We start from the raw sequence: 141,160 nt of genomic DNA, 5'->3' as shown, positions 1-141,160 counted from the left end.
ATAAAATTAATTGATAAGCAAGAAAATTAGGTAATTTATGCAACTTCAGTTTCCAGTCCAGGTCACCTTAGGTTTGAGTTGATTCAGGCTCTAGTGTTTAATCAGGTTTGGTTCTCTTTTAGGGTATGCTTGGTTGGATGGAAAAGTGAAGGGATGGAAGGAAGGAATGTAAAAGTGAAAAGAAAATAAATTTTGAGTGTGATTGGTTGGAAGAAAAGTGAGAGGAAAGAAAATAGGGGAGATGAGCATTTTCCGTCTTAATGCATAAAAATCAATCCTTCCAAATTGGAATGATGCAAGGAGAGAAAATGAGAGAGATGTATATGTTAGTTCAAAATTATGCTTTTCAAATGTTTTATTTTCTTCCTTCTATTTTTCAACTCTACCAATGGATAGAAAGAAAATGTAATTTTCTTTTCATTTTTCCATTTCTCCTACCAAGCACATCTATGGAAAGAAAATTTATGTTTTCCATCCTTCTAGTTTTCTACTCTTTCAACTTTCCATCCTTTCAATTTTCTTTCCACTCTACTAAGCAAAACTTTGAGTCATTAAGTGAGGTGTGTTATAGCCGATTGAGCCTGTTGGCATTGTTATCCTAAGAATTAGGAGGGTGTGCTTATTTTCCTTCAGTTTAAAGGTGTGGGGGAGATTTATAGATTGAAATAGACATTATATCAAAGTGAAGTGTGTTATATATCTGCCTATAAATATATATAATTAATTGCTCTAAATATTTTAATTGCAGGAAAATTTATGGAGTATACATTCTTTTAGGTTGACTCAGACTCGGAGTGAAGATATAATACAGATCATCCAGAATAATTACTTCATCTCATGCTTGGATCAAAGTTGAAGATCTGCTATACTAAGTACTAATAGAAGAGAATATAAAAATAATTTTAGTGTGGATTACAGAATTCTTATTTTCCTTTTCCTCTATCAAGGAATACTCTTATTATTTTTATTTTGTTATTAAATCATTTTCCTTTAAACTCAAGGGATCATTGTAAACATTAACATTAATTTTTATCTTACGCAGTTTTGCCTTGAATTCTTTCCTATCAAATTGGATTCCTAATATACTTAAAGTTGGTTCAAACTTTAAAACTATGTCTAATTTTATTTAGGCATAATGATAAATTTAGCTCTTAATGTTTACTTAGTTTGTCACTTTGGTTGTAACTTTCAAATTTTAGTCAAATTGTCTTGTTTTAGATGAAAAATTAACTGCTGTAATTTTAATGGCATTGATGTGGTAGCTTGTATAGCAGTCTAGGTGTGTTTTATTGCTAAGATAGATAATATTTTAAGAGCTCTAAATTTGTTGAATCTTTAATTTATGAAGTGCATGTGTTATCATGATTAAGATTTGAAAGTTGAGAATCAAAATAATTTAAAAAGAAATTAAGGTTAAAGTGACAAAAGAGTTACATAATAATTTTATTTTATGAATATAATTACCATAGTTATATTTAAAAGAAAGGCTTGTTTTGAAAATGGTTTTATTTTGATTATAATAAAAATAAAAGGAATGGAGAACAAATCTTGGTAAGAATGTTTATATTCATAGTCCTTTATATTGTCTCACATCGGTTAAATCTTGAATAAGCTAATATCTTATATCCATTTATTTTAGGTTAATTACTTAAGAAACACATAAAGTATCCCAAAATTCTTTTCCCATATCTATTTTATAAACATGAATTAATTGCCTGAAAAATGAATGAATAAATACTTGAATCACTTTAAAAACAATTCTAAATCTGTGAAAGTTCAACCAAATGTACAAATGTGGGAAGGCAAGTTAGTTGCCAAAGGATTGGGTTCTTAACTTTACTTCCACTTTGACATATAGCCTTATTCCTTTTTGCAGATTCAAGTCCCAAATTCTGAGATTTTTAAATGTAAATTAATACACACAAAAATATTTGAAGGAAAATTGTTTCAGTCAAAGCAACTTGCATCTCATATGGACAACATTGGTTTGGGCACAGCAGCTAGTTTGATTGATTTGGTGTTCTCTTGGTCCATTCAGGATGCCCTCAATCCCATTCTTTACAAAGGCCAGGTTTTCATTTACCTTTTCCAACTGTCATTATATATATATATATATATATATATATATATATATATGTATGTATGCTCCATATCAATCTTACCAAGAGCATCATGCATAGTTTGATTTGACAAGGCGTTCTGCTTTGTAAACCTCACATCTGACACTTGGATTCTCGACAAAGTTAGGAGATAAAATTCTGACTTGACTTGGGGATAATAATTGACCCATTGAAAGATTTGTCAGTTCCAGACAAACAATATCTTATAGACTTCTCCGGAAAGAATCGGTCTCCCCTCAACATATAAACTACATCCAATACTCATCTAATTTCAAACATTATAGGATAGTAGTGGCAAACTTTGTTAAAGATTATTAGATTACACGCATGATGAGGTATTATCTGTTTCAAAGTTGAAAACGTCATTACAATTTTATCCACTGAGAAAAGGCGCCTCATAAGGAGAAAATGACCTTTATTATATGTAACTACAATCCAACTTTTAGCTGACTATTTTCCTCTTCAATACAACTCAAACACACTAAATATTAATGATTTATTGTTAAAGAATCTTTCCTAGATGATCATTTTTCAAGTGAAAGATGTAGTTCGACATAATGAATTATTTGGTCCTTTAATTTTATAAAAAAGTTATTTTATTCCTTCATTAAATTTGTCATCTCTTTTAACCTTTAAACTTACGTTGTTTGTTAAATCCCACCTAAAATTGATGGAAAAATTAATGTATGTTAACTTTTTGACATATGCATGCCACATTAACAATTAATTAATTTTAAAAATATATTTTTATATATTTTAGTACTTTTTAAATAATTTTTATAATTTTTTTGTATTTTTAAAATTTAATTTAATTTTTTTTTTGTAAAATGCCATTTAATTTTGAAGAATCTTTGATACAGTATCAAAGGCAACATTGTGTTCAATAGATCATGCAACATATATATCTACTCTTTGAGAGATTTGTCGGCCTTCAGCGGATGGCATTTCACAGAATTTTCCCTGAGTGAGCCTGGTCTCCTCTAAACACTACTAATTAAGTATTTGTTGATGTCTTAATTGAACTGAGCAGATAAAGAAGATCCCTACCACATTCACATCCACTGCACACTACTATAGCTCCTTTGTAGCTCCTCTTGTTGAAGAAACACATGCAGACTTGCTCTCGGCCATGTCAAGGCTGTCTCGAGCACCTTCGTATCAACTTCATTCCATCGAAAGCGAAACAAATTACAGAGCTCCAACAGATTTTTCTTACAAGATTGTTTTGCGAAAACCTGGGAACTCTAATCAGACCGATGTAGTAACATATAAACCGCAGGCCGGGGATCTTGCCGCTTTAACCGATGTAAAACCGACGTGCATCAGCGACTTGAACAGGCCGAAAATGCCTTATATTCTTGCATATGTTCAATCCGTAGATGACGGTAAACTCTCTGTTCGGTCATCGAAACCAATCATGATCGAACAAGATATGCAAAGAAACAAACACATTGATCTCTTCTTTGTGTTTTTAATTAATTTGACGACGAATGTTCGTATATGGAACGCGTTGCACCCGAATCCGATATTAGCGGACCTGCCGATAATCAACAAAGTTATTCAAATGAATGTAAGTAAAAATGTATTGTTTCTAGCTGTATTTATGCTTGAAATCTAAACCTTTCTTTGCAGGACGAAAAAGAATGTGCCGTGTGCTTATCGGAAAACGACTCGGTTATGATCCCTTGGATCAAATCTTACAATTTAAATGATTCCCAAGAAGCTGCAATTACAAGTTGCATTAAAACATGGAGATGTAACCATCAAAATGGTCATGTTAAGCTCATATGGGGTCCTCCAGGGACAGGGAAGACTAAAACAATTGGTTTATTGTTGTTAGTTCTTCTAAGAATGAAATGCCGAACGATTACATGCGCTCCGACGCTCATTGCGGTAATGGAATTGGCATCTCGGGCTATGAGATTAGTTTCTGGGACACTCGAATACGAAACATATGGACTCGGAGATATAGTTTTATTTGGGAGTAGCGAACGAATGGGAATGGATGATCATGAGAACTTATTCCATGTATTTCTAGACTATCGTGTTGAGATGTTGAAAAAGTGTTTTTCACCGAGTACCGGGTGGAACGCTAGTTTATCATCGATGATAGATTTACTCGAAGATCCACGAGGACAATACGGTCGATACGTAACACATCGAGAGCTTGGAATTAATCAAGATGAAATGGATGATCCTTTAAGTTTAGAAGGATTTATAAAGAAGAGATTTTTTCAATACAATGAGCAACTCAAATTTTGTGTTGTAAACTTATACACTCACTTACCAACTGCTCGAATTTCGTTACAAGTTGTGACCGACATGATGGTAGCTCTCGATTTACTTCGATTCATCGAGACTTTGTTGAATCGTTACGATTACGGAGATGAAAGATTGAGTACCGCAACAAAAACTTGCCTCCCCGTACTCGAATCACTCGCTCGTTCCTTCCGAGTTCCGGAATATATACACAAGTTCATGATCAAAACCTTGTGTTTGGACAACGCGTACCTCTTGTTCTGCACCGCGTCGAGCTCATCGAAACTACATACCGAAAGAACACAAGAGTTAGACCTTTTGGTTATCGACGAAGCTTCTCAACTCAAAGAATGTGAATCCACCATTCCGTTCCAAATTCCCGGTTTGCGCCAAGTTGTTCTCGTAGGAGACGAACGGCAACTTCCGGCGATGATACGAAGCAAGATTTCGGGTGAAGCTGAATTTGGAAGAAGTATGTTTGAAAGGCTTGTTTTTTTAGGAAAAAAGAAACATTTGTTCAATGTTCAATATAGGATGCATCCAGCTATAAGTTCATTTCCAAATAAAGAATTTTATGATGGGTTAATTATGGATGCTCCAATGGTGAAACATAGAAGCCATGAGAAGGATTTTTTGCATGGGAATATGTATGGTGCTTATTCATTCATTAATATAGCATATGGAAAGGAACAATTTGGTCATCTTCTTAGTAAAATGAATATGGTGGAGGTTGCAGTGGTTTGCAGCATTGTTAGAATCCTCTTCAAAGGTATAATAAGGATGAAAATACCCTTATTTTACTAAGTAAATTATATTATTTTGTGGGCATGTTTATCATTTTATATAGAAAAATAGAAATATAAATACATATAATAGGATTTGAAACGAAGTCTTTCAACATTTCTATTTTACCATTCAACTAAAATCTTATTTGTTATTTATATCAAATTTTTTAAATATATTTATTACGTAATTCTGTTTTCATATAAATTTTGAGTATATTATAATTTAGTGTGTATATATATAGTTGGTGTGAATTACCGATAGCTAAGAAACAGTGTGGAAGAAAGTGCGGTGAAGATTAAGGATGGTTTATTTTGTTAGGGTGAAGAGTTATATTGTGAGTGAGGAAAAAAGAGAAGGAAAGAAAAAGTTTGAGTGGCAAGACAAGGTTATAGGGTGAGAAATGGGTCAACATCCCCCTCGAGGAGAGAGAGGTGCTTATGTAGCTTGATCTCATGGTACATGTGTTTCTTTGTAATTGGTTACTTATTCTTTTCCAAAATCGTTATTAGATGAGTTAGGTGACATTATTTAAACTATAAGGTACATTAGTGAAGAGTAATGATTATCTTGTTGAAATAATCTAGTTGACTTACGCATTCCCCAAACCCTTGCGAAGTAGTGCTTGTGACAAAGTTAGTGTGATAAACGAAGCTAAATAGGTGGAGCGATGGAGTTGATGTTATGGCGAGAGCTGTTAAACGACAGAGTTCTCATTAGGGGTGAAGCTAGAAGGGTGGTAGCGATCTTGACCCTTTTAGCTAAATGGTGTAATAGCAATTCTAGTCTCTTTAAATTCTAAATTAATATTCAATTTCTTTTGCCTTTATCCCTTAAGCTTTTAAAATTTTATTTTAACCCCTCGTCCTGACTTCACCCTTGGTTTCATGTCTTAACAATATTCATTAAAACAAGCCAAATCATTGAAGAGCATTTCAATTTACTCCTTTTATGATAGTTATATAACTCGTTTCCTTGGGTTAACAGAGTTCAATGCCACAAAACAAAGGGTGAGCATTGGGGTTATATCACCCTACGCAGCTCAAGTACATGCAATAGAAGAGAAGCTTAAACAGACATACAGTGGATGTTGTTGTTCTTCAGACAGTGGGTTCAGTGTTAGGGTTCGATCAGTTGATGGGTTCCAAGGAGGTGAAGAAGATGTCTTAATCATCTCTACTGTTAGGTCCAACTTAAATGGATCTGTTGGTTTTCTATCTAATCGACAGAGGGCAAACGTTGCTTTGACACGTGGAAGGTAATATCATATAGTGTTAATATACAATTTGACACATGAGTTTAGCTTTAATGTTCAATTTGGTTACTTGAGGCTTTTTCTTGTCTTTTAGTTTGGTACTTGAATTCGGCTTTAATGTTTAATTTGGTATCCAGATCAAATAACATCATGTGGCCCAATGAATATTTGACATGTGTGCTATTGTAAAAAAAAAAAGGTACTTAATTAATAAAAAGAAAAAACTTCTGTATTAAAATTAAAATTAAATGAGATAAAAAAAAACTCAAGTATCAAATTGAAAAAAATTAAATATCAAATTAAACATTAATGCCAAACTCATATATCAAATTGAGAAAAAAACTCAAATACCCTTATTATATATTCCCCTCTCTAGATCTCTCTATATTGAGATTAAAGTATTACTTTCAAAAGAATGATTGAGATTAGAGTTTAGTTTATAATTATGGTTTTAGTCCTCTACTATATTAAAATTTAGGATTTAATTTGTTTAGGCATAACATAATCCATCTATTTTGTAACTCTATTAATAGGTTCAAATGGATAATAACATTAATTGTTGCCATAAAAAAGACTACATGAATTCTCTTTTTAAAAATAGCTTTGAACCTTCAATTGACATAATTGCTTGGATTGTGTGATCAAATATATGATCAATTTGGATTTACTAATACCGTTACAAAAGTAGAGACTAAATTATGCCAAATTAAAATAAGAAGGATTAAACCCCGAATTACAGCATACTAGAGGAACTAAAATTAAATTAAACCAAGCTCGACTAACATCACCACTCCATGCAGGCACTGCCTTTGGATATTAGGTAACGAAACAACCTTCATTAAAAGCAGTTCAGTATGGACCAAACTAGTCCTCGACGCCAAAGCGAGGGGATGTTTCTTCAATGCCCACGAAGACAAGCATTTAAATGAAGTCATTACCACAACCTTGATCGACCTTCAACAATTCGACATTCTATTAACCATGGATTCTCCATTGTTCAAGCATGCAAAATGGAAGATTTGCTTCAGCAAAGACTTGAAAAAATCAATGTCTAACATAAAGAATAAAGAGGTACATAAACAGACGATTAAGGTGATGGAAAAGCTTGCTAGTGGATGGCGTGATGATGAGAAGAAGAAGATGATAGTGGGGGATGATGATGGTTGTTGTTTTGGGCTGTTGCAGGTGAGTTTAATAGGGGATGGTGAGTTGAGTCTGGTTTGGAGTGTGGAACTGGAAATGGTGAAGGGGAATTCAGAGTGGGTCATTCAAGTTTTGAAGGTTTGGGATGTATTGCCATTGTTGGATGTAGCTAAGGTTGCACAAAAGCTCCATATTTTATTTGCAGAATATACAGTGGAGAAGATCAGTAGGTGCAGATATGAGTGCACGGAAGGGTAAGTCTTCATTTTTATCTTTCTTCCCTTCCAATACTATACTATTACCTTTAATATATATCATTAATTCTAAACAAATATTGAGCTAAGCTTGAGCTTGAATACGTATATAAGAGTGTAATTAAATTTGAGTATGAAAATTGATAAACAAGTTAAGGTTAAAAATAGATATTTCAATCGTGCTCAAATTGAGGTGACAAAAAGTATGTTTATCTTATAATTACTCTTTTTCATATTTAAAATTAATCTTAATATCCATAACACATATTATTGATATATATATATGATGTACAGGAATTTGGTAGTTCCAATGAAATGGGTAGTGGAAGACAACCCTATTGAGGGGCAAGAAGATGATAGAATGCAGTGCCTATCAACATCTGGGGATGCGCATTCCAATTTGAATCCCAGTTCCAGTTCCAGTTCCAGTTCCAGTTCCAATTTGAATCCCAATTCCAATTCCAGCTCCCTGGGTTTTCATTATGCCATAGCCATTGCTATCATTGCCATCTTTGTATCCAAATATCTACCTTGGCCAATCTTTTTTAGCATTACTTTTTTTATTTTTATTTTAGCTTTCCTAATCCAACATTTAGGGTTCTCTCTCTGAGAATTATATTAACTTGTTATGGCTTATCACTGTGTGTTTCTTTTTTCTTTTAAAGAGAAAAAGAGGGTTCTAATGGCCCTCTCTTGTGGGGGAAATTCTAATGAAAATTTAAGAGTTGTGAAGGTTTTTTTATTTATTTATCAATTCAGCTTTATCACACTGGTAATAGAAAAACATGAGTCCAAATCCATTAAAACACATTTTCTGGATTGAAAAATTATACATAAAGAGTAGTTTTGAATGTATAAAAGGTGATTTTGAATTTTGCACCTTACGTAATGCAATGAATTGTTTCTTTATGCAACCGTAACTTGATTTTTATATGCAATTATAATTCGAACCCAACCAATTAGCCACAATGTTCATACAATGAACTGTAATCTTAAATTTAGAACTCGTCATAAAAAATATGAATGTATTAAGATATAGTTCTATAACAACTGAGAAATTATACATCTTGGTATACATGCATAACCAATTTTGAGATAATTTACATTTTAGAAAATCTTCTCCCAAATATGGAATCATCAATGAACATTCTAGTTCTAAAAAAGTTTTAAAAGCTATTTAATTGAAAAGCATCAAAAGCTAGAAAAGAGTGGCAACCGCATATGAGAGATTTGCAAGAACCTATTTTTAGCTTCTTCTTTTTACCACCAGTTTTGACTAGGAGAGGAAATGTTCCAAAATCTGAAATTACATGTCATCATCAACCAAAAGCCTAGATAAAGACATAAATTAGCACAAATTTCCCTCTCGAGATTAATTACAAAATTAAATTAAATGCTATATATATTATATTAAATATGCCTACCCTATCCTAGCCTAGCCTCTTGCTCCTCCAATTGCACCCAAAACTGGTGTGTCAAATTCAAAATGTGTAACCCCGAGCAGACATCACAGCAAAAATGGTGGGAGGATCTGGGTTTTTTGCTCAAACAATCATCTTTTTTCTCCATCCATCATAATAATAGCTTCAACCAAGAATCTCAAGCAGTTTTATCCAATGTCAGTATAGTCTGGGAGCATTGAACAATCGTCGAGTCCTGAAATAAAGCCAGGGGTATAATTGTGCGGGACTATATCAAGGCTCTCTACTTCCGATGGAAAGGCTTCGTCCATGCTCGAACAGAAATTGCTGCCAACACCATTGGTCCAACTGCCATCATTAGTGACCAATGTTGGGTCACATCTTAAGTTGGGGTCTTTTGATGCAATTGTTGATACTGGTTGAAATACTTGCACAGCATGTAAGTTAGGTACATCGCTATGCTCCGTTGAGGCCTTCTTCAGTTTTGATTTAGGTCTGGCTGTGTCTGATGCAGGCAGTTTGTGCTTCCCCAACGACTGCAATTTCGACCCTGACCGTGTTTTGGAATCATTAGCTGGGAAGGCAGCTGAAGCCCAATGCTGACCACCTTCGACACCAGCCATAGTTGCGGCCCTGAGAAAAGAATACAACTTTGCTTGGTTAGCAATCAACGAACAGAAAACTGTACAAAAATGCAAAACAATATATAATTCTACAGATCAACAACCTATCAATTAATGGAACCTAGCATGCCCTACAAAAAAATGACCTGAAACTAATGTCATTGTCATCTCATTTTGATATGAACTGACAATCTGAAATAGTACGCAAGAGATTCACAAGGACAAATGCTTCTTTCAGACTAAATAACTCCTAGCCAATGATTCACAAGGACAAATGCTTCTTTCAGACTTAATTTGTAAATAAGGCAAGCAGCTATACCTGAAACGGTTCTCGGCCAAAACACTAGAAGCTTTGAGATGGTCTTCTCCAGCAGTCTTGTTTATAGATGTAGCAGGATTGGGGCCATATACTGATAAATTCATTACCCGTGGGAATGGAATCATAGAGTCATCATTCTCCCTCTGGATTTCTAGTGTTAACTCTAAACTTTCTTCAATCACCTGAGAATCTTCTCTGTCAGAGAGGAAACCTGCTTCACTCCATTGTCTATTGCTCGCATCATGCAATGCAGCTGATAACAACTTGCTACACTCCCGCAAGTTTGTGAATTTCATCCTTTGTGCTGCTTCCTGTGCAGAACGCTGAGGTGTGTGGCCAAGAAAAGGACTGAGAAACCTTCCCCCTAAACGAACACCATTCCGAGCAGATGAGACATTTTGTTGATGTTCAGGACGATGCGTCACCCTCCACACAGATGAAAGTAAGAAAGTGAAGTGCTTCTGAAGAAGTAACTCATGATCTGGCTGTGTAGCAGCAAAGGTTAACAGCATTCGAATGTTATCCTGCCATGATATATGATGGATAAGGCTTCTTGCTTCATGACTATCATACACCAATTAATTCGGAAAACGTACTTAATATTTAATGACACATTAAGTCACCATTACAATAAGCACATAAAACATAGCAGAAAACTCGTTTATAAAACATCAGCCCTGAGACACCAGTAAATAGGGGACAAAGGGGGGAATGAACTGGGGGGAAAGGGGTTGGGGGAAGTGTGGGGAAAAGAATTTGCTTTACAAAAGAACCTGGGTGGTGAGAACCATATTAAATACTCTCTAAGTACTGCCCCTCCTTCCCTCCGTTTTCCCAAAATGAATAAATAACAAAGCCTATAAGTTCATAGATAACTATAGACTAAATTAATTTATATTTTACCCTACAAAATCTACTACTACAAGCGCACATCAGGGAACCATGAAAACTAATGATGCAAAATTGTTTCAGATACTCATAGAGGGCCGAGAAACTTAACTGCAATTAGATAGGGGACTTCTTTGGGGAAAAAATGTACAAAAGAACCAGTACTGCTTAAGTAAAGGACTACCAACAATGAAAATGTGACAAGAAATGGTAGAAAACAGGAAAGGCTTGCCCATACAACCGACAAAAAAAAACACCCAATCAAGGGAACAATGATGCAAAATTGTTTCAGATACTCATAGAGGGCCGAGAAACTTAACTGCAATTAGATAGGGGACTTCTTTGGGGAAAAAATGTACAAAAGAACCAGTACTGCTTAAGTAAAGGACTACCAACAATGAAAATGTGACAAGAAATGGTAGAAAACAGGAAAGGCTTGCCCATACAACCGAAAAAAAAAACACACAATCAAGGGAACAATGATGACAATAATACCGCAGAAACCAAATGTAAAAGTTCAACAATCTATTTAGAATCTAGAACCTTCCAAAATATGCATCAAAAGAGCTTAAATAGGCTCAAAAGAGAGAGAAACAAATCAACTTCAAAAGTTTTCTCATAGTTTATTGGAGCTGGCCATTATTCAACACACCAGGCTTTACCTCAAATTTGAATAAAACTAGTAAAGACAGTAAGTAAAAGCTTTTGTTGTTTTGGCCAATCCCAAGTAATCTACTAGATGAACATCAAGCTGACTAAAAAAGTTCTAAGCTATTTGTCAGTTACTGCAGTCTAGTTCCTATTGTTGCCACTGAGTGGGCACAAACAAAACCTTAAATCAGGTGATCTTTAAAATTTTACAAGTCAGAACAATGCTCACATCAAATGTTTCCTTATTTCTTGCTTTTGCCCTCTTTTCACCAACCAAACACACACACACACACACACACACACACACACACATACCTCTGTTACTTTAAGAAGAGCCTTCCCAGAGCCTGCATAGCTGATCTTTTCATTACCCAAACTGTCCGGTGCAGCAAAAACATGTCTTTGAATTAGTTCCCTGAACCTCTCACAACAATGAACTGGATGGCGGTATCTACCCCTGTAAAAGCCACCAGCAGCCATGCTGTAGAGTGTGTCACTAACCAAACTCCAACTTGGGCCATATTCATGCACAACTGCACATAAAATAGCATCCTCCTGTGCCAACCAAGAATCAGGTGATGGAACACAGTCCTTAGACCAGATATTGCCCTTCTTTAATTTCTCAGGTTTTATCATTAAGACTCGTTTCATGGGCATGGATGTAATGGAAAATTTGCCTCCCGTTTTGCTCCTACTAGCAGGTTTCGGCTCAAGCTCAACAGAAAGGCTCTCGCATGGTTTTACCTCCACACATTCACCAGGATGTAGCTCAGAAGGCTTCTTAAGTTTTTTGGGCTTCTTTGAGCTCTTCGCTTCTTCACTATCATGCACTATCTCAACCTTCTTACGCTTTTTCTGCATATTTGAAGAGGGTGGCGTAATATCAGAATAAGAGAGCTCTTCTGGCGAGTCGACATCGTCATCTATGGACATAGGTTCTGCTTTTGTGCCCTGTTTTGCAGGTTTCACTTCAGAATTTAAAGATCCCTTCTTCAGAGATTTAAACTTTGCTTTCTTCGGCTTCTTCTTCTTCTTAGATTTTGCCTTAGGTTCACTAGTCATTTCATTCCTGTAGACAGCAGGTTAAAATTGAAATTTTGATCCAAAAGCAGTACATACAAGGATTTAATTCCTTCCATTAGAAGATCTACTTCTCAAATTTCAGAAACATGAACCACTAATTTGTGGGTACTTTTCTTATATTACCTTGTTATCTATAAAGAATGTCATGATTCATCTGCAAGTCCTAGTTAGAGTATAAATTTAGAAAGTTGCAGGCTGTTTTGGCTAATTAAAAATCCAAATACAAGTTGTAACTAAAATTTTAACATTTTAAATAGAGTATCATCTTTAGGCACAGAAATCATGCGCTAGATTCTATCAAGTCCTAAAGGTGCTGATAAGATTCCTATATATATGATAAACATGTCATCCACTACAAAGTAGAACTGTCAAATTTACCAGATAAAATTAAGCAGCTACCACTACAATTAGAGTTATATGTGTATCGTGAAATAATACAATTGCAGATGAATCTTGTACTAAATGTATCAAATGACCATCTTAATGCATCATGCAGGAATAAAAAGGAAATACGAGTGCTAGCTCAAAAGTTTTGGGTTTAAGAGTCAAGAGACATCTTACATTGCGTCAAAATTTGCTTCGTCTGCCTCTTCCTTCTCCTTGGCTTCATGTTCTAGTTCTTCCATTAACTACAAGGTATAAATTTAGGAAACATAAAATAGCTACCTCAAATAAACCATGACAAATAGTTTAAACGGCTATATACAAAAATTTAATTACCTGATGTTGAGCCAAAGCAACTTGCTGCCGATAAGCTTCTGTAGCAAAATCAGCATCCCATTCTGAAAAGGGTTGACAGTAAGGCATCAGCTTCAGGATAGACCCAACTAAGGTCATAAATTTAGTTACTTTCCACAATTTCAAATGCTTTTGATGTATAAAGTGAACTGTATGACCATGAAGGTATGCAGATCATATGAGCCAAATAATTTGTTTCACGCTGAGGATGAATAGAAAAGGAAACAAGGTAATTCGCCTTATTTTCCAACTGGCCTTAAAAATTAGAAAACTTGAAAAGTTTAATAAGACAACATACCATGCAAAAGAAAAAAAAGTTGACAAACAGAACGAAAAGACACTTACTCTCATACACTAGAGGTTCCTCATCATCATCAATCTCAGCTTCCATTTCCTCCTTGTACTTCTCAATTCGATCAAGTTCCCATTCTGCCTCTTCAAACCCAATTTCAGGCTCCGTTTCTCCTTTGTCTATAATGGGATCCCATACTTCCAGAAAACGGATTGCATATCGATCAATTGGTCTCAACTGATTCTCAAGCGATGGGATAGCTTGTCCTTCTGCTGCTGCAGCAGCAGCCATCTTCTTCACGTCGGCCAGCATATCAACATCATCTTCTTTGCTAGCAAGAATAAGAGCTTTGTCTTCAATAGAACCACTGCCATTCAATATTAGCCCATCATCTTTATTTGAAGTGATCATACATCCAGCCTGATCAGTTGACTCATCAGCCTTCATGTCATCCTCATTTGCAAACTCATCATCTTCCACCTTGCTCATGGCTTCCTCTGTAAACTCCTGATTGTCAACAGCCTCTTCCTGTTCAACTTTCTTCAATGCCATGTAATCTGCTTCATCTTCAGCATACTTCAAAGCAGCTTCTACATCAGCATTAGATACAGAGTCCTTGATGCCACTGTTGAGATTTTTCTCTTTCTGACTCTTAACAGAAAGAGTCCTATGACCCGAAAACAATTCCATGGGATCAAGCTTCTTAAAAAATTCAGTATTGTACCCTCCACTCTGTATAACTAGGTCATCAAGGGCACGCTTCTGATTTGCTTTCTTCAAAATGTTTTCTTCAATGGTGCTCTCACTGATTAGACGATAGATATGCACTTCGCGTGTCTGTCCTATTCGATGGCAGCGATCTTGAGCTTGCTGATCCATGGCAGGATTCCAATCACTATCATAAAATATAACTGTATCAGCCCCAACAAGGTTAATACCAACTCCTCCACTACGGGTTGATAAGATGAAAAGAAAAATTTTAGGATTAGTGTTAAATCGTTGCATTAATGTTTGCCTCTCCTCAGGTTGAGTGGACCCATCCAGCCGCATGTAAGTATATCCATATATATTTATGAAAGCCTCCAATATGTCAAGCATCTTGGTCATTTGGGTAAATATTAATGCCCGATGACCTTCAGACTTCAATCTCCGTAGCAAAATCTCAAGCTCCTGTAGCTTACCACAGTCGAACTGTATCAATCGCTTGTCCGGAAAATATACCTGCCTACGGACAATTGCAGGCCTAATAGGTGTTAGAAGGGCAAACAAGTTTGCAGCACATTTTTCTACAAATGTTGGATGCAGGAACACAGAAGTTCCCGTTTTGCTGCACCAACAAACAGGAGCTGGGGCCCGTGCTGCTGGGATTGCAAACATGAAGGACTCAACCAGATGAATCATTGTCTGGAAGCGTTCAACTGGAGAAAGAACAATCTCAGCAAGCTTAGAGGAGTACAAGTAGGATCGGTTGTCAGCTTTTTTACGGTGAATATCAAATGCAGGGTGCTTCACAGATACCAGTTCAAGTAATGTTGTCGAGTAAACTGGTTTTTTCCGGCATCTCAAAGAATTCCACCAAGCAATTGCTGCTGCTCGTTCTTTTGCTTCTCTTAGCCTCTCTTCTCTTAAAGCCTTTCTAATCTCTTCAAATATATTTGTCTCGTGCAAGTTCCCCTTATGTCTAGACAAGGGCCTAATTTCCTCAAGATTATCCTGGTCAACACGTTCTTCTATTAAACTTTTTGGAGTAACCAGAGCTTCTACTTCATCACTCTCCCAAGATGTCATGCTAAAATCGATATCAGTAAATAAAATTCCCAAACCCTTAAGATCTACAGTTGAAAATGGACCAGGTGAAATAATTGAACATACAGAACTACTCAACTGGATATTAATACCACCCATATCAAAAGAACTCACAATTGGTCGTCCCTCAAATAAGTCGGGATGATTACAGACTTTTCGCAGTTGCATGATAACACTGATCATCCCAAAAAAATTGGCACTAGCAAGAGTGGCTTGTGTCTCAGAACTGGCAATGAAGTCTTCATACAAGTTACGCTGCCGTCTTGAGAGCCTACAATATATGACATGCTCATGTTTCATTGGAAGCTGCTTTTCGACATCCCTTTTTAATCGGCGCAGTATAAAAGGACGGAGGACATTATGCAAACGATCAACAACCTCTTTGTTAACTCTTTCTTGTCCTTCTATCATGCCTGATATAGGATTACAAAACCAATCCTTGAATTCTTGATGAGACTGAAAAATGTGGGGCATTAGAAAATGCATTAGTGACCACAGTTCCATGAGATCATTCTGAAGTGGTGTACCGGTCAACAAGATACGCCGTTTTGAATTGAAGTTCAAAAGAGTTTGCCATCTTTGGGATTTCCAATTTTTAATAAGATGAGCTTCATCCAAGATCAAGTATTTCCATTTCTTTCGTTTGAAGACCTTGGAATCCTGTATAACCAGTCTGTAAGTAGTTATGCATACATGAAATGAGTTTGGTTTCAACCAGCCTTGCCTCTTCAATTTGCGCTCTTTGGCACTTCCAAAGTATGTCAGGATTTTGAAGGCAGGACACCATCTAAGAAACTCAGTTTCCCAGTTGAGCATGACACTTGTAGGAACCACAATGAGATGAGGACCCCATATTCCCTTTTCACAAGCTAGATGTGCAAGAAGAGCAATTGTCATGATTGTCTTTCCAAGCCCCATTTCATCAGCTAGTATTCCATTTAACCTTTTCTCATACATAGTAACAAGCCAGTCCAAGCCAATATGCTGATATTCGCGGAGGGGGTGTTTGAGAAGAAAAGGGAACTTTGTACGAACATTAGTAGTTAAGAATGTATTGCCAGTTGGTTGTGCTGATCTCGCAGCAGCAGCAGCATCAGCAATTCTGTTCTCACTTTCCATTCCATCTTCTGACTTTCTATCAGGGCTTGCTGCCTCCTTTTCTGCGGGAGGATGTTCAACACCCTGGGGAGCACTGGATTCAAGATTTTCATCCTTAGAAACACCCTCCTTTGCTTCAACATTTTGATGCATTGCTGAAGAATCCAAGATGTCCTCTGAAAAAGCTGAGGCATAGTCCGATTCATCTCCAGACGCACCATCAGCACTGAAGTCCTATTTAATAAGAGTGGAGAATAAAGAAAAAAATTAGATACAGGAAATGCAATGCTCCAGCGAAACAAAGAAACAATTCATTAACCTACCTTTTTATACCTTCGAAGCAATTCTTCCACAGGAATTTCACTCTCCTTTTGCAGTAACGCAATCTGCATAAGAGCTGCAATGTTTAACAGCATAGAAATAGGAAAAGAAACTTCTACAGCCAAAGTGGGGATGCAAACAACTGAAGAAATTTTAACCATAATCTCAGGAAATTGAAACATATAAATGTATGCCATATTGAGTATCCCATTACCTCATCTATGGGATTGCTAGAATCTGCTTTTGCTAGTTCCTCCTCCTCCAACAGTGTTGTCTCATCATCCTAGCCATTGGAAATTAAAAATTAAAAAGGAAAGAAGGCATGTGAATCAAAGTCTCATCAAACAATAATAAATGGTCAAATTTTTATTTTAACCGATTCTGGCCAAAGGGACGATGACATACACTAATAATTTTCCTGACCCAAAAAAGCTGCCCGAACTTTTCACTTTTGTTTGAGAGAGAAAAAAAAAAGGAAGGAAGGCATATAGACACATAAATATATCATATTTGACAAAAGAAAACATATACTAAATCAATGAATTAAAACAAGGTAACTTATTCTATCCATTCCGACTTTAACTAATGAAATCAGAGTAGATACCATAATTTTAGAAATGTAACCCCTCACAATATAAAATGTGAGTAACCCGTACGTGTGGGGAAAGAGTAGAAATATAAATTTCAACACAGAAGAAAGCTTCATAACACTAAATATGGGGAAAATACACCGATATGCTTTGCTATCTTGCAGAACAGCCTATAATTTCTGATTTCTTCAGAAATAAAAGGTTTGGAAGGTCAACAATAAATTACATGAAAGAATGATGAACAGTACTAAAGACTAGTTGCGCCTTGCTGCTATTGTATAATATGGCGGCTTATCTAGAATAAATGCATAGCAATCTTAAAACAAGCAAAAGAGACCCATGGGTACCATTAAAACAGTTAAAGCACTCATTTGTTAAAAACAGATATATCCTTTTCTCTTCTCCCAACCAAACCTGCCTAACCCCTCCGACATACAGACAAAGACAACGCAAACAGTTCACAGAAAATATCAATCTAGGCAATTTTTTCTTGTTAAGATATCTTGAATGAAAGTTATTCATTTCTAAAAGCAGTATATGTTCAACCAATGGAATAAATACAATAACATATCATTGCAAAAGCAAAAGAAAACTTCATAAAACATGAAGGAAGAAAACTGCAATTAGAATGCATACTTGAAAGTTGTATCTTTCTTTTCAGGGTCACTCTAGCAAGTCGTAGTTTCTTTTTAAACCAAATGAACAATCTAACTACAAGGTTAGCATGCAAGAGGCAACTGATAATCTATTCTCATATGCATTCTCATGTAGGCATTCAAAAACTGCAATTATCAAGTAGAAAAATCTATCTTCCTTGGTATCAGAACATGAAAAACAATCCATAACCGGGAAAAAGGAAACAAGTACGATACCATATGATGTACCGTCTCTTCTCCAGTAAGGGTAAAATCACCATCCTCCTGCAGATGTTGAAACAAAACCAAAAGATTAGCATTTGACATAAAAATTATATTAACACTTAACAGTTGCATAAAACCAAAAGGGGAGGGGAAGGGGGGGACAAAGAACCAACTTAATGAGAAAGCCATTTTCTAATGCTGTCCAACCTGCTCGTCACTGAAATCATATGAAACATCTTTCGGTAGCTCCCCAGAGCTTTCTGACAGATTTCTGGGGGAGGATGCCTCAATATCTGATGAGTAGTTTTCTGACTTGGACAAGCCACCATTGCTTTCATTCTAAAATCAGAAAATAAACATTATTTTGAGTCGTGAACTTCCTTTGCAATTCACAACAACAACCACAAACACATACAACTTACAGAACGACGAACAAGCAAGTTGGTTGTCTCAACTTTACTGGAAGGAGTGGAAGGAGAAATAAGGCTACCATTGCCTGTGAAGATAAAAATTATAATTATAATTTTAAGAAATTCGAGCAGATCAATTGATACATACAGCACAAGTAACAACATTTATAAACAAAGTCTCGCCTTTACTACTATCATCTTGCCCTGATGTACACTCATGTCTGTCCTCCCTCGTATCCGGACTACATTCTCCATCAGCTGTGAAAACTTACATTGATCAACATACTACATTGTAACCAAAAAACAAAAAATAACTAACAATACAAGTGTGAAAAGAAGGGCACAATGAATGGCAGCACACACATCATACACTTCTTGTGCATATCATCATAACCAAAAAAGAATAAACAACTAACAATGCAGCCACTAATCTATATCATAACATGGAGAAGTTCTAGGGTGAGCATTCTAAAATAAGCTTCCATAAGCTCCAACTACACAAAACATTACCTAACTACAAAAATTATGACAACTTCTGTAATGTTTTGTATATTTATGTAATTACAAAAACTATTACAACTTCGTTAATGTTATGTGTATTTGTGTAATTACAGAAAATATTATTCAGTTGCACAAAACATTACCCAATTACACAAATTATGACAAATCTTGTAATATTTTCTGTAACTCCTGTTACACTGAACATTACGCAAACTACTACAAGTTTTGTAATGTTTTGTGTAACATTAGAGCTGATGGAAAGCTCATATTAAGGAGCCTTTTTTAGAATTTTCCCCATAACATGGCATATCACAAAAAAATTACCCCCCCTCCGGTTTGGTACAAAGAGAACAAAGGAAAAGAATAATGTATAAAGTTAACATGTAACCTGTTTCCCCAGCATATCGCTTAAGGAGCTCCTCAAGTGGAAGATCTATTTCACTGTGCAAAGCTGCCAATTCTTCTTGTCTTTCTTCAGCAGTTATAAGAGCCTCATCATCCTCCAGAGTTTGCTCATCATCTTCCTAAAACAAGATCATGATGAAAAAATAGTCAGATACTCAGTCCATAAAGCTTGATGATTTACAAAAATAAAAAATTACCTTCAAGAATTTCAATAGAAATTTTATGCTTACAGAGCTGAGATTAAGTCATTCCATTTAGTCCAAAGACCCATAACCTTTTCTTTTTTTACTTTCCCTTGTCACTATTTCTCTAAAGGAAATAGATAATTAGTAAAAACATAAACTCCATCATATGCCTCACATCACTCAGTGCTCCATAAAGTTCTTAACCCTTTTTTAACACTTTCCGAGTGACACAATATTAACAGGGTACATCATAAAGTGCATTGTTATAGCCAAAAAATAAAAAAGGAGAAAAGCATACATCCAAACTATTGAAACACAGAGGAAAAAAAGATGAAAAGAAAAAGGATTTTTTAACACTAAAAGAAAATTTTCTTTTCTATAAGAATTTCATAGAAGTTTTCTGTTTACATGCCCACTACCAAGAAACTTCCACAAGTCCAACAGACTTATAATTTTCTTTTTCCTTTTTCATTATTTTCTAAAAGAAAATATATAATTAGTAAAAGAATACTTCAGCATCCCATTGCAATAGTAAACATTTCTCATTGGTCAAATATGGCATAGTAAAACAGGATCAACATAAACATGCCCTTTGCACAAAATTTTAAAAAAGAAAAAAGGACAAAAATAATGAACAGAAACGCATACATATCATAAAAAAGATGGGAAGGAATTCTAAATTAAAAAATACTTACTGATTCTTGATCAGAGTGTATGCTAAAATCTTCATCAGCATCTGCAATCATAACAGGAGAGGTTCCATGAGGCAGGCAATTAAATTACTTAGATTGATATGGCATTGATAAGGCAATAGCAAGTAAAGGTAAAACTATGAGATTCTGATTACCAGCATTCAAGTCCAAGGGTTCATCAATCTCATTCATATCTGCTTTACCAGGCGAGTTTATTTGATTTTGAGCAGGATGTTGTTGCACAGGTTTGTATGGATCCACTAAATTTTCTGCCAACATTGTTGAGTACCTAAAGTCCAAACCAATTATAAGTTCACTTTTCCTTAGTGAAGGTAATGAAATTTAGGGTAAGAAAGCGACCTCTCAGTTTGCCCTAAAATAAATTCAAGTTGTTTATCAAGTGTCTTTTTCTTTTTCTCATCAAGCTCCATCTGATGCTTGTAAAGCACCTAGAATCACAAATTTAAATGGAAAAATAAGATTCCTGATACTAAGAAACTGGAAAGCATTCAGATTAGACCAACTGATTATAACTTGCCAGTTTCTCTATTTTCATCCAGAATTTCTTCACGTCCTTCGAAATATTAAGTGCAACTTTCCGCAACCGCTGTTCCTCCTCCTGATCACAATGGCATACTAGATTTAACAAATTAACAGGGTAAACTGATGCCAACTCAATCATATCAAGACACCTTTGATATATTTTCTACTACAAACAAAACTCCAACCTCAAAAAATGATATGTTAAAGAACAACTTTTCAGTTTAGGAGGAGAAAAAGAAACCTTCAACTTCTTTTCTCCCCTGGTAGCCTGATCCAACATGCCCTTGCTGGCTCTTAAGGCAACCTTCTTTGCCTGAGCCAATTTCCATTTCCTCTCTGACTCAAAGTCCTGTTAAAATCCAATTTAGTTAGCAAGAGACGACAGCATGGTAACTGTTTCATATTCTGCTGTAAGGACAAGCATCCAGGCAAATAACACAGAGACATCCAGATATGGAGTACAACTGTCAAAATAACATTTTAGATTTATGGATTGAAAAATGAAAACATTCAGCTGCATAAGTTAGAAAGTTACCTTCGACAACCAAACCATTTCCTCTAAAACATGATCCCAGTGAGTTTTAGGACGTTGAGGCTCTTTATGCGCTTCAAGAGCCTAAAATCAAGTAAACCAAAAAAATAATCAATACTAGAACACACACTAGCTACACAATCTCTTACTGTAAAATCTAACCAGCCTGAAGTTAAATCTGGAGGTTTCTTGACAGGCAATACAAAATCAGGACAGTCACTCAGTACCCTTAATCAACTAATTCCATGCATGCCAATATGCATAATTTATGAGAGAGGTCATCTTTAGCAGAGCAAGGACTCCTACATGCAACAAACATTCAATACATGCATATCACCCAAAATACCAACAGTGGTTCCTTCAAAAGTAAGAAGATATTGCATTATACAGTTTAAAGTAAAAGGAATGACTTGTTAAAAGGGTCATCATGTCTACTCCAGGCATAGCAATCACCAGTTCAAAACAACAAATTTGCTCCAAAAGGAAAGGATGAAGAGGCATAATAGCCAACTAAACAATCATCTCAAGTGAAAAAAAATAAGAGCATAACCTTCAAAGGACAGTTTTGAGGACACAAAATGAGGTGGTTAAAAAAACTAGTTTTCGAATCAAAGTACTGAACTGGTTCAGGTTATTGTAGGTTTTATTAAATTTCATTGCTTAAACACAAGCTTCTTCTTCTATCTTGAACCTCTAACAACAGAAGGCACTGAAAAGTTATGTAAAAAGACTACAAATCAGTATTGCCTTATGACCTTCAATGCAAGTACCATGATAGCCAAACATTAACTACCACAACTGTTTTCCAACAGGTTTAATTATTGTAAAGGTGAAATTTAAGATTTAGATGGGCACATTTCCATTATGACACATTATATAAATGTCTGAATTTTGTGTATAAAGTGTGCATACGGGTGGAACCCTAAGGACGCAACCAATTCATCTCTTAGTTCTAATCTCAACATGGTATAAAGCCATCAATGAGAAAAGTCAAGTAGCCGTCAAATAAATAAGTAGAAGTCAACATGAGTGCAGGAGCCTGCAGCACCTCCATTCATTCTTCTATTGCATCCAAATTTTCATCTGATATAGTTACTTGCTATTTTCATAAGTTGTTCCCCACTTCTATAGTACTCCAATTATCACCAATGAAAAATAAAACGGTCGAAATTATTCACTGAGGTCTAGTGCAACAAAAACCTGGTTTCTTGGCCCAGGTTATAGTTATAATTGAACTACAGATGCATTAACTATCATTTAAACTAACTGTGCAATCTAGGAACATATTGATGCTAAATCATCAAGCATACCTTAGTAGTCTTCTGATATCATTCTTAGATCTACTTTTTGAACTATTCATTTATGTGCAAAGGTTTGGAGTCATGCATGCCAAATTTACACTTGTGATGCTGCTCGTATTATGACAATATTGGTGATTTTCTTTAGCATTGACATGATAATGAAGATAGAATGCTTGGTAACCTGCAACTTTCCCATTGCTGAATTTAATGTGCTTATGCCTTTAAATATGATTTTGAAAAAGCAGCAAGAGCAACGAGAGCTATTCACTACAATTTTTCTGACGCTATTAGTTTGGTGCTTGAACCTGTTCATATACCCATTTTGGATCTCTTGTTCATATAGTAAATACAGTTCATGCAGCTCAACAATCCACTCAACCCCATAGCATTGGTTGCGCAAGCAGATAATGTTGTTGCATGTCTTGCTCAATCTTCCTCTTCCTTATGGCCATAGGTAATTGACATTAATGCCAAAAAACATATGATCCTTACTTGTTTTCTGCCTTAACTCGAAAATCTTACCAATTATTACTTTTATGGATGGCTCAACAAGCATTGGATCTATTAACCATTTCCTTTCACTATCCATATCTTTTGTATTATGTCTTCTTAATTCTGCATCTACTTTTGTTACTTTCCAAGATCTAAGGAGTGGGAAGATGATTGATTCAGGGCAGGTCATGTTTCTTTACTAACTAGAGTCCTTTTATGTTAGTTCATTCAAACATACAAGACCCTAGTCTGTTGCTCCAAAATTAGGTTTCAAATATCTTGTAACATTCATGAAAGTTTTTTTCAAACGACATGGCTTTATTTAACAAGAGATAGATTCAAGTTGTTCTATATTTTTGCCTCCTTTTGTGCTGAAGTACAAACTCAATTTGATATACCTATTAGCATTTTATGAATGCATCAATGCTCTTGAATATAACATCATTTTCAATATTATATGTTTCAACAAAGTATGCTAGACTAATTTCTTGTTCTCACATATGGGATAATTGGTAAAAAAAGGCATTTAATTGAGTTTGGTTTGGCATTATTCCTACACATGCAAGTTCCTATTCTTTATTGGGATGGTTTAGTCCTTCATGTTATCTAATCAATTGTATGCCATCTTCGGTTCTCAATCATCAAATCCTTTTTTTTCCCTTTTTGTTTCCTAAAGACCCTATTTATTCATCACCTTTGAAGGGTTTTGGTTGTAGTTGTTTTGTCCTTAACCTACCCCCTAGTCTCAACTTCTCTACTTATTCTCTTAAATGCGCTTTTTTTACATTACTCTCATCTTCAAAAGGATATTGTTGTTATTATCTTGAACTCCACCATTCATTTGCTAGCAAGTCAGTTTCTTGATTCATTCACCATATCAAAGTCATTGGAATTCAATTATAGTATGTATTCTCCGATCCGTTAAGGAGCTATAGGTAAAGGTTTGTTGTGTCAAGATCACGAGCACTCTTCAGTAATTTGTTATACAAAGGTTGACTGGGCAAGCTCTCCTTCTAATAAACGTTTTACTACAAGGTATTGTGTGCTTATCAGACATAATTTGGATTCATGGAAGAATCAAAAGCAAATTGTTGTAGCAAGACCAAGTGCAAACGTTGAGTATTAAAGCCATGGCCTTAACTACATGTAAATTGTTATGGAAAATGCATTTACTTGAAGAACTGTATATTTCACACCTGCACCTATGAAATGTGACAATCAAGTTGCTCTAACATTGAATCTAACCTAATTTTCCATTAGGAGTCACTTTTTAAGGAAATCATCATAATTTGTTGGTTCTCACGATCAGTTAGAAGACATGTTTACAAAGCCTCATTAGGGCCCTAGGGTTAATTAAATTTGAAGTGTATAATAGAGTTAGTATAAACATGTGCTCTAAAGTACATACTTGTAACTTTGTGCAAAATGCATCTATATAAGTGTTTGTGGACCGATTCACTATTTCTCTTAGCTCTAATCTTATACATCTTGTAAAGAAAAATGCCATCATTCATCCTACCATAGTTTGATGGTTGAAATCCAAATTATAAACAAAAGAGTTGAACACCTATCAATAATATTGTTAAATATTGCCTTTTTATTTCTTTAGCTTTCCTTAAACAATAAGAAAAAGCATTTCCATCAGGAATGAATGGACCTTTTCACTTTTAATTAAGCAAAATAACAAGAAAATGTAAATATTATTTAATTTATCAGGACTTGCAGTTATTAGATTTTTTTCATAGATTCCATTAGATAACTACAAGAAGGTGCTAAAAATGCAAATCTAATTAGTTACCAATTATCAATGCTTTGATACAATATTTCCTCAATTAGAAATACAATTTTATCCTTTTGATATAGCTATAGTCAGAAAATAGCGAAAATATAATTGCTTCTAGCCAAGTGCAATTTGGAAACTAATACAACAAAAAGTTCATGCAATCAAGCACATGATATAAATTTTGAACCCCCACAAAGATTTCACCTCTAAACTTCTTTAGAGCTAAGCATAAGAATGGATGCGAACAATGCATGATGATAAGAGCAACAAGACTAACAATATATGAGACAAGAAAAGAGTTGCAAGAGACCAAAGCACTAGTACCTTCTGACGCCTAGCTTTTGTCTCATGCTCAAGCTTAGGCCTCAGTCCTTTAGAAGCCATTACGTTGCTGCACTACCTATATCATATTTTGCACAGGGAAGAGCTGTAGTGGGGAGGGGGGGGAACCAAAGAAAAATATATGAATTAGTTAAGTACCAGAAAAAGACAAAGAATTTCTATAAAAAGCATAGACAATAAAATAAATCAAACCAGATTTAGCAAAGGTTCATATAATTCAAAATGATTTATTATTCACAACAAAGAATTTAACTATATTGATAAAAATGATCATGACCTCAATCAGAATCAAAACAGAAGATTCTCAACCAACAAGATCATAGCCAATTAAAATGTTATTTATTGGCAGACAATAAGCAATCACTTTTTACTTCCTCTGCACCATACTAAATCTAAAACCACATGATTTAGTGTTACCATATTGATAAAAATGACCATGACCTCAATCAGAATCAAAACAGAAGATTCTCAACCAACAAGAACATAGAAAATTTAAATGTTATTTATTGGCAGGCAATAAGCAACCAAGGTTTACTTCCTCTGCACCATACTACATCCAAATCCGCATGATTTAGTGTTGAAATTTTGAATCAACTTTCTGATTACCTATAGTTCATCTGAAATCAAAGCATAAGATTGCATAATGAAAACTATCACCTTAATTTGTGGTCAAAGAATATATTTCCTTCCATTCTTAGTTTGAAGAGAAAGGACTGATAGCCAAATTCTCATGACATAGGAAAGTAGAAAGTAGCCTCACATGCAAGACAGCCAATAGTCCTTGGAACTCCTAAGGTAGGAGTCCCAACCAAGCTACATCTACCTAATAAGTAATTAATTCTCAATCAAGCTGAAGGAAAGAAAAGGCGCAAATGCCCCAACACCCAGTACTTACACAAGGGGAGTGGAGCACCAAACCAGCAAAACAAAGAAGTGTAGAAGAAATATGGTTTAAAGTCATCAAATAATTAATGGAAAGAAAAACCATAATGAATTCATTCATATAAGAAGCCTATATCAGTGGAAAAGATTCTTCAACTATAATTAAAATGGAACAAAAAAGAATACAAAGCATTTAGGGATCCATTAGGTGACCAAATAAATACCAGATACGACTATTTTATTCAAATTTGCACTATCCACGCAGCAAAATTCAAGTCTAGCAACACTAACTCCAACTAACATGTATCAAAAGACCTTTGCATGAAAATACTAAAAAATTAAATGGAATTAAAAAACACCGTTTAGACAGAACTGATGTTACATGCAATTCATTCATCTTGAAAGCAACCTACTCTACAAACTAGTTCATCGTTCCAGTAAAACTCATTTTTGGTTAACTCTACACCAAACAAAAAATTCAAAGTAATAACAAAAATAGCTAATTAGAAGCAACTGACCTAAACATCCAACCAGTTATTACTAAAAACAAAATTGAAAACAATACTTCATAATGAATTCTAACAAGGACCAATATGCCAAATGAAACTAACTTCATTCCTTACCCTTCCCTAAGGAAATTAATCAATAACAAGGATCCCAAACAATAACTACAAACAAATTCCAGATAAACCGAGGAACACAATTAACGCAAAATTTACCTACCCTTAAGCTTTAAACCAAGGAAGAAAAAAATACCCACCACTCTCTTTCTTTCAGAGGTAGGTTAAAGCAAACCCAAACCAAATAAACAAATAAATGAGAAACCAGCTCAACCCACGAATTCAAGGAGCCGTTGTAAATCGGTTTCGAAAAAAAAAAAGGAAGAAGCAAACCACGAAAAAAGTAAGGTGGGTTTTAGTTCCTAGAGAGAAATAAGCTAAAACAAGACGGACCCATTGCCATTTTTAAGCCATAAACGTGCTGTGAGATTCGCTATTGTTTTTTTATCAAAGACGACACGATAGAAAAAAACACGCGAATAGAATATGATAAAATATGAGAAGATAGAGAAAGACCACCGACCCCAGCTTGGAGAGCAGGTTACGGTGGCTACGGCAGCGAGTTGTGGTGGCGGTGATGACCGAGATACGGAGAGAGAAATAGATCCGGGAGAGATCTTTTACTTCTTTAGTAGGGTTATAATGTATAAATCTGGAAGTTTTTTGGTTTTGTATTTTGCAATCTGTGACTGTTACCATAGTTATTTCTTGCCTGTAACCAATAGTGACCTTCCACCTGTCCCGAACTTTAGTAACCCAATAGTTATTTCTTTTTAACTTGATTTTACAATTTTCTAATACGACCCCTGGACTTTTTATTTTTAACCATTCTAATCCAAAACGAAACAACAAATTTCCTTGTTTTTTGTTTCCAAATCCAAACCAACATATTTCAGGGGTGAATTTCTAGAAAATACTTATAATTACACATAAATAATTTAGAACCCCATATAGTTTCAAAACTTCCATTCAACTCCTTGTCCATATTGTTTTGAGAGGGTGGAATCGAGCCAAGCCAAGTCCAAATACTAGCAAGCTTGAGCTCGAGCTCAACTCGAAATTCAAAACTCGATACTCAGCTCAAGCTCAATCAAACATCTATCTTTAAGTTTTTGATATAATCAAGTAACTCAAGCTTGATTAAGCTCGTTTATCAATTTTTGTATTTGAACTCGATTAATCTAGTACGTATTCAAACTCGAGCTTAACTCGATAATTAAGTTTAGAGTTAATAATATATACATATTAAATTTAGAGTTAATAATATATACATATTAAGGGCAATAATTAATTTAATAATATAAATTTTTTAAAATATATATTAAAATTGAAAATTCGATAAAATCTACCACCCATTCGAGCCGAGCATTACTAAGATCAAATTAAGCTCAATCGATAGCTCAATAATTACCGCATCAATTCCAATTTTTTCAAGTCAAACTCAAGTAACTTGAAAACACACCCCGAGTTTCAAAGTCTTTTTATTTATCACCATTATGTCAAAAAAAAAAGCAAAAAAAAAACGATAAGTTTTTTATATTTTTATTGTATAAAATGACTAATAAGCATATTCATATATCCAACAAATTAAATAAGATTCATATGGTACTATTCGAATGGTTAGCAGATGAATGGACTCGGATAACAAATCAATTAAGCCGTTCCGAAAATTTAAAAAATTACAAATATCCGAGCCGCTGTTATTCGTAAATAATTCAAAGAATTTGAGCCTACATACACAAAAAGGGTATTATATAAGTTAATCATGAATCACAAAACTCTTTAATTAGGCCCCTGTTGTAGTTGCAGTTGCAGATGCATTGATACTGTGTTTATATTTAAGGTAAGCTTTGATGAAGGCATCCAATTCACCATCCATCACCGATACAATATCCGAAGTCTCGAACCCAGTCCGAACATCTTTCACCAGTTTGTAAGGATGGAATACATAGTTTCGTATCTGCTGCCCCCACTCGGCCTTCACTGCATCTCCCCTTATTTGCTTGATTTCGGATGCACGTTGCTCCTCGGCTATCACTAATAACTTGGCTTTTAATCTGGTAAGAGCCTTGATCTTGTTAGCTAGCTGCGATCTCTCTTCTGCAATATGCATAACATTTGTTTCAATGATAAATGCTGCTTTTCAAATAAACTGCTTTAAATAAATTGAAACTAGAAAAGCAATGAGGTGAAAAACCTGTGCAACGAACGGTAACACCAGTCGGGATGTGAGTAATCCGAACGGCGGTTTCAACCTTGTTCACATTCTGACCTCCTTTCCCTCCTGCCCTTGAAAATGAAATTTCAAGGTCTTCCTCAGGTAATTCAACATCTACCGAATCTTCAGGGAGAAGAGGCATTACTTCAACACCGGAAAAGCTTGTCTGTATATAATCCAATGTAAGCAAATAAACGGAGGCAAGGGTTCAATGTGAATGATAAAAGATTCAACAACAACCTGATTTCTAAACCAAAGGTCTCTATGAGGTTATCGGAAGACAATGATTCTTTTCTCAAAGGAAAAAGAATAGAGAGGGTTCTGTTCGGAAGAGGATACCAGTCAAACTGGTATGAAATAGCATAGCTTTTCTTGAAAGAATTTACAGAAAGCATATTGAACTTCCATCAACCGAGGCAAAAAAAACTTCCTTCACGTATGCAACAAGTCTTTCAGGCAAAGTATCAAAACAACCATCTCGTGGCAGCTATTACCGTGTACATGATCTTCCTAGTGCAACAAATCCACTCACAGTATGGATGCTTAGAAGCATAATGCAAACAAGTAAAAGATGCAGGAAAATTAACCACTTATTACAGAAATTTTGAAGCAAAAACGAATGTTGGTCATTGAGATCATCTAATTATTGGATAAGAATGGTTAAAAACAATTACCACAAAAGAAGAGAATGAGTCTTTTCTAAACGTTCAACAAAACATAACAGAAGTTACCTGACGAAGACCTTTAGCATTGAAAGGAGACTGTCGTACTATACGATGAGTCCCTTTCTCTCCAGATAGATAGCCATAAGCATATCTGCCTTCAACTTCAATTGTGACCGACTTAATCCCGGCTTCCTCTCCCAATGACTTTTCAACAACTCTTGTCTTATATTTCTGTTTCTCTCCCCATCTCGTGTACATCCTGAGAAGCATGTCAGCCCAGTCCTGTTGGAAAGGATCAATATTTTTACTCAATAAAAGTAAACAGAGATAAAGCTTAGTGGTACATCAGGCCCCATGATAAAAAAAAATAACTTTGGGGATCCACAATTAAGTCCTCATACTCACTGATTATTGCGAATCTGAATATGGATGAATATAAACCCTATGAATTTGAATTAAAAGAATTTAAGTTGAATATGAGCAGCAGTTTCATGTTGTGGGATGTGTCTATGGTTGATGCTTTGATTTAGAAGAACTAGATTAAACCCCAATATCTGAAATATTTGTACTGTTTATACCAGCTGTAAGCCCCATAATAGAAGTCTTTTTATATAGTAAAATGCTTATAGCTAAAATGCTGATAAATCCCACACCATTTTAGGATAGGTTTCTTGGCGTGGCACCTTATCAAGACAGGCCAGTTCACCCTGTGCAAATCAGTCTCTAAACAGATGTCTAAAATGGTCCTAGAGGCAATGTAATTTGTTCCCTTGTTCCTTGTTCATGTCTGTTATTCACTGTTTTTCATTTTTTCTAAGTTAAATTCTGTTATTGATCCCTGTACTTAGTAAAATTAGTGGATTTAATCCCTATATTTTTATTTGGTCATTTTAATCCCTGTACTTTCCAAATTTTAAAATTTCAGTCCTCACTAAACAATAATTGTTAAATTCATTCAATAAAGTTCTACTGTTTCCAAAATCTGATACGCCAAACATATTATCATATGTGTAATGTCATGTCAACTTATTATTTCCACATATTACTCACTAAAATTCCAGTTAATGGATTACTGACTGTCATTTGCATTAAGACTTTCAAATTTTGAAAAGTATAGGGAGTTAGAATGATCCAATTGGGGAATATGGACTAAATCTGCAACTGTACACATAGTACAGGTCTAGTTATTAAATTTAACTAAACGGATTTAACTGCTACTATTTGGGCCAAGAGTAAATTTTCAAATTTTGAAACATACAAGGACTAAAATTTACCAATCCGAAAAGTACAGAGACTAAATCCACAACTTTCGCAAAGGAAAGGGACTAATAGCAGAATTTAACCTTTTTCTATTAAGTAGTGTTATCCTCCATCTCTTGGTTTCAGATTTATTTTGTCCTTACACTTAATCAGGTATTATATATGGAAGTTACCATAAATTAATTTTCATCTTTTTACTGATTATATATATGGTATAATTTTCAAATTTGATAGAACTAAAAGAGGCTAACGATACAGCCCCATGACATTTAACAAAATTTGAATGGAGAACATCATTGTTTTATTGGACAAGAAAATAGTAACATAAATCATTCATGCCGTATCAAATATATTACCTGTGCATCGGTGCCTCCAGCACCAGCAGTTATAGAGATGACTGCACCTTCTTTGTCATATGGACCAGAAAGAAGTTGAGTTAACTCGAATCTGTCCAATGCCTTATTTAGATCGTTAATCACATTGACAGCCTCTTCTAGAAGTGCAGCATCTATGGAGTCCATCTCCTCTGTTAGATTAACTATAGTTTCAGCATCTTCAACCTGCATCCAATGTATGATATGAAGTACACTATCTATATAAACAAAACATATTAAGGAAGTAGTACTTTTCCAAGTTCCAGTATAGCACATTGTCATCAAAATCTTAATTACGATAAGTATACAGCTATAAATTTTAGGCATGATGACTTATTTGGTTCTTCAACTTTACAAAAAAAAAAAAAAGTCATTTTAGCCCTCCATTTAATTTTCTGCCTCTTTTAGCTTGTAAACTTGCGTTATTTGTCAAATCACCCAAAAATAGATGGAAAAGTTAACATCTGTTAACTTTGCTAATGTGGCATACATGTGGTTTAGAAAAATAAAAAAATTAGAAATTAAAAATTATTAAAAAGGTATTAAAAATTTTAAAATTTTTTTTAAAATTAATTAATTGCTAATGTGGCATACATATGGACCGCCAGCAAAGTTATCAGTCGTTAATTTTTCCATCCATTTTTGGGTGATTTGACAAACAATGCAAGTTCAAAAGCTAAAAGAGGTGAAAATTTAAATGAAGGGCTAAATTGACTTTTTTGTAAAGTTGGAGAGCCAAATAGGTCCTAATGCCTAAATTTTAACAACTACAAGTCTATACAAGTCAAAATATAAAAGAGAAATTTCATTCTGTCAAATGGTCTTAACAAGAAATTCATACCTTCGTTTTAAATTCATTGAGTAAATTTATTTTGTCTTTGACATCAGTCAATGCCAAAAGAGTTTCTTGAGCTTTGGCACGATCATCCCAAAATGAGCTATCAGCTGTTTTTGATTCCAGAACCACGAGTTCCTTTTCTAATTGCTGCATACCAGCAGATGTTCTAATCTCATTAACGCGTTCTGAGGCCGTTTCAACATCTTTCCTTAGAGCATAAAAATCTGTCAAAATTATTGTGATAATTCAGTAATGCTCTCAGCAATATTTATAATGTGCAAATCCAACTTGCATCACATCCAAAGGTAAAAGCAGGACCTTCAGTAGGGGGAGGTAAAAGGCTAATCAACACTCTCGATTGTATCAGGAAAAAAAATTTATCAGTTCGAAATTTTCTTCAAACTTTCATCATTACTTTTATACATTTTAACGATAACATCAACAATCTCTTTATCAAAATAAATGGCATGGATCATCCTAAAGATACCGGATGAGACTGCAGTTGAAAAGGAAGTAGCATAAGAAAAAGCAAGTTGAAAGCCAAAATGAACAAAGAGAGCATGTAGTTTTAGTCCTGAAAGGACAAATATTGCACATTAAATCCTAATCCAGCAAAAATTGCTTGAGCTTAATAGAAAATCCAACTGTTTTTATCTCTTCATTAAGGATGAGTGCGAGGAAATAAAAGTTCAAAAAGGAAGGAGCCAAAGATCATATAAAATAGTGACCTTAAATAGTTATATCAAAACTAACATTTTCTTTTCCAGAGGGCCCTACACTGATCAGCTTGTAGAGGGTAAGAACACCATGGAGGTCCCTGTAGTAGGTGTCATATTGTATTTTGCCCCTCTACTAAAAAAAGGGCAAAATAGTCTCTGTATATTAGATCAAAGAGCAAACTAGTCCTATTAAAAATTTCATCGATTGCTATTGTTGAAAACTGGTCCATGAACGTTAGCATGAGGTACACGTGGCACCATTTGGTTATTTTGTTAGCCATACCAGTTTTTAACAGTAGAAATGGATGAAATTTTTAACAAAAGGACCAATTTGCTCTTTGATCTAACATACAGGGACTAATTTACTCAATTTTTTAGTAGAGGGGGTAAAATGTAATCCAATCCTAGTACAAGGGCCTCCATGGTACTTTTACCGCTTGTAGAGCCATTTCAAAAATGGCAAACTCTATATCCTTAGCTGACAAGCAAGCATATGGCTCCTTATTAAGTCACAAATTCAGGAGCAAGATATAAGAGGAAGGTTTAATGCCGTTATTAGTATTTGCAAACCAGAGATTCTACAATTTCCATTAGAATGGCCATCTTTGAAACTTCATCTACATTGAAAACTGCAGTTTTTGCAGCAGTAACAATGACCAGTGACGGAGCCAGGGGGGGTGGGCAGGGGCCCAGCCCCTCCCCTAAAATAGAAAATTTTCCATTCAGGCCCTTTTATAATTTATAAAATTTTAAATTAGTGATGGTAAAATTACACTTTGGCCCCCCAAAAATGATAAAAATTTGATTTAATCCTTTAAAAGTTATAAAGATATAGACTATTAAAATGATGAAAATGCATACAATTTAATTCCACCCCCCCCCCAAAAAAAAGTTTTTTGGCTCCGCCACTGACTAATGACTATAAAACCAAAGAAGAACCTCAACATCTTCTCAATCATACATGTTAGATTTACAAATAAAACAAAAATATCCTTTATAAGAAACTTAATACATTAAGCATAAAATAAGATTTAATGAGTAAAACTCAAACTGGTTCTCACTAATTTAAGCAAGAAGATGACCATTGTTTCCTGGGATATAATAAACAGCCATTTGAATAACATTACTGGCCTAGTACAACATCTTATAAAACATCAAAATTTTCAGCCCCAAATATGTGAATTGGAATTTAGTAAGCTATACAGCATACCTTGCATTACCCATTCTCTTGTACTGGTTTCTACTCCTTCACTTAATTGGCTATCCGAAGTTGCATATGTAACTGAGTTAATAATCCATAAGTTAAAAACAAAAAACAAACATGTAAGCTAAAATATCAAACTTTCTAATATGCTAAAAGAAAACATAGTAACCAACAGATGCGGTAGTAGCACATTGCACTCATAAGAAGAGAAGTCGGGTCAGGAGGGGCAACAAGAAGCCGAAAGATTAGTCTTTATGTACAGTAAAAACATATACGAAGGATATCTTGGTTATGAAAAAGGGAAAAAATAGAAAACATAGTCATTTTAATATGCTTTCAAAATAAATTAAAAGAACCCAAACACACAGCATGAATGACATAAAACCCACAATTTTTTTTCTCACCAAAAAATACAAGAAACATATAGGATAATTCGTTTCTTGAGACCACCTTAAGAAGTTGGAGTTGAGTTACCAGAAGAATTGCAAAAGAATCATTAACACGCAACAACAACGAAATGAAATCCACAATTTTTTCTTAGCAGAAAGTCGAAGAGAACATATTGAAACCTGAACGTCTTTGTAGCCAAAAAGAGTTGGACTAAGAGATTAACTTACCAGAAGAAGTGAAACGGGGAGGAGGGGTAGAGAGAATTGCAGAAAAAGGAAACGAAGTGGTCGTGAAATGAGTCAGTGATAGCAAAAATGGAGCTTTGTTGACGTTCGACAAAGAGAATGGATTTGTGGGTTTTAGAATGGTGGGTGAGCTTAAAAGAGGGTTTAAAATGGCATCCATTTTGGGGTTATTGAGGAAAATAGAATTTAGCAGTGGAATGTCATCACTTGCTTTGTTTCAACGGTGGTATGTTAGAATCGCAAATGGATAGAGAAAGAGAGGGAGCAAGACCACCCCTGTAAGCTCCATAACGGTAAAAGGCAGGTTTCCGGTTGCTTCTAATTAGCTTCTTTTTTTCTTTTTTTTTAAGAGTTATCGGATAAAAATAGGCGTAATTTTTCCGGGCTAAGCCTGAAATTTCAATAAAAAAACTGATATTTTTGTTGTTATTTCTTACTTTTTGTTACTGTTTTTTTTAATGTTTTTGTTACTATTTAACTATTATGCTATTATTATTTTATTGTTAATGTTTAAATATTTTATAATATTTATTTTATTGTTAATTTCGTTACTATTTTAGAAGCATTTACTTATTAAGTTACACTTGTTTTAGTGTTATTTAAGTATAAAGATTTTCTTTTAATTTATTCTCAATTTATTGATAAACATTTATTTTAATATTTTTAGTGTGTCGGGTGTATTATTTTTTAATATTTTATATAAAAATATAATATTAAAAAATAATGGGAGTCGGGTCCGAATTTTAGGCCTATTTTTCGGATTTTAAGTTGGGCCAGGCCTAATAATTGGGTCTAAATTTTTGTTATGGGTTAATGAATTTTTAATCAGACTTTAAGGAGATAAATAAGTATTTTTCAAATTAGAGCGATTAAATAACTTTTTTATCCAATATTTTATCTATTCATATTTAAGCATCACTCCACCTGTATTTATCATCCAACGGTTTTAATTTTATAAATTTAATATGTCAATTTAAGAATTAATATTCAAATATTTGGTTTAAAATTAAAGTTAAATTGATAACATAAATTCAAATTCAATATAAAACAATTAACACTTAATAGTGATAGAAAATGTTTTCAAAACTAATATAACGCTATTGATTGAATCGGAATTAGTGGTTTGACTATTGATCTGATTTTTGCAATATTGGTATTATCAATTAAATTTTAATCTTTTAAACTGGAGAAATATAAAGAATAAATCTCTAAAACTAAAATTAAAATTATTAAATTCTAAATTGGAGAATTTGACCAAATTAAAAATGGTGAAAATATTTGACAGGTCCCTCTATTATAGAGACATGATTAAATTAGTTCCTCCACTATTAAATTGATCAATTTAGTTATTGTACTATTAAAATTTTAAAATAAAGCCAAATTTCGATAAAGTTAACCTTCACTATTTTTAATAACGTTATTTATTATTTAATGAATTAATATTTTGAAAACTTTTTATTCTACAAATGAAATCTTTTGCTTAAAGTTTATCTGCAAAAGAAAAAAAGACCCAAATTCATAACATTTTTTAAACAATATATGTTCACTCTATTACAATTTGATATTATTGGGTTCTTTCTAATAGTACATGAAATATTTAATAATAAAGGAATTAATTTGTCCCGAACCCTACAATAGAGGGACTTAGTAAGTAATTTAACCAAACAAAAACCATGGAATCAAAGGAATAATGCAATGAAATTTTAGAATATGCCCTCTACAAATTCATGTTTGTGTTGCTTCCCTAATTTTCTAGAAGAAAAGAAATAAAATCCCTAACCAGATCTTTGCTTGCTTAGATGACTTGCCTTTCTAAGTTAATCCAATTGACTTCACTTGATAAAATAAATAGAAAATTTAACCCTAATTGATTCTATTAGTTGAGTATTCATTCAAGGCTTTTTATAGTAGTTTAATTTTACGTATATGAAAAGAAAATGATAAAAATAGAAAATTTTCATGCAATTTACGAGGCTAAAATACAGTACGAGTTCTCAAATTAATTATATTTGAAATTTAGTCCTTATATTTCTTAGATTTTAAAATTTAAGTTCAATTGTATATGTCGTTCAAATTGTTCAATTAAATTCATCAGTATTATGTTTTGAAATACACATTAGTAGCTATGTAACAAAAAAAACGAACGTCGTAATGAACTAAATTTTATCATAAAAACATTAATGGTGTACACAATTGAACTTTAATTTTGAAATCTAAAAAGTAGGGAGACTAAATTCCTTAAATAAAAAGGCATAATACTAAAATTAGCCTCAATGTTTACATCTCTTGTCAAATTGACCCTTATTCTTTTTGAACTAAATTTGGTTCTCAATCTCCTAAAAACAAGAAGAGTAAAATTGCTTTATTCTTAGTGAGAATATTGACTAAAACGTTAAATTTTTAAATATGTCAATCCATATATACGTCATATATATAATTTTTAATATTTTTTATAAAATTTCAACTAATTGCTAGTGTAATTTATAAAACACATAATGTCATATTCACACGAAGTGCACATAGTCGACATATGGTTATCACGCCAACATCATTAAAAACTAATGTTTTAGTCATAATTTATATTAAAAAAATATTTTAACTTTTATTGAAAGATTGATAACTAAATTTAGCTAAAAATAATAATGACAAAACATGTGAATGTTAAAGACTATACTTAACAATACCAAATAACCAAAAATAAATTTCAAATTTAAGAATAGTACAGAGACTTATAACATAATAACCAATTTACAACCGTTCATCCAATTCTTAAACAAAACTATTTTTTAAAGAAAAAGCATAATAACTTATTTAGCCCTCAAACTTTAACAAAATATTTATTTTAGCCCTCCACTTAAATTTTCACCCTTTTACCCCTTAAATTTATGTTTTATTGTCAAATCACCCAAAAATGGATGCAAAATTTAATGTTTTGAACTTTGTTGACCTCGCATACACATGGATGACACATCATTTGATTAATTTTTTAAAATTTTTAAAAATTAAAAATATATAATTTATTTTTAAAATAAAAATCATTAAAATTATTTATAAAAATATATAAAAATATTTAAGTTTTTAAAATTAATTAAATAGAGGGTTAAAATGATTTTTTTTATAAATTGGAGGGCTAAAAAGGTTATTATGCCATAAAAAAAAGAAGGTAGGTAGGTTGTTGTAGAAGATGAGAGATAGATCATTGTAGTAGTTGAGATGGCTAAGGAAACGCAGGTAAAAGGACATGACACCTGTTAACATCCGTCACTTTCTTGGTTTGTGTCCCACCTATCGGTCAAATTAATTAATTTCATAAGTTTTTCCGACTACACAATTATCTTATCTATTTTAAAAAGGAAAAACACTTTTAGTTACTTTGGGTTTTGGTTATTAACTTTAAAAAATTACAAAACAGGTCTTAAATTATTTGAAAGTTTTCATTTAAGTCATTACACTGTCAAAATTATTGTTGTATGACCTTATCTATTCATATTGTTTGCACAAATCGAAAGCTTTTTTTCCTCTACTAATGCACATGTCAGTTTTTTTAACGAAACTACGAATCAAAATTTAAACAACTTTATTCTATTTAATAGTAAATGTTAACTTTGTTGCACTTTGGCCTTATTTGATTATTTTTAATAGTACATAGATTAAATTGATCTATTTAATAATTAAAGGACTAATTTGATCATATCCAGCTTATAATAAAGAGACTTTGCAGCAATATTGTTTAAACTGGACTAATTAGATTAAGAATTGATCAGGGTACTAATGCGAAGAAGGGGGTTTGATCGACTGATCCACGAATCGCTCAAAACCAATTGAACCAGGCTAAAAAGTTGATTGAATTGGTTGAATTGAATTTTTAATAATTTTTTGTTCTATTTAATTTTTTTGAATTTTTAATAATTTTTTAATCAAATCAAACTAATCGAACTAATTGAATTGAAAATAAGTGGTCTAATCAGTTCAACCATTAAATCGGTTCAGAAAAAAAATTTCTAAATATACTAACAAGAATAAAATAAATTAATTGAAAATGTAAATATAATAATTTGATAATCCCATTTAAAATTAAAAGAAAATTATAATGTACCAAATTCAAAAAGAACAAAAGAATTGGGAAATAATAAGAATTAAGTAAAAATAAAAGGACATAAATGCAAAAATCTAATCTACTTTTGTCTTGTCGTTACATTGATTTAATGTGTTTTTTTAAAGCTTTCAGTGAGTGCTCTCGCTTCACAATTATAAATGCCAATCCTACTCAAAACACTTTCTCTCTCAAGTCAAAGTCCGAATCCAATAAAAAAATATAACCGACGATGCTGAGAGACCGTTTCTGCCCATGTTTCGGTTCCCAAAGCTCCGGCAATACCGGACCGGACCTAGATCCGGTTCTGCTTGTATCCGGAATAGGAGGCTCCATTCTTCATTCTAAAAAGAAGTTGTTTGGAATTGAATTCGAGACTCGGGTTTGGGTTCGGATCCTGTTTTCTGATATGGAGTTCAAGAAGAAGCTTTGGTCTCTTTATAATCCTAAAACAGGTGCTTTTTTTGTTTTTATTTTGGTGTTTGCATGCATATTTTACGTAGACTTGGGTTTTGGATATTATGTATATTTATATTGGTTTCTGGTTTTCTGTTTGGTTCTTGGGAAATTGGATGAACGGCAGATATAGATAAGAAAGGGCCGAAAGATAGAAATTGGGTTTTGCACAAATACTAAGTTTGTTGTTTTTAGTGAATAAAATTTTGTTTTTTTTTAGGCGGAAAGTACTTGGGGGTAAAGTTAAGTATGGTGTTTTTGTTAATGTTGACTTGGTTTGACTGAACACGTTAAAAAAATTAAAAAGCAATCTTAGTTGAATCTGATTGTTTTTTTTTTTTTAATTGATTCCGTGTGAAAATTTTTCTCCATTTTTACTTTATTTTTCCTCCCATCCCTCGGTGGTCTGTATTTGTTGTAGGAGAATATGAGTTTATCATGTAGGAGATTAAGTGTTTAAACATAAAACCTTTGGCAATGCTTTTGTTTAAGAGCAGCCAAATAAGCATCAGATAGATAAGGAATATCTTTATCAGAGTACTTTTTGGCTCCTTGTTTCAGGCAATTAGTAATATAATATTATAATATTATATTATTACTATTATAAATTCTAAAAGTTTTCTTTGCATAGCTTTGCATCTAAAGATCTAAATGCTGAGCTTGTTTTAGTATGAAACTTCCATTCTTCATATCTTGTATATCACCTAAACTTGATATTTCACTAGCAAAGTAATCCTGAATTTATGCTATGCAGTATAGTTTTAAGTCTTGAGATCTTAATGAAGGCATGGAAAGTTTTGCAATTATTAAGTAATTAGTATGTAATGAAACTTGATTTGGTTCGACAAGGTATTTTACCGGAGTTTATATATGTATAAGCTATACTGCTATAGGACCTTTCATCTAGACCAAGGCCCTAGAACCTCCAATAGCCTCTCAAATGACTGCTTTCTGCAAACCAGTAACTAAAGACCACAAATAAACCTGTTTATATTGTTTTTGTTTCTAGTAATAAATTATTAGTCCTTATTTCATGCTTGTTCATAATGAGAAGTCTTTATTCGTGATCTTTACCTGTTCACTCTTCTCTTATAATGTTCTTTGTGGTACTATTTTGTACAGTATTAATGGATAATTTCTTTATTCCATTTGAAGTAAATTTTCATTTCAATATTGGATCAGTTTAACCATTATTATTGCTGTTATTATTATTATTATTATTATTTAGGATTTGTTTACATGAAGCTTTTCTGTGGCATAATAGCACTTGTGTGAAGTTGATGTATTTTTATTTTTAGGTTATACTGAATCATTGGATGAGGACGTCGAGATTTTGGTCCCTGATGATGATTATGGACTATATGCAATCAATGTATTGGATCCTTCTTTGGTAAAACCAGTTTTTCTACTATTTTGTTGTATATTTCCTTGATAAAAAAAAGTACCTGACTGAGGTGATAAAACTTTTATACCTCTTGATCCTCCAGGTGATAAAACTTTTACATTTCAGTGAGGTCTATCATTTTCACGATATGATTGATATGCTAGTTGGATGTGGGTATAAGAAGGGAACCTCATTGTTTGGATATGGTTATGATTTCCGGCAAAGCAATAGGTAACTCATTTTCAACTGCTATACTTTTTGGTGGTTGAGGTTGATACTTTTAGTTATATAAATGATTCTGTATCTTTTTTTTTATATATATAAACATGATCATGTCTTAAAATTAAATTCCTTGATCCTACTCTGCACAGATGTCAGTTTCATGGATGCATGTTAAATTGTTGTCAGGATTGACAAGTTAATGGATGGTCTCAAAGTTAAGTTGGAAACTGCCTACAAGGCTTCTGGAGGAAGAAAAGTTACTATTATCTCACATTCAATGGGAGGACTGTTGGTGATGTGTTTCATGTCACTTCATAATGAAGTATGCAGTTTTTGTCATGTTGCTGTTGAAAATTTGACAATCAGTTATAAATTACATGTTACCTGTTGAAGTTTATATTCTTCAATGGAGGATTGCTTGCATTCCATTTCTTTGATAGAAGTGATAAACTATTGTTTAATGGCAGGTATTTTCCAAATATGTAAATAAATGGATTACTATCGCATGCCCTTTCCAAGGTAATTTTGTTCACGTCAAATGTTTGAGTTGGGAACATGCAATTTGCAGCCTTCCTTAATGCAAATTTCGGCATATATGATTGGCATGACTTGGCAAATTGACTGCTTTAGATTCTTCAGAGAATGTTGGCTTGCTTCCATAGAGATATACAAAAACCACAACTTTTCCTTGTCAATCAAATTTATTTAAGAGAGGTTTGTCAGTATCAAGAGTTTTGTTAAGTAATAAATCCAAAATATAAAAATTTCTAAGGTTCCGAGGTCGTAAAAAAAGGTGTAGGATGTTGTGCAGTAATATTGAATGCTCATGCAGTTTCAAGTTTTATATGTTAAATTTCTGCACTTGCACTTCTTAGTTGCATACGTACTTCACTACTAGCTTATCATCATTTCATTAAACGGATTAGTGACAGAGAATTTGATATACTCTTTGTCAGCTGCTTTCTACCTGTTTTTGACGAAATCATTCTAAGTGGCTCTGGGCTCATAATCATGCTGGTGCACATGTGCCAGCTTCCTTTGGATAATTCATCTTCAGCATGTAATACAAACGATTCAACTCAAAATATCCATACGTTTTTCACATTGTACTTAATTTTCCTATTCATTTTTCAACTTCTTTTTCTCATAAGCTTTGTTTACATCTATAAAGTAGGTTGGCTGAGAATCATACTAATGTTAGCAAGTGTTGTTAGCAGAGTTTCTAATGATATTATTTCCGCTTCATCCATTCTTGTTACATTTTTGTCAACGACAGCTTCTGCCATTCCCCCTTTATGTGGTTTTCTGTTTGGCCTACTATGATTTAGGGATCCCTTATATCAAGACTCTAAGGTTGGTGTATTTTCTTGACTCGACTAACTACTGATCCAAAGCTAGTTTAGTTGAGCTGAATAATCCTTTTCCTCATTTTCTTGGTCTCTTGTGATGGTATGTCAAGGAAATTGTATCTCAACATCTTTAGTGATAAGGCTATTGAACCTGGAATATAATTTGACAACTTGAATGACTTTACGTCAATTTCTAGAGTTTGTAAAATTTCCCCATCTTTTTGCATCTCTCCTGTAACATCCAATGGTTATTTTTAATGAATTCTGAGCTTAACAGGTGCCCCGGGGTGCATCAATGATGCTCTCTTAACTGGATTGCAGTTTATTGAAGGTTTCGAAGCCTACTTCTTTGTATCAAGATGGACGATGCATCAGCTGGTAATTTCTATATTCAGAGTAGTTGATTCTGTATTTGGTGGACCAGTGGGTATTTGATTTTCAAGAAAGAAGCTAAAAGTGTTGGAGGTGGATATCAATCATTAGTTATTTCTCTTCATTGTTGTTGGTCAGATCTTCAATCAATTAACCTGCTGAATACTCTGTTCGTGCGTGGTAATTAGCTGATATGCATGCTTAGGGATTTGTTTGCATTAATAAATTAAGTTGAGGGTGTGTATATTAGTGGAAGTAATATCAAAGAACCGTGATAACTTTTTGAACTTTTAGTTCTAATGATGAGGGTACAATCATTGACAACCTTAAGTACTGAAATATATGGTTAAGCTGCTTTGTCAACATTATTGAGGCTTTTAGTTGACAACTTCACATGCTTTATAGAGACAGGATGAAATTCGACCCCAATGTTTGATCTGGCTTTATATATTTATGTTCATTATTTCATATGTAGCTGGTTGAGTGCCCATCTGTGTATGAGATGTTGCCAAATCCATATTTTAGCTGGAAAATGCAACCTCAAATTAATGTTTGGCGAGGGCATACTGAAGATGGGGAAACTTCTGTGAAACTGGAGTCCTATAGCCCTATTGAAAGCATCAGTCTCTTCAAAGAAGCGTTAAGACATAATGAGGTGATTAACTTCTCTTTCAATATAGCTTGAGAACACCATAAATTCTTGAAATGAAGGTGATGAACCTTTTTTCACTGTATTATTCCTCTTTCTTGGTCGTGCTTAAAGCTATGAAACATAGCTTGGCTAGGATCATGAGTATGGATATTTTTAGTTTGGGATTTGCTTGGTCTTTTATAAATATGTATGTATTTTTCTTTAAGTATATACCTACTGGAAAGAAAGGAAAATTGTACTTCAATGTTGGAATATTTGTGTACTAGGTTATGGATTCCTTGACAAATACTTCTCTATAAACTCAACATCCTATAAATGTTAGTTCAGCCTAGGTTTATTCTTATTTATCTAGGACGCCTATGGGAATTGAGTTAAGATTAAAAACATCACAACGAAGACTAATAGTTAAGGGAACAAGTTACATGAGGGAAATTTACTAGCATCAAATTTCTGTAGAACTAAACTAGAGATAAGTGAGAAAAACAAATTAAACTGTAAGCATTTTGACCCTTTACTGTTCAAAATCATTAACAGTTCCTCTCTATGCTTCTCTCAATTGAAACACAATGTACTATCGTTCTAACACCTTATTTACTAGAAAAGAGAACTTGATTAATGGAATATTACTTGTATGTCTTCTCGCTGCTGAGTGCTGAGACCCTCTCTAAGAAGGGTGTTTCTTCTATCTTTTGTAATATAAGCCTGACTAGGACTCCAGATATGTTTACTAAATCATGATTGGATCTTGTAAAGCCATTCATGTCTGTTCAAAGTGTTTTGCTCTAAATTTAGTCTTGCTGCTGCCAAAGATTTGTGGAGTTTGTGGTTTTTCTTTTGCATTTTTTCTGTGTGCTTTCTATAATCTAAACTGTACTATTTTACCTATTTCTGGCACTTTTATTGTCGGTGCTGTTGCAGTTAGATTATGGTGGGAATACAATAGCTCTACCGTTCAACTTTTCTATTCTCAATTGGGCTGCCGGGACACGCAAACTTATCGACAATGCTAAACTACCAAGTGGGGTTCGCTTCTATAACATTTATGGCACATCGTTTGACACACCTTTTGATGTTTGGTATGTGATTGAATCACTTTATCAGTTAGGGTCCATTTGTTTCACGGAAAATGACTTCTGAAAATTGATTCTGTACTTTTCTGTGCTTGTTTTTCGAAAAAAAGCTAGGCCAATAGAAAAAGAACTCAAGTCAATGGAAAAATACCCCTTCTCCAGAAAATGTCTCATGTTTTTTGAAAAGCACAAGTTATTTTCCAAAGGGGCAATACCTTCTTGTATAGAAGCTGAAGCAAAGCAAAAGGAGATCCACCTCCTATGAATAGAAGTTGAAGGAAAGAAAAAAAGGGTTGATTCCTTTAGTGCAGGGATTGATCCCTTTTTATCAGTGCAGAATTTTAGGAAAAAGTCGAACAACCATTAATGTTTTAAATAGAATCATCCAGACTACAAAAACAAACTTTTCCAGGAAAAAAGTCCATTTTCCAGAAGTCTTCATGAAACAAGCACTCAAGCAGTCCTTTAGTTTCCAAATCATTTTCCATTTGGTTTTGGGTTGGATGCCTTGCATGTTTATAAAAACTAGGTTAATAATGGTTCCTCCATTTGTAGTTTGTTTCCTAGTATTTATGGTCCAAGTGATGAGCTAGATACTGTCAGTTGTTTTTCAAAACCTACATGCAAGGCAGAGAAATAATTGGTGTTATAGCTCACATCAGTTACATTTGAGGTTTGTGGTGGCCTTATACCTAGGCTGGACTTTCTTAGCTACTTTCAGTTGACCGATTGCTGAGACAGGTACCTAACACTTTCGTCCTGACCAATTGTCCCCCCCCCCCCCTGATGTGGCAAAAGTCTATTGTTTCAACTTCAAACATACAATTATGAATAGTTTATTGATCCATGAATCGGTAGATATCATCCTTGAATTTGTTAAATAATTTTTTCACACCTAGGATGGGACAAAAAGTTCAGACGAAAGTGTTGGGGTGGAAGCATTATTTGATTTGATATCGGTAGAATTTTAACTAGGACCAATGTGTCTGTAGCAAATGACATTTACTTGTCATCTGTTCTCAAAGCCGGCTTTTAAAATATATGACATTTATATGCAGTTATGGTACAGAAACGTCACCAATTGCAGACCTGTCAGAAATATGTCATACAATGGTGAGTCCTGTGTTCATGTTTACGGTGATAACTTCTATGTTAGAGAATATCCTCTTGGGACAAATAATCTTGACCTTTAGCCCAGTGTTTGAACGTAAAAGAAGTGTTACTAAAACATGATTGCTGTTTAGTCTTTTGGACTCAAAACTTTCCCCTCAGTTTTGCTTATTATTCATCAAACTTGAAGTTCCACCCTTGTATGCTAACTGTTGATATACTCGTTTGCTTGTTCATTCCAGCCTCAATATACTTATGTGGACGGAGATGGAACTGTTCCTGCAGAATCCGCAATGGTACTTACTCTCTTCAACTATCTTTTCATTCTTATGTTTACCTGAACTTATTTATATAAAATTTGTGATGGTCCTTTGGAATCACTTCTTAGAAAAAAGATTTGATTTTTATTTACTGCTGAAAAATGGATCGTAGAGTTTATTACAGTTAGACAGCTGCTATACTTCTTATAGTTAACCAATTAGACCTCTCTATTTATCAATAGCAATTGGTTTTAAGTTGGATGCTTAACACGGTATCCAAGTTCAGGTTCCTTTTTGTCGTTGCTTGTTATTCGTTCCGAGTTTGCCCTGTGGTAAGCTTTAAAAAATCTATCTTATTGTCTTACATCATGACATGAGAACCAGGATAACGTATCCAACAAAATTTAAACTATAGTTAACCATGTCAGCACAACTATGTGGAAGTGCTCAACATTCTCGGGTTGGCTAAGATGTCGGATTTTCAAAATAAACACGAGAAAAGTAAATAGAAAGTCTTATAGGTATAGTAGTTTAGAATCCTTATAAATATTGTAGGAACAATTTCTTGCTTGAACTAAGGTGATAGCATGCAATGTCATGATTCTTGTTGTATAATTGTTACCGTTCCATCTGGTATTTCAAGTGGTTTTCATCACCACCTCATGAGTCAGTAGTATGTTATAGTGAACTAAAACATTTCGGTCTTTCAGGCAGATGGATTTGAAGCAGTTGAGAGAGTAGGAGTGGCTGCCACTCATCGTGGGCTTTTATGTGACCAAACGGTATTTAAACTTATTCAAAAATGGTTGGGAATCGAACAGAAGATCAAGAAGCAGTTGAAGACTTCGAAAGTGGTAAATGCTTCTTCAAACTAGAATTTTTTATGTATCTACTATTTTGAACCGATAGAACTTGTTACTCGTTTATATTGTATCTATTTTTATTGTCAACATTTTTCATGATCATGCAAATAAAATCAAAATACTGACTGAAATGTACCAATATGAGTGTCAATTTCAAGTTTATACATGGATATAGATTCTTTTCTAGCAGTCAGAAAAAACCCTTGCTCCCATAAAGTATGGTCTTTATGTTCATGACTTTACTTGTTCAAGAGAATACGATCAAGGTATATCTTTCTTTCCGATTCGGTGTCGAAGAAGGTTATATCAAAGGAAAAATATAACCTTTCTAAGCTTGTGTAGGCACTTACATAACCACATTCGCATTACACACGTGTTAGGTAATTGATGTAAATGATGAAACCGTGATAGAATAATCAACAAGCGTTGGGTGTAATGGTAAGGCATATTGCACTCTTAGAGAGACAATTTAGGTTCAAATCTTGAAAACGATATTGTTAAAAGAGATAGTCACAAATCTCGAAAAGACATCTTTATAAACTGTAAAATGAACTGAAAGAATATCTTTGTCATGCCAATAGTTGCAAATTCAAAGCCTTGTGATAAGGTACAATTCATTAGGCTCCTTATCTCAACTATATAACACATTGAGCTTAGCATGATAGTGACCCTCTAATCTCTAGATTCGGATTCAATGCCTTCAAGTTTCAACTTTCATGTAAGAGATGTCCACTTTGAGGGAAGCTATTCATGTATTTAGCTAATATGAACATTAAAGTTAATGCTTGTTTAAAAACACTAGAGAAAATAAATGGATGGCAAGTGAATTGAAGATGGCAAGTGAGAACAATAAGGGTCTATATTCGGATTATTGAGATGTATATTAATACAGAATTAATTGCAATGAATCAACTGATATCAGTTTCTTTGGAAAGTCACTAGTGTAATTATAAACAACGATGATATGTTTGGGTAACAATTATAATTGGTGGGTTTTTTCAATTAGGTGTAATAAGAATATTACATTTTTTAATTTTTAGGGTAATAGCAGTTAAATCTAATTGTAAAAATTATATTTATACTGAATTATAAAAATTATATTGTAAACATGTTTATTATGAATGTAAGGGATGATTATGGAAAAGAATTACTATAAACTCAAATAATTTATGTATTTCATAAAGATTATAATAAAATTATATTATTTAAATTCTAAAAAATTTAAAAATTTTATTATGAAAAATAATTTATATGTTATAAAAGTGCTATTATAAAAATTATGATTAAGAAATATGAATACAACTTATTTAGGTGTTCGTGTTATATATTATAAAAATGTTAATGATTTTTTTAATCATAACTTATAAAAATAACTTTCTAAAAGTGTTATGAAAGTTATTGATAAATCATAATTTTTAATAAAAGTTATATGTTATAAAATTATTTAATTTGTGTATTATAAAAATATATAACCTAGCTTAGGTCTTTTTCCAAATTAAGTTTGTATAAGTTTTTATAACTAAAGTTACATACTATTTGAATTGTGAATTCAAATATTGTGAAGTAGATGCTAATTTTGCAAATATAAAAGTTTTCTTGTCTTGTATCGTGTGATATGATACCATTTAAGAGAATGATGTCAAATACAAGTACCATAGACACTCACGAATCTTTAGTTTAAGATATTTAAGGCTTGAAATGTGGTTGAGAAAATATTTATTGTTCTAGAAAATATTTTTTAATTAACATTACCTTAGTGTAAAAACAAAAAGGTTGGACTATACTAGCATATTGTATATTTAATAATTTGAATCATAGGTGGAAATCGATAACCTACGTTTCAAGAATACATGGAAGAGGAAATATTGATAATTTTCATAATCTTGATTCAAATTCGATGATGATGAACTCGGTTAATAATAATAAATGATCGTAAGGAGCATATGTTAAACATTAAAAGGAGAAAATCCTACAAATATAACTAAATAATTAGATAAAACTGCATATCTTGTTACCAATTACTTTTTTAGTCCAATATAAATCATATAATGGTCTGATTTTAATTTTATTACTAATTTATAAATTATTTTTATCATATTGATAATTTTATAATAATTAATAATTTTAAAATATAAATTATTTAACTGTATAATCACAATATATACAACCAAACATGACATAGGGAATTACAATGGAATTACACTCTATAAGTCAAATACAAGTGGATTAAAATTATTTGTAATTACAAGAGACTGTAATTATCATCTTAGTGATTACACTTTCATTCAATTGCTCTGTACTGTCCAAACTAGAGGTGTTCATGGGGACGGCCCGCCCGAAATATGGGAGGGTTTGGGTAAAAATATAGGCCCGAAATATGGGCTTGGGCAAAAAAACGATGCCCGATTAAAAAATGGGCCGGGCCTCGGGCACAACTTTTTGGCCGGGCCCGACCGAATAATAATTTTTTTTAATTTTTATTTTTAACTTTAAAATACTTTTAAAATACTTTTTTAATTTTTTAATTTTAAAATTTTTTAAATATTTTAAAATACTTTTTTAATTTTTTAATTTTAAAATATTTTAAAATACTTTTTTAATTTTATTTTAATTTTAAAATAAATTTTGGTATTTATTTAAAACGGGCGGGCCCGGCTTATGAATTTTTTCGGCCGGGCTGGGCAAAATTTAGGCCCATATTTCGGCCGGGCCGAAATTTTTTTCTGAGCCCGTCCCAAACCCGACCCGGCCCGACCCATGAACACCTCTAGTCCAAACAGACCCTAAAAGATTTTTAACAAATAATTATATTTTAATGAGATCATATCATATGGAGCAAGGAGCTTTGTTGAGTAATGTTTTCTCGTATGGTATTTAAAAAAAACATAGGGGGTATTTAAACATGTTCCTACTACTACTATTACAGCTCACAATAGGACCCATTGTTTTGTCTCGGTCTTTGGGCCAGTGGTATTGACATTCCCTATCTCTAGTGCTGACATTCTCTACAAGTACCTTGGCCTATTGGACACTTGCCTGCGGAGCATGCGGTTTTTTCTGATCTTGGGATTGAATCCCCTAGCGAACCTCGCACCTGCTAGTCACGAGCGGGGACTCCTTGTAGGGCTCGCGATCCCCTTCGCGGACGTATCTCGTGACCTTGTCCCTGCGAGGCTTATGTGAGCTCCCATTGCGAGCTTCTCGCGCGAGCTATCTTTGCAGACATTTAACATTCCCGCGAGGTCCTATCGATCACTTGGGTTGGCGGTTCCCAAACCCTAACAAACTTAATATCCACACAAGATTACAATAACATCAAAGCTTATGTTTCAAGAGACGCTCTTATACATAAGAAAAGGTCAAAAGAGTAGAGAGAATAAAGAAAGGTTTAAAGTCTATCTACTTAACATTTCGACCGGATGGTGAGCATTGTCATGGTCAACTGTATGCTCGTTTGTATTATGATAGTTGACTTTTAAACATTGGGCTCTTTTGGGCTTTAACCCACTACATTATGGGTACAAAAATTGTCCCCCAAGTAGCCTAGTACTGATTGAAAAGTGACCCATTACAATGTTTTCAGAGAGCTTAAGACTGGTGGAGTGGAGAAAAACAATGGGGACAAAAGAATTTTTCTCTTCTCTCTTTACTTTACATCTTTAACAAAAGCATTTACTTTTCTTGGAAATATCTTCCTTCTTTTCAGGTACAAGAGGTGTTGTTTTTCTTGTCAAAAATGAAAACACTGCATGGATGGGAGTGCAATAAAATAAAGGTTGCAGAGAAAGAGAAAGAGGGTGCATGGCATTGGCAAATAGCCAAATATATAAATATGAAAATGAAGAGAGGATACATTTCCAAGAAGGCACGGGTGCTTCTCTCATTTTCATTTCCTCCAATGCATAAATCCCACTGTCTTTTTCTTCCTTATTATTATTACTCACTCTCACCCTTTCTTTGATTTTCGTGCTTCAGTTTTTCTTCTCTCAAGTGTAAAAACCCCATTTTCTTTTTCTTATATCCTTATTTCTCTATTCACAATATTCAACTTCTTAACACTTGATTCAACAAATCTTACTCAAAACGTTCATTACAACTAAATTTGATAGCTTTATAATGTTTGACTCTTATTGTAGTTTATAGGTACAATACATAATATAAATAAAGTCAAGTATAAAGCACAACTGAACTAAAAACTGAGTTAAATCGAAAAGAATTAAATAAAACTCATACATGGTATACACATAAGATAGAACCGAAGATACACATTCACAATCACAAATAACAACTCTAATTATAGTTTATTTGGATATATTAATTATAATTATAATTAAAATGGTATATTGTGTATAATATTAATATTAAAAATATATTCACACAACCTATAAAACACGAAACTTAGCCTTACATATACATATATATTATATTAATCTGCATCTCCTCATTTAGATTTTTTTAACATCAATCTCATTATACGTTCTTATTATATCGCTTTTTTTATATAACATCTAATACTACTCATAATCCCTTTCCAACGGGTTCTTTACCGAAATAAATTGAAAAAAATTAAATACTGAAATAGGTTGTTAGATAGATTAATTACTGAAATGGTATGTTTTTTTAATGGTGCCCATCTGACAGGCGCCAATGAATTTTTTATATTAATTTTTTAATAAATTATTATTAATTTTTTTCCCGGATCAGTATATGACCCGGTATAGATACGAACATCCCTGTGATCGCATTCCCGTCGATGGAAAGCCCGAGCTGTAGTGCAACACATCCTCTAAAGTGACGGTACACTCTCCGCACAGCAAATGAAATGTGTGGGTCTCTGGACGCCATCGCTCGACTAAAGCGGAAATCAAGTCGTATCGCAGATCAAAAGTTCGGATCAATGTCGCTGATCTGAACCCGACTAACTCTAAGTATGGTATTAGGCGTTCATCTGGCAGAAACCCTACACTATTAACATAGCCCCTCAATATGCGGTACGGACCTTGACATTATTAAATTAGCAAAATAGTTAATACAATATAATTTAATTCAACAAATAACATGAGTATCAAATAAAAATTTTATACCCGGGTCATATACTGATCCGGGAAAAAAATTAATAATAATTTATTAAAAGAAAAAAAATTAATATAAAAAATTCATTGGCGCATGTTAGATAGGCGCCATTAAAAAAACATACCATTTCGGTAATTAATCTATCTGACAACCTATTTCGGTATTTAATTTTTTTTAATTTATTTCGGTAAAAAACCCTTTTTCCAACTCTTAAATAGGAGAATAATGCGCTTCAGCACACTCGAGCGCACGTTCTCCTACACTGCTAACAATATCGTATTAATCAAGTCAAAACTCAATCGTTCTCATTTAGAGTTTGTTTTAGACAATTAATATATAATTTTTCCCTTTTCTAAGTTAAAATAAATTACCTATAACACTACACAAGAAACAAAAAAAACAAGGTAAAAGATAAAATTTGATTATTAAAAGTTAAGAAATGGAAAAAGCATAGTCAAATCTGTCATCCCTTGGAAAGAAGAGACAATTAAAAGGGCAATTTAAGATCTTATCCTCTTTTAAACAGGAAATTAATTAATAGGTCAAATAAGGGTTCACCTAAAAACTTAAACATGTTCCAAGAGAATTAAAGTATTAAACAGTTTGTACTTTAATTCATATATATACATATATGCACACTACATTCTTAATTGAAGGTTTCATGCAAAGTTTACACACTTATTTTATTCAACATGAAGTTTATAAATATACAATATTAGTGATTCTAAAACCCGAACTGTTTATTGGATTTTGAACCGATATTACTTAAGTGAAATGACTTTTTTATTGAAATATGGATGTAAGATAGAGTGGATAGTGAGCATGAAATGGTTATGATAATTGCTTATTTCGCCTCATCTATTTTACTTTATGAAATTATCATGTTACCATTGTATATAACTATTGGAAGGGCAAAGATATAAAAATGTATTCTAAAAACCCATGTATTTCGTGTTTGTAAAAATTAAATTGAAGTAGGGTGAGTTGGTAGTGATTTTCAAGATCACACATTTACCGTGGAGCAGAACAGGTGATAGGACAAATCATAGAAACTATGGAGCAGTTTGACAACATCCACTTCATCTCGCTCCATTGTAGGGATTGGGGATTTGAATTTAGAGTAACATAAAAACCTAAACATGACACTTATGAATGGTAAAACTCAAATTTGAGCGCTCGAGATTTTGAACTATTTTTTTCTCAAAATCAACTTAATTAGGATTAAAATGGTGATAAATGTCCTATTTTTTTATTTTAAAAAATTTTAAAATATACGGTCAGTCACATTTATCATTACTCTAATTTTAGTTATAGATTTTTTAATTCCCATATATTAAATGATTTTCCAAATAATAATAATAATTTGTTATTTTAATATTCTTAAAACTTTGATTTGTATGAGTCGAGCCTCGATAAATAAAAAAGAAATTTAGGAATTCAAACCCATTGGGTGGGAATTTGAACCTGAAGACCATCTAATTACGCTTTCATTATTTATTTATTTTATAATATTAGTATATATGGTCGGTCATTTTATAACGACAACAAGAGTAGAATGTCTAACCAATTTTTTCGCACTTATATGAACCACATTAATGGTATACTTTGACCTTACTCTATTATTCATGACTTATTAATGGTTAAAAACTACAATTTAGATGTAATCCATAGTCCTATCACGGTAAAATCATGTGGTGTAACCAGTTCATTAGTAATGAGCCTTTAATTAGAGACATGTCTCATGTGCAGACTAAGAAAGCCTCCAATACTGACACGTGGCCTAAAAACTCACATAAATTTAAACATGAACATTACCCACGAACCTAAAAAATACATAATTACTAGTGAAGCCCTCAATTCTATTGCATGCTAGAAGAATGCATTAAACTAGTTTGCTTTAAGGGTAGCTATGAATATATTCGTCATAAGTTTGTGTATGAATTTCGTACCTATTGCATAAATAATTTTTGGTACTATTATCAAATTTAGATTTTAGTATTTATATTTTTTTGAGTTGAATTGGTTCGGCCTCAACATTTCAAAAAAAGTCAAATTGTTTTTTAAAACAGAAATGTTGACTAAAACATTAATCTTTCAATGATGTTGGCATGGCAACATGTGTAGCGGTCCATATATGCTTCATGTTGATATGACACTATTTATTTTACATGTCACGCCAGCATATAATCTAAAAATAATAAAAACATAATATTTTAAAAATTAAAAGAAAAAAAAAAGTATGGAGTATGCAGCGTGGATTGTTATGCACGTCGCCATGTTTAAAAATATAACATTTTAGTTAAGATTTTGGTTAAAAACAACAACAAAATTCTTATTTGAAAGGTTGATGGTTAAATTTATTTTTTATTATTATTTTAAGGGTTAAATTAAACCAAAAAAAGGTAAATATTATACACTAAATTTAATGTTTTCTTTTTTCAATTAAGCAGCTTTGATCTAACATACATGCTGAAAAACAGACTGTGTTACTAAAATTAATTTAGAATTTAATCCAATCGATTAACCCTATTTTATATATATATTATGAGGCAGTGGTTCCTAAGAGGCAAGGTTGTCCTAGGGAGGCACCATGGTTGGCCACTACCAGTGTTTCTCACCATAATTTACGTTACCGCATGCCACGTGGCTATTTTACAAGTGGGCGGCGGCTCCTCCATTTTCCCGGTCATGTTGTCACCACGACCGGAACCCCTAATGAACCCCTATATTATAACATTATTAACCTTATAAGCTACTCTTTTTACAGCAAAATTACCTTGTTTTCTGCCTTTGATTGATATGGTTTGGATTTTAAAGAAGAAGTGTTTCACTTTCATATTTAAATTAATTTGTAAATAAAATCATGCAAATATTAGTTTCATAGTCACTTGTTAAATTACATTTATATTTAACTAAGATTTATCACTATAAAATAAATTTTTTTATTCGATTTCTAAAATGAAAGATATTAAGCACCTTGAAACAAAGAAATAGAAAAATAAGATAAAAGAGTCGATTGAGTCTTAACTCGATTGGTATTGGTATTATTATCAATACAAGAAGATGTGAGTTCAAATGTGTTGAAACTCATTATCTTTCCATTTATAGGTTGGGAAGAGACTATGTGTAATTTTAAATATTATATAAAAAAGAACATATATGATTAGAACTTATAACGGGATTGTTAAAAGAAAAAGAAAGACAGAAGAGATAGGAATAGGATAAAAACATGTGTGTGTGGGAATAGGGGTAGGAGTCGGTAGATGGGATAGAAAAAGAAATTGCAGTGGCACTGCCATTCACTGACTGACTTTTCCTTAACAAAAATTGTTGTTTGTAGATAAATGATAATAATTGATTGGTTTGTAATGTAAAAAGCATGGAGTGGTTGCGTACACTGCATGGGCTGCATGCACATTACTACATTGCCTTCACGTTCCACCATTATTCATGGGCCGCCCATCATCTTGGGCCCCAACCTACAACAATAGAAAATTAAAACAATTTCTTTAGTTTCTAAAAATTTTAAACAATTAAAATATATATAATTGAAATAAATTAGTTAAAATTTAGAAAATTATAAAAGAATGAAAAATTCATTGTATATATACAAACTATTGATGAAAAATTCATTGTATATATACAAACTATTGATAAATTGCAATGTTTTCTTTTAAAAGAGCACAAAATATATATAAAATTTGAAAATTAAAATATGTAAAAAATATAAATTATATTTTTTTGAAAAAATTAAGAATATATAATTTCTAAAAAATTAAAATAATAAAAGAACATCAAATTAAAATTCAGTTATCACTAGTTAGGGTGAGTTCGGTTCAATTCGATTAGATTTTTTTTTTTCTGTTTCATATTACTTTTGAGTTTTGAGTTTTGGACTTATTTTGACAATATAAACTTAATTTTATGGTTTTGAGACATTATTCGATAAATTTTCACAATCTTTCTCATAAGCATTCCTAAAATATTTTAATCAAATAATTTTTCAAGAAATATTTTATAAAATTTTTTTAAGTGGTTTCACTATTTAAAATATTTTTCACATCATAAAAAAAACTAATTATAAATCGAATAAATATAGAAATTGATTCAGTTTTGGTAACTGCGATTTTTTAACTTGTATTTCATAAATTTAATGTTAGCCACCGGTCGATCAAGGGTCAAGTGATGTTGCATGCTAATTGGTTGGAAGTGCCACATACTGTGTTCTAATAAGTGTCACATCTCAGTTACTTTTTTTTTTTTTAAATGTTGTTGACCTGAATGGAATATAACTTTAGGTACTAATCTAAGACCCAAAAAACAATTTAGGTACCAATATAAAAAATGATATAAAATAAGGGTAAAATCATAGTTTAAGCCAAAACTTTAAATACATATCCAAATTCAATCCACTATTTATATATTAAAATATTTTCATATTTATATTTATATTTATGAACAAATTCGTTTATATATGTTTAAAGTTCATTTAATAAATGATTTAAAATAAAATTAGTTTCTTGTTAGATAACCATATAACTAGTAATATATATTTTTGTGTGATTTTAGTTATTTATTTATAATTTAAATATTAATATTTTATTTTATCATTTTAAATCTAAAAATAATATATATTTTTATTATTATTTTATTATTCATGAACATTGTTCGCCAATATGTTCATGAACATGTATATATGCATATTTGTTTAATGTTTACGAACAACTTTATTTAACTTAAATGGATGAAAATAAACATATAATTTAAAATAACTAAAATAAAAATAATTTAATTTTTTTACCACAACCCAAACAAACTTAAAAATAAACAAACCAACTTATTCCATCATGAAAATGATTTTTAAATAAAATGTTAAAATATTTATTTTAAGATACTTAGAAAAATCATGGATTATTTAAACTCAAAGATGAATAAGCTTGGCCCAATCCACATTCTAGTACATAGGTATGCCTCTAACAATGATGATAAATTTTAATAATGTAATAGGTAGTATATATCTATATAATCCCTCCGTGATTCACAATATTATTTTCAGGGTTCAAACATGATATCTTTCCTTAGGGGTACAATGTGCTTACGGCTACACCTAATACTTGTTGGGTATCCATAATTTCTTTTATACAATACCTAAAATTACTTATAACTCCTTTCTAACCCTTAAATAAAATGATAAAACATGTTTCAGCGTGTTCAAACTCATGTCGTCCCGTAATAATAGCAATGTCGGTCGTTCAAACTTTATCTTTTAAAATATTGTAACAATAATACCAGTCGACACATAACTTTTGTAAATTTTTTACATTGGAAAAAAGGTTAAAGTGCACGAAAGGTATATGTGTGAACTTATAAAGGAAGGTGATAATTTTGGTAACCCTAAGAAGCGGTGGTGATCCTCAGTCAAAACTAGCATCCTTCTCTCTGTCTCTTTAACCCTAGAATTTAAGGTTATAATTTTATTTAAAAAAGGGGTGAAAATTGAAAAGTCCGAAGAGAGAAAAAAAATATATAAAAAAGAGAGAGGCATGCATGATTATGATGAGATTACCAAGAACATTTATGTAATAGAGTGCCGGTAGCAGAGGGCAGGGGTTTTATTTTTAAATAATAAATTTAAAAAAAGGGAAGAAGAGGCCATGTGTGTTTACCATATCTTTGATTCCTTTATTGACGGTCAAACTTGCTCTGTTTTTTTTTTTTGCACCCTTCGAGATCAATCTCTCTCTCTCTTCCTTTATGTAAATATTATCTATCTCCCCCACTTTTTAACTATTTATGTATTTATTATTACCTTCATTTCCCCATATAATAGAGGGATCAGTTTGATTTTGTCTTAATAATACAGGGACTTCCCATGTATTTTAACCATTACAAATATGTAGATTTCCGGATTCAACATTCATATTTCACAATTACACCCGAATTTGAATATTTAAAACCCCAAAATTATTAGTTGAAATGATAAATCAATGATATTAAAAACTATAGTATTTTAGGTTCAAATCTCATTATGTTTGTATATTTTTTTATAAAAGATTAAAAATACTCTCTAATAATATAATACATTTTGTAAAATAATAGTATTTTAGTCGTTATCTAATTAAGTTGATGTCACGTGTGTTTGTTTAACTCGTAACGTTATCTCAATTAAGTACTTAATATAGATATGTAAATATGTACAATTGATGTAAAATAAATTCAAATTCAAAATAACTAGAAAAACCTCTGTTATGCCCTGTCCGCGTCAAGATATACGGCAAGCCAAAAAGGCACCTAAGCTGTAAGCTTGCCAACAATAATTTAGAAGGCCACCTACATAGTCACCCTTTTAGAGTGACCACCTGGATAACAGGTGACTTACTCTTCATTGAAAACATGAAGTTGTTGGTCACTAAACATCATATGGGTTTGATTATTTTATCTCATCAAGCCAAAAAAAATGAAAAAATCCATCTTGTCAGCTTTTACGTTCTTTTCTCCACCATTACCCATCATCTCTAACTCTTCATCTCAATTGAATGAACCGCAATTACTACTACCTTTTCTTTATTCTTTCATTGTTATATCAACAACCTCGAACCCAAAGTAACTTTACTCGCAATAGCCACCTCCTCAATGATACTCGGAATAAAATTGGGGGACTTTTTAACATGTTTCTATGAATATATGGGGAGATAAACACCAAAAAGGGGGACATTAGCAATTAGGTCAAAGGTAGCCCATGCGTTGGTCAAGCAAAGCCATGCAGGTTCACAAAAGAAAATTAAGTTCACCAAGTTTTGAATATATATTTGCGTGATTGCAATGTATTTTCTTCTTACATTTATTTACGAATCAAGTAAATATATATTTATAAAAATTCACATAAAACCCAATTAGGTTTAGTTGCAAGGGGTAAGTTGCAACTTCGGAAGATATAATATTTTAGGTTTAAATTTCTGTAATAATATTTTATATAATTAATTTATATAAAAGATAAAAATATTTATTTATTTGGTAACAAAAATGAGTTTTTAGTCATTTTATAATTGAATTAGTGTCCCGTCCACTTAGTACTAATTTAGTTGAAAACCTTTTTCTTTGGTACGGTTCAATTAGATGGTTAATACTCACATTACTTTTAAAGGGAATTGTCCAAATAAAGGCCTACCACTTATTCTCTGGAAGCTCGAAACCACCATACCAATTATGAGTATTGAGTCAGAAACTTAAATAATAGTTCATACGCTTAATATAACCTTTGGTACTTGCACATGACACCTTTTCCTAATTTAGTACTTAGACTTTTTTAATACAATTTCGTACTTGTACTTGATACTTTTTTCCTAATTTGATACTTGGACTTGACACTTTTTTCTTAATTCGGTACTTAAATTTTTTTTGGGTCCAATATGGTTAATGAGTTTGACACTTTTTCCTAATTTTGGCACCAATTTTTTTTATCCGATTTGGCACTTGAACTTGTCAAATGTTATATAAATTACTCAAACACACTAACAATGTTATTTTTATGAGGTAGCAAAAATAATCAATGTATAAACGACATGTGACAAATGACATGGTATTTCTTTTTTGTAGTTTAGATGTTCAATTACTTTTAGTTTCATTTATTTATTACATTTTATTAATTTAAAATAATGAGTTTCTTTTATTTGGTTTCATAGAAATATTATTATTTTTATTCAATATTAATTGTGCATAATTTTGCAATACGGTTTTCCTTTAATATTGATGATATGTCGTAATATAATACGAGTTTTTAGCATCGTTAATGTTTTAGGATAACTTGTACATCATTAAATAACTCTAGGTACCAAATCAGACTTAAAAAAAGAGTTAGGTACGAAATTAAAACAGAATCAAATTGAGTAAAAAAATTAATACGAAATTAAAGAAAATGTTATACTAAACTTATGGGGAATGGCAATGGAGAGGAGAGAGAAGAAAGAACAGAAAAGAATTGGCAAAGAGTGTAAAGGGGTTGATGTGAGAGAGTTACATTTGGATCCTTCAAACATTAGATTTTCTTCTTCCAATTTGTCCCTCAAAAAAATAAAAGAAATGTAAGAAAATTTTTTAGAATGAAATAAGACCCGGAAGCCTAGGGTTAATGTCGTCGGACAAGGGTGCAAACACCAAAACCCTTCTCACACTAGATTCTACAATCTCCTTTTTGTGCTTTGCTTTCTATAATTTTTGATTTTTTAATATAATAATTTAATTTCTTTTTTATTGCTTAATTTCTCCACCAACGACGAATCATCTAATAATTATGAGAGTAGAGTTTTTATGTTTGGATTTTTGTCTTTCTTTCTTTTTCTTTTTATTTTTCACCCGCAACAATCTATTTTCATTATAGGTTCTGTTCTTTTTGATATAATGCTTAGAATTATCTATAACTCCTCTTTAACCCTTAAATAGAAAGCGCTCTCGAATTCATGTCAACCACATAACATTTAAATTTTAAAACTAACGATAACATAAAATCAGAAAAAAAAAAGTACACAATAAAACTTTTGTAAAAGATCCGAAAATCTCAAAAGTCAATATTTTTACAACATTCATTTTTATAATATTAATCTGTTTTCAATTTTTTTTTATTTTAAATCATCACACATAAGGTCTGACTTGACATCTCATTGAACGGTTAAGGGTCCGTTTGTTTGTATATAAAATGTTTTACGGAAAATGTTTTCTGTATTTTCTTGTATTTGTTCCACAAAAAACAGCTTGGTCAACGGAAAATGACTTACAAGCCAACGGAAAATTAAACCCTTTTTTTCTATAAAATGACTTACCCTTTTATAAAGCGTAAGTCATTTTCGGGAAAAGAGCTCTTCTATAGGTAATTTTATTTTTATATAAAATTAATTTAAATCAAGCTTAATATTATTATAATGATAATAAATTTTATTTTATTTTTAAAATATTTAAAATATTAATATAAAATATTATATTTTTAATATTATTAAACATACATATTTAATGATTTATATTTAATCATATAATTAATTATTTTAATACATTATTAATATTTCAATTTTATTTTAATAATAAAATTTAAATAATATTCTTCACTTGAAAATATTCAATACTAATATTTTAATAATAAATATTTTGTAGTATAAATGTTAAAATATGTCATAAGTCTATATACTCTTCATTTAATTTGCAATTTAGTCTCTTTACTTTTATTTTCAAGAATTTAGTCCTCTACTTTTTAAATTTGAAAATAAAGTCCAATTGTTGACATTGTTAAATTTTTTTGTCAATTTTGTTAATATCACATTTTAAATAAAAATACTCATTTGATAGTCATGTAACTAAAAATGACGTTTAATGAACTTGGATTTAACAAAATATTTTTAATATATGCAAAAACAATGTAAAATATAAATTTATAGATATAAAATAAACTCAATTAAAGAATGAAAAGATAAGACAATCTCAAATGTATGTTTGTTTCAATCGAAAATGACTTTTATGAAATACTTTTAAGAAATCGCCAAACAACATAAAATATTTTATATAAATACATCCAAACACTAGAAAATATTAACTTTTCCGAAAAATAAGTCACTTTTCGAAAGCCATTTTCAATTGAAACAAATAGACCATATATTAACAATTTTAATAATTGAAAACCTTATTGATATAACATTGATATTTTAGAATATAATTAGAATGTTTTAAGATATAATTTATATATGTATGGTGTAATTATCTTTTTCTTTTATTTTTCTATTAAAAGTAAAGAAAATAATTGTTTAAATTTAAAGCCGAAACTCGATATCAACATAAAGTTAAGGGTGGGTTTGGATGGGCGATTGAGTGCGGTACGTTTAGCCTACTTTTTGTCTCAAGCTACAGTGTTGCTACAGTATCTAATCTCACTGCCATCGTTGTTTTTATACTAATCGCAAGTAAATGCACCGCCCATCCAAACGCATCCTAAATAACGTAAGTTATTTATTAACCACATTTTATTTAATTTTACAATTAAATTTAAGTTGAAAAAAGCGAGAAATAGATGAATTATTGGAAAGTGAAAAGCATGTAGAGAGAGCCCGTTTGATGCGGGGGGAACAGCAGTTTGATGATTAGGAGTTTGGGATAATACTAAACTAATGGTGATTGATGGATGCAATGTGAAAAAGTTATGGGATATGATTTTCAAGGGGTCTACTACTCTGTCACCTATTATACTATAAATATAATTACAAATAAATAGTTACAAAAATAGAATAAATAAAAATGGGTGAAGTTGTCGATTAAGTCTTAACTCAATTGGCATGAGAATTGTTGCAAATGTAGGAGGATGTAAGTTTGAATGTATTGAAGTGCATTATTTACCTATTTATGGATTGAAAAGGGACTATTGATAATTTTAAGCATTATCTCAAAAAAAATTCACATATGATAATTGTGTATGAGATGTATGCATTTTTTTATGAATAATATATTAAATAATTCTTAACATGGAATAATAATGTTGAATAAATATTTTATAAAAAATGATAACATGAAATAAATGAATCCTATAAATGAAAAACAAAGGATAGGGAGCAATGGAAAGGGGGGTAGAGGAGACTGACAATGAAAAGACTAGCAGTGTGAGTGTACAACTCAGCATTGAATTAATGGGTGTGGGTTTTTCTCCCCAGTTTGTCTCTTTTTTATTTTATTCCTGTTGAAGGTGAGTTTAGATAGGCCGGAAGTGCATTACGTTTAGTTTATTTTTTATTTTGTGTTATAATATTATTATAATATATAATTTTATTATCATTGTTATTTTTATTCTAATCGTAGCTAAATGTGCTATCCATCTAAATCTACCCTAAGTTAATTTTGACCGCAATTCGATTCTATAAAAATTTCAAATCTAAGGGCTCCTTTGAATGGTCAGTACATTTACTTACAATTAGTGTAAAAACATCGATGAAGTGGGATTAGACACTATAATAATATTGTAACGTGAAATAATAAAAAAAGAGAGCTAAACACACTGCATTGAAAGTAAACGCTCATCCAAAGAAACCTTAAATTTCTTTTCAAGATGATCTAACTTGACTCATTGATATGTTTTAGTGTTCAGAATTTAAGTTTAAGTCTATTCTAAAGCTATCTTCATACATGATTATAATGTTAATTTAGTTTTACAAAACTTTTAATAACAATTTATATTATTTATATTTGTTAATTTCAACAGTATTATTTCATGTTTTATTCGTGAAAAATATAACATAAATATAAATAATATATATGATGTATTATCCGTGAATAATTTCATATACTATCAATGAATGATAACACTCACATTATTATTGAATAAAATAATAAATAATAAAGTAATTATAAATAAGGATCAAGCTAAAGGGGTAGACCTGGCCTCTCCAAAATAAAAAATTGTCCCTTCGATCCCTTTAAAAACTAGAAAGTTTTAAATTAACTTAATGGTAAGTCGTATTTCGACTCCTCTTAAAATTTAAAATTCAATTATGACCTCTCAAAAAATGAAAAGGTTATAATTTAACTCTTTGAAAATTGTAAAGTTTTAAGTTAATACAATAATGAAATTACGTTTTTTTTGTTTTTTTTAAATATATAATTCAAATTCGGCCCCTCCAAAAAAAAAAAATCCTTAGTATGGTCCTACTTATAAATAAATACTAATAATTTATTTTAAATAGAATTAATTATAAGTTAATACTAAAACCCTAAACTTTAAATTCACAATCCTAGACATAAATTCGAGATCCTAAACCTAATGACGAGAATATCGGAACAACACCACACAATACACTCCATGGCGACATCTAACCTGTAATTATATTACTAAATTGTAAGTGTCAGGATCGACCCGATTAAGCCACAAGTAAAAAAAATAGCGGAATAATTTGAGAAATTGAACACACAAATTTAACGTGGAAAAACCCTTCCAAAGAGAATAAAAAACCACGGGCAAAGATAATTTTACTATAATGACAAAAGAACGAAGAGTACAAAAGATGAAGATAAAAAACGTAAACACAAAATTCTCTAAATGTGTTATGAGTTCTAATCTCTACTGGGTGTGTTTTCTAATGTTGTAAAAGAACCTATTTATAGGTCAAATTAGTAAGTAAAAAAAAAAAACTATGCTAATAAATGCTAAATTTATTATACTAATAAATACTAAATCTTCTAGAAATAAAATATATTTTTTATTTAACTTGATTTACAAGCAATCTCTTAGAATTTGGGTCACACAACTTTAACAATAAGTGACACTCCTCTAGCAATATATACACACGTGAGAATATATATATATATATAACTCTGGGTATTTCCTTATAGAGCCATTGTGTGAATGTTATATATTATATATTATATATATAGATGTTTGAATCTATAAAAGATGGCTAGCAGCTACAAGTTTTGTTTGAAGATTACGAAACCACATGGGTTTTCCCATAGTTTAAGACCCATGTGTTACCACTTGGAAGCCCTGCTTTATATATAAAATAACTTCAACTATCTACCGAATTCAAAGCTATCAAGATAAGCTCTTGACTTACCCTATTCTATAAATATATTCTTATCTTGCAACCTAACTTTTACTTTACCCTTTTTATTATTTTTTCTCTCTTTGGTAACAAATATTATTTTTTTAGTACTGTATAATTAGAGGGTTAATATTTACACATGCAGTAGGGATGTACCTACATCACACTCGCATACGCTACATTTAAAAAGCGTTACTCAAATAAAGGTTTAACACTTACTCTCTTCAAAAACTTAAATCCAAATAAGTTTTATGAGTGAGCATCTCTTGACCATCAGATTAAACACGAGATTTTTAAAATATCATTTTTAATTCTAAAGAAACATGTCTAGTGAGAAAAAGCTACTATGTTCATACTAATGTGTGCTTATAGGGTTAGTATTTGAAAGGTACTATGTTTATAGGGTTAGTATTTGATACACACAAAAAAATAATTTTACAAGCAAAATTCAAATAAGATTATATAATATTATTATTTAAAAAAATTTAATTGTTTTACTATATCCTAAAAGGTCAGTGTTACCCATTTAACTCATTTATAAATGTATGAAATAATTAGATATATATTTGTTATACATCAGTGATCACCAGCCCGAATCTCAGGTACAATTCGGGTCGCCTACCTATGACCTGGATAGGTCCCAGCAGATGAATGAGTGTGAGGCAAACCATGAGAGGACAGTGAGGGGAGCTTGCGGATCCAACTCGCAAGGAGAGTTCGTACGAACTAAGGAAAGGGCGCGGTCTCAGTTCGCATATACTCAAGGAGCTCGCAGAAGGGAGACCGCGTGGTCTAGTAGGAAACCTAGAGGGAAACTGTCTAGCATGCCTAAAGTGTAACAACCCGTTTTCAGTGAAATCGAAACAGTGGTTTCGGAACCACAAATCCGAGTTAGAAAGAAAATTTATTTTAATATTATTGTATGGTCTGCATATGATAGGAATGACGTATGAAAATTTCGATAAGAAAATTTTAATGATTTCATGTTTAATTATAGAAAGGACCAAATTGCATGAAATGCAAAAGTTGAATTCTAGTAGCTAGAAGGATCAAATGGCTATGGAATTCAAAATTTGAGGTCTTTATACGGAAATTAGACCATTAAATGGAGATAGTAGATATTTATGATTGTTCATCCATGGAAAATTAGAAAAAGAAAAGGACCAAATTGGAATTTAAATTAATTAAAAATGGAAATAAGCTAATATAATCTTATTTTATCATTTTCCCCTAATTAAAATATATGGAAACCCTAGCTAAGAGAAAGTGACTTCAAGCAAGTTGTTTTGGCTCAATTAGGTATGAATTCTTGTCCCGTTTTTAGTAATTTTTATATTTCCGAAATCGTAATAACCTAATCTATCTATTTTGGGGATCAATTTGCAAAATTATCAAAGTATAAAATTTTTTCCATGGATGGGTATGCTGAAATTTTGAAATTTATGGTAGAAAATGAAAGGTTGTTTATAGATAAACAACTTTTGAAAGGAAATTTTCATGAAATTGTGATTTAGGGACTAAATTGAAAAGATGTGAAATTTATGGAAAATTTTTTATTTTTTTGAAATATATGGATTGTTATTGTTATATGAAAAATTCGGTTAGGCTTGGAATAAAGATTAAATTGCATGAATTTCATTTTCCGAGCCTAGGAACGAGGAAAATAAAAAGTATTGGATTAGTAGTCTACGAATACGAACAATTATCGAGGTAAGTTCGTGTAACTAAATTATGTATATTAATATGTTTGAATTGAATGTTGTATATGTGTGAATTGTATAAATATCTTATGTATGAAAATTAGTCACATATCCGATAATACCCGATAAACGTTAAATCCCATTTGAATAAATGAAATTCGATGGATACAGGATTTCCCGTATTGGTTGTGGTCTTGCATATGTTACAAATACACCATAGCTCTTACGAGAGTCTTGTTATTATCCCTCTCGAGCTTCCCGTTACATGGTTCCTTCGAGCATCCCATTCGGTATTGACTCTGCATGTGTTGCGGTCATACCGCAGCTCTTTGTGAGCGTCCTGTTATATGATCGATATGGATCCTGCATATAATGCCGACATACCGCAGCTCTTTATGAGCATCCTGATATAGACTCTTTGTGAGCTTCCTGATATGGCTCGTTTGAACTTCCTGTTATATGGCTACTCGGAGCTCCCTGATAATAACTCTTCGGAGTTACCTGTTAAGCTCAATGAGCTTCTTGTTTTAAACTCTTATAATTTTCCTGTTATATCCCGGATAAACTTCTTGTTATATGACTCACATAAGCATCCTGTTATATGGTTCGAGAGAGTGCTTCCTGATTATGTGCCCTAATGGATACCCCTGAATATGAGTTGACGGGTTACAGTTTTGTACACTTCGAGTGTACTACATGTGTATCCATCGATATTTCACATAAATTCAACAGGTAAAGTTCTAACATGGTTAAACTGAACTTAAGATGATTTGTTATAGAAATGCACCTGTTATATAGAAATATGATATGAAAAACATATGTTTATGAAAGTTATTACATGATGAGCTCATCCTTAATTCTTGATGTTTATATGTAATATCTGACTAACAAGTTTCTTGAGATTATATGTGTTTAGGCAAATTGCCAAATTTCTTTAGATAAATTTTGTATGCTTATCTTAAATATAAATGATTGGTAAGTTGATTTTTCGTTATACGAACTTACTAAGCATAATATGCTTACTCTGTTTTATTTCCTCTATTTTATAGTACTCGGAAACTCGTAAATGTTGGAAGCGGGACGGAGCAAGATCACACTATTCTTCAGCTCATTTTGGTGAATTAGTAAAATTTCCCTTGATATAATGGCATGTATAGGTTAAATTGACCAAATGATGGCATATTGACATTTGGTTGTAAATAACCATTGGAATGACTAGTGATGGTATGTTTTGATGTATATGTGTATGAGACCATATTATGTTGATATCTGTTGTGTGCTTGAATTGATATACATATTAGGTATAAATAAGCTTAAATGAATATTTGACCAATTTGGTAAGTTGGTCACTTGAAAATATGCGATGAGATGTCATGCATAAGATTGGTTTTGGCTTGATTTAAATGTTTTGAATTGGTTTGGGAATGTGTTAAAATGTTAATGTAGGTGTAAGGCAAATTTGGGTGAGGAATAAGGCTTGGAAATGACCTTATTTTGTCCACACGGGCAGAGACACGGGCGTGAGTCTCAATCGTGTGTGACACACGACCATGTGCACGGGCGTGTGGTTTGGCCGTGTGTTCCCTGCAACTTAAAAATTTGAGAAACAAAATGCTTTAAATTGCTCACACGGGTAGAGACACAGACATGTGTCTTAGCCGTGTGTGTCACACGGCCTAGCACATGGGCGTGTGACGTGGCCGTGTGACCCTTGCACCTAATTTTTGAAAATTTAATTGTCCACACGGCTTAGCACACGACCGTGTACCTTACATCGAATGCCCACGTGGCCTGGGACACAGGCGTGTCACTTGGCCTTGTGAGCCACACGGGCGTGTGTCCCCTACGCTTAAGAAAAATTTTGAGATTTTGAGAAAAAAATCTCTGAGTTCCCGATTTAGTCCTAAGTTGTTTCTAAAGCATAAATTGGGTCTCGAGGGCCCATTCAAGGGATATTATGATTGAATATGTTTGATTTCGGTTATGAATAGTAAAAGATATGTGTAACTTTTTTTAAATCTGTAAACTCTGATAATGCTCCGTAACCCTGTTCTGGTGACGAATATGGGTTAGGGGTGTTGCATGAAGTTCGTTCAGAATGTCAGTCCTAAGAGTAATGGGGGTCAAGTCATAAACAGTACTGGGGTCATGTCGTGAACAGTAACAATATGTATAAATACCCGAATGTTCCCATTAATAAGATACGAGATAAAATTACTCAATAATATTTACAAACTTTTAGTATCAATGTGATTACATTGTATAGATATAAAATTAGAAAAATAATTAAAACATAACACAAAATAATGCATGATATTATTAAAAAATGTTTAGATTTTATATAAAGATTCAACACAAACCAAATAAAAAGAAAGAGAGAGATTGTTAAAAGATCATATGAGACCTCCCTTTTATAAATGATTTGGCCACCTCTTTATTACTTTCTTCAATTATGGTTTCTCCACATTCCTTTTAAAATATATGTCTACTCCTTTCTCAACCAAAAGTAGGTCAAATGATTCATATATTCTTGTAATTTTGTTTTTTATATATTATAATTATATTTATAAAAAGAATTTGTATTTAATACTCTGACAAAGAAATTTTATAACTTCAAAAAATAAGATGAGTTGATTTTAGTGGAATTTTTAAAATGATTTATGATAATTTAATTTGTTTTGATTTGATTTTTTTTAAAATTGATCGAGTAATTTCTTTAACTTATTTTGAAAAAATGAGCAAAGGCGTAGTTAGCGGCTGGTAGGGGCTCAACCCCCTTAAAATGAAAAAATTTTCATTTAGGCCCTTTAAAATTTTTAAAATGTTAAATAGTGAAGGTAAAATTGCACTTTTCCTTCTAAAAATGATAAAAATTTGATTTAATCCTTTAAAATTATAAAATATAGACTATTAAAATTGTGAAATTACATTTTACTATCGTAAAAATTATAATTTAATTTCGGTCCTTCCTAAAAAATTTCTGATTTCGCCCTAAAAATGAGTTTTGTTTTATGACATTATTTGGTGAAGTTTCAATGTCTTTTTATAAATACTTCTAAAAAGTTATTCTTTCAAGATGAAAAATTCAATAATTCTTATATAGTATTTAAAAATAATTATTTATATAGTATTTTAAAGTTATTTTCACTACTTCAAATACAAAATATTTATGATTTAATCATAAAAGTTAAAATAATTAAATAAAAATAGAACTCGTTTTGAATTTAATAACCTTATTTTTTAACTTATCTTTCGTAAATAATTTAAACACCTTGAGTTGATATCGATTTTCGATTTCTTGATTTTTTTCTCAACCCTAATTAAAAGTAGTATGTACCATTGATTTAACTTTGTTAGTGAAATTTAATAAATATTATATTATAAAAATTTAATATATCTATGTATTCACACTTTTATAATTTTATTATAGAGAAATTAAAATAAAAAAATCTAGAATGCTATCAAATATCATTATTTATATTATCTTATTAATTTTTCCACCCTCTAAAAACATAAGTTAATATAACATATCCTAAACTCGTTAGTGAAACTTTTTCCTATACAATAATAATCATTTATGCCTCGTTTGGTTATTATATATGTATTACATTATTTGATTATAAAACACCTATAAAGAATTTAAACTTGAATTTAGAAAATGAATAAAAACACCTATAACTAATTTTCTCTCTTTATGAAAAATAATTTACGTGACTAAAATTACTAATTAAATTAATTTATTGGTAATTCATATATTAAAATATGTATAAAAAATGATGTAATATATATCTTTTGATATTCTTCATATCCGTTTTAGTGTTCGGGGTTTGTGGATGTAGAAATAATATATTATATTAATGAAAGTGATGAGTGAAATTAACAATTGATATTATTGTTGATGAGAGACAAGTTTAAAAGAAAAGTGCAAATAGAGAGAGAGAAGGGTGTGGGTTTATATAAATCTTTCATTTTCTTTGTTTGAAAGAGATGATTTTTCACTTCATTTTCTTGGCCTTTTCCTCTTCCTTTCTTCCTTATTTACACCTTCAAAGCTTTGCTCTCTTATAATCTTCTTCACAGTTTCAACTTTCATGCATGACCTAGTTCCACATCTCCCTTTCTTCATCATTTCACCATAAAACGAAATCACTGAAAACTCTTTCATTTTTTGTTTTCATTATAACTTTTGTTATGGCTTCCATGAACAACTGGTTAGCCTTTTCTTTATCACCACAAGAACCTGTTGATCATCATCATCAATCTCAAACCACAGTTTCCCGTCTCGGTTTCAACTCTGATGGTATCTCCGGTACCGATGTCTCAGGCGAATGCTTCGATCTCGCTGGAGACTCATCGGTTCCTTCTCTTAATCTACCTCCACCTTTTGGCATACTTGAAGCTTTCAATAGAAACAGCAATCAACCCCAAGGTTTGCTTTGGTGGTACTAACTAGCTTCATATAAAAAACCCTAATATTTTCCCATTTTCATTTTCATTTTATTTTTGTTGCAGATTGGAACATGAAAGGCTCAGAGCTTTCAATGGTGATGGGTGGTAGTTCATGCAATACCCAAGAACCAAAGCTTGAAAACTTCCTTGGAAACCATGGCTGCCACACCATGTACGATACAACCACCGGCCAATACCCTCTTTACACCGCCACTACCGCAAGAACAGCCAATGGAGGAGGTGATGAGGATAACAGTACAAACAACAACACTAACCTTACTCACGGAGCCAGTAATAGTAATACCAATAGCGGCAACTCCATAGGTTTATCCATGATCAAAACCTGGTTAAGAAACCAACCTGCACCACCACAAGTCGAGACTAAAAACAACGGTGGTGGAGGCAGCGGCGGAGGTGGCGCATCGCAGTCTTTGTCTCTTTCGATGAGCACTGGTGGCGGCGGCGGTGGAAGCGGTGGAGAGAGTTCTTCCTCCGACAACAAGAAAACACCACCACAACCACCGTCAACAGGTGTAGAAATCACCCAAACCGGCACCAATGAAGCGGTGGCAAGGAAATCTATCGACACTTTTGGCCAAAGAACTTCCATATACCGTGGTGTAACCAGGTTTTATTATTATCATCATTTTCCTTTTAACTTTTTCCTTGTAAAAACTTTAGGGTTCTTATTTTAAATTTCTGGGTATTTGTAGACATAGATGGACAGGTAGATATGAAGCTCATTTATGGGATAATAGTTGCAGAAGAGAAGGACAAAGTCGTAAAGGAAGACAAGGTATATCGTCTTTCCATTCACTAATAATACATATTTCTATCACTATATATACGCACAAAGGGCATTGGAATTTGTTTCTTCATCCATTTTCCAATAAACTAATATTATTATTACTCACTAACTCATTGATTCCATTTTTCTGCAAAATTTCACATGAAACTGATTGTTGGGGCTATCAACAACATGGTTTGCAGTTTATTTGGGTAGGTAACAAAATGGATATATAAATAAATGCTTTATATATTCCCTTTCTTGGCCTAATATTTTTTTTCATTTTTTTATTTATAGGAGGGTATGACAAAGAAGAAAAAGCAGCTAGGGCTTATGATTTAGCAGCTTTGAAGTATTGGGGTACTACTACAACAACTAATTTTCCTGTAAGTGTATATATATTACAAGCACTGTCTTGTTCTTGCTTCTTCTTCCATGCAACTGTGTCTCCAGTGCGTGCTTCAATGGTTTTCGAAATTTGATATAATATACAATGTAGTTGTGTGTTCCTAAAGGGGCATGCCCAATTCCCCATTAATAGGAAATTATGTGCCTATATTTAAGGGTCTTTGTTTACTATTTATTATTTATTATGTTCTTTTTTTCAATTTTCTTTTTATAGATTAGCAACTATGAAAAAGAGTTGGAAGAGATGAAACACATGACAAGGCAGGAGTATGTTGCTTCACTGCGAAGGTATAGCATTATATAAACAATGGCATTTGTATATATATTTGATGGAACAAAACTTATATATACAAATATTACAAATGCATGAAATAATGGTACAGCTTTATGTGTTTCAAATTTGTTGTAGAAAGAGTAGTGGATTTTCTCGAGGAGCTTCCATGTATAGAGGTGTTACAAGGTATATATATGCTTTAAGTTTCGAATTTGGGTTTATGTTTTTCTGTGTTGTTAATGAATCAGATGATGAAATATCGTGTAAAACTCTTGAAAACAGGCACCATCAACATGGAAGATGGCAAGCTAGGATTGGAAGAGTTGCTGGAAATAAAGATCTTTACTTGGGAACTTTCAGTAAGTTTACTTCAAATTTCTGCATTGTTGGAGGGTTAGTCGGTTTTAGGTGGACGGCACTTTGAAATTTTTTTTTCTGAAGGTGTCCGGCCTTGGCTAACTGGTAGTGTACATGGTCTTCACTTGCGATTTAAGGGGCACGGGCTCAAACCCTATTAGTAGGTGGCCGTGTGTCACTACTCAATTGAACAAGGCATTTTTGCTTTGTGTACCATACCTTTAACTGGGGCTCTCGAAAGAGTCAGGGAACACAATATTGACCCGTTGAAGGGTACTCTATTGACTTCGGATGGAAGAAATCTCGAAAACCTTTCTGAAATGAGTCCCTACCCACAACTTGCTTTTTTTTAATACGGGGAAGGGGTAGAGATTGTCTAAGAATCGAGCTCGGACTTGATGTTAACGAGACTACTTGATACATGTTCTTTTGCCACTCTACCTATGATTCACTTGAAATTTATGCATTTTTAATCATTCGTATCATGTGTTAAACTATTGTAGGACCAAAATTTGATGATGTATTATGTATATATGTATGTAGGTACACAAGAAGAGGCAGCAGAAGCCTATGACATTGCAGCCATAAAATTCCGAGGACTGAATGCGGTAACCAACTTCGATATGAGTCGATATGACGTCAAGAGCATACTAGAAAGCAGTCAATTACCGATCGGTGGCGCTGCCAAACGATTGAAAGACGTTGAGCAAGCGGAAATGGCTATGGATATGGTACATAGGTCGGACGGTGACAACATTAATACGCATTTACCCGACGGAATCAACACTTACGGTACATCAGGATGGCCTACCATAGCATATCAACAAGCTCAACCTTTCAGCATGCATTACCCTTACGGACAACGAATTTGGTGCAAACAAGAACAAGATTCCGACCCCGATCACGCCTTCCACGATCTCCATCAACTCCAACTAGGAAGCACCCACAATTTCTTCCAACCATCCGTGTTACACAACCTAATGGCCATGGAATCTTCCTCAATGGAACATAGCTCCGGCTCTAATACCAACTCGGTCATCTACAACAACACCGTAAGCGACGGTGCCGGGTACGGAGGATACGCTATCCCTTTAGGAACAGTCATTCCTACTGATACCAACCAAAACCAAAGCAATGATTTCGGAGACAACAGCAACAACGAAGTGAAAGCACTCGGGTACGAAAATGTGTACACATCATCGACTGATCCATATCATTCTAGGAACATGTACTACCTTTCGCAACAATCATCATCATCGACAAGTCAAGCCTCACCATGCAACAATTGGGTGCCCACGGCAGTTCCCACCATTGCACAAAGGTCAAGCAATATGGCTGTATGCCATGGAACCCCAACATTCACAGTATGGAATGATACATAAAAAGTGGGATATTATATATGTATGGGCCATTTTTTTTTTGTTCTTAACTAATTGACCCTTTTTGGTTCATAGCTATTGGTTTGTTTTTAATCTAACCTTTTGCAGCATATGATAAATTTAGATTTAAATTATAGGGGTCCAAAATCTGATGTTTTTAGCAATAGCATTAATTTGCTATTGAATTTTGGGGGGGAAAAATATCAGGTTAGGTTATGATAGGGATCCTCGGATAGTTTATATAAATACCAGGCTTTGTAATTCTGAATAACATTTGTTTATCAGTTTATCTAATTATGATACAAAGAATGGCATTTTGTTCCATTTTTGTCTCCTTTTTTCCCCATTGAATCTGGTTTTTAGCTTATGGTGTTTCCATTAGAGATGATATAGTTTTTTATATCTCAACTTGAAAATTAAGTTTATTTGGTAGTTGTCCCAATTCGATTTTTGAACTTGACAATTGCATTTGTTTTTGTTTATAAACTTGAATTTTATCAAGATTTGATGATATAACCAAATATTATTGGAACAAGACTGAATCAGATGAATAGAACGATCGATATAACAATTAAAATAAAAGACTTGCATCGATTGACTCATAAACTATTTCAAATTGATAAAAATAAAATTGACAAAATTGACAATTGAACAAGTTAAATCGTCTTTCTAATTTTTTTATTTCTAGTTATTAATTTAATTATTATTGATTTGGCAATTGAATGCATAAAATTGGTTGAATCTAATAGATTCAATCAACAGTTTGATCTAACCGTGACACTCTAAGACTATACTACATCATTAATTGAAAATTTATATAACTTTTAAAATTTTCAAGTGATGATATGACAGTATGAAATTATGTTACATAATCAATTTTTTTTATGTTTTGTAAGTTCAAGAAATGAAGTGAAAATATGTACAAGTAGCAAGGGCAAAAAATTATACCATTCTTTTCCATTACTTTGTTGTTATGGAACTTTACAGGCAAATAAATTAAACCATATAGAATTGAGCTTCAATTTTAGCACCCAAATTCAAGCATGAATTAATCCCTTTAAGCCCCATTTCCAAAATCTAAATGTAATTGCAGACTATGGTAATGGTCCGAAGAAAAATGATAAAACCAGTTCTTTTTAATATGAATTAATTTGACTTCATCCAACCACAATGCGTTAGCATATTGCCCTTCCTTGCTTAACTACATGTATTTAAAATTCTATCACTAAATTAGCATCTAATAAATACATTAATTTGATAATCATTCATATTATGTTCACTGCACTCTTCTTTTGAAAATTAAAAAAAATATTTTAGACAACCTAAAGGGTTTTGTTCAACTCAATAATCACATTTAGTATATCCAACTGAAAAACTAACTTAATAAATTAAAGAATATATCTGGACCAAACTCAACTTATAAATAAAAAGGATAAAAGCAAAGAAATTTGGTCCAAAAAAATCTCAAATGCAAACTATTTCTTATCACCAAATTCTCGACTTTCTGAACAAATATGGTACACTGCCTCAACCACAAACAAGGAAAGAAGAGAAGACTAGCTTTAACATTGAACATTACAAATGATAGTATAGGCACTGGGCCAATGATTTATTCACTTACATAATTTTTCCATTGAACAAAAACATACCTTCCAAACAAGTAACATTACATGTGTCCTCATAATGTCCCCCCCTGGTTTTATTTTAGTCTTACCTTACATGCTCTCTGTAAGCAAACCGTCCAGACTTTTTTACAATCGGGCATATAAACAGACATCAGGCATCAGCAGCCTTCTCGATGGGTGCATTAGCAGCATCAGCACTTGAATTGCCCTTCAACTTGGCACGTTTAAGTTCCATGTCTTTTACGGCCGCCTTTATAGCATCTTCTGCAAGCATACTGCAATGCAGCTTAACCGGTGGAAGTGATAGATGTTTCGCAATCTCCCTGGCAATGTTTATGTTAGTGAAAGAATAAAAAAATATTATAAAATGCTGACCTTTGTAGTCCAGCTCGAGTAAATTTGATTGAAAGAAACATTTAAAAGGGAAATCTGTTTTCAATTTTTGGTATTAACAGCAAACAAAGACTCAGTTGTATACCCTACAATCTACATGCCCAGGTACACAAAACAAGCATTCTTGGACATCACTCTTAAATTTCCTTACCTCTTTTCTTCTACAATATGTTATATTTCCTATTAATTTAATTAAATATATAGCCTTTAAACCTAGAAGGGTACAGACCAGCTGGTTAACCCACAAAGCTATAAATTAGCTTATGCTCTGTTTTGGGTAATCCTATAGACTAGGCTCAATTTTTTCAGGTCTTATACATAAGAAAGATCATACTTTTATACCCGTACCTAAATATGTTTCGAACAAAAGTGTTAAGACAAGGGAACGCTTAGAGAAAATAAAAAATCTAGGCAACAATAACCCATATAACTATATAATCACCTTAGAACTTCTATTTGATGTTTTGAAGTTACCTATGTAAGGAATCAAAAAACAATTTACACAGTATATATTGCAATGAAAGACTAGCAATCACATCAAATATCTTCTTCTTTCCCTATAGTTAACTTGGTCAAAGTCTAGGTAAATGTCTTTTTACGTTGTTATTAAATCAAAATCTGGAAATTAATCATAAATGCTCAGTACATCAAGTTATAACATGGTTTGATCCTCAGAGAATTCTTATTTGAGTAAAACATCCATCTTCTATGATTTGATTACCACTATCAGACCATAATATATCATGCAACAGTATTTAAACTAAAACTTCAAACATTTGTAAATAGAGAATAAAGAACATTCTATGGTACTAAATCAACAAAGAGTTAACAAGCATAACCCAGAATTGTGTCTACAGCATCAAGTAATTATGACCATACCTTTCTAACCACAAAAAGTTCAAATTAAAGGAGATCTTAGAAGAGAAAGTAGGAACAAATTAATCATGTGAATTGGGATTTCGATTTCATTTGCTATATATATGTTTAAATTAATTTAGGTACATGGATTTAAAATTCCTATCTATCTATTAAGGATTTCAAATTCACTTTCTTGAAACCCAAATCTATCATTCGAGGTTCCCAAGCACTGCGTTAACCAGTTTCAATATCAGGTAAACAAATTTCACCTATCTAATTCCAAAGATAAAATATACAAACCACATATAAACATGGAATCCGATAAGCAAATAAAGGGAAGGGAAAGGGAAAAATGGGAATACTATAAAGCATCCTTAGAAGAAACTATGTTATCCAAGCTCTTCGTTGTTTCATAAAGTAACCATGTCCCACGCATATTCAAACATGAACATGTAGGTAAGATGTTTTGGATCAATATCCAAATCTGAGTCCAAGTAAATATGAATATATGAGTCGAATTCATAAAAATAGACAAATTCGAGACAGGGTACTCGTACTTACGTGTTTTTAATGGTAAGAACCTCGTCCATGCTTTTCCCCTTCACCCATTCAGTAGCTGCAACATGAAAAAGAAAAAAAAAAAACTACATATATTGAAAACCAAGGTACTCATAGCTCCTTTCACAAAATTTGAAGGCCATTGTCATGATGTCGGAGCTACAAAATATTGCATATGAGTCATAGAATAGATTAGGCCCTTTCAATAACATTGACACACAAACACTTGGTTTTAGATTATTGCTTTCTTCATCCCTAAAATTAACTAAATGGAACAGTAATTTAACATAATCATTCTATTCTATATTATGGATAAATCGTGTATTCTCTTTATAAAAAAGTTTTAATTTAAGTTTTTAAAGTAATTATTTACTTCCCATGCAAAGCGGAATTTTAGTCAATCAGTGCTTTTTTCCATGAATTTTGCACCGGAATCAAACAAAATTTCATTACCTAGCAATCGAAAATTGAAATAACAAAAAGAAAAAGAAAGTGGCATACCAACAGAAGAAGACGCAATCGCCGATCCACAACCGAATGTTTTAAAGCAAGCATCAACAATCTTCCCCGATTCCTCGTCGATTTTGATTTGAAGCTTCATAACATCGCCACAAGCAGGAGCTCCGACCAAACCGGTGCCGACGTTCGGATCGTTCTTATCGAAGGAACCGACGTTACGGGGATTGTTGTAGTGGTCGATGACGTTTTCGTGGTAAAGACGTGGCAGAATCTGAACGGGCCGTGACGGGATCTCCCTTGACGTTAGCCCAAGCAACCGTTTCGACGCCAGCCTCAACATTTTCGCCGTCGATTTTCAATTTTCACTGCCAAAGAAAGAGCTTTCTAGGTTCCGTTAGGGTTTGTGTTTTGCTTGCTTTGGATTTTGTACATGTAAAATATAGCATGTATAGGACACGTGGAGGGAAGTTAGGTTGGACACGTGACAGAGTCTCTCTCCCCCGAATTGCTTGATTGGATTGAACTTTATCATGCCACGTCATCAAAATCTAACGGATTATATTTTTTTTGGTCATAAAATCTAACGGATTATAAAAATTATTCAAAAAACTATTCCACTGTAACCCTAATTTCCTCTTTTTACTTCTCATCCCTCTTTCAAGGAAACTAGCCCTAGACAGCCGCCCATCTACTCTCTCTAACACCGACTCAATTCAATTTAACAACTCAAAAACTTCTTCCCAAAATCAATAATATTCCCAATTTTTTTTAGTTAGAGGGGGGAAGGCAAAGCTCCAAAAACAATGGGTATGAAACTATTCAACGACGATGTTGGTCCCGAAAACGACGACATATCGAAGATTGAAATCAACAAAGAGTATGCTCGAAGATTCGAGCACAACAAGAAGCGGGAGGATCTACAGAGGTACGAGGAGCTCAAGAAGAAAGGTCACGTTGAAGAATCTGATGAAGAATCTTCTGATGATGATGACGACGACGATGATGAAGTAGACTTTACTGACCAAATTGCGAAAGATGAAGATTTCTTTAAAGCTCTACTTCGGGTAAGGAATTTCTTTTTGAATTTTTTTTAAAGTAAGTTATTTTGAGGCTAATTAGTGTCGTTTTTAGGGGTTTTTTTTTTCTTTTTTCTATTTTTGTTATGATTTTGCTTTTTTATTATCATCTAGATTCGTTTTTAGGGAATAAAAAAAGCGATAACCTAACTGTACTAAATTTTCATGCATTCGGCAGCTATAATGTTTGTAATTTTGATAAGTCTGTGAGTTTATTCACTTAATCTGACTTGGTTTTGAATTGATTACTTGTTTTAGTAATCTGAGATCATTGTTGTTGTTGATGTTGTTCTGCTAACTGTGTGAAAATTGAAATTTTTGTTAATTTATTAGTGATCTTTTTATCTTGAGATTTCAATGTTTTCATGTAGACGAGAAGCAGTGGTCCGAAATTGAAGGAAAAAAAGTGTTGTTTTTTTTTTTTTTGCTAATTGGTGTGAAAACTGAAATTTTTGTCAATTTATTAGTGATTTTTTTGTCATGAAATTTCAATGTTTCCATGTAGGTGAGAAGCCGTGACCCGAAATTGAAGGAAAAAGATGTGAAGCTTTTTGAGTCTGATGATGATTATGAAAGTGGCAAATCAGACCAAGAAGAAAGCGAGCAGGGAAAAAGGAAAGATAAGAAGTCAATGTATTTAAAGGATGTGGTTGCAAAGCACTTGATTGAAGAAGGGCCTGATTTCGATGAACAGGATGCTCCTGTTAAGCTGAAGAAGAAGGTAAAGACTTATGATGAAGAACAAGAAGAGATAAAGAAGGCTCTTTTGGATGCAACTGAAGAAATTGAAAACGAGGATGATGGAGATTTCTTGAGAGTAAAGGAAAAAAAGGGTAAGGATGATGTGGGAAAAGAAGGCTTAAACCATGGTGAATTTTCTAAGAAGTTGGAAGAATATTTTGGGGAAGATGCTGAAATCGATGAGAACTCGAAGTTCTTGAAGGAGTTTTTTAAGAACAAGATGTGGATTGATAAGGAGAGGAAAGGCGGGGATCTTGAGATTGATAACGATGTAGTGGATGAGGTGTTGAGGGATGAAGAGGAGATTGAGAGACAGGAGGGGTACGAGATGGAGTATAACTTTAGGCACGAGGAGAATGCGGAGGATAGAGTGATAGGGTATTCTCGGAAAGTAGAGGGGACAGTGAGGAAGAAGGAGAGTAAGAGGAAGGCGCAAAGAGAAAGGAAGGAGGAGAGAATGAGGGTTGCGGAAATGGAAAGGAAGGAGGAGTTGAAGCATTTGAAGAATCTGAAGAAGGAAGAAATTAAGGAGAGAATGAAGAAGGTTATGGAGATTTCAGGGATTAACAAAGAGGATTGTCCGTTTAGTGCAAAGGATTTGGAGGAGGAATTTGATCCTGATGAGTATGATAAGATGATGAAGGCCGTATTTGATGAGAAGTATTATGATGACGAAGATGCTGAGTTAAATAGTGATAGCGAAAGAATCGAAAAACCAGACTTCGATAAGGAGGATGAGTTGCTTGGACTTCCTAAAGGATGGGATGTGCTAGAGTCTCATGATGGTTTCTTGGCTGCAAGGGAGAGGAATAAGAACAAGTTACAGAGTAGCGGCGATAATGATTCAGGAGAAGAAGAAGAAGAAAAAGGAGAGGATGATGTTGAAGATGAAGATGAAAATGAAGATGTTGGTGATGACGAGGGCAAAGAACACGAAAGTGAAGATAATGAAGAAGATGACGAGGAAAGCAAGGAAGAGGAGACTGAGGAAGGTAAGCGGAAGAGGAAGCGTAAAATGTCCGTCGTTCAGAAAGCTTTAAACGAAATGTGGGAGGAATTTTATAATTTGGACTATGAGGATACAATTGGAGACTTGAAAACAAGATTTAAATATGTCAAGATCAAACCTAATAGATTCGGGTTGAAGCCAAGTGAGCTACTGGCTTTGGATGAGAAAGAATTGAATCAATACGTTTCTTTAAAGAAGCTCGCACCATATACGGATAAGGAATGGAAGGTACCCAATAGTAAGAGGTACCAGCAGAAATTGAGGATTAAGGAACTTCTCAAGGAGAAGCAAAGACATCAAAAGGTCAGTAAGAAAAGGTCAAGAGACACTGCCGAGCAATCAAAAGAAGATGAGAGCACAAAATTGGAGGATTCAGAGTCATCAAAACAGGGCAAGAAAAAGCGTCGTCAAGCAACCAACATATCGGAGTCGAGGCGCAAAGCATACGGAATGATCTCTTCTAATCCAAAAAAGAACAAACACAAGCATTGATCGAATTGATACACTTCCATGGAAAGGTAGTTTTCTTGTTAGCCGTTCATTTTCTTACACTTCCATTGAATCTGCTTATTTAGTCTTGATATGAATGAATGCATCATGCGGTGGGCATTTGGGGATGCACGGACTGGCAAAGTGAAGGTTAGAGGTGCCTTACAGTTTTGAACTATGTAGTGCTTATTCATGAAAGTGTTATTGACCTGTTGTGATATATTTTGATCTCTCTAGTCAATTGTATCAGTTTTGGTATTTAGAGTGGTTATGATGTAGCATTCTTTTTCTTGGGGGTGGTAGCTTATTATTTTATAAAGGTTTTATGGTTCAGAAGGTTGCATGAGTTTATAAATGTAATTGCATTTAGTGACAGATCATTTTACTGTTGTCTTTCTTGATTTATAAATGGCTTTTAACAAGCAATACATGTGACAGGATGTTGATTCAGACTTCCATACCATTAACCATGCCTTTTTTTTTTTCATTCAACTTTTGCCGGTAATATCGACGGGTTATTTATGGGAATCAGAAATGCCATAGGGCGTGGGAGTCCTTTGTCAAATCCTTGCTTGCCCTGTGTAGGAACCATCACAGAAAGGAGCCTAACAGTCAAATGGTGCATCACTAGTCCATATAATAGAATATGACATTAGGAAGAAATCACCATTTGTTTCCTATAGGGAGTAGCCAGCCTTGCACAACAAAATAACATGGCAGCGTCAATACTGCCCACCCCACTGGCGGTTTTTGGGGTTACCAGCCTAAAACCGAAAATGACATCGTGGTCGCGACCTAAAACCACCATGTAGGGGCCATGACTGGGGGTGAGCAATCCGTTTAGTCTGTTGGTTCAGTTTTTTTTTTTGGAACAAATTTAATAGAATTTAACACATTAAGACCGAACCAACTGACTTTTCTCGATAAAACTAATCAAATTGAATTGCCAGTGATTCGGTTGGTTTTTTCAGTTAACTGACTCCAATTTAAATAATTAAAAATTAAATATGTTTGTTATATATTATGAAAATAAATATATTTTAAATAATTAAATATGTATATATAATATAAGTTAAGGTTTTTTGGTTGGTTCGGTTTTTGGATTCAAATATCGAAAACCAATTGAGAGAAGCATCTAAAGTGATAATGAAATTGACAAAACTGTCTAAACTGACTAAATCGAGACCGGAAAAAAATTGTCAGGTTTTCTTCTCTCTCTTTTTTTTTTTTTTGTTAAAATCGATTTTTGCTATCCTCTACCGATGACTACTCCCTTTCCACCACGGAAGGTCATCCAAGCCATCAAAAGGGAGTCTCCTTGATGAAAGAGACACACCGCACTTGCCTAACGAGGCCCAGAAGCCGAAAACCTTTAGCCCCAAGGCATGCCCATGGCGACTCCAAAAAATGAACCGGGATGATGATCATGGCCTAACAAAATCCGTGATGGGAAGAAGCAAAAAGGAAGGGGAAAAAACAAGAACAAAGGAGAGTGCCAAAAAAGAAAAGAACGAAGAGGCAAGAAGCCCTAGGAAGAAAGAGCAATTTGTGGCGGTGAACTAGGTTGCCGGCCACATGAGCGGCGGTACAACTAGGCGCCTCAGGGTTGTAAAATTCAAAATAATTAAATTGAGTGTAATTACTTTTGTTAGTTGCTCTAATTCATGAGTTGAGAATTAGGAGAAATTATGCAACATCCTGATTTTCAAACATTTATATATTTAAGAATTTAATTATGTAATTATAATTTGTATTATCAAAATATAATCTGAAAAATTAAGATGTATAATTACATATTGTCGACAAAATTGCTTTAAAAATTAGATTTTATTGTAATTGTAAAAAGAATATAAAGAAACTTACGTTATAAAATAATAATCATCTTAAAAAAATTTATCTAATCTTCTAAAACAACTCACTTAAAATCAAATTCTAAATTAAACTACCCATTACTGATAAATTATTAAAAAGTAGAAAAGAAATTTTTAATTTTTAATTTTTAAAAGTGTGTGATAATTTATTTAAATCGAGACGATTGATTAAATTAATTAGTCGATGATCTGAATTAAAATGATTCTTAAAACATTAATATTTAAAAAAAAACTTGTGGATGAACAAAATAAGAAAAACCTTTTTATAGTTTTCTAAAAAAAATACAAATTTAATTATGGATATGGTGTTTGCAAATAAGGCATGTAAATCGCCGTTGAAAACGCCTATTTCCCTACCATTTTCCCTCCTTCATTTTCATGGCTTTTGGCCTTTGCCTTGGCCTCCTTCTCCTCCTCTTTGTCTCTCTATCTCTTTGTCTCCCTTTTGTAAAATAAAACCAAAAAAAAAAAACCCAGGAAAATAACAAAAATTAATAAAATAATAAAATAAACCCCCGAAAATTTGAATGTATTGAGAGATAGGGAGGAGGAGCAATAACTTCTTTAGAACATTTTTTTTGGGGGGCAGTAAAAATGGATCTAAGGAGATTGGCATTGGCGGTGGTGACAATGGTGGCGGCATTGGTGGGGGAATTTGGTTGTAGTGCTTATGGGAATGTTGTCACTTTTGATGTAAAACATAAATTTGCAGGTAAACGAAATAATTTAAGGGCTATGAAAGCTCATGATATGCGTCGCCACGGCAGATTTCTCTCTACTGTTGACGTTGATGTGCCTATAGGTGGTGATGGTCACCCTTCTGGTGCTGGGTTAGTTTTTGTTTTTATGAATTATTTTCATCCAATAAATTATTATTTGTTATTGTTATTGTTTTTTAATCTTATGTCTTCTCGTGAATTTGGTTTGGCTAGATTTGGTTAAATTATGTAAAAAGTCCTTGTAGTATGCGAATTCGGTGTATTTCGATATTAAGTAGTCGAAAGTGAGCACCTAAAAACTATTAATGTTTTCAGTCAATTGTATATATAATAACAAATTAAGCCTATCTAAAGATTGAGTATAAATTTGTTATTATGCAAATCAAAATTATGTATAATTGACGGAAAGCATTCATTGTTGTTGGTGCTCACAATTTTTTTAGAAAACAATTTACTCAAAAAGAGGTGTTTTTACCAATTTGGTTTGGCTAGATTTGGTTAAATTATGTAAAAGGTCATTGTATTATGCGACTTCGGTGTATTTAATCACTTTTTCTTAGTAATTTTCTAAAACATATAATAATGTGACAACACTTTAGCATTTTAGTAAAAATACTGACTAAAATCATCTGATTAAAAATATCTCTAGATTGAAATACACATTTCGAAGAAATAGAGATTAAAAATATCGAAGTTTAGTATGACTAAATCCATAAAAATCCATAGTACATGGACCTTTTTAAGAATTTGACCACTAGATTTTATGCTTGGTAAATAGTAATTGGGTTAATAATGCATAACATCCAAATTACTAAAAAAACTTATTTTTCTCGCTTATTTTCAATATTTAGTAAAAGTACTATAGAGGTCCTTATATTAGGAGTCAGATTATATTTTGCTCTCTACTAAAAAAATGGGCAAATTAGTTCTTGTATTTTAGTTCAAAGAGCACATTGGTCCATTTTGTTTATAATCTCATCTACTTGTACTATTAAAAATTGGCGTGGTTGACGAAATTACCAAATAGTGATATGTAGCATGCCACATGTACATCATGCTGATGTACAGGGATCAACTTTGAAGAGTAGAAATGAATGAAATTTTTAACAAAATAATTAATTTACTCTTTGATTTAAGGTATAGACTAATTTACCTATTTTCTTAATATAGGGAGTTCTTTTACCTTCATATTTCTATTTCATTTCCATCCTTATTATATGGTGACTATTATGTTTAAGTTTAATTGCTTATTTTATCCTCATTGCCTTAAAAAGTTAATTCTTCTTTTTTCAGGCTTTATTTTGCAAAACTTAAAATCGGTAACCCATTAGAAGAATTCCATGTACAAGTTGATACAGGAAGTGACATTCTATGGGTTAATTGTGTTGGTTGTGACAAATGTCCAGAAAAAAGTGATCTTGGTGTATGTTCCCTTTTTAATAATTTTATATATATATATATATATATATCTCTGAAGAGTTTAATTATTTAATATTGTTTTAAATTGCAGATACCATTAAAACAATATGACCACAAGAAATCATCCACTTCAAGTTTGGTTTATTGTAACAATGAATTTTGTGCTACTGCACATGACGGTAAACTCAAAGATTGTAAGCCTGATCTTCAATGTGAATACTATGTTACTTATGGTGATGGGACCTCAAATGGTGGATACTTTGTAAAAGATATCATAGAGCTTCAGCAAGTGACTGGTAACCTTCAAACTTCACCCACAAACGGGAGTATAGTATTCGGGTTAGTTCATGAACATGCACCTTATAATCGTTATAATCATGGGTGAAGCTGAGAATTTTGTGGATCAATACTTTTGCTTACCCTTTGTTTTGTTTGGTATATTCGGATAATGAGTCAGATCGCATTTTGTTCGTTTTATTAAAAAATAGGTAAATTAGTTTATGTACATTAGATTAAAGAGAAAATTGTTCATTTCTGTTAAACATTTCATCCATTTGTATTGTTAAAAAATAGGGACCACTTTTAATAATAAAAATGGATGAAATTTTTAACAAAATGACTAGTTTACTCTTTGATCTAACATACAATGATTATTTTGCTTATTTTTTAAATATAGAGAGTAAAATACAATTTAAATTCTAATACAGGGGCCTCTACGTTACTTTCATCGCATATAATGATACTTAGTTTATTAAAAACTAAAATGTTCATTAACTCATTTAAAAATTACCATTTATTTGCATCTAAGAATCTATATATGTTTCTAACCCATTTCCTATTCTCAATTAGGTGCAAATAGATGGGTGGTTTTACTTTGGTTAATGTTTTTGTTTGCATTGGCATAGTTTTTGAGGTTAAAATACATTTTGGTGGGTTGACAAATCAAACCAAAAAAACTAAATAAAAATAGTCTTTTTAACTTTTAAAGCTCAACATGTGAATGACATGATTTTGTTGATACAAGATTTAGATTTGAAGGTTTGATGATGATTCACTTATGAAAAGTAAAAAATAATAGAGCCGAGTGATTTCGAGAGTACAGTGAAAAAAAAGGGGGAGAAGATTAGTTCTCAAAGGTCCCAAAATGGGGTTCTCTTGTGGAAGAAAATGTGGGAGAGAGTTTCAACAGAGGGTAAAAGTGTATATAAGTGGGTATTTTGTAGAATTACGTGATGATGTCTTATTAAGTGTAGGATTGTTACAGAGTAACTTTGATATGATCAAGGGTGACGGGAGGGGTAGACAGGAACCTTGATTCCCTTAAAATTGGAAATTTACAATTTTTATCCTTTGAAATGTATAAAATTATAAATTAGTAATTCCGATAAGATTTTAATTTAGTCTTTTAAAAAATTATAAATATATTTGTTAATTCAATAGTAAAATTGCATTTTAACTCTTATCAAAATTTGTAACTTAATCCCAACCTCTCAAAAAGTTTTTCTGGATTCATCGCTAGATATGATTTACGTATAACAAAACTCGAATTATTTACATTTCAATTTCATCCCTAGATATGATAGGGATTGGAGCATATTTTGATGCTATAGTTATTTTTTTTTTTGGTAATAATGTAATTTAGAGTTTTAAGTACCTAATAATTTCATTTTTTTTCAATTAGGTGCGGGTCTAAACGAGCTGGTGACTCAAATACATCAAGTGAATCAGTTGATGGAATCCTTGGATTTGGACAAGCAAATTCATCCATGATTTCACAACTAGCTCAAAATGGAGCAGTGAAAAATAAATTCGCACATTGTTTGGATACTGTGGACGGAGGTGGAATCTTTGCAATTGGTGAAGTGGTAGGACCTCAAATGAATAAAACTAAAATGATTGCACGACAGTAAGTCATCTATTTTTACATTTCTTACTTCTTTTTCCAGTACCTATGGTTCCAATGTAAACTAATCACTTAGATTGAAATTGGTTTTATTATATAAAATTCTATGTAAAAAAAAAAAATTACTTCTAGGATTTTAGGCTCCAAGATGGTCAAATTTTATAGAAAGTCCTTAAATTATGTGTTTTTGAAGGATTTAGTTCTTACTATAATTTGACCGGTTTTAGTTCTTATACTTTTAGTTCATATGATCTCAAACTTTTTCTTAATTAAATGTGAAAAAAAAGTATATATGTCATGGCATCATATATTTTATAAAATGGTCCCTCTACTTTTTATATTTCAAAACTCGGTCCAATTGTTAATTTATTTTTGTTAAATTATTCTTATTATTATGAAGTGTGAATTCATAGTCTATAAATTGATAAATATACTCTCTTTTTTTATGAACAATCTTATAGGCCACATTACAAAATTACACTAAAGGAAGTACATATTGGAGATACCATAGTTAAGCTTGAAACAAGCTTTTTTGGTGGTATTGATGAAAATGCAGCAATCATTGATAGTGGCACAACCTTAGCCTATCTTCCAACCGCAATTCACGAACAAATTATTCAAAAGGTTTTATCAATTACCCCCCTTAAATTTACTTGGATTTTCACATTAATCCTTTACTGATTACATTGTATGTTCTTTTTTGTTAATTAGATTACCTCCGGAAAGTCATTGGAAATGGAAAAAATAGAGGACCATTTTTCCTGTTTTAAGTATGACAAAAAGTAAGACACTACTCTTCTATATATACACAAACATATATACATGCATAAACATGAACCTTAAGATAAAGAATGTCAACTTGGTAATTTTTTTTCAATTTAATCCCTAAACCTTTATTTTTGTCCATATTAGCCCTGGAATTTGGTACTTTTCTCAGTTTTAGTCAATGTGCTAACAATGTACTTTGATACTATGTCACATCATCACCTAAAAAATTATTAATTTTTTTATAAGCGAGCTAAGTGGTGAAATGACATAATCTCATAGTGCTTCGTCATCACGAGGACCAAAATTAGAAAAAGTTACCAAGTTCCAATCCCAAAAAACTTAAGGAACCAGGGACTAAATGTTATTTTTTCTCTAATTTGTTTAATATCAGGTTTGATTTTTATATAATTTTACCTCTTAGCCACTAAAAAAGGTGCATTTGATGAAGGATGGTTTTAAAAAATAAATAAATAAAAGGTATTACTGTTGTAACAGTTTATTGTTTACTAATAATTTCCATTTTTGCTTCATTTCTTGTGTTGTCGCAGTGTTGATGATGAATTTCCTGTGATAAAGCTCCTTTTTAAAGATTCTCTTGTTCTAACAGTTTATCCACATGATTATCTATTCAGATTTCGTGTAAGTACAAAAAATGTATTTAATTTTATGATCCAAAAACATGGTTATTGTTTTTTTTTTTGGGTATTTGAGTCGGATTGATTAAACTAGAAATCAGTTGGTATTAATCTGGTAAGAAATAAAAGAATTAGTTAGCTTATGAATCGATATGAACAGTTGAATCAGGTTGAACCGATTAACATAGTCATGTGCTTTTTTTAGGATGATATGCGGTGTATCGGTTGGCAAGATGGTGGGCCTAAATCTCCTGATGACGATGAGATGATTCTTTTAGGAGGTATGTTTTAATTTACTATTATAAATATTATTTTTTTCATTTGAATAATTAATATAATTAAAAATTTTCCTTTTACATGCGAAGCTCGAAATTTAAATTTTCATTTCAATTGGAAAACAAAATTATGATTACCAAAATAGTTTATTTTATAGTTTATTTGAATTTCTTGAAAATGCAGATTTGGTGCTTTCTAATAAGTTGGTCATATATGATATTGAAAACCAGACCATTGGATGGACTGAATATAACTGTGAGTATCCTCTTTTAAACGACTTTTGTTGATTTCTTCATTTTTACATTACTTGAGATCGAATTAATCAACTGAATTGAAAATCGAAAGTTCAATCAATGATATGTTATTGAAAATAATTAAAATTATTTTAAATCAATAAAACTAAAATCCCAGCACAGAAAAACTGGTTAAATATAATTGATTTTAAAATTTCAAACTTTTAATTTTTTTTAAAATTAATTATTATTAGTTTATTTTTTAAAAAGTTGTTAAGTGGAGATTAACTCTTGAAGAAGTTTTTAAAGTGTCATTTTTCTGGAGTTGAGAGACCTTTCAATTGATCAGTAATGTCCTCAAATTGAGATATAATTTTGTCTTTCAACTCTGTCAAGAGTGCATACCGAAGGTGAAATTCACTAAGCAAGAGTGCATTGTTAGATTGAGGCATGGATTACCTATCAAAAGAACATGCACATTGCACGTTTGGTAGGGTTTAAATCTTTGCTCTTTATATAACATCTAATGAAGTGTATGCTAACATTCAATTAACCCTTAGATACCATATAAGCAAGAGTTTAAACCCTTGTAAGCACACAACATGAACCTATCCTTGATAGGTGACCCATGCATAATGAACCATCTGATTCAACGAGTCACTCTTGCTCCGTAAACCCCACTTCTAACTTGGACTCTTGACAGAATTGAGAGACAAAACCTTGGCTTGACTCAGGAATAGGACCAACCTATTGAGAGAATCGTCAGTTCTGAATATACAACACTTTAAAGGCATCTCCGGCGGGAGTCGACCTCCCTCAACAAAAATGATTAAACCAAAAACTAAAACTTCAACTTCGGCCCGATTCAGCAATTCTTATAACATTTAAATTATGTTTGAGACTATTAATAAGATGGTAACAAGTTATATTTTGGTGAATGATAGGCACTTCAAGTGTTAAAGTGAAGAATGGAAACACAGAGTATAGTGTTGGATACCATTCTCTTAGTTCAGCATCAAGTTTTACCATTGGAGGAATTCTAGCATTTTTGTTCATACTTTATTCCTTCACTTCCCTTTTCTATATAACTTAGATTAATTATACAAAACATTATTCTGTTCCAATTTCTGTATTATTATAAATATCAATTATTAGCATATCTTAATTAAAGATATGCTTACTTTATTGCTGTAAAATTTCCTTCCAAATACTTAATTTCCTTTTGGTGATATAACATAAAAAAAAGGAAATTATTTGAATTTGAGAATAATTATATAAAAAATATTTTAATTATATATATTTTTTAAAATTGATAGAAAAACATCTAAAATCATTTGATTTTATTTTTCTTTTCACCACTATGCTTACTCATATTTCATTCCTATTAATTATTAATTGAATAAAAAATTATCCTTATTGAATTATATTTTGCATGATTGCGATTTTAATAGTTTGGTATCTTAAATGAAAATTTTTAAATGATTTAATAATTATTTTGTAACTTTTTTAAATTAAATGACCAAAATATAAATTTACTGATAATTTAATGATGTTGGAAGTAGACCTGTTCATAGGTTGGGCTACTCAACCTGCCTTAAAAGTGGAAAAGTCCAGATAAAAATATAGGCCCAAAAATAAAACCCGTTGAGATAATGAGCCGAGCCTCAGGTATGAGTTTTTAGCCCAGGCCCAAATTTGTAAAAAAAAAATGTTGTTTTGCTACTGTTTTATTGTTGTTGTTATTGTTTGGATATTGTATTTGTTTGTTTATTTTAATGTTCTTTAAATATAAATTTTTAAATTTCTTTTCAATTTGTTGGAAAATATTTATTTTAATATTTTTAATGTATTATATTTTTTTAATTTTTATATAAAAATAAAATAATTTTAATATAAACCGAGCCCTAACTCTAGTTTAACATCTATAATCTAAATTGGATTTTGATAAAAATTTAAGGTCCACCCAACCTATCAAACGGGTTTATAATTTTGTTAAGAACCGACCCGGGTATACTTGGAAGTAGTATGTCTAATTAATATAACTAGAAAATGAAGAATGGGGAAGTAGCATTGGTTGGTAGACGTGTCTGAACTCAAAACGACAGACAATTTTCATCGCACCTTATCCGCAGATTAAAAAAAAACTGAAAAAAATCACAAAATCGAAAAAAAAAAAAAAGGAATCGAAAAAAATATTGAAGCCCCCGAAGCCACTCATTCTTGAAACAGAATGAGAAGAAGACACAGATATGAGTTCTGCTTCCCTTTCCTCCGCTCTCCCGCCCACCGCCTCTGCCTCCGCCGGTTCCCGCCGCAATCCCCACCTCCGGATTCCCAAAACCCTTTTCACTTTTCACCATCCTCATCATCATCACCACCCTTTTCTACTCAGAGGTCTGTGTTTTATTTATTTATTTTAATCTAGAATCCACTTTGTTCTGCGGTCTTCTTCGATTCTTTTATATTACTCGGATTTTTCATGAAATATGTATGTTTTACTGCTTATGTATTACTGTATACTCCGTGTCTTAAACAATGTTTAGTCTTACTTTTTTATTGAAAGGGTTAATATACCATCTGGTACTAAGTTTATCTTCAATGTTCAAGTTGGTACCTGAATTTGGATTCAATGTTCAATTTGGCACCCAGAACAAACGGCATCATTTGCCCCGATGAATTTTTGACAGTGTGCTGTAACAAAAAGAACATAGATACTTAATTGGGACAAAGAAACATGCTTAGGTATCAAATTGAACATTGAAGCCAAACTCAAGTACTTAATTTGGATAAAGAAAAAAACATAAGTATCAAACTGAAAAAACTGAGGTGCCAAATTGAGACAAAAAAAATTTAGGTGTCAAATTGAACAATTCAAGGTGTTTTATGTAGTACAAAAAACATGAATTGATTATTTCCAATGTCTTGCAGTTACAAATGAAACTAGCAGGACTGAAGTGTCTACTACTGATCCTACCAATGAGAGATTGGAAAGCGATAAGATTGTTGATGGGATGGACTTTGGCGAGCTTTGCAACGAGTTCGAATGCATTAGTAGTCCCTTAGTCGAATCAACGGCAAGACAACTCGTACGTGACATCCTAGAGCTCCGAGAAGGGAACCGTGCGCTCGGAACATACGCTGTTTCTGTCAAATACAAGGTTCTTTAAAGCTCGGTTTTGTTCTCCTTGTCGTGTTCAAACATTTACGTTTCATGGAATTCTAATGACACCGTTGTAATGCAGGATCCAGTCCGAAGTTTCACTGGCCGTGAGAAGTATAAGAGACCACTTTGGATAACCGGTGCTTTAGAAAATCCAACTGTGGTTCGTAAACTTTTATGTGTCCTAACATACTATCGGTTTTCAATTACTGATATTTTGTTGCTCGTATTACTACAGAGAGTGCAAGAAATGGTGATGCTATCGACGAGCGTACTTAACATCAAATGGACAATACAAGGAAAACCGAAGTCTTTCGTTGCTGGCATAGGCGGTGATTTGATAATTAGAGTTAATTCGCAGTTCACTTTGAATCAAATTAGTGGGCAGGTGATTGAACATGAAGAGCTGTGGGATTTATCATCTTCATCGATCATTGCTCAGGCATTTTTTTGGACATCCCGTCGTCTCTTTGCCACCGTCGAAGCGGCAAAGGACTTAGCTGATGGAGCCAAAGACTTGTCGACTCGTTTTTCAACTAAGCAAGAGAACACGGAGGTTTACCCGGACCCTTCCGGTGACCCAACTAAGGTGAGTTAAGTTATTGCAGTAAATGCAACCTCCTTTCACCACCTATGTAGAAGGGTGAGTGTCAGATTTTTAACTTTTTCAATAGATTCGGAGAATCATAGTGTCACTCTTATGAATGAAACGTATCATACAAAGGTGCCGGGCATGAGTACTTTATGGAAATGAAGAGTCGAAATAACACCGGCTGTTGACTCGATCCTCATTGTTTGGCCTCAACAGCCTCATGAGGCTTGATTGAGCAGCTACCTCGATGAGTTTTAATCTATATTTATACGGACACTTCATTCTTTTTAAAGTACCTATGCTCGGCAACTATGTTGGACACATATCATACATGAATTATAGGGTATGTTTCTCCAAATATCCGAAAATACGTAAAATTTGGAACTTACCCTTCTCAGACACATCATCATACTCGACACTTTTGACTGTGAAGTTTTATTCAATGTAGTCTAAATCAGATCGGACTAGCCGGTTGGATCTTGACCAATACACCAGCCGAAATAAAGGGATTAGACTGGTTTTATAGCAAACTACTTAGAACTGGGGGTTCAACAGCTACCAGTGAACTGGTTTGAACCGGTTTTCTTACGTAACCCAAATTAATGACCCCACTCGAAAAAAGCCCAACCAGCCCAACCCAATTCCTTAAAACCAACTGCTCTAACCCATCCAAATACTTAAAAGATAATTGATTTTTCAACTGATCAGATCAAAAACCGATGGTCTGTTGAGTTGGATCATCGATCCAATTTCAAAAATATTTGAACATTTAGTGAAGAAGATGTTGTATTTGTGTCTGACATAATTTGTGTGATAATGTGTGAGCAGTTCTTTCAAAGGGACGATGGATTCCAAAGAGATGTATACCAAATTGCATTGTTTCTGGCAGTCCTCTACTTTGTTGTACAGTTTCTAAGGACAACCCTTTAATACCCAAACTAATTTCTTCATTATATATATTTTCATACTTCTACTTATAATTATTGTAAATTTGTAATTTTATACACCAATACTCAGAATTTTTATTTCTTTTTTTTAAATGTATATTCGGAAAAACCCTTATAAAAAAATGTAAGCATATTCTTAGTATTTCTTTGTGTGGACAAAATTTAGGAAAATGAATTTTTTTGTGAAATTCAATGATTATTTATAGACTTTTGACCTTTGAAATGTGTATTTGAAGTTTTAAGGTCAATATGTTTTAGTTTGACTTAACATTTGTTTTTAAATGTGTATTTTACTTTAGCCATTTTTGCATTGGAATAAGGGTTTTTTTTGTTTTTTACATCTAAAGAAATATTTAATCTTTATCTAACTATACAAAAAATTAATGACTATAGATTCAAAAAGGTCGCGTCAAATTAGAAATATAATGATAAATTTAGTCTTTAATAGTTATCTCTTTAATCTTAAAACTTAGTGAAATTGTTCTTTTTAGATGGAAAATTTGAATAGACCTTTGGAGTTGACCATTTGCACACATGTATTTTAATGTTTTTAAAAATCAAGAAATTAAGAAAAAAAAGTTTTAAAAAAATATCTGCATCATCAATTATGTTCGGCTCCCTAAATTCTTCAAATATTTATTTTGGTCCTTAGAATTGATATTTAAAAATACGGTAAATTATGTTTGGCCCTCCAATCTTTTGACTTTCTTTTCAATTTGGCTCCAATTTTTTTAAATGTGGCATTTTTTTCTTAGGGATGACAGAATCCGAACTACTTGATAGATTTTGAACCCACTTACTTAAAAAAGAAACTTTTTTTTCCTTTAAGGGTATTAAGTAATTATGGCAATTATTTAATAACGTTTTAAGTAATTTTAAAGCCAAAATGGTATGTAACTAACCATATAGACCGATATGGTAAAATACCGATAACCATGATAAATTTAAAAAGAAAAAAAAACATTTGTAGTAAAATTTAAAAATTAAAAACAGTCTTCTTTAAAAAATCCAATAAAAAGTAAGATAAATTACACTGTAAATCACTCTAAAATAGCGTTGTTCTTATTTTGATCACTCTAAATTCTTTTGTCAACTTAGTCACTCTGAATTGGTCACTATCGTTAAAAATTCCGTTAGTCCATTAATGGATTGCTGACATGATATTTTTTTACTTTTGACTAACAATTAAGATAATTGTTCGAATTTGTCACTGCCGTTAAAAATTTCGTTAATCCATTAACGGATTGCTAACATGGCATTTTTTTTTACTTTCGACTAAAGCTGGGGATCTCTCTATAATTAGTCTAAAATATTTTTTTTGGTTTTATTTGCAACATAGGAATAAAGTTTGCAAGTTTTCTTTTTTTCTTTTTCTTGTTTGCTTCCTGAGAAAATTTTTCTTGTTTGCTTCCTGAGAAAAGTAAAAGAGAAAAATGAGGATAGTTTTGACTCTTTTAAAACAACCCAACCCAACCCCACTCTCAACCTCAACTTGACATCCTCATCACGTCTTGTTCTAGCCTTGTTGTCTGCCATGGGGTTCTTCTTAGCCATTGGTAATAAGCTCATCAATCTAGTGATTTTTACACAATCAAATGTTTCAGCAACAAGCTCCACCAAAATCAACAATTTTACCATAATCAGAGATTTCGAGACGTCATTGCCGCCATAGAAGAAGAACCTAAACAATTGGTAAATGATTTAGATGATCTCCAACCACATTCTCAACTCTTTTTTTTTTTTAATTTGAAATTTAAAAGGAAATTGACAGAGTTGAAGATAAATTGAGAGACTTTTTCTTTTCTTTTCTTTTTTATTGTTAAAATATTAATCAAAGAAAAATTGAAGTTTTAATATTTTAATTTTTGTTTCCTACGTGTTTAATACTAATACGAGTAACAATGGTCTCGTTTACTAGATGTTGTTCGTGAGAGTGGGGTTGGATTGTTTTAAAAGAGTCAAAATTGTCCTCATTTTTCTTTTTTTTTTTACTTTTATTAGGAAACAAACAGAAGAACAAAAAAAAGCTTACAAACTTTAGTCTTCTATTGCAAATAAAAACAAAAAAAAGTATTTTGAACTACTTATAGATAAGTCCCTAGCTTTAATCAAAATTTAAAAAAAAGCTACATCAGTAATTCATTAAATAAATTAATGAAATTTTATAATAATGATTAATTCAAATAATTATCTTAATTGAAGTGAGTAAATTAAAAAAAGTAAAACGCCCAAATAAAAATAAGAATATTTTAGAATTACCCACAAAATAATTTTCCTTAAAAAGTATCGAAAAAAAAAAAAGAAGAAGAAAAATCCGAAGAAGAAAAACAAAAGAAGAACCCACCTTGAAATTCACGTCCCCCACTGTACACTCATCATTAGCCTTTCATTGCCTCTTCATTAATTTTACCCACTGCTATTTCTGATTCTCTTTTTGTCCTTTTTTCAAAACATTTTATTTAAACCTACAATTAAATCTATTTAAGGACTTTTGTGAATTTTTATTTAGACTTTTAAATTTTTAAAATGAGTTAATTTATTAGGTATTCTTAAATTATGATATTTATTTTAAATTGGTCTTTAAATTTTAAAATGTTTTAATTACATCCTTAAATATATTATATTAATTAAGTCATTTCATTATTTAAACCATTACTATAACTATTAAATGACACATAAAAACTCATGTAACATAATTCAAAACGAAAATTTTAACGAAAATAATAAAAAAATGAACGACAGTTTGTATAAAATTTTCACAATATTTATTTTTCTTTAAAATTTTCATTTTAAATTATGCCACACAAAATCTTATGTACATTTAAAGATTAAATTAAATATTTTAATAACAAAAGATCTTATTGATATAACACTGGTATTTTAATGATGTAATTATAATGTTTAAAAGTTTAAGGACTAGTTTAAAATAAGGATCATAATTTAGGGATGTTTCATACGACCTATAAAATTTAATTATTTTTATTTATTTAAGAAAATAAAATTTTAAAGCCAATTCATAGTCTAAAAGCTACAAAGACTTGGGACAAATTAAACCTTTTTTAATACATGATGTTTGTATATAAACAAATTGACAAATTTCTAATTTTATTTATTCTAAAAAAATGTAATGTTATTTTATATGAAAAGACAAAATTACCCTTAAAATGAACTTTTGGTAAATTCTCGATTAGGATGACACCAACTCAATAAAACACTTAAATATATGATTTAGTTATAATAATTAATTAATATAAAATAATATTTAAAATATGTTAAACTTTCTCACTGAAATATCTTTAAAAATTAAATATATTATTTTAAAATTTTTAATTAAATTGAAAAACGTTATACTTATCGAACTTACAACAACGACGATACAAATTGATTTAATACTCAATCCACAGTTTTATTAAATCCAAAATTTAAAAGATTGTTATTTTATTTTATTTTAATCCTCTATTGTCTCAACTGCCAACCTTTACTTTTTGCTTTTTATGTTTACCAATTTCTTGACTTTTCCCATTTTAATATAATAATAAATTAAAAGCTCCTTTTGTACCCATCATTGAATTCATTTACTCCCATTTTCTTCTTCTTTCTATTTTTCTTTAATTTTATTTTTCCCTATCAAAATCAATCCCCATAATTTCTCTCTGTTCTCTTTATATTTTCTAGTGTATATATTTATGTTCATATAGCTCTATAGCACACAAAGGCCTAGTAGCCATGGATAAAAACATGTATTCTTTCATTTCATTTTGCATGTTATTGCTTTTTAGTACATTCATTGAAGCGGCTCCAAATGATTCTCTTATAACTCACCTACCTGGTTTCAATGGTGATTTTCCATCCAAACACTATTCTGGGTAACGTCCCCCCCCCCCTTCGTTTCATCTCTTATTTACTGTTTTACAGCGGTTAATCACCGACGGCGAGAATTAAAATCGTAAAATAATGATCGTAAGGTGTTTGTAGATATGTGAGAATAGGGGAGAAGAATCTCTTCTATTACCTTGTAGTTTCAGAAAGAAACCCAGGGAAGGATCCAGTTGTGTTGTGGCTAAATGGTGGACCAGGTTGTTCTAGCTTTGATGGATTTGTTTATGAACATGGTACTTTCCTTTAGCCCCCACTCCTTTCTTTCTCTTTTTTTTTTTAACTTATATTTTCGACTTGATGCGTTTTAAATGAATCGAATTTACTCTTCATACATGTATGAATGTTACAGAAGACCATAATTACGTACATATTTTTTAAGATAAAGACTAAATATAAATATGTTGCTTTTTTATTCTTAATATACTATTAACCTTTTTAATTAAATTAAGATTGAAAATGTCAAATTTAATAAAAAATTTAAAATCTAAAAATTAAATTTACGAAAACATAATTTTGGAATAATTTAAAGAAACAAAAACATTTCAAAAACATCCTTTTCTTATCTTAACCCCCAAAAGAATGTAGGAATCATTTTCATAAATCGGAAAAATGCAAGGGCTGACTTCACAATATTTATATTTATATTTATATACTAAACTGTCTTTTAATGTAGATATTTTGTAATAAAGACAAAATTATAATTCTCAGATATTTCATGAGATAATTTGTACCATTAATATGTGGTACTGGTCTTTGTTACAAGTAGCTAATTAAGTCTTCTTCTTTTCTTTTTCTTTTTTTTAAAAAATCTAATTATTGCATAAATTAAGGCTAGAAAATATTGTATATATATATATATATATATATATATATTGAAAGAAAATAAATAACCACAAATCTATATGTAGATAAGCAGATGTGTGTGGTTTTCAGTTCACAGTGATGCAAAAATTGGTTGCTTTCGATCTGTCGTAAAATAGTTTTCTATAATTTTATCAAATTAGGACAGCTAGCTTTTTGCTGTTCTTTTATATGTATAGAAAGCTATGTATCATACGCCATTAATTCCTCAGTTTCTAAAAGAATTATATGAACCCATCAATCAAGCTATATCATCTCGCAATTAATTCGATTCGCAGCCGAGACAAGGGTGTTGAATATGAATATATGTATTTATTATGAAAATATTTTAACTGGACATCAAAATATTTGAATTGATTTCCGAGTGAATCATTTGAAATCGATTAAAAAAACGAGAAATTAAAATAAAAAAATTTAAAGGTTGAATTAATTTTTATTATTTATTTAATTATTATTGGGCTCGTGGTTTTGTATGAAAATGAGTTAAATTATTAATATTAACACCTACTGAATAAAGGGTATATGTTAGATAATCTATAAATCTTGTTTTTTGGTACAATACAATTAGAGAGTTAATACTCAGGACATACTTGTATATGATTAAAAAGAATTTGCTCAAGGTCTAGCTCGTTTAGAAAATAGGCCTTATTTTTGTGCAAACGAACCTTCGGGTTTGGGTAGATGACCCAACCCATGATCAGTTTTATTCATACCACACATGCATACGCTGAGTCCAAAAAGAGTTATCCAAATAAAGACTTATCACTTATTCCCTGAATACTTAAACCCTGATAAGAAACTTCATATAAACTACAAGTTAATAGAGTCGGTAAATATCACATGTATATATATACGAATTTTTTTAAAGGACAATAACCATGTTTGAATATATATTAAACAGACAAATACATAAGAAAAAAAGAAGTGAAAAGTCCAAATAATATAGATTATAATTTCTTTATTGGTTTAATATGTGTGATTTTTTTAAATTTACTATAATAATTTTCTTTCATACTCATAAAAAAGGGGATATTTTCATTGCAGGTCCTTTTAATTTTCAAGAGGGAAGCCCGAAAGGAAGCCTTCCCACATTACATCTCAATCCGTACAGTTGGTCTAAGGTTCAATCACTACATGCACACCCCTTTAAACCAAAGTACTAAATCTTAGTATTTTTAATCTTTTGTTAACTATATTTTTACCATTTTTTTCAGGTCTCAAATATTATTTACCTAGACTCACCGGCCGGTGTCGGGTTCTCTTATTCTTGGAATATAAGCGAGTACATAACCGGAGACCATAAAACCGCAACCGATACACATGCCTTCCTCCTCAAGGTACTTAAATCCGATTTTATCATCCTGCTGCAACCGTTATTTGAATCCTTAACGTATGGTGATTAATTATCGAGGAATTAAAATTTTCATACAGTGGTTTGGTCTCTATCCGGAGTTTGTTAGCAATCCCTTCTATATTGCCGGAGAGTCTTATGCCGGAATCTATGTGCCCACTCTTTCTTCCGAAGTAGTGAAAGGTAATCTCCTTTTTGGTGATAGTCAAGGGTGGAACATCAATGGACTCAAAACTAACCTTGGTCCCTCCAAAATTTTGGAAAATTTTCATTACACCTTTCAAAATTTTTGAAAATTTTAATTAGCTCCCCTCGAAATTTTTAAATATTCTAATTAAACCTTCCAAAAGTTTTAATTAGACCCTCCAACATTTTTAAAAATTCTCATTAATCCTCTCAAAATTTTAACTAAACCGTCCAAATTTTAATTAAATCCTTAATTTTTTTTTTGAAAATTTTATTTAGACTCCTGCAAATATTATCTGCACTTTATGCCACTAGGGATAGTCCATGTACGGCAATATTAAACCTTGATTAGTATGATAATAATTTACCTTGTGGTTTTAGGGATCAAAGTTGGTGCAAAGCCCACAATAAATTTCAAGGTATATATTGCAATAATTCTATCAAATTACAACTTTTTTTAACAAAAAAAAAGGCTTTAAAATAGGAATTTGTAAATGCAGGGTTACATGGTGGGAAATGGGGTCTGTGACCCTGTTTTTGATGGCAATGCTCTAGTCCCCTTTACACATGGGATGGCCCTTATTTCAGATGATATTTTTCAGGTACCAAAAGTTATATTTGATGTACTGATAATATATAATTCTATTATCGATTTTATATTTGAGTTAAAAAAAAATTTATTATCGATTAATATTATGATGAATAATCTAAGTCTATTGCGAATAATTTAACACTGATACGATGCATAATAACTATTTGCAGGGAGTTGAATCTAGTTGTGGGAAAAATTATTCAAACCCTTCTAAGATTTGTGACGAAAATATAGAAAAAGTTTACGAGGTTAGGAATATATACCAATTTTAAGTTGTATTTGTTTTTTCAAAAGTTTACTATCAAATGATGTCGCATCGTTGAAAATTTAAGTATGCAACACTTTTCAGGCAATTTCCGACCTAAACATTTATGACATCCTTGAACCTTGCTACCATGATCCTACTTCACAACTAGGCTCAAAAGGAAACAAAAGCTTGCCAGTTAGCTTCCAACAATTAGGGGCTACATCGAAGCCTCTTCCGGTGAGGACTCGGATTTTCGGTCGTGCTTGGCCGTTTCGAGCACCGGTTAAGGATGGTATCGTCCCTTTATGGCCTGAACTAGCGCAAACGAACAGCCGCGATGTCCCCTGTTTCGTAAGTTATATCATTGGATTAATTAGTCATTATTTATGATATATAGTGATACTTTCTTTTCGTATTTGTAGAATGATGAAGTTGCGACGCTATGGTTGAATGATGCAAAAGTTAGGCAAGCTATTCATGCCCAACCGGTAAGCTATTAAGGATTTAAATTACGGCCGTAATGTAAAAATACAATCTTAAATTTGCGAATTCGATTCATTTCACCATCGATACTCATTACAGGAAACTGTATCTGGGACTTGGGAGTTATGTACCGATAGAATAAGCTATTACCATGATGCTGGGAGTATGATTCCGTACCATAAAACCCTAACACTCCAAGGTTATCGAGCACTCATTTACAGGTATTTCACTATTAAACCATATCCGGTTTTGCCCACTTTAGTTCTTGAACTATCACTTTTGCCTTGGAGATCAATAATTTTTTGAGTAAAAGGATAAGGATACAAAAATGATAGTTTAGGTACCAAAATGAAGAAGAAAGTATAATTTAAGGGCCCAATAGTGCATTAACCCTTTAAGTTTTAATCGCAGTGGAGACCATGATATGTGTGTGCCATACACTGGAACCCAAGCCTGGACCAGGTCACTCGGATATAAGACTATTATTCCATGGAGATCATGGATGTCTAATGGCCAAGTTTCTGGGTAATTTCTCTTTTAATCTACATTTATACATATATAGCTTTTTAGTCCCTTGATGAAATGGTACAATTTCCTTTTTAATCCCTTGATAAAATTAATATTTGTATTCACCAAGGAGCTAAACATTGTCTATTGTTTTATGTCCTGCAGGTACATGCAAGGATATGACCATGACATTACCTTTCTAACCATCAAGGTTCGGAAATATTTTACTGAATTTAAATTCATTTGGAAAAATGAGATGTGAAAGGAAGGGTGTTAAATGTGCAGGGAGCAGGGCATACAGTGCCGGAATACAAGCCAATGGAAGCATTAGACTTTTATAGCCGATGGTTGGATGATAAACCAATATGAGGATGAAATTGAAGAAAAGATAGCACTTCTTTCCCCCCATTTTTCTAATTAAAATCAATGAAATAATATCATTGGGGATCATTTACTTTTTACTCTCTGCTTTAATCAAGTTAATTTAGAACACAATTTTTAATTAGGAGCCCAAGGTAATTTGGTAAATTCTTCAAACTTTGTAGACCCATATTTTAACCGAATTAAGATTATTTGAGTAAGAGTTTGATCGCTGATTAGTCAATTATTTTGAGTTAAATTTAAAGCAGTTTAAATTCGTTGACAATACATTAACTAATGGTATTATAAAAACAATTAAAGAACAAATTAAAGTGCAGCATAAGGACCAAAACTGAAATTTGATCATTATTATAGAATCTCAAAGATTAACCATCCTCTTATAGTTTCAAAATTAAAAAGATGTCAAAAGCTAAAAACAGTTTAAATAAAAATTCAGTCCCTCTACTTTTATTTATGAAATTTATTTTTTAACTTTTAAAATTTATGAAATTTATTTTTTAACTTTTAAAATTTAAAATTTAAGTCTGACAGTTAACATTGTTAATTTTTTTATTAAATTTATTGTTGTAACATTTTTAAATTAAAAAAAACCTCACTTTATAATCATGCAATTAAAAAATGACTTTGTAGTTTCATAGCTTAACCTGAATTTTGAAATGTGAATGTAAAATGACTAAATTCCACGAAATAGGAAGGACTTGTGGCACATTTAAACCCTCAAAAAATAAAGCAAAAAACAAAAGAACAGGATGGAATATCATCTCAATTTAAACCCTAAAGAAGCTTTCATTGTCAACAAATTTATTACCAGCATATGAAGTTACCAACAAATCACACATGAACCTTGAAATGATAAAAATAATAAAAATTAAGGGGGAAAAGATAAAATATAAGATAGAGCTGGATTTACAAAAATTTCCAATTCTACCCACACTAAAATGCATGGAAAAAAAAAGTTACAAAAATTTTAATCCAAGGGAAAAGCAAGGTACCTTTTTACTTCCCAGCCTTCTCCTTTTCCGGAATAAACCTCGGGAGATTAACGAGCGTATTGACACGAGACACCCCTTCGAGGGCAGACCAATTTATTCCCATGTCCGAATTCATATCCTCCAGCTTTGAGGGATCTTCGTTCCCTTCTAGGGATGTTTCTTCTTCTGTTCTGGTGATCCCGGACTGGTTGAGAGGGGTCAATACATCGAGATTATTGTTTTCCTCGATGTCATTGTCGAGTTGGTCCTTCGAAGTTGGCTGCACTTCGGTATTGCCGTTAGAAGCGGTCGACAAATGGTTCGAATTAGAATCGAGGAAGAGGCAAACAACAGCACAATCATCGACTTTTGAAGTTGGGTATTTATATCTCCAAGCTCGGATTGCTACCTCAACTAATGCTCGAGCCGCAGAGGAACGAGCTGGGGCAGATCCTATAATCTCCACTGCTTCTTCATTTGAAAGGACATCCCATATCTGCAAAATATTGAAGTGAACCATTAGAAATCAAGACACGGACCGAATGACATTTGAAATCTTGAAAAAGAATTCTTGTTACCCCATCTGTAGCCAAGACAACAAATTCGTCATTTTCCGTTAAGTGCCGAAAAGTTATTTCGGGCACCGAGATCAGGCCAAAATCCTTTAGGCAAAAATCTCCGAAAGCCCGAGCCATGGCAAGGCCAGGTGAATCATTGTTTGGTAGCCAAACTCGGGTAACCTCAGGTTCATCACGAAGAGCAAATACACGACCTTTACATCTTCGAATCCTCTCTGCTTCCGCTGTAAAGAGGTAAAAAAAAGAATATTCAGCACGAGCTTGACATTACAAGTTATACAAGATGCGTTGGCATGAGAAATGCTATGGAGAGCATGACACAATTCTATTACACGTGCAGATACGCAAAAGTTCCAAAAAGAGAATCGCTATTGGTTTTATATAATATGAAACACGAATGCAGTTGCTAATAGCGTGCACTTACATATAACTAACTCGAAAAACATACCGGGAAGATTCGGTTTGAGATCGACAGTTAACTGAACTGCAGTAAGCATATTGTTTTTGTCCCTCGTACCCAACACAGCTCTGGAGTCCCCAAGATTTCCAATGACAAGATATGGACCCTATACAAAAAGCCAAGACAATTATGATTTAACTTCAAAACACATCGTAACATGATTTTCCGAATAAAGCTTTTAAAAGTTGCAGCTCCATACCTGCTTGACTAAAGTTACAGCCGTTGTCCCACTGCAGAAGCTATCAATACTTGGGTGCACCCTAAGTTCCCTGTCCATCGCTTTGAAAGCCTTAAGAAAAGACTCTTTAAGGGTCTCGAAGATATCGGGGTGCTTTTCTGATTCCAGAAAATCTATGGAAGGCCTAGATTCCTTGTCTACTGATAAAAGAGACATATTTTCAGAGGTCATGCTTCCTAAACTGAAGTCTCTAAAAACATCCTCACTGGATACATTAGCTTCCCAATGAGCACTCAGCTTTAACGGAAGATGGTCTCTCACCCTCTTTGCTACCAAATGACCGTACGGACCGTGCCCGTCAAAAATACCACAGAATACCGTATCTGTTCTCGAACCGAAATTCTGGGAAACAACAGCCATTGGTAAATGAGAAACGGAACATTATAATGGTAAATTTATACCTTGTAGCCCCTTCAAAATATAAAGATTACAAGTTAGTACAATGATAAATTTGCATTCATCTCTGCCCCCCTTAAAGCAATTTTCTGGCTTCACCCTTGGTTCTTCCTCTCTCTCACACGAGATTTCCATCATTAAAATAAAGACAAAAGTGTCGCAAAACCAACAAAGAACCTAAAAGACTACATAAACAAATTAAAAGAAAAAAGAGGAATCATAAATTAACATTAAAAGATATCAACAATTTTGTATTATAACTCCAAGAACAAGTATAAAGATCAATTGCTTGCTTTCAAAGCCATACAAGAAAACATCACACATAAAGTCAAATATTTATCAAATGGCCATTGTTTTGATAGAAACAAGTTAAATATTAAAAAATACCAACAAATTATATTATAAGATATATAATTGCTTGCTTCCAAAGCTATATACAGGAGGAAACATCATACACAAAGCCAACCATATATCAAATGACCATTGCTTGATAGGAACAAAGATTTTAATTAAGAAAAACAAGTTAAAACATTAAAGGATACCAACAAATTATATTACAACATCATGGGGATAGCAAGCAGTTCATTCATATAAGAACAATTATAAGATAAAATTGCTTGATTTCAAAGCTATATATACAAGTAAACATCATACATAACCATATATACCAAACGATCATTGCTAAACAAGATTTTTAATGCAAAAAAACCAAGTTAAAACATTAAAAGATACCAACACCATGGGGTTGGCAAGTAGTTCATTCATACAAGAAGAGATATAAGATAAAATTGCTTGATTTTAAAGCTATATAGATAAGGAAACATCATACATAAAACCAACCATATAAATCAAATGTTCATTTCTAAACAAGATCTTAATGCAAAAATGGGATTAAAACAATGAGCTATACCTCCCAAACAATCATGGCATCTTGGTTGGTTCCTTTCTTGCCCTGTTGAGTAAAGAGTGAAGCAACATCAGTGGACCCATTCAAGAAAAACCTCCCTGGAATCCTATGCAACGCTTCGTCCTTACGGTATTCGAAGGAAGAGCCTCGAGAACCGAGTCTCTTCCTCGAGTTCCTCTTCTTCATGTTCGCCAAATGTGGAGATAGAGGCGAACCAGGGAGAGGGCTCCTGCTTTCAGCAGAAAAGCAGGACCCCATTCTGAGGGCCCTGATAATGCTTAATATGCAATCCAGACCAGCCACACAGTAATAACCCCTGTTTCTTTTGATGGATCCGTCACTAATTGTTCAAACAAACACCCCCTTTTCTTATTTTTCTAGCTAATGTTCAATTTCTGTTACATACTTTTTTTTTTCAATTCAATGATTGATAGTATACCTTGAATTTGTTCTTCAAACACCTTAAAATTCTAAATCTTAAAGCAAACCCTATTGAAATCACAGCTAAATAAACATACCCTGTTTGAGTTTTTTTTCCCCTTCAAATCACTAAAATAATGATCTTATACTACAATTTCCAGATACCCTTTTTCTTGTTTCAATCTAAATGATCACATCAATCAACAAATTCAATCTCATAAAGTGGTTTTTCCCAATAAAAAACAAAACAAAAAAAAAATCTCAGAATCGGCCAAAAGATAAAAAGAAACAAATAAAGATTGATGACTGAAAAACTTTATAATTTGCAAAAAAGGAGAAGAAAAAAGGAATCTTAAATTTGGGTTTTTTTTCCTATCTTAATCAGAAAACAAATAATTTAAAACCAAAAAAAAACTCATAAATTTGTCAATTTACTAATTATTAAAAAAGAATTGAGAAAGGTGCTGATAATTTCCTCCATAAACTACCCAAAAGAGATCAAACCTTTTTTCCCAGAAAATCAACAGAAAAGCTAATCAAAATCCATGGACAAAGATCAGCTGAAAAAAACCCAAAAAAAAGGGGGCTAAGACAAAGAATGGGAAAGGAAAAGAAGAGAGAAAAAGAAGGGGGAGTGAAAAAGGGTAGAGAGAGAAAGTTGGGGTTTTAGAGAGAGAAAGAAGAACATGGCATTGAAAGGGGAACAGCAAAGAAAGAACAAGGCAAAGGCAGCAGGTACTAATCACAGAGAAAAAACCGCAACTACCAACAAAACCAACTTGGCCCCAGTCCTTCTTTAAATGTAAAAATTAAATAAGGAAAATTTATCTAATCCATTGATTTCTATTTTTTAAAATAATAATAAATTAATTTTTAAAATATAAAAAATAAATATAATTATACCGGAGTAATGATAAATTTAACCCTTGATATTTATATTTTGCATCAATTTGCCCCTTATTCTTTTTTTAAGCTAAATTTTGTACTCAACCTTTAAATAAGAGTCAAACCATCAATATTTTAAAAAGAGTCGAATTAATTTTTAACTGGAAATACTAAATAAAATGTTAATTTTTAAACATGACAATCGCGTGGCAATCTACATGTACTTTGTACTATTTTTGAATTTTAATGAACTTTTATATTTTTATATTTTTTAATATTTTATAATATTCAAGTTATTTATTGATATGGCATATAAAATAAATAATATCAAGTTAGCATAAAGTGCACATGGATTGCTACACGGATTACAACACCGACATCGTTAAAAGATTAACATTTAATTCAATATTTCTATTTTTATAAATGATTTGACTTTTTTAAGTTAATAATTAAATTTAGCTAAAAATATTAATATTCAAATTGACAAAATATATAAACGTTGAGAACTAGATTTGAAATTATGCTTAATTATCTTTAATAATTATTTATTTATTTTAAATATTTTACATTATATTTTAGATTTTTTTATTTTTAGAGCTGATTTAAAAATAAAGTGCAATCGGAAACGCTATTATATAATTTCTATTAAATTTAAATATGTATTATCAACTAGGCTTTAGTATTTTAAAGCTAGAATTTTGAAAATTATAATGTAACACATTCAAATTTAAAGGAAATTAGTTAATAGAATTATCAATTACATTTTAGCTTTCAAATTCGATAAGTAGAGAGATTAAATTTCAAAAAGTAAAAGAAATATGATTAAATTTTAAAAGTTCAAGAATATAAGGACTAAGGGTATAATTTAAATATTTTATTTTATTATTTTCATTTGATTAAAAGTTTTAAATAATTTATTGTTAAGATAACTCATGAAACAATGCAAATTAATTTATCATAGTATAAATAAATAGATAAATTTTATTTTATTAGTAAAATGAAAAATTTTCAAACAAACTATATAATAATTTAATTTTTACAAATGAGATTAATATAATATAAAAAAACTTAACAAATTCAAAAATTATAAAAAATTTCAAAATTTTATTTTTAATTATTAATAATTCTAAAATCATATGAAAATAGGATATAAAATTGGAAGAAAAACGATATAAAATTACAGAGTATTTGAAGGTTTTCTTTTCAAACTTTAATGTATTTTTAACATTTTAATTTTTTTCAATATATATATATATATTATATCCAAATTTAATATAATGTTTGAATTTTTACCCAAAATTTTAGAAAACATGTTTTCTATTTTTCAAAATTTTAATATTTTAGCATATTTATTATTTTTATAAAAAATCAACATTTTTAACTTTTAAAATATTTTTTGTCAATAGTTAAAATCTATATAAATTACCACAACAATTATATAAATAATAATATTTTAATTTATTCATTTTAATAAATATTTTTCTATGTTTTACTTTCACCAATCCGTTTAAATTTTATATTTCTAGTATTAAATTAAAATTAATCTATAATTTTATTAATACATACAATCAACCCGTGCATGGATCGGATAAGAAAGGAAGTAGTTTGAATAATATTGTTTTGCATTAATTAAATAAATTAAAAATATATTTTGTTAAAAATGTAATGATAAATCAACTTGATTAATTATATTGCAAAAAAATCATAAAATAAAAAAGGTCAAAAGCTCTTTCTGATCTCTCTCAATTTCAATATTGAGGAAATTGATCCCTCTCGAAAGAAAATCGGAACAATTTAATCCCTATCAATTTCGAATGTGAGTAATAAAGATTATTAATCACGACATTTAATGTTTATGACACGTGATTCTACTTGGTAGAATAACAAATTTAACTCTTAAATTATTTTATATTCTTTTTTGAATTCTTTTAGATTTTTTTTAAATTATATATTTTCTAGATATTTTATTTGAGTTTGATATGTCAAATGTAAATAGTATATTCATAAATTATTTAAAAAAAAATCTTTGACAAAAGATGGCTTTCATTTAATATAAAAGAGTACATTCATAAATTGACCAAATAGAGAAAAGAAAAATAAGAAAATACATACCAGCAAACGGAACGTTGACAGAAAATAAAGAAAAGCAAACCAAACACTCTTTATACCAGAGCCCCTAAACAGAAATCAAAAAGCCTCGTGCGTTTACCTACGGTTAGTGTAAAAATAGCGGTGGCAGTGAGATTAGATAATATAGCGATACTGTAGCGTGAAACAAAAAGTAAATTAAACGCACCGCACCGCACCCAATCGTTCATCCAAACATACCGCTGGTCTAGAAAATTTATCAGTGAGCCATCATCATGGGAGAATCAAAACGCGAAGCAGGACAAAATCAGTAGAAACTTACCGCCATGAGACAACCAGTTTCTGAGAACTAATCCGGTGGATCCACCCACCACCTGTCGACGGCAACAGTAAACTCCACCATCGAAGGGCCCTCCTCTGCCCAGAATCGATCTTGGTATTTTTTAAATGCAAATAAAAATAATATTTATTAATTATGTTCAAACATATCATGATTGTAGTAAATGTATGATGGCTTCACATGTTCACAAAAAAAACACTAATTCTTGTGAGAGTAATTTGGAATTTTGGACAAGTGGGAACATTATTTGGAACACAATATCTTTTTTTAAGTTGAGATCTTTTTGGGATTTCATTTTTAAAAATAGATAAATAAATTGGGAAAGGACAAATTTATTTAGGGGCAAATTGAGATTTGTAGATGGTCTTTTTCCACTTCTGTCCCAACTTTTTTATTTCCTATATTTAATTATAAAATAGATTAAATTCTATTATCAGTCATTTTCTTAGTTTCTATACTTTATTTCATCAAATTTACTTTTTCAATTTTTAATTTTAAAATTTCAATCCTAATCTAAAACGTGATTGGTTAAATTCGCTATTAATCTTGTACTATGTGTAAACTATGCGAAAATAGCAATTTAACATGGCATTACACATATGTTAATGTGTTTACTGTTAAATTTTAAAAATAGCATAGCTTAACTTAACAAATTTACGGCTACCGTTTGGTAAATCTGTAATTTTAAAAATAAAAATATAAAGAGATTAAAAATAACTGAATCAAAATATAAAACTAATAGTAAAATTTAACCCATAAAATATAGTTGAAATATCTAGAAACATAATTTACAAATGAAAAGACTTAAACCGAGATGAATATGGATAGAAAATTTAAACGTGATTTACATAAAATAAAATTCAAAATTCTCAATATTCCCAAAAACGATAACCATACAACTAAACCAAAACATCATCGACATATTAAAATTATTATACTATTTTTAAGTATTCGACTAAGTTTGTATTAATCATCAAATGGGTCTCAATTTAATCAAAAATTATCAAAACTGATTTTTTATAAAATAGCAAACATCGTTACCATATTTTTTTGTCTTTTATATTTTTATATAAAATTTAAATAAAACATACACGTGACGGAATTTAAACTTTAAGCATCATAATAGTTCTTAATGTCTCGATTTTATCATCTCAATTAAAACTTTATTTATTTGTAATTATTTTTATAAATATTTTTTCTAGAAATATCTTTGAATTTATATGTGGTTAGCATTTTTACAATTAAAAAAAAAAGAGTAGAGGATTGAGTTGACCCAAATAGTTGAAAGCTAAGGTCTTTCACCAACTTCAATAAATTAAGTAGTTAGAGTTTAACATCATATTCATTTCACCAAAAATTTAGAAGATATTTTTCTTTATTATTTTTAAATTCAAGTCACATGTTGCATGTGTGGTATAAAAAAAATTGGTGAATGTGAATGGAGGGTATTGTTAAAAGTGACATTTAATGGCTGGACAAGGCGCTGGTCAAGTCTGAATGCGATGGAGACGAATATCATCACAAATTTTGGGTGAGTTTGGATGGGCGGTGCGTTTACCTGCGATTAGTGTAAAAACAGCGGTGGCAGTGAGATTAGATACTGTAGCGATACTGTAGCGTGAGACAAAAAGTAAGCTAAACGCACCGCACTGCACCCATTTGTCCATCCAAACTCACCCTCTGTCTCATATTATCTTTCGAAGATTGCCGGAGGAGATTATAGGGGGCTGGCATGGGCCGGCGCCCCTGAAATGAAAATTTATCATTTAAGTCTTTTAATTTTTTAAAAATTTTAAATTAATAAAAATAAAATTGTATTTTAGTCTCCGTAAAATTATAAAAATTCGATGTAATCTTTTAAAAATTATAAAGACATAGGCTATAAAAAATTAAAATTTCATTCGGTCCCCCCTAAAAAATTATTCTAGCTTCGCCCCTGAAGGTTGCATGAGTTTTTTAATTCAGTGTGACAAAATGTTTTTATGTAAAAGATCATGTGGTCGAACTTTATCATCTATGAAGTTACACTTCATTAATAATTTTGTTTAAATTATAATGTTTCTTAAATCGATATGAAGTAGTCAAAATTTTAATGTGTTATGATTGCTCGGTCAATATTGACTTGTATCAATACATACTGGTTCGTACGGATTGATAGAAGATTTTAATTTAACTATTTTGATTTTTTATAATTACATTTAAAAATAAAATATAATAGTTTAATTAAGTTATTAAACTTAATCAACAATTTTATATTTTATATTTGCGTATAATAAATATATTTATATGTATGTAATTGAGCTATATTTATATTTGTGTATATAAATGAAAAATATTTAAAATATTATAAACTTAAAACAATACATCGAAATACACCAATTTCGATATCTACCAATGTCTTGCATATTTAGTAGTGGTAAACATTATATATTATCAATATATATGGAATAACTACTCAAGAAATCCTTATATTATAGAGTTGAGAGCAATTTAATCCCTCTTCAAATTAATGATGCAATTAAATCATTATATTATAAGTTTACGTTTTGGTCACTCAACTTTAAAAAGTTATAAAATGATCATTGAATTATTTGAAACTTTTCATTTAAGTCACTAGGTTGTTAGAATTATTGTTGTATGGCATTCTTTGTTTGTATCTCATACACTAATGGAAAGCTATCATTCTCTTCTTTTCTATAGTTTATTGTTTTTCATGAAACAACCTCGAACGCCACGAATTTACAAACCAAAATCTGTCACATCAACTTGGATATAATGCGTGCTCGTCGATGAGTATTGATCCACCAAATCAATAATCAAATCGTCACTCGGAGCTCGCTTGTAACAACCCGATTTTGGGCCTAGTCGGAACAGTGGTTTCGGGACCACAAATCTGACAAGGAAAAAATTTATTTTTCTTATATTTTTATGGTCTACGATTTCACGGAATTATTTTGTAAAAATTTTGTTCGAAAATTTCGACGTTTGGGCACTCAATTTAGTCAAAAGGACTAAATTGTAAAAAGTGCAAAAGTTGAGTTCTACAAGTTAGAGGTGTCTAATTATTATGAAATTTTAAATTGGAGGTCCTTAAATGGTAATTAGACCATTGGTTATTTATGGACAAAAATAGACATGGTTAGTAAGTAAGCTATTTAAGGGTATTTTGGTAAAATGCCTTAATTAATGAATAAAGACAAAATAACATGAAATAAATTATCATCTTCTTCAATTCTTTTCTTCATGGCCGTATGTAGCAAGGGAACACCATGGCTAGGGTTTGTTCATCTTCCAAGCTTCATGGTAAGTCCGTTCTAGCCCGTTTTCTTGTTCTTTGTATTTTCAGCATCCCGATAACTTGCTTAAGCTATCTCTACCATTAATTCGAGCTAGAATTTATGTCTAAACAATTACCCATAGATGAAAAGTGTGAATTTTGATGTTTCATGATAGAATATGAAGCTTAGAATTATGTTAAGCAACTTTTGCTAAGCGATTTTGAGTGAAACGAGTAAAACGACATAATCGATAAAAATACTAAATGTTCATAAGTAAGTGTTAGAGTTGGAATTTGATGTTTCTATAGAAGGGAAAAATGTTCAACATGTCATAATACATAAGAATAAGGGATGAAGTTTAATTTACGAGCTTTGGGGCAAAAGTGTAAATATGTAAAGTTTAGGGGCAAAATTAAAATTTTACCAAAGTTTGAGTCAAGGACTGTTTTGATAAATGTGAGTACTAAATAAGTCAAATGTGTTATTATAGATCAAGAAAGAAGTGGAATCGACCTTGACCGGAGAAAAGGAAAGATTAAAGACTAAATTGCTAAATTTTTATATTATTGCATCAAAGTAAGTTACGTGTAAATAATAGTTATATTTTTATAAATTGTGAATTATATTTGATATGTGAATTAATATTGAATGTGGAAGGAAAATTGTTCATGAATTATTCAAGTGATAAAGTGTTTAAAATAAAGTGTTAAGTGTAAATTCCGGTTGAACTTAGGAATAGAAGTGGATACAAGTGACATGTCACTAGAGATCGATGTTCTGATGTTACAGTGAGTCCCGGTCTTGGGTGATCTAGCATGTGTTGTAGACACTGACGACTTATGTGAGCGGGCCGTGGACATTTCCAATGTTATTGATCGGTGGTAGCTTGACCACGTATCGATGGTAACCGGCTACATATCGATGGTAGCCGGCCACGTATCGATGGTAGCTTGACACGTATCGATGGTAACCGGCTACATATCGGTGGCACTTATGTGCTAATTCTCACGTATCTATGTATATTCCGAGTGTTCAACGGAAATTGACTAAGTGTAATTGAATAATGAATATAGGTGTGGAACCTGAATTGAATATCGACTTAGAAATGGAAAAGTGAATTTTGAATTGAATTGTGATTGAAAGTGAAAAAGTGAAATTATGAAAGAGTACATTTAGCAACAAAACAGTTTAGACAGCAACAGTTGTGTGACTTTGAAAATCACCAAAATGGTGGAAATTTAATTAGAGGCTGAATAATATATGAAATTGAAGCTTAATGAGTCTATTTTCACATAAAAGAAATAGAAAAAGCAAAAGAGTTATATATTTTGAGATATTTGAAGTTTAATTAGACAGAGTCAGAATGAGTTTGGAATCCCTGTTTTGACTTTGGAAAATTGTAAAAATTGTACAAAAATAATTATGGGATAAAGTTTATATGTTTAGAATTATAAGTGAATCTATTTTTATGAGAAACAAACGGAAACTATATCCGAATTCTGTACAGTGAGATAATTAATTTTTAGTGAAGAGAGGTCAGAACTGTCAAACAGTGAAACAGGGGAAACTTTAAAGAATAAACTGTACTATTTGGCTAAACCAAAAATTATGAAAATTTTATGGTAAGAATATATGTGAATCTAGTTTCGGATAAATTTACGGATCTTAATTTGGAGTTCTGTAGTTCCGGGTAAAAATAATTTAGTGACTATGACTCGAATAGACAGCTTTGAATATACATGTTAGTGAATAGAGAAATTATAGTTAATGTTGTTTAAATGTGATATACACATAAAGGATGTGGAATGGAGAGGAGGAGGAGGACAATAAAATGTAGGAAATAATTGTGTATAATGGTCATATGCCCGATTATAATCGGTAAATGTTAAATTGAATGGTAAATACGTATTGGTACCGAAGGAACTATTGCGGTTTTGAAAAGCAATTGACCAAATGTATAAGAAATTTAGTTTTGATATATATATATGATAATAATGATATATGGATGATTATATCATTGAGTTGCATTGATTAATTCGGTTTATGTCATGGAAATGTCAAGAACATTTGTCTTTGATATGTGATGATCATGGTTTAAGCTCATATGGGAAAATAAAGTTTCATAGTATGAGAGTGTGGTATTGAAATATATATATTGGATTGAGAAATTAATTTGAATTGTGAACACGAAATATTGTGAATTGAATAAAATGGAAATGGAGCTTTGAATTACATAAGTAAGTATCGGGTCTCGTAGGCCCTATTTGTTATGAATATAATATTTTGAGGATATGTTATAAAGAATTATAAAAGCATGTTAAAATTTGAAGAGTTTAAATTTGAATGAAATTTTGTAACTCAGTTTAATACGTTTACATGTGTAAGTGTTCTAGTAATGCCTCATACCCTATTCCGGAGTTGAATACGGGTAAGGGGTGTTACATCGCTAGTTGGACTTAAAAAAAAAACAACTTAATAGCTCAGTGATTTAAATGAACAACTTTCAAATAGTTCAATGACTATTTTATAAATTTTTGAAACTTAACGATCAAAACGTAAATTTACTAATAATTCAGTGACCTTAAGTATAGTTTACCTATATTCTAATCAACTTTTATTTTCATGTAATATTAAGAATTTTATTTTCACGAAATTTCAACTTTTCTTCTATTGAAATTTTAGTAAAAAAAAAAGTTTTTTTTAGAACTACCTATAGTTCTTCCCCAACCTTTAAATAAGAGGATAATGCGCTTTAACGAACTCGAACTCATGACCTTCTATACTAATAATAATGCCAATACCAATCAAATTAAAATATTTATTTTTATTTTTCTCTGTGTTTCTCGATGTTGATCGGACCTACAAGGTAGATTATATATATTTTATTTATATTTTTAAATTAAAAACTGGTTACTGTACGTCAGCATAAGGTACATGTGGCATACTACGTATAATTATCTGGTTATTTCGTTAGCCACACCAGTTTTTATAATGCAAATGGATGAAATTTTTAACAGAAAATACCAGTTTGCTCTTTGATCTAATGTATAAGGACTAATTTGCTCATTTTTTAGTGGAAGGAGCAAAATGCAATTCAACTCCTAGTATAGGGACCTCCATAATACTTTTATCATTATGTTGTAATGAATGATAATCACACTTATTGATCGAAATTTGAGAGTTTAAATAAAATATTCAATCCGAAAAATGAAATTAGAAAAAAAAAACACCCTATTTAAAATGCAAGTCGACTTGAGCTCTAATATTTAAAGTTCGAGCTTGATCCAACCAAATTTAGATAACTATGTGTGCTATTGATATCATGTATGAATCCGACTTTACCTAATTAATAACACTTTTATTGGTTATAACCTGTCATTCTTTAGTTATAGGGTTTTTTAAATAATAAAATCTAATTATTATAAAGTTTTTATTGAAGATTTAAATAAAAATAAAATTTATTAACTCTATTGTTACTATATTTATTTTTTCTTAAATTTTACATTTTAAATTACGTCACATAAGATCGACATGTCATTTAATGGTGAATTAACTATTTTAATAACGAAATGACCTAATTAACATAACATCAATAATCTAGGGATGTAATTAGAATGAATTGATGTTCAGGGACCAATTTAGAACGAACACCATAGTTTAGAGATGCTCAGTGGAATTAACTCAAAAAAATTATATATATTTACTTTTGGCCAACTTTATCCCGAAATTATGCTTTAAGTCTCATACTCTTCATACATTTAAATTTCCTTTTATTTTAAAGAATTTAGTCCTTCTATTTTTAAAATTAAAAATGTAAGTATAATTGTTAAACGCTATTAAAAATCTTCTATTAAATTCATGTTCATTATAACATTAGTTTTTATTACATGGCAGTACTTTTTAATTTCAAAATGTCACACAATCAAATTTGACAAAAGAATATCAAGGGATCATTAACAATTGGATTTGAATTTTAAAATATGAAAAAGGATAGGGACTAAATTCCAAATTTACAAAAAGTACAAAGGCTTATAGTATATTTTAACCATTTTTTCATAAGACCCAATCCAAGATGAAACCACTAGTCATAGTTTTTTCTAGTGGAAATACCTCTCAAGTCCCTCTTAATTTCGATATTGAGCAAATTGGTCCCTCTAAAAAAACAAACCAATTTAATCGCTATCAATTTTGAAAGTGAGTAATTTAGGACAATTAGTCTCGACGTCAATGTTTTTCATCAATTGTACATAATTTTAATTGATATAATAATAAATTTAGCTTTTAATGCTTAAATATTCTATTAATGTGGTCTCGATTTAATAAGTTTAGCCTGCAACATTCAAATAAGGAAAATGTGAACTTTTGATTGGTGCAGGCGATGCTAACAAAAAAGACCACATAACATCATTTTAACAATCCAGTTACTTAAATAAAAACTTTTGAATAGTTCAGTGACCATTTTATAACCTTTTGAAGTTAAATGGCCAAAATGTAAACTTACTAATAGTTTAATAACTTTAAATATTATTTACCCATAAATCATATTTTCCTAATTTTAATAAAATTTTAGATAAAAACATATAAGTATTATAATGAGTATATGGTAATCATGCATATAAGAGTATAATCGATAATTTTTTTGTTTATAAATACATAAAGCTTGGATAATATATTTAAGATAACATCCACAACTAATTTGCTTTATCTATAACTAACAGCGATTGTCGAAGATTATCCTTCAAAACTTCTCATACATACCTTAATGGTTCATCAAAAAGAATCAATTGGTCAATAACGCCATCACTTACCTTTACGATGCTTTGATAATAAAATAAAAAAAAAGTCAATGTAAAATATAATTTTGACGAGCATTCCATTATTATCCTAAAGCTTGTCAACCTCAATCGTGTTTCATTCAATGAACGGCATTTAATCGTAATGGAAAGTCCACAAGTAAGCACCCACTTTATAAATGTTTCACATGACATCCAAATTCTTTTGAAATGACCCTTTTTGTCGTCTACCAAAGCATAGAAAAATTATAACACTTTATTTGACATTAGGCAAATGATTGTACTCCTCAATTTGAATTTTTCAAGTTTGTAATAAAAGTGTCTTGTTTGGTATTTAATAATTAATTATATAGTTTATCATATTATTATCATCCTGATTTTGAAATAATTATCGAAGTATTAATCGAAGTGGTCACTATAATTAATATTGCAACACATTAATAATTTCTCATATTTGAAGTTGGTAATTTTCGAAACAAAATCGTTGAGCATTGAATGATGTTTGATATTATGGAAATATACAAGTTCGACTATGAAGATTAATTTATTCGAAGCAACTTATCTTAACATTGGATCGGATCGGATCAAGTAAACGAATCACTTGGATTGTGGAGTTTGGATCGAGATACTATCGGCGAAATATCTCTAAACAATCCACTTTATATTTATCTTTATTAATATATTGTTGTTTGATAAGGGATTGGATTGTATTTAATCTTTAATATGTTAGTAAGTCTCGAACTTTTATATATTTGAGAGATTTGTATATGTTTTGTAGTTGAGTATCTAGAGCACTCATCATAGTGGAACTTATTTCGTGAGTGCATTTGAAAGAGTGAACACGTTTCGTTTATTGCGTAAGTTCTTAGGAGAAGAACTTAGAGGTGAGTAATCTATGTCTTTAGATGTAAAAGGGTGTTATACAAGAGTGTGATAGAACTAGGTTTACTTTGGTATTTCTTTTATCCATTTTGGTCATTGAACTTGATAGTTTGATCTATTTTGGTCTCTAAATTTAGATTCTGTTAAGATTTGATGATGTGACTAGTGTTACTGGAACATGATCAAATCAAACGGATTGAGAATTTATTGGCATAATGGTCTGAACAAATGGATTGAATCAATTGACCCAAAATTTGATTGAAATTGGTAAAAATTAAAAATTAAGAGTTGAATAGGTTGAAATGGCTTAATAATCTTTTTTAAATTTCAATTATTTATTTAATTATTGTTGGTCTAGCGATCGAACCAATCCAACGGGAATAGGCAGTATTGACTTGTTCAACCACCAATTTAATCATTAAAACAGTAAATGCGTCACTCTAATTATACCACATTATCACTTGAAAACTATATAATTTTTTTTTAATTTTTAAGTGATGATGTGACACAATCTCAAAGTGATACATCGCCAAACTTTTATATTTTTTAAGTTCAGAGATCAAAATGGACCTAGTCGTCAAGTTCAAGTGGCAAAGTAGAAAAAAATACAAGTATCAAAATGAACCTAGTTGCTAATTTGGACGCCAAAAATTATATCATCCCTTTTTTAAAGGGTTAATATACTATTCGGTACTTGAACTTGATTTCAATATTCAATTTGGTGGTACATGAGTTTGACTTCAATATTCATTTTGGTACCTTAGTTTTTTCAAATTGATACTTACGTTTTTTTTTTGTCTTAGTTAAGTACTTGATTTTGGTTTTAATGTTCAATTTGATACCGAAGCTTTTTCTTGTGTCCCAATTAAGTACTTGTATTTTTTTTACTAGAGCATATGCGTCAAACATTCATTGGGTCACATGATTCCTGTAACACCCCCTAACCCTAAACTGTTGTCGAAACAGGCTTACGAGGCATTACCAAACGTATCAGACAATTTACAAATAATTCTAAAACAAATAACAAACATATTATAATATAATAATAAAATTCATATAAATATTTTATTTTATTACTAATCGACTTCATTTTTTTTCTAAAAAAAAAAAAAACTCAATATAACCCATTTATAAATATTTAACCTTCCCTACAATTTCAAACCCCAACCAATTCAAAACCAATATCATAATCCATACAATTTCGTATTCAAATACACCTAAACATATCTTAAACATCAACTTAGTAATTTACTAAATAAATATTCGCATATCTTGTTTAAATTAATAAACTTCATTCATTCTATTTCAACTTGTTACCAAATATACCAAATATGTTATGATAATTTTATTTCCATTTCATTACACCAAGTTTCAAAATATTCATTTTCAACCAAAAACAGAAGACACTTTCAAGTGACCAATATAACACTTAAGTACATGCCAGTTTACCAAAAGAAAGATTACATCACCAAATTTTATACTGGAGTCGGGATCACCCTGAATGCTGAGCCGGAACCTTAATTTCTACTAACCTACGCACAGGAACAACCGTACACTGAGTATTTCATACTCAGTAGTATTACTATAATTCAAATTGTAATATAAAAACCAAGTAAATTAAATCATTAAATCATTAAATCATTTAACTTTAAAAAAAAAGTTTACCAAACTAATTCATATTTAACTTTCATTTCTCAATATCTACAATTCAATTTGGCTTTCATTAGTTAATATCATATACTATCACATTGAGCCATTATTTATCTCATGAACATTTAGTTAATGCTTTCTATTCACATTTTCAAATTATATTCCACAACCACGGTTCTTTTCAATTAATTACCCCTATTAACAGACTCGGACTTTGGCGGATATATGGATCCAACCAAACACACCAGATTGGCACCCAGTGCCTCATCGGATAGTTCGAAGCAAAGTTGACACCCAGTATCTCATCGGCCTAGCCGAAGTAAAGTGATACCCAGTATCTCATCGAATCTATCCGAAGTAAAATAGTGACACCCAGTGTCTCATCGACTCGAGGTCAAAATATCCCTGAACTCTTCCGATCCTATGGCATGCCAATTATATCCGACTCAGTCCGACTAATTAATAGGGTTTCCAATTCTCAATTCAAACTCACTTTCATTTCAAATTTTACTTTTAATATCAAATTCACTTTTTCATTCACTAATCAAAATTCAATTCAATAAAGTTTCTTACCTCAATATTTGCTTACCATAAATTAAATAAATTAAAATTAATATTTAATAATGAATAACTTGAATTATAGTAATACAAACCGAAATTTCGCGATTACTCCTCGATAACTTTTTCCTTTCCTTTCGGTGCTGATGTCTTAGGTTCTTTGTTAGCTACGAAAATTAAAATAATTTACAATCATTAATATATTACTAATTTACATTAAATACTAAATTTCTATTTAACTTTCACTTAAATTCTAATTTTAGTCCTAACTAAATTCATCTATTTTCCCATTACAATTTATATCTTATTCCTATCCAAATTCCATATAAACTTAAATTTAACTATCAAATTTTCATCATAATTTCATAATTTCGAATTTCTTTCAATTTAGTCCCTACAAAACAAAACTTATAGCCTAGTTTACAATTTAATCCTTTAATCAATTCTAATCAATAATTCTATCAAATAAACCCTAATTCAATCATTTATTCAACATGAACCCTGCTAAAAATATACTAATTTTCAAAATTTCAACTTAAATTCAATAATATTCAACTCTAAAACTCCAAAACATCAAGATTATAAGAAAATGAACTAAATTGACTTACCAAATTAAACCCCAAACTTTAAAAACCCTATTTCTCTCTTTTCTTTCTTTTCTTCTTTCCTTCTCTGTTTTCGAATGGTTCTGTTTTTTTATGCTTTATTTTGTTTGTTTTATCTTTTATTTTACTTTAGTTTATTATAATAATTAATATTTCTTAAATATTAAGTAAATAAATATATATTTTACAATTGTATGTATATGATTTATTACACTTGTACTTTACTATCACCATACATTTGTCAACTTATTGATTTGTTCATTGATCTAATAATATAATATCAATTAAATAATAATAACAATAATAATAATAATTATAATAATAATAAAAATATCTATTTAATAACAGATATAAATATTACGAATGTACACATATATATATTTTACATTTGTATTTTATCATCACCAAACACTTGTCATAATGTCAATTTATTTATCATATAAAAATCTTTTACTAATTAATAATAAATAATAAATAATAAAATATTTTATAGTATGTTTTGCCGCCTCATTCATTAGAATAGGCTTAATTTCCTATTCAGTCCCTTTATCTTCTTTTAATCTATAATTAGACTTTCACACCTTATTCAATTCAGTCTTTTTTCCTAATATATAATAACTAAGCTAAATTCACCTAATTTGAACCTAATTAAACACTCAACTAGACTCATGATTACTTTTAATAATTATTTACGAACTCAGTTTACTAAGACGGAGGCTCTATAACTCACTTTTTAGGTGCTTGTGAATTTTGGGTCATTACAATTCCATTTAGTCTAGGTATCAATTTGAATAATGAAACCAAACTGAAGTGCCAAATGAAATATTATCCAATTTTAAATAATATTAGAGGGACTAAATTTCAAATACGTGAGCACATTTTAACCAATTTAAAATGTTTTGCCAGAATGGAGCCGGGTGAAAGTTAGTTTATGTTTATAAATTTTGAGCGAAATATTCTCAAATTATAATTTTTATTCTAGTTATTTTAAAGTTTCAAAATATTCTAATTACATCTCTAAATTATCGGGATCATATCAATTAGGTCTTTCTATTACTAAAATTATTAATTCAACTCATTAAACGACACATAAGATCTTATGTAACATATTTTAAAATGAAATTAAAAAATGAATATGGTAAAATGGATGTTTTAAAACCTTAGTTTAAAAGTTTTTACAAAAGTTTTATCATTCATTTTTGTTTTCAGTTTTCTTTATTTTTAAAGTTATTTGACACCTTTTTTTATTTTTCATTTTAAATTTAGTTACATAAGATTTGATATATCATTTAGCACTAAAACTCACAGTTTTAATAACGAAATGGCTCGATTGATAAAACATCGAAAGTTTGGGAATGTCATTAGAATTTTTTTTTAATCTAAAGACTAATTTAAAATGAAGATCATAATCTGGGGATGTCTAGTGAAATTAGGTCTCACTTTTCATTTCAAATTGCTTACGTGGCATAATTTTAGTGGACACTCTAAGTGAGGTTTATAATTTTCCTAATATTTTTAAAAAAATAAAAATAAACGCCCATAATAAGCAGGGAGTTAGGAATGGCGGGAATTTGTGGTCCAAATCCGATTCTACATCTCCGCCGCACCACCACTCAATCACCGTTAAATTTACACAGAGTCCACGGCGGAGCACGGTGGTGTTGCTGCTCAGTTTCACCGGAAAATGAAAATAAAACTAGAACGCCGCCGCTTTTAAGACTGGCAGTGAGTGGTGTTACTGAGTTGCTTAGGCTCTTTTCTTCTTCCGCCCAAGGCAACAGGTAATTTAACTTTCACACCCCCCCTTCTTTCTTTTAAAAGGCAAAACAAAATTAGAGGTTAAAAATGATCTGATAATTTTGTTTACCATCTTGATTTTCTTGAAGAGCTGATTACCAATTGAAGAGTGAGGATAGAGATGAAAATTCAGCCTCCGATATTGATGATGTTTTAAGAATCCTTAAAGCTGATTATGAGAATGCTTACTTTGTCACAGGTATACTTTTGATTAATTTTTCTTTATTTTGCTAATTTTGTTGCGAATTTTAAATGATCTTTCAAGGGTTTTTTTTTTTTTTTGGGGGGGGGGATATTTTCGAGATTTCTTTCTCGAAAGATGTTTTATATTGTTGGTTTTCTTTAGTTATTAAAAATATGTGTATCTAAATAGACTTCTTACCGTTCTTCCGTCCTTGAACAATCACTATCCATAGGCAAATGGTAATAGGATAATAGCAAAAGCCAGAGGTAGCCATTGTTATGTTTTCTACCTTCCGTGCTGTAAGGTAAAATTACCTTTACACTAAATATTGTATTTTGCACTCTTTACTCAATAAATAAATAAATTAGTTCTTGTAACTTAGATAAAAAGTAAACTAATCATTTTATTAAAAATTACACCTATTTCTATTGTTAAAAATTGGTCCTGTCTACATGAGGTAGCATGGCACACCATGTGTAACAATCTGATTTGACATCAGCCACACCAGTTTTTAACGGTAAAAGTTGATGAAATTTTTAACAGAAACAATCAATTTACTCTTCGATCTAATGTATAGGCCTAATTTACTCATTTTTTAAGAAAAAGAGGCAAAATGCAATTTGACTCCAATCACGAAGGCTTCCATGGTACTTTTACCAGTGTTGTAGCTACTTACATTAATCTATTTGAAAATGGTGTATTTTATACTTACTGTTCAGGAAATTTCAGTTCTGCAATCTATGCCGAAGATTGTCTCTTTGAAGATCCAACTATTCGATTCCGAGGTTAGATGAATCAAAGTTGTATGTCTTAAATGGGGATTTATATTGTTGTGTCTAGCATGTTGGAATGTTTATTAATGTCTTTTTTGACACTCAATTGGAAATGTATGCAAACTTTTGTGCAGTGGACTAGAACTCTAATAAAAACGGAAGTTTCCCCTTCAGATGCAACGTATGCTGTTAGAACGTTCGAAAATGGAACAATAAGGCTTTTAAGGCATGCGTCACTTTCTTTAAGATTTTACTTGCTCTTGGTATAGCATTTTGTAGGTGTGCTAAGGAGTTATCAACGAGAAAACCTTTGAGATATACTGAAACCCAATAATTGAATACGCTTTGTTTTGATGGAATAAATCCATTGAGCATTGAGTTATGCATAGCTAAGCTATTAAACTTCTGTAGAGAATTGTTAGAAAACTTGTGGTGCAAGAAAGAAAAATTGAGAGAAATAATAAATAGACTTGAAGCATGATTCATTGTTGTCAAGGCTTTAATTTTGCCTCTAGAATACAAGTTTTAAAACAACAAAAACAGAATAGTGAAAATAACATTATTGTGTTTTATATAGGCACATTGTGTTTTTTAATCAAAGAAACTCACTTAATACATAACTTATGGCACAAGTTACATTTTTCCATAACATAGCAACTTTCTAGAAAATCTATGTTTCTTCATTATGAGTCTTCATACTAACATTGAAAACTACTAACAAGAATTTCTACAACAATATATTACATAAGAATCTTAGAAATGCTTTTGAAGATGGAGAATTAAAACGAAAAGGTTTCACTACCTTTTTCTTGTGAAAACTATTTATTGGGATACTATATGTTTGTTTGTACTGACTAGCTTGTCTAAATGAACCCGTCTGCTTAAAACAGATGAGTAGCTTTAGTTTTGATATAACTATTTGTTCCAACATATCTCCAACAATTAAGGACGTTTACTTCTGTATATATGAAAAATAGAACATATATCAGCATGAAATCAGTTTATTGTCATTTCTTGTTGTTTAATCTCCTTGGAGTACAATTGGTAATTGATATACCTAGATAATGCTACTTGTCATCTCACTCTCATGTGCATGCATGATGCTTTTACAGTTTAATATTTGATTCTTCTATCAATCATGGTAAAATACCTTCGACTTTCTTAAATTTAAATAACATTTATGGTCTATGGTAAATTCAGGTAAGGAGCTGTATTCTCGCAATTTGAAATTGCTTGTTCCTTTCTTTGACAGCCCTTCAATTAGATTACAAAAGATTGAGAAGGTAGATCATTCTTTACTATTTGGAACCGACTTAACTGAATATACACACACATACACACATATAAATTCTATATATATAAAAGATCATTTGCAGTTAGCTCATTTTCAAGCTAGAGCCATTTTTCGATCCAGTGGTAGAGATACTATGTGGTCTAGTTCTGATTATCTCAAATGGATCATTAGAAGCTCACACCTCGAAAAGACCTGCGAGACGAGAACCGCCTTGTTTCAAGGCCTTCATAGAGCCAACCTTTTTTCCTTAATGCTTAGGCAGAACCTTTATATATGAGATCCATGTATCTCATGGCTTGAATAGAAAGCAACAGAGGTGGTTAAGCTTGGGTTCAAAGGTGTACATTTACATTTAAAACCCAAGATTCACACACTAGCTAAACCACCTGCACTATTTCCAACTTATCTAGTGGATATCAAGGAGCCCTAAGCACATAATACATCCTTATAAGTCTTCATTACTCCAGACAGAAGGATTCTACCTTGAATATATTTTAGAACCCTTGTATTTAAAATGTCTCTTCAAGAAGGCATTGAATTGTGCTTTTATTCTCTCAGCTACTTATAAATTTGTATTATTGGGTTGCTTCCTTTGGTCCTCCCAATGTTTTTCCTTTGACAAGGTATATGCTTTCTATTTGCAGGGTGCCAACATGGAAACAGATTTTGTAGCGGCAACTTGGAGATTAAGGTGCCTCACTTTCATACCCTATCTGGTTTTGCTGCAATTCATAGTATCCCAATGTGTCTGAATCACTCTAGGAAACCGATGCCTACGAATAAGACTATGACAGAACTGGTGGTCGAAGCGGTTAAACCATTGGGTTTTGATTTGTCCACCTGTCCGGTTTTGATTAAATAAATTATTAAAAATTCATAAATATGTAAAAAAATTATAAAAACAATTCAACTGCCAATTCAATTGATTCTAAGAGATTTGCTTAAAAACCTGTTCAACTCTTTCATCCAGACCGATATACCAGTCAATTCTCGGTTCAACTGTATTATATCTAAGCCGCTTATTACAAAAGTAGATGTTGTTTAGAGATAACTGAACCGATGCCAAACTTTCTTTTTGGTTAGTATCTATGTTACTTGGACTCCACGTTTATATCGAATATGAATATGTTTCAAAAATGACCTTTTTTCTAAGTTCTTTTATTTAAATATGTTGGATATCTGCTGAGCATTATTATGTCACTTTTGAGCTAATATGTGTGTTTATTTGCAGAACATACCTGAAGCTTCCATGGAGGCCTCTTATTTCAGTTAATGGAAGCACCATCTATGAATTGGATGAGAAGCTTAAAGTAAGATAAAAAGCTTTATTTTCTTGTCAATGGCATTATTTGATTATTTGTGTATAACTAAGTTGATTTTTAATTTCAGATTGTACGGCATGCTGAGAGTTGGGATGTGACAGCACTGGAAGCAATTGGTCAGATATTCACCCCTAGTATTGGAAGGCCAAATGAGTAAGCATTACATATGCTATTTGACTATATTTTAAATTACAGTTGAACATCTTTTTTATTACATCTATTAAAGTTATTGGATCCGCAATGCCTTGTGCTTATTATTATATTCTAGTTAGGTTACCTCCTTTTACATTTAATCAATTTTCGTGAGTTTGAGAAAAAATTAATAAATGATAAAATATATTGTATTATCAAAAAATTATGTATACATTAGATAAAAAATAAATTAATTATTTGTATTATTAAAATTGATTTGCTTAACGGAATAACTAACCAATGATATTTAATATATCATGCTAATTTAAAATTAAAATAAATAAAATTTTAATAGAAAATTTAATTTATTTTTTGATGTACAATGATTAATTTCTTTATTTTTAAATAGAGAATCATGATTCTTTTACTATGAAAGCTCCTAAACAAAATTTAACCCTTATTTAATCATTTTAAAATGTTTAACCCAGTTTAACCTTAATTTGTAGCATTTAGGCAAATTATTTCCAAAGTAATTGGTCTTGCAATTAATGGTATATTCAAGTCAAACTAAACTCAAATAATAACAAATTTGAGAGCTCAAGCTCAACACAAAATTCAAGACTAGATATTAGATTTCAACTTGATCGAATATCTATTTCTAAACTCGAGTTTAACTCAAAACTTAATGAAGCTCCTCAAAATCAAACTTAAGTTTACTTATTAATTTTCATTCTTAAACTTGAATGGAAGTTTGATTAAATCAGTTCATACTTAAAATTTTTCTAAATAACAAGGATAAAATTTTAATTTCATACTATAAACCTAAACTCGATTCAATAATTATCGAATCAAATTCAGTTTCTTCTTTTGGATTAAACTCAAATAAGGAAAAAAAAAACCAAATCGCGAAAACAGTAGCACAAAATTTATAACATAATAAGATTAAGCCATCCAAAAGTTGATAAAATTTGAAATTCGCAAAACATAAAAAAGAACCCCTTTTTTATTTTTTATTTTTACGAATCAATCAATACTCTGCATGATATCCTCAGCACTAAACTTAGCACCTTTATCCTTATCGGCGGCAACCCTTCCTTTGGCTTTCCGGTCCAACAAACTCTTCCGGTCCTTATCGAGTCTCAGCTTCGTAATCACCACTTTCGAAGGGTTGACCCCAACATTGACGGTTGACCCATTGACCTTCTCCCGAGTGATTCGCTCGATGTGGATCACCCATTTGCGACGGTATACTTGAACCACTTTCCCTTCCCGGCCTTTGTATGTTCCACGTACGACTTGGACCTCGTCGTCCTTGCGAACCGGCATGGACCGGACGTTGTACTTGGACCGCAGTTCCAATGTCAGTGGAGCACTCATTAGGAGTCGGCGGGCGCTTGACGGCGCCGTGAAATGGGCCTTACGGTTCTTGCGCCGTGAAGAGGAGACGCGAGGGTTGTACTTCATTTTGTTTTAGGGTTTTCCGCTTTGGCTCTTCACTGAAGCTGCTAAAGGGTAGAAATGAAATTAATTAGGGTTAATTTATATAGATTTTAATTTGTTAAGGGAGCCATATTAATTAGTTTTAGGTTAATTGGCAATTTTTGTACTTGATTTTATATTAGGGTTTAAATTTCTTTTTATGTATAAATTAATTCTCAAACTTAGCAATTATTCTTACATTGACAATTGATTTTTTCTCCAAATTTATCCATGACATTTCTTTAAAAATGTGAGATAAAAATTTAAGTCTCAATGTAGATTTCACGGACTAATTTGAAAAAAATTCAAACTTGAATGTGAAAATAATTGTCTAGTTTAAGCCTTAAAGTTAGAACAATTATCAAGTTCAAAATTAACTTGAATAAAAGAAAATCCAAGAGAATGATTGCTAAGTTTAGGCTCGTATAATACATTAATTCATTAGGTACTTTTAGATTTATTTTAGACTTAAATCTAGTTATGTAATAACTTTGTTTAAATTTTTTTATTTAAGTCCGAATATATTTTTATGATAAATTCAATTATGTTTTGTATTAATTTGAATGTAATTATAGTTAATGAATATGTATTTTTATGATTATAATAGAATGTAATTTCCTTAAAATCTACCCTTTATATTTTCACATCTAATGCCTACCTCTTTTTGCTACTTTGACAAATTTGGTCCAATTTTCTAGAAGGCATAGTGACAAATTGGAGTTACTCTAATTCTTAATCTACTTTTGTTTGCAATTATCTGATCATGTAATTTCTATTGTGCCATATTTAAACTTGTACACCAGTTAAATTATACATAATGATGATTAAACTAATGGTCAATTTAAAGGGATCAAATTGAATAAGTTCGAAACCGAATACATTTTCTGATAGAATAAGAAAACAAAATTCCAACCGAAAACAATACTATGATAATTTTAACTCAAAACTTAACCTAAACTTTCTTTGTATGATATATATTGTTACAACACAGATCAAATGTGGGTCTATGCAGGATCAATTTCATTTATTTTCTTTTTTATGTACATCATAAAGCTATGCAGGTGTTTTCACTTGCAGCAGATGATTCACCAAGAAACTCTGACCTCAACTTCATCAGCAGCCTGCCAAGATAATTCAGGCCTTCGCCGTCCCGCCCGCCACCCCAGAAAAGATCGTGAGGCGAAGCTTCAACTAGGACCGACCCGGCAGTCGATAGCAACATGGAATTCAAGTGAGGATATATCGAGAACTTGCATTTTAGTGCCCTATACATAACATCAATCTTCACACTTTCCCAATCAGATCTCACCTGCATCGTTTAGCTCCGTCAGGGAAAACTGTAATCTCCCAGGCTACTTACTCAGACTCGGGTGTGAGTGTCGTAGACGTGTCCAATATGGGTACGGTCAGATTTCTCTAATCTTTTTCATGTATTTAGAAGATCCTAGGAGGCTCTATCCTCATGTCCATGAGTTGGACACGAGTGTTAGACATGGGTACTTCAACAGAAAGGAAGTAACATAACACAGAGGTGGTCAGCCAGACAAATTTGCAACCTTGACCAAACTGGCTTTATTCAAGAAAACTAGAGCACAATAAACTATTTGATATAATAGATAGAAGATAGATTCTAGACTTCTAATTAGTTCTAAAAGAGTCGGAGACAAATATATGTCCAATACAGGTCCGATCAGATTTCTCCAATTTTTTTCATGTATTTGGAGGATCCTTGAAGGTCATGTCCATGTGTCGGACACGAGTGTTGGACATGAGTAGTTCAACAGAGATCAAGTAACATAATTCAGAGGTGGTCAGAGTCTGACAGATAGGCAACCTTGACCCAACTGGCCTTAATAAACCATTTGATATGATAGAAGATGGATCCTAGACTTCCTAAAAGTGTTAAAAGTGGAATAACTTGTAATTTTCAGAATTCTGCAGCTCCGAAAATAACAGTGTATCGTTCTATGCCAAAACCAATTTCTAGGACTCTTAATGGTTGCTAATCGATTAAAAACCAGAACCACTAGATGTCCATAATTGAATGCTATATAGAATGAATAGCAGATTTGGTCATCCCTGTATAGACCAATCCAAACCACCCCAAACGGAACACACATGTTGGAGCTTACTAATTTCCTCCAAAACCGGGCATACAACAATAAACTAGAAACAATAGGCATTCTTGTAACATTTAGAATGAGTTTTTAAGCAATAATAGCAACCTTAAGGACTAGAAGAATGTTCGAATTTTTCAGTTAAGCATACCAGATGAGGTTGTCGCCGCTGTGTTAGCCTTCCCATTCGTGCTGCTTCCTCTGGACTTTTTGCTGATTTTATTTTGTCTATGCAATCCTGTGCTAGAGGATTGCTGACTCCGATGAACTTGTTTGCCTAAAAGCACAAGAGAGCTTTAATGAATGTAAACGTGGTTAGGTGTAATGGAGCTTCCAATAATGGGCAATACCTGGTAATAATGCTCTACACTAAACCAAGTGACATAATTGCCATCTTCATCGGGCATTTGAATTGGATGAGGAGAAAAATTTGAGAAGGCGCCATAAAGATCCCATGTTTTATAGAAGAATATGATGCTCGTCTCAAAAGGAGCAACAGTAGGGTCAATAGCAAAGGTTTCATCTTCTGAAGGAATAGTGGGCGTTAAATCTGGTATAGGCTGAAGAAATCCACTGATGAGCATATCAGGTCCAATCTGCGATCAAATGCAAGAAGCAAAAGATGCAACACAAATATGAATATGAAGTCAGAAAAATATGCTGTACAGACGTATCGAAATGGGGCATGCAGAGGAAAGGTCATAATAGCAATCACACTTGCTCAAATATTTGAACTTATAATAATAAAAATAATAACAAGAACCACTACAACCACCTAGCAATACATGTTCCCGTTTATCTCCATTTATTAGTTTGAACTTTGAAATGCAATTTTTCATATTCCCAAAGACAACAAACAGGAAACATAATCAGAACATGGAATAATATGAAATGTAATTTATGTCATCCCCCCCGCAAAATGTCTCTTTCCCTCACAACATTTAAGAAACAAATACACAGATAAATAAAAAGTGGGACATATTGATCTCGAAAAACACTTCACCTGACCTAGTTGAGGAAAATGAGGAAATAGACTAAAATTTCTGACTTGCCCCCAACTCATCATACCACACAATGCTTCGATGAAATAAACCAATCATTTCATCAAACTTAAAATAGCATTTCCTGTTTCTTGCTGTTGCTTTTGTCATTGTTATAGTTGATGCTGCTGTTATAAAGTCACTACTCCATTTATACATTTACCAATAACAGTGACAAAACATTCAAAATACCAACCTGCTCAAAGCAAACGTCAATCAAATCCAGTGCTTGAGACATCTCAACCATCCCAAGCTCACCCACAGGAGAAGGAGCATTCTTCCCACCAATAATTTTAGGAGCAACAAATGCAAAAACCTACAACCAGAAGGCCAAAATGATAAATGAATAAGCGACAAGTAGCAGAAGCAATATTTGGAATTAAATCTCTATGCCCTAAGAGGTTGAGGAATCCTTGATTCATAACACAGACAAAAACTTGCAATAGAAAGACTTAGACTGGCACATAGTTGTCTTTCCTGAAGAAGTCGGAAGGTTTCTGAACAGAGATGTTGGGGTATAAACTATTATTATCAGTTGAATGACATTTCACCCAATTTTTAGGGCAAAAACATATAATCCATAATATAGATACTGAACACATACAAGAGCCAGAGAAAGAATTGATATCCTATTGAAAGAGAAAGGTCTGAGACTACACAGAATTCCAAATGATTAGCTCTATCCAGCAGAACCTTTAAAGTAAATAAAAATTAAAAACCAAACTATAACCTTGTGTATTACACCCGATGAAATAGCAGATGCAGCTAGAGTTCCTCCACACTCCCATAAAATGGAGAGGTATCCACGGTCATGAAAATATTCCATTACATCCCTAGGGTTTAAGATGTCGAACTCCACTACCTCAACTCCTTTAGATGCAAGATATCTCTGGAAACCCCTCCTTGCTCCCCTTTGTGTTACAACTACAGTAGATACATCAGATAGGTCCCAAAGATTTGCCTCCTCAGGAAGATCAAGCGATTGAGACAGTACAATTCGAATTGGCATATGCCCACCTCCATGTCTTGCTGTCAGTCTTGGGTCTACATAAATAGAAGAATTAGAAGGGAATACACAAACATTCTGAGCTTAACCGGCCACCTTATTACCAAAGGGGCAGAGGTGGTGTTCATGATACTTACTGTCCCTACGCACAGTGTTCCCTCCAACTATAATGGCATCGCTTCTACCCCGTAACTCAAAAACTCGATTCCTAGACAACTTGCTACTTATCCATGCTGCATGTCCACTACTTGCAGCTATTTTACCTATTCCATCCAAGAAACACCGTCTGAAGTGACCCATATATTTAACAGCTAGCTCAAAAGTAAGAAAACAATTAACAACCTTCAATTAAAGTGAGAGAAAAAAATGAAGGATAAAACAAAGACTAAATTTATTTAATGCATAATACTCACCATCAAGGGTCATTGCATACTTAAGAACAGAAAATGGAACACGAGAAGCAGCTCTATGAACAAAAGGTAAGTTGACAAGGAGACATGCCTTTCGAGCTTCCTACAATACAAAGTTCTGATATACTAAGTATAATGGAAAGCATTTTTCATTTGATAGGCAGCATTAGAATACAAGAACAAATCATAATATTGATAGACCAGCAAAAAAATAGATGATGAACACAAAGACATCTGAAGCATTCACAAACTATAATCTTCTGGATACTTGCAATCCCTGGTCAGCAATACTTTGCCACCTAATTCGATGCATTCCCATTAGACATGCTATTCCCTTTCTTCTCCTGAAACTTTGTTTTATAGAATACATAACCCCAATCAGATCAGTAAACCAGAGACCGTTTATCAACAAACTCTATTCATCATAAGTGATGAAAGAAAGATTGCAGCATAGGCTTTGAATCTGCTAATCAACTTGAAACCTTTCAAACAGAACACTTATATTCTTCAAACAGTTACAGATAATGGTTTTCTCCTTTCCCTCTGACAAGGTAGAGGCATGGAGATCAAGTATGACATCGATCAAGGATGTACATAATCCAGAAGGAAACCATAATGATGAAACAATACTTATGATCCAGATATATCAGTTGCAGAGATATAAAAGATGGAAGGAGCTACAGGTATGCATAATAAGTCTTCCAATAAGAGAAACGCGTGCAGGTGGGCAGCAGATTCAAGTTAAATCATTGTTAGAACATCGTATCCCAAATAAGGGAGGAAAACAGATTAAATAAACGGAGAAAACAAGAAAGAAATGTGTACATTACTATGGTAATAACTTGATGAATCAAAACTCTACCCAGCTGGATTTGTGAGGCAAAAGAATAAAAAACGTGGAAATGAAACATGCCCCCCATGCAGTTTAAAAGTTATACCTCCACAAGTTTACTTTGCATATCCTCTCCAAGAACATCAACCTGCAAACCTTGGCTCCTTAATGCACGTATAGCATTTCCTCTTAGATGCTGCAGAGGATGCCTCATTCCAATAACAGCCCTTGTGATCCCTGCCTAATTTACAGAATATCAATGATCTGGCAACTGACAGAATACTATGAAAATTAAAGAAAAAACGGGGGAAAAAAGTTATCTCTGCTAAGTGAAGCTACAGCAGAGGAAAGAAACTGCTAGAAACTAATCATGGAATTCAGAAACATAATATAAGTAACAAAATAAATCATAACAGGATCAAAGCAACCGGGACTTAAAAAAGAATTATAAATTAAGTCTCTAAGATTTCCAAAGGCTCCAACTTATAGAATTATCTACTCCTAATTTCATCAGTCAATAGTGACTTCAACTTCACTTCATCTTTAACTCTAGAGGAGTTCACGGTGCACCTAAGACCTAGGCCTCAGTCGCTTTGGCATTTAGGTTCTGGCACCCAAAAACCTCTAAATGAAATATCAAAGCAGATTATATAATTGTAAATAGATCCATCAAACATTAGCCACTTGACAAATTAGCTGGTGCCTTAAATTTCAGTCCTTGTTATGCCAAAAAAACATGCAAATTTAGTAATAAAAACTAAATAGACAGATCCTTGTAAATGCAGAAAACACATTCACTCCTAAACTAGTTTTAGGGAAAATCAATTTTGGTATTATAGTCATTGCTACGTGGTTGCTATTTCACTTTTTCCCTATGAGATACAACAACCTTTTCAATTCATCCCCAAAATAAAAGGAAAAAAAAAAGGCAATTAAAACCTGAACAAGAGCGGAGACGGCGGTGTCATCCCCATGGCAATCTCCAGGCTCCATATTAACATAAGCGGTCGCGCCTCTACACCGTTCGCCGGCGGCCTCAACTGCCAGAACCTCCGCCGGCTTTGTACCTTGGGCATACAAGTAACCTTCCCCAACCACTTCGACCGAGGGTGTAACAATAACGCATCCAAAATTCGGGTGCGGGGAAGTAAACCCAGCAGACTTGTCGGATATAAGGGCGGCGCGTTTGATGTACGATAAGTCTTGAAGGTGCGAGTGGTTGTTGGCATTAATAGCTTTGCACATTATTGAAGATGAGGAAGCTACAACTGCAAATGAGAGCGCCATTTTTCAGTTTCCACTGACCTTAGAAGAGAATGTGAATACAAGATATTGCAGGAAAAACAGCTGAAATTTTGATATATGATATTTGAAAAATAAAAATATGTAAAAATTTGGAAGAAAAAGAAAATGTTTTGTTATCTTCGTAAAATTGATTTACAAAAGTTTGGTTAAAAATATTCGTGAGATTGGAAATTTGAAAATAAAGGTTTTAACATTTTGGATTTAATTGAAGAATTAGGATTGATCTAAATTTATGTAAAAATAGTGTGTAATTGTTTAATTATTCTCTCAATTTTTAATTATAAATATGAATAAAATTTTAACAAAAATATTAATTTACTCTTTGATTTATTGTATATTAATTAATTTATTATTCTTTAATCTTAAAATTGATAAATTTTTAATAAAAAATACTAATTTACTTTTTAATCTATAAGATATAAATAAAAATTTGATAAAATTTTTAACAAAAATATTAATTTACTCTTTGATCTAAGGTACATAAACCAATTTACTATTTTTAACAGTAAAAAAATATGAGCTTACTCTTTAATATAATATACATTACTTAATTTATTATTTTATATGAACAAAATATAATCTGACTTTTACAACAAAAACCTCAATACCACTTTTACCAAAAACAATATATATCGTATCAAATCCCAGTTTACATTTTATATTTAACATTATTTATTTTATCATTGTTAACCATAAAAACTTTTGTTTAGTTTTATTATTAACATGGCTATTTATCTAAAAATATTCATTTTTAGAATAGATTTCTATTTTATTTAACAAAAAGATTTATTTTCAAAAAAGTTTTAACATAAAATATTTTATATTTTATCAAACAAAACATGTAGCTACACTTGATCTTAGTGAATCGGATTTAATTCCAAAATGGTTCACATTAACTATCAAAGATTTTAATATGGAAAAATATCCAAAGTTCTAAAATCACATGCAAATGCAATTTCCAATTCAAGTTAACTCGCGAATTCAACAACAATTGATAAATAATAATAAAACATAAAAACTGAAAATATTTATAACTCGGTTCAACCGCTGATTTTTTGTCTAATTCCCGGCTCATTCTCTTTGTCCGAACCGGTATGCTAGTCGAATCCGATTATAACACCACAGCATACTCTTTAAACAGCCCAAAGCAATGACGAGTAATACTGGATTAGACAAAAGCACATGCAGAGGAGCCCATGACTTACCACAGAGATGGTACAAAGAGCACCATATTTCTTTATTTAAGTTAATAATCCATTAAGCTGAGCATACGAGCGCAGCAAATATTTTAACAGGCACACACCAAATGTCAAAAGAGTTCGGCAAACATATAGCTCAATAAAGACAAGGAAAAGATAACAAGGTTAATTATCATAACTTCTTGATTGTTGATAACACTATTATTATCCACGCGCTTATTCCTCTTCTTCGGCTTCCTCCAGCCAATTCACGAAGGGCTCCAGGGCCTTCACGAAGGTTTGCCTGCAATAATATCCCCATACGTTCTTAAAAGCTCATATATGAAACATAGAGGAATATAATATGGATGTGGAGAAAAAAAAGTATATTAAGCTAAGGGTTCGAAAATGAGAAGATGATGGCAATAAAAAAGGTTTTCATACATTTTTCAATGATATGAAAGCAAAAATATGAAGAGAAAACACATACCTGCCCTTTGGGTTTGATCCTTTGCGGAACCAGTAAAGAATCGTGTCTTCCGCAAGGACATCCTGGTCATAGAGAGACTTCACAATCTCCGGGAATAGCTTCATCAATTTCGCATCCTCATAGCATTGCATCTGAACCTTATACATAAGCTCCAGTTCAAGTTTTCCACTGCTGCAGAACGAATTTAACAGCTTTGCCCATGTTTTGACCTTTATCAAGAAAACACGGCCAAATCAACAACTTGGTCTGGTGCTTTGACAATGAATAATAGCATATAGCTTTTAATCTAGCTGACAGAACTACATCGAATTAGATAATGCATTGCTACAGCCAGGATTAGAATTTAATGACAATGGATAGAAAATTGAGATACACTGGAATTGAAAACTGTTGAACATGTAAAATATAAGCAGAGCCTGAGGTGTCTAAAAATAATTGGCGCTATAAGAAATTAACGGACAAGGGTACCTTGTATCAGAATCTGATACATGCTAGGAATGAAAACAGCTGAATAAACTCTGGGTCCGATAGTTATGCATTCAAGTAGAACATAACCATAGGACGAGAAGGCGTCCACAAAAAAAATCAATTTCAGCCAACACTTCACTTCAGAATGCTTTTAATAGCAATTTCTACACTTTGCTCATCAATTTAAACCAAGTATCTATTCAACCTCTTGAAGAAATCAAACTAACTTCCAAGAAAACACGAAAGAACTTGATCAAGCTAGCTAACACTACTGTCCCTAATTAGCAAAACTACCGCTGCAAAAGTTTGATAACCAAGAAAAGTAGAATTTAAAAAGCTATGAGCCACAAAAGCAGTCCAAATAAGAGAGCAAAGACTGTAAATATCAAACGAACAGTATTACCTAAACTGTAGAATTACAAGTGAAATACAAATTCAAGTAAAAAACAACCCAGCATGTACCAGAATTCATACTCAACAATCAAAACCATGCATGCAACTAGTATTATCTTATTTCCTTGAAGTATGTGATAACAATTATGAACCTATTTTTGCTAAAATTAAACATTGTAGAAAATTTTATTTCAGAGGCAACAAAGACTGGCACACATATACTTATTTGGGTTCGCCCATTGGAGCATTGTGTTGCTAAATACCTGCATCTCCTATGATACATTGAGTTTCTTCAAACAAAGGTAAAGGGAAAAAACTGTAGAAAGACAAAACACATTACCTGTCGTAAAGCTGAATTGGCATTCTGCTGCTGGTTCTTTCCAGACCACTGAACAGCATCCATTATTACATCCCAAAGAATTCGTACAACCTCATTATCAGGTAATTTAGCATCCTTAACACGTTGTTTGACATTCTCAATGACTTCAGATATATCAGATTCTTCTGCTATCTGGGTTGTCAAAGCAGACTTCATTTCCTTAAGTTTTACCTCAAATATTTTTTTCTCATTGTATTCAACCAAGGGCACCAACCCTTCCTTGCTGAAAATCAACATAATCAGGCATGAATAAGTTTCAAAACAATCAGTAAACATGCTTTTGTAGAATGACAGAGCAAAATGCCATTATTTAACTAGCAAATACAAGGCTATAACCAAAACATGTATGGACATTTAAAATGACACAATTCCTCTTTCTTAAAGTAGAAAACTTACGTGAAATGTTCAGAGAAACCTTCAGGGGATCGCTTTGCAGATGGAAAGAAGTCCAGGAGATTGTCCTCCATTTTCCCTCGCTTCAGAATTGAAATTAAATCGTCAAGGCTATTATCCACCAGATACTCCTTGAAGAAGTCTGTTATGAATGAAAGAACTAGCCCTTTGACCACAAGATTGTCCTTGAGCAGTGGCTGGAACACAGTCTCAGGTGGCAGCCCTGATAGCTTCTGGGAAAAAGCAAGTGCTGTGAAAATTGCAAGCTTCTTCCTTTCATTGTCCTCAAACAGCTCCAAGGACTGCAAGAATCTTCGCATAACATTTTCAAGATTCTTTATCAGAAAAGGCCTTCGACGCAAGATTTTCTGTATGTAGATCACAGATGGCAAAATGGCTTCACGTTTAGCCTCACACTCTATTACAGAGTAAGGGTGGCGCTCCCCCTCATCAGGTTTGATTGTGCCTGGTTGTGTGCGGCCCCCGGTGAAAACAACCTGCAATTTCCAATTTAGATTGCTCCAAAAAGTAGAACTAAGTTTCACTAGGGGCAAAGGGAGGAAACAAGCAATTAGAACCAGGTTTGAAGAACTTCAAACTCTGGTAAAAGATCAGCAATATCTAGATTTACTATTTTTTTATTGAAAAGCTTTTTAGGCCATGTGCAGAATTAACTAATACCAACTGTAAAAGAATGAAATGACAACTAAGATACACCGGTTGCAAAAATTATCTTATGAAACAACTTGTCATGAAAATTAGAAACTATAAAACGGACACTCTTAACACTCAGGCAGACACCTAAGATAATAATGATTCGGAGGATCACCATAATCATGTTTCAGGAATAAGAATTTTGTCAAGAACTCTAAATATGACCCTTACCAATGCCAAACTTGATGAAGTTATCAAACCTCTAGGCATGTACACTTGGAATTTCAAATGTTAGCATCAAAACATCAACCCAATAAACACCTAGCAAGCATATACCACAACGGAAGAGGAATCCCTAATCTAATTTTCTAGCAGATCCTATTCTTAATGCCTTTTTTAGAAGGAAGATGTCAAATCAGTTGATATTTTAACCTGAAAGGAAGAAGCTTACCTCAAAGAAAGTGTCACCGTATCTTGAGAAGTTAAGATCAGAAGATTCAAGGTTCTTGGCAACAAGTTCCTGTATGACACGAAGTGTTAAACCGACAAGCGCAAGATATCCAACTGTAAGTCTAAAATTATGCTTAAGTTCAAACCTAGATTAAAAATATGAATATTGTGATATTTACCAGATCACCAGCATTATCCAAATAGATCTGGACAACTGCATCAGCAAATGCTGCAGGGTCCAGAGGCGCAGCAATATTCCGTTTGCGGGTCTTAATCCGCGTACCACTGCACAACAGATAAAATGAAACTTAAACACAAAACTTTTGAGAAGTCTGTTAAAAATTAATTCAGCATCAGCTCCAATCTAAGCCATAAGTTCCAATTTTGTGAAGGTACTATAAGCACCCCACAGCTTGTGAAAACAAATTAAACATTACCCTGAATAATAGAATAATAAAACCAAATTTTCTCAAAGAGAAACACAGAAAGGTGCAGTTTTTTAGGGATTTTTGGTATGAAACATCAAAGAATGGATGTCTAGGCAGCTAGGCCTAACTTTGCATACGTATAATCAAGCACCAAACTCTAAGAAATTGTCATAAAAAGCTGATTTTTAAAAAAACTAGAGCATAGCTTGAATTTCGAGTAAAAATCAAATAATAGCTTATTTCTAGAAAACTAAGGCATTAATTGTTCATAGACTAGGACACCAAAACAAAAATTACAGCCAAAAGACATAAAATTTGTCTTATTACCTCAAAAATTCATAGCATATGTCATGCAATAAACACAAAGAACTCATAATACCAAGCATTTACTGCTAGCCCAGGTATTATCTTTAGGAATGTTGGCTCCAATAGCATAAAAAATTTAAGACAAATTTAAAAAAAGAAACAAAAATTCTTGCAAAAAAAAAAAAAACTTACCCGAGAGTGGGTTTCTCCTTCGAGCTGTAGATATGCACAAAACATTAAAACCAATTAGTAAGTCATCAAAAAAATAAAAATTTCACAGAAAAAAAAAACATATGGCTGTAGAAACCCTAAATGAATATATTTTAAATTAGTTTAATAACTAGAAACAAGGATCAAGAAACATAAAATTCCCAAAAATCGTATCAAAAAAATCCCAAAAATTTTATGTAACAAATCAAAAGCGAATCGATCTGGTTTAGACCAGAAGGAAACCTCCAGATCTCTGATTCAAAAGAAAACCTAAAAAATTAAATACCTCATAAACCAAGACGAATAAAGGATCGGAGGAGAGGAAAGTCTCTCTTTAGATTTGGAGTTTTTTTTTGGGGGGAGGGGGGGGGAGAGAAAGAGGAATTGGGGTATGATAGATTTTAGACAAAGATTTTATAATTATGAGTTATTGTTATTTATATATGTGAAATTTTCTTTTTCTATTTATAAAAAGTGTACGAAAGTGAAAAGAAAAATAGTATGAAAGAGAAAAAGAAAGAAAATATATTAAGGGGGTGAAAATGGAAATGACAATGTGTTCTTTTTCCTATTTTCTTTTTAGGTTAAAAAAAGACAATTTATACGAAAAGAAATTTTCATCAACATTAATTTGAATTATATATATCTGTTCACAAACTAAGTAGGTATTTGAATTTAAATTCATCATTTTAAAATATATTTTATTTATAAAATATTTTATTGTTTTATTTGTTTTAATTGTAAAATCATATATTTAAATTAATTTGGATACAAAAGAATCAACTTGGATTTAAAAATATAAGTAATTTATTTAGGTGAAAGATTATTTTTGTATATCTTTCAAAGGTTAAATTAGTTGAATATGCCGAAAAAAAATTAATTAGTTAAATAGGTCATGTTTTTTTTTTAATTTAGGGAAATAAATTGTTTTGGGGAAAAGAATATGAAAGCACGTCCAACTGTACAGATGGCAAAAAAGTTCGTCCA

At 31.9% G+C, this 141,160-nt stretch overlaps 16 protein-coding genes and 3 long non-coding RNA genes across 26 annotated transcripts in view; 10 read left to right on the top strand and 9 right to left on the bottom strand.

The window, feature by feature from the left end:
* LOC105792736 (CMP-sialic acid transporter 2) overlaps positions 1 to 1,054 on the top strand; it is a 9,690-nt gene extending 8,636 nt beyond the window's left edge. For both annotated transcript variants that reach the window (XM_012621484.2, XM_012621483.2), the window contains exon 16: positions 749 to 1,054. The gene's annotated coding sequence lies outside the window, so the exon portion shown is untranslated. The remainder of the gene's footprint in view (positions 1 to 748) is intronic.
* An 881-nt stretch (positions 1,055 to 1,935) lies between these two features.
* Positions 1,936 to 8,560, top strand: LOC105792735 (uncharacterized ATP-dependent helicase C29A10.10c). Its single transcript, XM_012621482.2, has 6 exons — positions 1,936 to 2,071; positions 3,151 to 3,690; positions 3,753 to 5,148; positions 6,150 to 6,420; positions 7,218 to 7,814; positions 8,109 to 8,560. Exons 1-6 carry the CDS (start codon positions 1,973 to 1,975, stop codon positions 8,422 to 8,424), a joined length of 3,219 nt encoding a protein of 1,072 aa, XP_012476936.2. The 5' UTR covers positions 1,936 to 1,972; the 3' UTR covers positions 8,425 to 8,560.
* A 407-nt stretch (positions 8,561 to 8,967) lies between these two features.
* On the bottom strand, positions 8,968 to 27,814 carry LOC105792734 (protein PHOTOPERIOD-INDEPENDENT EARLY FLOWERING 1). Its single transcript, XM_012621477.2, has 21 exons — positions 27,656 to 27,814; positions 25,673 to 25,775; positions 21,776 to 21,856; positions 21,482 to 21,589; positions 21,236 to 21,316; positions 21,058 to 21,146; positions 20,853 to 20,986; positions 20,701 to 20,741; positions 19,804 to 19,939; positions 19,098 to 19,172; positions 18,927 to 19,000; positions 18,712 to 18,843; positions 18,517 to 18,564; positions 17,269 to 17,337; positions 17,057 to 17,119; positions 13,883 to 16,967; positions 13,520 to 13,581; positions 13,361 to 13,428; positions 12,032 to 12,785; positions 10,178 to 10,701; positions 8,968 to 9,868 (listed from the first exon to the last, which is right to left on the bottom strand). Exons 2-21 carry the CDS (start codon positions 25,730 to 25,732, stop codon positions 9,424 to 9,426), a joined length of 6,129 nt encoding a protein of 2,042 aa, XP_012476931.2. The 5' UTR covers positions 25,733 to 25,775; positions 27,656 to 27,814; the 3' UTR covers positions 8,968 to 9,423.
* Positions 27,815 to 28,687: 873 nt separating this feature from the next.
* On the bottom strand, positions 28,688 to 35,354 carry LOC105792733 (peptide chain release factor PrfB1, chloroplastic). The gene is made up of 7 exons (XM_012621476.2): positions 35,028 to 35,354; positions 34,417 to 34,488; positions 32,491 to 32,711; positions 31,632 to 31,835; positions 30,082 to 30,297; positions 29,330 to 29,516; positions 28,688 to 29,232 (listed from the first exon to the last, which is right to left on the bottom strand). The coding sequence occupies exons 1-7, from the start codon at positions 35,203 to 35,205 to the stop codon at positions 28,919 to 28,921; spliced, it is 1,392 nt and encodes a 463-aa protein (XP_012476930.1). The 5' UTR covers positions 35,206 to 35,354; the 3' UTR covers positions 28,688 to 28,918.
* A 3,926-nt stretch (positions 35,355 to 39,280) lies between these two features.
* Positions 39,281 to 47,015, top strand: LOC105792732 (phospholipase A(1) LCAT3). Of its 4 annotated transcripts, none has more exons than XM_052634698.1 (11): positions 39,281 to 39,593; positions 40,893 to 40,966; positions 41,082 to 41,209; positions 41,387 to 41,522; positions 41,668 to 41,719; positions 42,827 to 42,927; positions 43,397 to 43,576; positions 44,492 to 44,649; positions 45,702 to 45,756; positions 45,996 to 46,049; positions 46,724 to 47,015. In XM_052634698.1, exons 1-11 carry the CDS (start codon positions 39,371 to 39,373, stop codon positions 46,886 to 46,888), a joined length of 1,326 nt encoding a protein of 441 aa, XP_052490658.1. In that variant the 5' UTR covers positions 39,281 to 39,370; the 3' UTR covers positions 46,889 to 47,015. The 4 variants fall into 4 exon arrangements, with proteins under 4 accessions (XP_052490658.1, XP_012476929.2, XP_012476928.2 ...); XM_012621475.2 differs by having other exon boundaries at positions 40,893 to 40,984; positions 44,492 to 44,591; XM_012621474.2 differs by having other exon boundaries at positions 40,893 to 40,984.
* A 23,221-nt stretch (positions 47,016 to 70,236) lies between these two features.
* LOC105792731 (AP2-like ethylene-responsive transcription factor BBM) lies at positions 70,237 to 74,188 on the top strand. Its single transcript, XM_012621473.2, has 9 exons — positions 70,237 to 70,641; positions 70,725 to 71,289; positions 71,375 to 71,457; positions 71,652 to 71,660; positions 71,746 to 71,834; positions 72,071 to 72,144; positions 72,266 to 72,316; positions 72,413 to 72,489; positions 73,031 to 74,188. Exons 1-9 carry the CDS (start codon positions 70,404 to 70,406, stop codon positions 73,867 to 73,869), a joined length of 2,025 nt encoding a protein of 674 aa, XP_012476927.1. The 5' UTR covers positions 70,237 to 70,403; the 3' UTR covers positions 73,870 to 74,188.
* A 1,220-nt stretch (positions 74,189 to 75,408) lies between these two features.
* On the bottom strand, positions 75,409 to 78,180 carry LOC105792730 (iron-sulfur cluster assembly protein 1). Its single transcript, XM_012621472.2, has 3 exons — positions 77,802 to 78,180; positions 77,304 to 77,358; positions 75,409 to 75,814 (listed from the first exon to the last, which is right to left on the bottom strand). Exons 1-3 carry the CDS (start codon positions 78,097 to 78,099, stop codon positions 75,643 to 75,645), a joined length of 525 nt encoding a protein of 174 aa, XP_012476926.1. The 5' UTR covers positions 78,100 to 78,180; the 3' UTR covers positions 75,409 to 75,642.
* A 205-nt stretch (positions 78,181 to 78,385) lies between these two features.
* LOC105792729 (uncharacterized) lies at positions 78,386 to 81,524 on the top strand. Its single transcript, XM_012621469.2, has 2 exons — positions 78,386 to 78,823; positions 79,341 to 81,524. The coding sequence occupies exons 1-2, from the start codon at positions 78,563 to 78,565 to the stop codon at positions 81,075 to 81,077; spliced, it is 1,998 nt and encodes a 665-aa protein (XP_012476923.1). The 5' UTR covers positions 78,386 to 78,562; the 3' UTR covers positions 81,078 to 81,524.
* A 1,740-nt stretch (positions 81,525 to 83,264) lies between these two features.
* On the top strand, positions 83,265 to 90,046 carry LOC105792727 (aspartic proteinase 36). Its single transcript, XM_012621467.2, has 10 exons — positions 83,265 to 83,775; positions 84,958 to 85,087; positions 85,175 to 85,422; positions 86,765 to 86,989; positions 87,448 to 87,610; positions 87,698 to 87,768; positions 88,303 to 88,393; positions 88,595 to 88,670; positions 88,849 to 88,920; positions 89,843 to 90,046. Exons 1-10 carry the CDS (start codon positions 83,540 to 83,542, stop codon positions 89,989 to 89,991), a joined length of 1,461 nt encoding a protein of 486 aa, XP_012476921.1. The 5' UTR covers positions 83,265 to 83,539; the 3' UTR covers positions 89,992 to 90,046.
* Positions 90,047 to 90,979: 933 nt separating this feature from the next.
* LOC105792728 (uncharacterized) lies at positions 90,980 to 93,739 on the top strand. The gene is made up of 5 exons (XM_012621468.2): positions 90,980 to 91,292; positions 91,827 to 92,056; positions 92,141 to 92,221; positions 92,297 to 92,647; positions 93,479 to 93,739. Exons 1-5 carry the CDS (start codon positions 91,148 to 91,150, stop codon positions 93,578 to 93,580), a joined length of 909 nt encoding a protein of 302 aa, XP_012476922.1. The 5' UTR covers positions 90,980 to 91,147; the 3' UTR covers positions 93,581 to 93,739.
* A 3,443-nt stretch (positions 93,740 to 97,182) lies between these two features.
* On the top strand, positions 97,183 to 102,307 carry LOC105792726 (serine carboxypeptidase 1). The gene is made up of 14 exons (XM_012621466.2): positions 97,183 to 97,463; positions 97,573 to 97,709; positions 99,382 to 99,458; positions 99,552 to 99,674; positions 99,769 to 99,871; positions 100,256 to 100,293; positions 100,375 to 100,476; positions 100,637 to 100,714; positions 100,816 to 101,064; positions 101,136 to 101,201; positions 101,296 to 101,417; positions 101,608 to 101,721; positions 101,869 to 101,914; positions 101,989 to 102,307. Exons 1-14 carry the CDS (start codon positions 97,324 to 97,326, stop codon positions 102,070 to 102,072), a joined length of 1,479 nt encoding a protein of 492 aa, XP_012476920.1. The 5' UTR covers positions 97,183 to 97,323; the 3' UTR covers positions 102,073 to 102,307.
* Positions 102,308 to 102,831: 524 nt separating this feature from the next.
* On the bottom strand, positions 102,832 to 106,820 carry LOC105792725 (probable protein phosphatase 2C 33). Its single transcript, XM_012621465.2, has 5 exons — positions 105,638 to 106,820; positions 104,293 to 104,673; positions 104,082 to 104,199; positions 103,634 to 103,857; positions 102,832 to 103,551 (listed from the first exon to the last, which is right to left on the bottom strand). The coding sequence occupies exons 1-5, from the start codon at positions 105,890 to 105,892 to the stop codon at positions 103,081 to 103,083; spliced, it is 1,449 nt and encodes a 482-aa protein (XP_012476919.1). The 5' UTR covers positions 105,893 to 106,820; the 3' UTR covers positions 102,832 to 103,080.
* Positions 106,821 to 108,964: 2,144 nt separating this feature from the next.
* On the bottom strand, positions 108,965 to 109,647 carry LOC128032058 (uncharacterized). Its single transcript, XR_008188179.1, has 2 exons — positions 109,350 to 109,647; positions 108,965 to 109,274 (listed from the first exon to the last, which is right to left on the bottom strand). It is a non-coding gene; the product is annotated as an uncharacterized LOC128032058 (long non-coding RNA).
* Positions 109,648 to 112,536: 2,889 nt separating this feature from the next.
* LOC128043142 (uncharacterized) lies at positions 112,537 to 113,318 on the top strand. The gene is made up of 2 exons (XR_008198928.1): positions 112,537 to 112,670; positions 113,136 to 113,318. It is a non-coding gene; the product is annotated as an uncharacterized LOC128043142 (long non-coding RNA).
* Positions 113,319 to 119,675: 6,357 nt separating this feature from the next.
* Positions 119,676 to 121,226, bottom strand: LOC128042968 (uncharacterized). Its single transcript, XR_008198601.1, has 3 exons — positions 121,137 to 121,226; positions 120,624 to 120,695; positions 119,676 to 119,852 (listed from the first exon to the last, which is right to left on the bottom strand). It is a non-coding gene; the product is annotated as an uncharacterized LOC128042968 (long non-coding RNA).
* A 1,431-nt stretch (positions 121,227 to 122,657) lies between these two features.
* LOC105792723 (uncharacterized) lies at positions 122,658 to 129,990 on the top strand. 2 transcript variants are annotated; one of them, XM_012621461.2, is made up of 8 exons: positions 122,661 to 122,914; positions 123,020 to 123,129; positions 123,834 to 123,899; positions 125,088 to 125,170; positions 125,826 to 125,872; positions 126,413 to 126,491; positions 126,571 to 126,656; positions 129,168 to 129,990. In XM_012621461.2, the coding sequence occupies exons 1-8, from the start codon at positions 122,694 to 122,696 to the stop codon at positions 129,196 to 129,198; spliced, it is 723 nt and encodes a 240-aa protein (XP_012476915.1). In that variant the 5' UTR covers positions 122,661 to 122,693; the 3' UTR covers positions 129,199 to 129,990. The 2 variants fall into 2 exon arrangements, with proteins under 2 accessions (XP_052490528.1, XP_012476915.1); XM_052634568.1 differs by lacking the exon at positions 125,088 to 125,170 and having other exon boundaries at positions 122,658 to 122,914; positions 123,844 to 123,899.
* On the bottom strand, positions 127,539 to 128,141 carry LOC105792724 (60S ribosomal protein L26-1). Its single transcript, XM_012621464.2, has one exon. It carries the CDS (start codon positions 128,097 to 128,099, stop codon positions 127,659 to 127,661), a length of 441 nt encoding a protein of 146 aa, XP_012476918.1. The 5' UTR covers positions 128,100 to 128,141; the 3' UTR covers positions 127,539 to 127,658.
* Positions 128,975 to 134,900, bottom strand: LOC105792722 (riboflavin biosynthesis protein PYRR, chloroplastic). 3 transcript variants are annotated; one of them, XM_052634565.1, is made up of 9 exons: positions 134,459 to 134,900; positions 133,626 to 133,760; positions 132,691 to 132,790; positions 132,415 to 132,588; positions 132,002 to 132,315; positions 131,468 to 131,587; positions 130,582 to 130,827; positions 130,383 to 130,508; positions 128,975 to 129,423 (listed from the first exon to the last, which is right to left on the bottom strand). In XM_052634565.1, the coding sequence occupies exons 1-9, from the start codon at positions 134,804 to 134,806 to the stop codon at positions 129,160 to 129,162; spliced, it is 1,827 nt and encodes a 608-aa protein (XP_052490525.1). In that variant the 5' UTR covers positions 134,807 to 134,900; the 3' UTR covers positions 128,975 to 129,159. The 3 variants fall into 3 exon arrangements, with proteins under 3 accessions (XP_052490525.1, XP_012476914.1, XP_052490526.1); XM_012621460.2 differs by having other exon boundaries at positions 132,415 to 132,540; positions 134,459 to 134,898; XM_052634566.1 differs by having other exon boundaries at positions 133,626 to 133,756; positions 134,459 to 134,608.
* Positions 134,901 to 136,025: 1,125 nt separating this feature from the next.
* On the bottom strand, positions 136,026 to 140,586 carry LOC105792721 (uncharacterized). The gene is made up of 8 exons (XM_012621459.2): positions 140,460 to 140,586; positions 140,156 to 140,179; positions 139,409 to 139,514; positions 139,231 to 139,299; positions 138,129 to 138,622; positions 137,694 to 137,955; positions 136,493 to 136,701; positions 136,026 to 136,306 (listed from the first exon to the last, which is right to left on the bottom strand). Exons 1-8 carry the CDS (start codon positions 140,462 to 140,464, stop codon positions 136,240 to 136,242), a joined length of 1,236 nt encoding a protein of 411 aa, XP_012476913.1. The 5' UTR covers positions 140,465 to 140,586; the 3' UTR covers positions 136,026 to 136,239.
* Positions 140,587 to 141,160: the final 574 nt, after the last annotated feature.

Source organism: Gossypium raimondii, chromosome 8 (genome assembly GCF_025698545.1).
Source record: "Gossypium raimondii isolate GPD5lz chromosome 8, ASM2569854v1, whole genome shotgun sequence".
Lineage (NCBI taxonomy): Eukaryota > Viridiplantae > Streptophyta > Magnoliopsida > Malvales > Malvaceae > Gossypium > Gossypium raimondii.
The sequence above is the reverse complement of the archived record's forward strand: the minus strand, read 5'-3'. Positions and strand labels throughout refer to the sequence as shown.

Excerpts from the sequence above, each read along its gene's own strand:
- LOC105792735 (XM_012621482.2), top strand. The coding sequence starts at position 1,973 with ATGGACAACATTGGTTTGGGCACAGCAGCTAGTTTGATTGATTTGGTG. Across the intron at positions 2,072-3,150 it reads CCATTCTTTACAAAGGCCAG|ATAAAGAAGATCCCTACCAC; the intron begins GTTTTCATTTAC and ends TGAACTGAGCAG. Across the intron at positions 7,815-8,108 it reads AGATATGAGTGCACGGAAGG|GAATTTGGTAGTTCCAATGA; the intron begins GTAAGTCTTCAT and ends TATGATGTACAG.
- LOC105792734 (XM_012621477.2), bottom strand. The coding sequence starts at position 25,732 with ATGGCTTCTAAAGGACTGAGGCCTAAGCTTGAGCATGAGACAAAAGCT. Across the intron at positions 19,173-19,803 it reads GCGATATGCTGGGGAAACAG|CTGATGGAGAATGTAGTCCG; the intron begins GTTACATGTTAA and ends AAGTTTTCACAG. Across the intron at positions 17,120-17,268 it reads CTAGCAATCCCATAGATGAG|ATTGCGTTACTGCAAAAGGA; the intron begins GTAATGGGATAC and ends GCTCTTATGCAG.
- LOC105792733 (XM_012621476.2), bottom strand. The coding sequence starts at position 35,205 with ATGGATGCCATTTTAAACCCTCTTTTAAGCTCACCCACCATTCTAAAA. Across the intron at positions 30,298-31,631 it reads CTGGAGGCACCGATGCACAG|GACTGGGCTGACATGCTTCT; the intron begins GTAATATATTTG and ends CCTTTCCAACAG. Across the intron at positions 29,517-30,081 it reads ATGCTAAAGGTCTTCGTCAG|ACAAGCTTTTCCGGTGTTGA; the intron begins GTAACTTCTGTT and ends GATTATATACAG.
- LOC105792732 (XM_012621474.2), top strand. The coding sequence starts at position 39,371 with ATGCTGAGAGACCGTTTCTGCCCATGTTTCGGTTCCCAAAGCTCCGGC. Across the intron at positions 41,210-41,386 it reads GATTTCCGGCAAAGCAATAG|GATTGACAAGTTAATGGATG; the intron begins GTAACTCATTTT and ends AATTGTTGTCAG. Across the intron at positions 45,757-45,995 it reads CAGAAATATGTCATACAATG|CCTCAATATACTTATGTGGA; the intron begins GTGAGTCCTGTG and ends TGTTCATTCCAG.
- LOC105792731 (XM_012621473.2), top strand. The coding sequence starts at position 70,404 with ATGGCTTCCATGAACAACTGGTTAGCCTTTTCTTTATCACCACAAGAA. Across the intron at positions 71,835-72,070 it reads CTACAACAACTAATTTTCCT|ATTAGCAACTATGAAAAAGA; the intron begins GTAAGTGTATAT and ends TTCTTTTTATAG. Across the intron at positions 72,145-72,265 it reads TATGTTGCTTCACTGCGAAG|AAAGAGTAGTGGATTTTCTC; the intron begins GTATAGCATTAT and ends AATTTGTTGTAG.
- LOC105792730 (XM_012621472.2), bottom strand. The coding sequence starts at position 78,099 with ATGTTGAGGCTGGCGTCGAAACGGTTGCTTGGGCTAACGTCAAGGGAG. Across the intron at positions 77,359-77,801 it reads GATTGCGTCTTCTTCTGTTG|CTACTGAATGGGTGAAGGGG; the intron begins GTATGCCACTTT and ends TTCATGTTGCAG. Across the intron at positions 75,815-77,303 it reads GTTCTTACCATTAAAAACAC|GGAGATTGCGAAACATCTAT; the intron begins GTAAGTACGAGT and ends AAACATTGCCAG.
- LOC105792729 (XM_012621469.2), top strand. The coding sequence starts at position 78,563 with ATGGGTATGAAACTATTCAACGACGATGTTGGTCCCGAAAACGACGAC. Across the intron at positions 78,824-79,340 it reads TCTTTAAAGCTCTACTTCGG|GTGAGAAGCCGTGACCCGAA; the intron begins GTAAGGAATTTC and ends GTTTCCATGTAG.
- LOC105792727 (XM_012621467.2), top strand. The coding sequence starts at position 83,540 with ATGGATCTAAGGAGATTGGCATTGGCGGTGGTGACAATGGTGGCGGCA. Across the intron at positions 83,776-84,957 it reads GGTCACCCTTCTGGTGCTGG|GCTTTATTTTGCAAAACTTA; the intron begins GTTAGTTTTTGT and ends TTCTTTTTTCAG. Across the intron at positions 86,990-87,447 it reads ACTAAAATGATTGCACGACA|GCCACATTACAAAATTACAC; the intron begins GTAAGTCATCTA and ends ACAATCTTATAG.
- LOC105792728 (XM_012621468.2), top strand. The coding sequence starts at position 91,148 with ATGAGTTCTGCTTCCCTTTCCTCCGCTCTCCCGCCCACCGCCTCTGCC. Across the intron at positions 91,293-91,826 it reads CCACCCTTTTCTACTCAGAG|TTACAAATGAAACTAGCAGG; the intron begins GTCTGTGTTTTA and ends AATGTCTTGCAG. Across the intron at positions 92,057-92,140 it reads CTGTTTCTGTCAAATACAAG|GATCCAGTCCGAAGTTTCAC; the intron begins GTTCTTTAAAGC and ends GTTGTAATGCAG.
- LOC105792726 (XM_012621466.2), top strand. The coding sequence starts at position 97,324 with ATGGATAAAAACATGTATTCTTTCATTTCATTTTGCATGTTATTGCTT. Across the intron at positions 97,464-97,572 it reads CCATCCAAACACTATTCTGG|ATATGTGAGAATAGGGGAGA; the intron begins GTAACGTCCCCC and ends AGGTGTTTGTAG. Across the intron at positions 101,418-101,607 it reads TATCGAGCACTCATTTACAG|TGGAGACCATGATATGTGTG; the intron begins GTATTTCACTAT and ends TTTTAATCGCAG.
- LOC105792725 (XM_012621465.2), bottom strand. The coding sequence starts at position 105,892 with ATGGGGTCCTGCTTTTCTGCTGAAAGCAGGAGCCCTCTCCCTGGTTCG. Across the intron at positions 104,200-104,292 it reads CTGTAACTTTAGTCAAGCAG|GGTCCATATCTTGTCATTGG; the intron begins GTATGGAGCTGC and ends CTTTTTGTATAG. Across the intron at positions 103,552-103,633 it reads TTGTCTTGGCTACAGATGGG|ATATGGGATGTCCTTTCAAA; the intron begins GTAACAAGAATT and ends AATATTTTGCAG.
- LOC105792723 (XM_012621461.2), top strand. The coding sequence starts at position 122,694 with ATGGCGGGAATTTGTGGTCCAAATCCGATTCTACATCTCCGCCGCACC. Across the intron at positions 122,915-123,019 it reads TCTTCCGCCCAAGGCAACAG|AGCTGATTACCAATTGAAGA; the intron begins GTAATTTAACTT and ends ATTTTCTTGAAG. Across the intron at positions 126,492-126,570 it reads AATTGGATGAGAAGCTTAAA|ATTGTACGGCATGCTGAGAG; the intron begins GTAAGATAAAAA and ends TTTTAATTTCAG.
- LOC105792724 (XM_012621464.2), bottom strand. The coding sequence starts at position 128,099 with ATGAAGTACAACCCTCGCGTCTCCTCTTCACGGCGCAAGAACCGTAAG.
- LOC105792722 (XM_052634565.1), bottom strand. The coding sequence starts at position 134,806 with ATGGCGCTCTCATTTGCAGTTGTAGCTTCCTCATCTTCAATAATGTGC. Across the intron at positions 132,589-132,690 it reads GTATGCAATGACCCTTGATG|CTGTTAAATATATGGGTCAC; the intron begins GTGAGTATTATG and ends CTTTTGAGCTAG. Across the intron at positions 131,588-132,001 it reads CATCGGGTGTAATACACAAG|GTTTTTGCATTTGTTGCTCC; the intron begins GTTATAGTTTGG and ends TTCTGGTTGTAG.
- LOC105792721 (XM_012621459.2), bottom strand. Across the intron at positions 139,515-140,155 it reads AAGGAGAAACCCACTCTCGG|TGGTACGCGGATTAAGACCC; the intron begins GTAAGTTTTTTT and ends TCTGTTGTGCAG. Across the intron at positions 136,307-136,492 it reads GGATCAAACCCAAAGGGCAG|GCAAACCTTCGTGAAGGCCC; the intron begins GTATGTGTTTTC and ends ATATTATTGCAG.